This window comes from Oryctolagus cuniculus, chromosome 11 (assembly GCF_051225735.1).
Source record: "Oryctolagus cuniculus isolate XC-2025 breed Fujian yellow rabbit chromosome 11, ASM5122573v1, whole genome shotgun sequence".
Classification (NCBI taxonomy): domain Eukaryota; kingdom Metazoa; phylum Chordata; class Mammalia; order Lagomorpha; family Leporidae; genus Oryctolagus; species Oryctolagus cuniculus.
This window is the reverse complement of record NC_142877.1, coordinates 43,544,954-43,675,681: the sequence shown is the minus strand read 5'-3', so window position 1 is coordinate 43,675,681 and position 130,728 is coordinate 43,544,954. Positions and strand designations below refer to the sequence as shown.

At 47.7% G+C, this 130,728-nt stretch overlaps 1 long non-coding RNA gene across 4 annotated transcripts; it reads right to left on the bottom strand.

The window, feature by feature from the left end:
- Positions 1-20,204: 20,204 nt before the first annotated feature.
- LOC127490988 (uncharacterized) lies at positions 20,205-59,363 on the bottom strand. 4 transcript variants are annotated; one of them, XR_016216691.1, is made up of 5 exons: positions 59,234-59,363; positions 52,606-52,713; positions 35,458-35,578; positions 35,158-35,277; positions 27,532-30,956 (listed from the first exon to the last, which is right to left on the bottom strand). It is a non-coding gene; the product is annotated as an uncharacterized LOC127490988 (long non-coding RNA). The 4 variants fall into 4 exon arrangements; XR_016216689.1 differs by lacking the exon at positions 35,158-35,277 and having other exon boundaries at positions 27,536-30,163; positions 30,827-30,956; XR_016216690.1 differs by lacking the exons at positions 27,532-30,956; positions 35,158-35,277 and adding an exon at positions 20,205-21,912.
- Positions 59,364-130,728: the final 71,365 nt, after the last annotated feature.

The window sequence follows — 130,728 nt, the reverse complement described above, 5'->3', positions numbered from 1 at the left end:
CCACTGGGTGGGGGGGGAGGCCCACCAGGCTGGGGGTGGGGTAAACTCCATGTTTATGCTGCCAAGGACCTGGCCCAGCTCAGCTGAAGTTGAGCTGATTATCAAGGCCCACCAAGGCCCACCACGGAGCCTCCCACAGCATGAGCCTGACTTCCTTGCCCTGTGGCTCAGGACGCCCCTGGAGCTTGCCTGGCTGTGTGGAAGCTGATGCATCCTGGTCTTTGATAGACCTTTTGAGACACGAGGGTGGCTCAGATGGGGAAACAGTGGCGTGATTGCTGAAGATGTCCCCTTGCCCACCGGTGGGGTGGACCAGACAGACCCCTGCACTCCAGGCCATGCCTCTGAGGAGCCCCTGCCTCCCCCAGGGGGCTGCCTCCTCTCCTGAGCTGTTCCAGGGCCTCCTTTCCTCCCCCTCACTCTCAGTCTCTGTTGAAACAACACTATTCACCACACACAGGTTCATACATTGAACCTTTCCTTCCACGTCCTGTTCTAAGCACAGATAATTACGCATGTCAAGTGAACATGTGGAAGTAAACATTGTAATTTGACCACAGGGATAATACCCGTAATGTGCTTTTTGTTTCTTCTGCCTCGCCAGCTAAACAGAGAGCTGTGGATCTCCTCCTGCAGGGGCCTGGACTCTTCTGGAAGACACATAAATAACATTTTTAATTAAAAAAAATTACTTGTGAGCCCCGCTGCTAGGGTGCCTCCTCTTTCGAATAGCAGCATTCTCTGTGACATCCGATGGCAGCCGTGGGTCCTGCACTGGCCACAGACATGTGCTCCAACACCACGATGCCGTGACCACAGCCGCACGAGCCAACATGGAAGCACTCTCCAGAGGCTCCACCATCAGCCAGGAAACTGGTCATTACCGATGACCATTTCTGTTTGAGCATTTGCACCTATGTGAATTCTCACCTAGCTGCAGGAGGAGAGAAGGTGCCTGCTCTCTCCTGTGCCAAAGGACAATGCTCAGGCTGAGCGAGTTAATGGAGCAGGAGAGTGACTCTGAAAGATGGACTTGGACTCTGGGGTTGGCCCTTAGCTACGTAGTCACCTCTCAAACGGTTATTTGTATTAAAATTAATGAGAGTCAAACTCTGGTCCCCCAAAAATCATTTCCCAATTCTCTCTGGCTCTGGAAAACAGCACATGGTCCTCCTTTCGTATTACTCTGACAGTGGCTTTGAATAGAACCCTATAACAATAAGTAATGCAAAAGCTGGCTTCAGTCCCCTACCTACCTGCCAAGGAACTAAGGTGAGAGTAACTGGGCAGCCTGGGCCCATGGATGAATTCTATGATAAATAAATATTCAAGGCTGGTGTCATGGCTCACTTGGCTAATCCTCCGCCTGTGGCACCAGCACCCCGGGTTCTAGTACTAGGCGCTGGATTCTGTCACGGTTGTCCCTCTTCCAGTCCAGCTCTCTGCTGTGGCCCAGGAAGGCAGTGGAGGATGGCCCAAGTGCTTGGGCCCTGCACCCGCATGGGAGACCAGGAGGAAGCACCTGGCTCCTGGCTTCAGATTGGCGCAGCGCACTGGCCGTAGCAGCCATTTGGGGGGTAAACCATCGGAAGGAAGACCTTTCTCTCTGTCTCTCTGTCTCTCTCACTGTCTAACTCTGCCTGTCAAAAAAATAAATAAATAAAAATAAATATTCAATCACTAAGACATTTATTGAATCTTCAGAGCTGTGCATACACCAGGATGATCCAATGACTGGTAACTGGAAATAGGACCAAGAAGTACACCCTTTCCTGTCAACAGCGAAGATTAGCTAATGGGAGGGCTGCAGTGAGAATGTCTCAACAGGGACCTGGCTTCAAATCTGCCCTCACCACTGCCCCGCTGTGAGTCCTGGGCAAATGACTTCTTGCTCAATCCCCAAAACCTTGCCATTGGGAAGACAGCCAAGGGTGACTTTCTCTAGGAATCTACAGAGAGCAGAAGATGTACACATTGGAGTTTAGGCAATTCTATGATTTGAAAAGAAAAATTAGGGCACCGGGGAGGAGAAATAAATGCACTATCTTAAAGGTAACGTGTGCCATGTATCGAAGAGAATATAAAGTTTCAGAAATCCCTGATTTCAGGTGTTTGTGACTGCAGTGGGTAAAGAGGTGTAGAAGCAAGCAGATGCAAGGCAGCATGTTGGGAGTGGGACTGAGGAGCCCAAACACAGCCTCAGTCACCCAGCTACAGGACCTGGCCCCACTGTGGGACTGATGAGCCTTCAGGGAGAGGCAGTACCTGGGCAAGAGCATCTAGTGGGAAGAACCAAAGCTTCTCCAGCACCCGCCACGTGCCTGCTGGGAAGTGCATACTTCTGTTAACTCAAGGCATCTTCACAGCAGGTCCCTAAAGAGGGTGCTGTTATTGTGCCCAATCCACAGATGAATAAAGCGAGGCACAAACAGGAAAAGCAAAATAGGCTTACGTCCTACCTAGAGCTCAACTTGTTTAGGACAACTCCGTGGCTCTGTTTTCGTCTGTTCATTTCTCTTCCTGCTATGGTGCTTATGTCATCCTGGAGGCACAGTCTGCGATTCAACTCAAGTCTCTATCAGATTCCAAGTGCGTCCAACACACAACGTCATGGAGGTCAGAAAGGACCAAGACCTGGGCTCCACCATCAAGAAGTCCACATGTAGTCACGGAGATGGATCTCACCACAGTGGGATGCCCTGTGTGCTAGGAGGAGCAAAGGACAGCTAATTTTAAAGGTAGATTCAAAACCATTAACTAGGGGTGGTGCATCTTTATATAAAAAATTGTATTTTTTCTGATCATGAAAGAAACTTGCCTGAAAATACAAAGAAGATAAAGAAAATTAAAATGTTTAATAATCTTACCATCCACAGTAAAACTTGATTATATGTCTGTGTATTTAATTCCAATCTATTTCATCTGCAAATAAATGCCTTTTAGAAAATACTATTACAATGATAGCTTCTGTGATTTTGTATCAACATTCTATCACAAGCATCTGCCATTGTCACTAAAAACTGTAGGAGACATAATTTTTAAAGGCTGCATAACATGCTCGTGCCTGGCCAAGCTGTAATTTACCTTCCCATTTTACTGTCATTGGATATTTACATTTTGCCAGGTTTGGCTGTTATAAACAATGCTGCAATATTTATCTACTGTGGCCTATTTTTTCCTCAGATCTTGCACTGGATCTGCCTTCTATAAAAATGGTTAAGTATTTGTAAGAAGCGACAGAATGGCTAATTAAACTACACTCACTAGTGATTTTGACATTACTGCTTTAGGAGAAGTCACATTTTTTACACCATAGACTCACAGCCCAGCCTCCCAGGCCATCTGGGGCCAGGGTGGGAAGCTGCCTCTTTATCTCACTGACCACCATCTTGTCAGGTCCATTTGGAGGGCCCTGAGCCACTCGGTGTCATCTTGTCACTTCTGTCCTACCGTACAATAGCCATTGGTCATGAGTGGCTTTGTTTATATCCCAATCAACAACGACTCAACTGAAAAATAAGTTCTCTCCTTCCCAACTGTCCCACAGAAGCCCTAGAGATGAGTCTGACTGGTCCACTTTGGTCCGTGTGTCTGGTGTGTGTTGTGCAATCAATTGTGAAAGCCAGGAAAGTGAAACACGCTGGTTGGCCCGAGTCATGCTGTGACCTCTTCTTTCTCTTTCTGGTTTTGTCTCACATATAGCTTACAACCAGGCAGGCCCAACTTAGGATTTCTGTCTTCACTGTGTTCCTATTGTCGTGCAGTGGGTAGGGCTGGAACAGATCCACCCACCAGTCCTTTAGGATAATAGCTCAAGTTCAAAACGCCCAAAACCAAATCTACCCACTAAAGCATGTGTCCCCCTTTCCTTGGAAGCCATGACCATGTATGGCAGGCTCGGTGGCTTAGCTAATCCAGGTTCCATTTCTAGTGCCTCTCTCTTTGCTTGCCTCCATGATGAAAGCTAAAAACTCAATGGCTAGGGGCCTTCACTGCTAGGAGTGGTCCTATGAACACTTCTGGCCAGTGAGGCAGAAGCAGATGATGGCTGGAGGTGTTGCAGCCATCTTGTGATTGTAAGAACCAGAGCTACACGAAGAAGGATAGAGAGAGAGAGAGCATGGAGAGAGAATCTTGGGTTGGTGATGATGTCTCAATCTGCTGAGCCAGCCCTGGGCTGCCCACCACCTGTAGACGTCCTGTCACATGAAAAAAATGGCTCATATGTTTTAGGGCCACTATTATGTGCAGCCAAATGTAATTTATGACAGATGCACCACCTTCCCAGATAACTGAAGAACCTCAGCGCTTCTCCACCAATTCCTGGTGCTACCCAAATACCACCATTCTATCACCAAGCACTATCAATTTCACTTCTCTATGGATAAAACAACAGAAGTGACAGAAAGTTTTAGACAGAATACAAACAGTCAAAGCAGAGGGGTCGGTGCTGTGGTGCAGCAGGTTGAGCCACCGTTTGCAACACCGGCATCCCATATCGGAGCACTGGTTCAAGTCCTGGCTCTTCTCCTTCTCCTCCAGCTCCCTGATGGTGCACCTGGGAAGGCAGAAGATGATGGTCCAAGTACTTGGGCCCCTGCCACTCATGCAGGAGACATGGATGGAGTTCCAGGCTCCTGGCTTCAGCCTGGCCCAGCCCTGACTGATGTGGACATTTGGGGAGTGAACCAGTGGATGGAGAATCTCTTTCTCACTCTATCACTCTCTCTGCTTTTCAAATAGATTAAATCAATTAATTTATTTAAAATTGTCTAGCCATGTCAGCCATGCACAGTGGTGTTCCATGAGAGAGAAAAATATTGCACTTGATGGGAAGTTATAAATCTATAAACTCAAATATTAAAGGTGTGATTAGCTGCATTGGCATTGCTGGATGATTTTATGGTCTTTCTGTGTTTGAAATGCTAAAAACACTTCAACTTAAACCACCAGGCAAAGCTTCTCACCATAAAAAATAGAACAAAACATTGTTCTTAGAACTGCTTGACACAGAGAACGGGTTGTTTTACGGGGAGCTCTCCAATACGGTGGCTGTGGGAACATTTGGCTATGCTTGTGCAGGAACAGAAGCTGAGGGTGGCAGAGCAGCCAGGCGTCATGGAGGGGAAGACTCTGGAGCCCTTGCTCAAGGGCAGGGAGAAGGTGAGGCGAGGAGAGAAAAGTCAGCAAGGATGAAGCTAAGCACCCCAGAGGAGACCCAGGCTTTGCTTTGCTTCTTGAAAAAAACATTTTCATTGACATTAAAAATAATTGTACATATTTATGGGGCACAGTGTGATGTCTCAATACCCATAGTATGCAATGATCAGGTCATGAGAAGGAGCCTGAAGAAAAGGGGACCAACATTAAAGAGTTAACTTGCTTCCTATATGATCCATTAGGCAACCTGTCCTCAGATCTTCAGTAATACCTGAACTGTTTTGTGTGAAGATAAGTTTTAAATCGAAGCAAGGATTGAGCTTGTTGCCTGGACAAGCACATGGAGGAGAAATATTTCATGTACCAAAGCCAGGAAGGCATCAGAAGCGAGCATGCCTGGGAATCTCAGACAGCTCTTAAGACTTCAACACACCTCGGATTCGGGATTCAAGGTTATCAATCAAGCTTAAGTCTCAGGAGGCAGGAAACCCTGGCTGATACATGGTGGATGACTGTTCACTTGAATAATAGCCGCTCTCCCCCAGAAGACTCGCTGTGAGCAGATAACCGGGGTGATTCCTTGCTATGGAACAGATGGAAATTACAAGAGACTTGAGGATAAGTGTGGGAGGTATAATATTGCTGTGACCAGGGGTTCCAGAAGGAAGGATCGGAAAAAATAGAAAGGAAGAAATCATCAAAGAAATGCGAATTTCTCTTCACTAGAGAAAGAACTACATCTTGGGATTGAAAAGACGTTGTAAGCATGATGACTCCAAAAACCACATCATGACTTATTGGTCAACTTCTAAAGTCTAGTGAGGAAAATTCTAAAAGCTCCCAGGTTTAAAGAGACTGTAATAAATGAGGATATAAAGACCATAAATATATTCTTATGCAAGACACAAATCTTCAGCACCATGAAGGAAATAATTAATATATTTGATTACATTAAAACCAACCATTCTTACACTATGCCATTTAGAATAATATGAAACATTTATTTTCATTTATGTATTTATTGGTGACACATGTAATTAATTAAAAAATCTCAAACATGATATAAAACAAAATCAACAGAAAGTACCTCTGGGAAAAAGAAGGGGAGGACATGAAAATGAAGTTCATTGTTTTTATTATGTCTTCTGAATTATTTTGCATTTTAATCAGAATGCTTTATTACTTGGAGATTTTACAAACATAAAAAACACATCATAAAAACAGACTTTTATGTGCAAAGTAACTGATAATAAATTGCCTACCTCATACTTGTCATCATTCATTTATTTATTCCACACGTATCAGTACAATTCCACTTTTATTATGGACCCAAGAGAAAGAGCCAAGCCCAAGAAAAGACACACAGAAGAGTCTTCTTAGCAACACAGAAGGCGCCAGGCACAAAAGCACATGTGCAGTGTGATTCTGCTCATGTGACATTCAGACCAGGAAAGACCGACGGAGACTGAGGTCAGAGGAGTGGTTACTTAGGAGTAGGGGTGTGGAGCTGACTGGTTACAGTGGAACCCGTGGAACCTTCTGGGCTGTGGTTTGGGTTCTGAATCTTGAACTGAGTGCAATTATCCAGGAGCGTATGCACACAGAATGTTATTAAGCCCTACACGACTATGTGCATTTTATACATTTTACTGTTCTCCACTGTAATGAGGAAGAACACCACTGGAAGGGGTAGCAATTGCTGACAGTTCAACAGAAAGGGTCAGCTCAGGGACAGGCCAACCAGCACCACTGAAGGTGGACCTGTTGGCAAATCCTGGCATCTGTCTGAAGGCTTCTGCACTGGGAAAATATGCCAGGGAGCAGGACGCCTGGTGGGATACAGTTAACACACAGGACAAAGTCATCACCACACAAGTGCTGGTAGCTCAGAGTTGTGACTCCCTTTACCTGTTCTGCCCTCTTCCGAATCCTGGCATATTTTGTTTCTTGTCCCAGCCTGACCAACATAAAACCACTTTCTACTTGAAATGCTGTTCTACACCTTTTCTAGAGACCACAGCAACATTTTATTTAAAAAAAAGATTTATTTATTTGAAAGTCAGAGTTACAGAGAGGCAGAGACAGAGAGAGAGAGGTCTTCCATCCGCTGGTTCACTCTCCAACTGGCCGCAGAGGCCAGAGCTGCGCTGATCTGAAGCCAGGATCCAGGAGCTTCTTCCAGATCTCCCATATGGGTGCAGGGGCCCAAGCACTTGGGCCATCCTTTACTGCTTTCCCAAGCCACAGCAGAGAGCTGGATCAGAAGTGGAGCAGCTGGGACTCGAACCAGCATCCATATGGGATGCTGGCACTGCAGGTAGTGGCTTTACCTGCTATGCCACAGTGCTGGCCCCAGCAACATTTTCTTTCCACACTTCCTACTAGTCTCCCACTTCCTCTAAAAATGACATGATTTCCAACTGGGAAACACATCCTCCCTCCCACCCTGCAAAAATACATTTAAGTCTCACTCATACATTCCCATCATCGTGTAACCTATGGAGACTCACAATAATGTGTTCTGACTTTCAACTAACTCACATTTCACTCTTTCCAATGGCAAGCACTTCGTGATGGAACTAAGGATGATTAAAGATACCCCATTTCCAATTATTTACGTTGCTTTGGCATTTTTTTCCGAAATATTTAGAATATAATTCCAAAACAATTTAGTAAGTCATTCTTGCAGCTAAAGCCATAGGAAGTTTAAACAGTCATGTTAGTTGTGAGACTTCATATAAACAAAACTATGGGATTTGAAGCTTTTACTGTCTTTGGCCCTCACACGGCCAAGTCTCAGTGTTCTACCCCCTGGTGACCCAAACGCCAGCATCCTGCAGTCCCCTACACCGGGAGGTTGCCCCAGACATCTCTGTCAGTCAGTCCCTAGAGGCAAACATGGGCTCACTCCACTCCTAGGAATCACTTCAAGGAGCAGAAGAGGGAAGACAGAGATCCAAGGTTTTCCTGCTCATTGCAGAACAAATGTGCTGAGAGTCTAATAAGCGTAAAGGGATTAGAAAATTGAGGCAAAGGCACACAGCCACTTCCCATACCCAGAGCTATTTAATTAGATATTCAACCACAGCTGCCTAAGGACTGAGACGTGTACAGTCTGAATCTCTGGCTCCAATATCAAGTAGATTTCCCCTCATTGTCTCCATCATCTGGGAAAATCTATTCATTTCCTAATTATTCCAGACCAAGGTGGGGATTGTAGCAGAGGGGAGGAAGTACTCACTGGGAAATCGCCCATTCAATTTTCTTAGAAAGACTCTGGTGAGTTCTTATGCTGGTGAAAATGTTCATATTGGGGCCGGTGCTGTGGCACAGCAGGTTAACACCCTGGCCTGAAACGCCAGCATCCCATATGGGCGCTGGTTCTAGTCCTGGCTGCTCCTCTTCTGATCCAGCTCTCTGCTATGGCCTGGGAAAGCAGTGGAAGAGGGCCCAAGGACTGCAGCCACGTGGGAGACCTGGAAGAAGCTCCTGACTCCCGGCTTCAGATAGGTGCAGCTCTGGCTGTTGCGGCCATCTGGGGAGTGAACCAGTGGATGGAAGACCTCTCTCTGTGTCTCTACCTCTCTCTGTAACTCATATTTGTAAAAGGAAAAGAAGACATTTTACAGCATAAAAGGTGATTTCTCCAGAGCACAGGCACAGCAGTGGCTTGAGAGAGGTCTCACACTGTCACAATTAGCATGACTGAGCGATTTCCCAATTTGCAGAATGCCCTGGGAAGAAAAAAAAATCCCAAGCTCACCACTCAAAGTAACCACAAGCAGACACGGAGCATTATTTCCTAGTTGCATTTCTGCCTGCCTCTCAGGTCTCAGGCTAAGAGCCGGGTCTCAGGTCTCACACTCCCAGGCAGTGCCTCTGAAGCTGGTGCCATCTCTGCAAGGCTTCCTCGTCTGCTCCCTGGTCAGTGACATCCCTCAGTGTGCAAGCCTCTCTGGGTAGAATCCCGAGGGTTAGCAGCTAGCATGCATTGGCTCACACGAGCCTTCCTTCAGCAAATGTTCTCTGCCCTACCCCAGGGCTTGGCACCGTGCCTAGAGCAAAGTATGGGCTCAACACACATCTGTTGAGTCAGATTTTATAATCAAGTGTTAAGGACCAGCACTGTGATGTAGTAGGCTAAGCATCTGCCTGTGGTGCCAACATCCCAGACGGGCCCCGGTTCGAGTCCCGGCTGCCACACTTCCAACCCAGCTCCCTGCTGATAGTCTGGGAAAGCAGTAGAGGATGGCCCAAGTGCTTGGGCCCCTGCATCCGCATGGGAGACCCAGAAGCAGCTCCTGGCTCCTGGCATCGGATCATCCCAGCTCTGGCCATTGCGACCATTTGGGGAGTGAACAGCAGATGGAAGACTTCTCTCTCTGACTCTCCCTCTCTCTCTCTTACTCTGCCTCTCAAGTAAATAAATAAATGTCTTTTACAAAAATGAAGTATTAGATGCCCACACAAGGAAATCAGAGGAATGTCACAAGCAGTTCTTGCCTTCAAGGTGCCCACAGACTATCTGGGGAGATGAAGGTAAACAGGAGATTATGCACCATTTTCCCAAACTGCACCAGGGGTGTGGTGCAGGGCTGTGGACCTGGCTGATAAAACAGAGTTGCTGACTTCCTTCCCAATAAAATGGCTGCCATTACTCTATACTTCCCCCCCTTCTACCTTTCAAAATGGTCCTGTCCAGCCCCAGGGGTTAACAGTTGCCTCCCTCCTCACACCATTCATGATGTGACCCCAAGGTCACTGGGTACCAGGATGCTTCTCCCCTGCTTTCCCCTGTACCAAAACCCTGTCCTCTGCAACTGCCCTGGGCAGCTCCTGTGGTCATCTGGAACATTTCCCCTACCGGCGCCACACCCCACAGCCAGACCACCGTCTCAGGCTTCTTTGGACTTCAGAGTTTTACAAAACCCCTAATCAAGGACAATTCCTGGGTCCAGAGCTGTGAAGTAGTGGCTAAGCCTCCACTTGTGGTTCCAGCATCCCATATGAACGCTGGTTCTAGTCCCGGCTGCTCCTCTTCTGATCCACTCTGCCTACAGCCTGGGACAGTGGTGGAAGATGACCCAACCGCTTGGGCTTCTGTATCTACGTGGGAGACCTAGAAGAAGCTGCTGGCTCCAGATCGCCCCATCTCTGGCTGTCACAGCCATTTGGGAAGTGAACCAGCAGATGGAAGATCTTTCTCTCTCTCTCTCCCTCTGTCTCTCAAATAAATAAATAAAAATATTAAAAAAAAAAGGACAATTCCCTTACATGGTTTGGTATTTTGGTTCATTTTGATTCTGCTATTCTCTCTGACAACATGAAATGTGTCCTGTTTGTTTAGTCTGGAAAACTGATCTACAGAAAGGCAGAGTTACAGAGAGGCAGAGGCAGAGAGAAAGAGAGGTCTTCCGTTCTGTTGGTTCACTCCCCAAATGGCCGCAATGGCCAGAGCTGTGTCCATCCAAAACTAGAAGCCAGGTGCTTCTCCTGGGTCTCCTACATGGGTACAGGATGGCCCAAGGACTTGGGCCATCCTGTACTGCTTTCCCAGGCCATAGAAGAGAGCTGGATTGGAAGTAGAACAGCCGGGACTAGAACCGGCCCCCGTAAGGGATACCGGCACTGCAAGCGGCAGCTTTACCCGCTATGCCACAGCGCCAGCCCCTTTGATATCTCTTTAGCAGGGAAATAGCCAACCCTTGGCTACCAGCCAAACAGAACTGACTGGCCTGTATTGAAAGTCCTAAAGGCAGGTAGTGCAGGGGTCAGCTCAGCAGCTCAAGGGTGTCTCCTCCCAAGTTTCCTTCCCAATTTCTGTGATCCCAAGACACATCCCAGTGACAAAGGGGAAAAGTGGGGCAGAACCTTTCTGCTCTCATAGTTCTCATCTATTAGGGAAAAATAATTTTCCTGGAGCCCTCCAGGAGGCTTCCCTGCACACCCCAAGTCCAGAGTGGGGTCCATGGCCCCTCAGCCTGGAGGCTGGGCCCACCTCCCACAGGGGCAGAGGACCTTCTCCCAGATGATTAGAATTGTGGTTCTTTTAGCAAGGAGTCTGGAGGGATATTTTTGCATAGGTAGATAAGCATCTGCAGCAATCAACCAAAAACGCTTGCAACAAGGGGCATTGATTATTTCACAACAGGAAGTTCAGAGAAGGCAGCTTCAGGGCCGGTTAATGCACCGATTAAGCTACAGTCATGCATCACTTACTGTGGGGGTGCATTCTGAAAGTGCCTCATTTGGGGATCGGGTCATTGTGCATCCTAGGGTGTACACACACAAAAGCAGATGGTGCAGGCCTGTCGCTCAGTACGGCCTCCTGACACAGTCAGAAGACAGAGTTAACGTAAGACAAATGAGCCTACTGCTGGGGTGCATGGCACCTGGCACAGTTTTACAACAAACTTTCTTAGAACAAGATCTATTTCTTAATTGAACAGTATAATTACAGAGAAAGAAGGAGAGAGAAAGAATCTTCTACCCTCCGGTTCACTCCCCAAATGGCCACAATGGCCAGGAGTAGACCAGGACTGGGCCAGGCCAAAGCCAGGAGCAGCTTCGTCCAGGTCTCCCACGTGGGTACAGGGTCCCAAGCACTTGGGCTATCTTCTGCTGCTTTCCAGGCCATTAGTAGGGAGCTGGATCAGAAGTGGAGCCGTGGGAACTTGACCCGCCAGTGCCCTTGTGGATACTGGCTCTGCAGATGGTGGCTTAACCAGCCAGGCCACAGCACTGATCCTGACAAACTCTTTTTTTTTTTCAATAAACAGGAGTACACTCTAAAATAATGATTAGAAGTACGGCGGAGTAAGCACATTCACCAGTATTCATAATCATCACCAGGTGTTATGCACTGTGCATAATGGAATGCACTATCATTTTATATGACTGGCAGTACAGGTTTGTTTACACCAACATCACCATGAACACATGAGTAACGCATCATGCTACATCATTAAGAGGGCTGTGATGTTATGAGGTAATAAGAATTTCCCAGCATAATCTTAGGGGACCACCGTCTCCATGGGGTCTCCAATGGTGGCTGTTAGGAGCACAAGTGTAGGTCAAGAGCATGACGCAATTTCTCTGTGAATCTCTCAATTTTGCCCTCGTGGTCACTAGATCATTGCCATTGTATCCTTACAAATGCTGTCCAAATGCAGCCACCGAGTGTCCCTCCTGTGTGTTATTCTCAGTACAGAGAAGCACCCTTCCCATAGGCTCTTAGCTGATGTCCCCGTCTGGTTCCATTGATCAAGATGGGCCGCAGGCCTCTGTCGTGGCTGAAAGGCTGTCTGAGGTAGTATGGTCCTCTTGTGGGGGCAGGGGGCATTCCTCTGCTAGCAGGAGAAGTCGGGGGAAGGCATCGTAGTAATTACCAAGCTGCTATCAGGATTAGAAATCTTCAGATTAGGGGCTGGCATTGTGGCACAGTGGTTAAATGACTGCCTATGATGCCAGCATCTCAGAGTGGGGCCAGTTTCAGTCCCAGCTATTCCACTTCTGTTCCAGCTCCCTGCTAATGCACCTGGGGAGGCAGCAGAAGATGGCCCAAGTGCTTGGACCCCTGCATCCACGAGGGAGACCCAGATGGAGCTCCTGGCTCCTCATTTTGGCCTGGCCAGCCCTGGCCATTGTGGACATTTGGGGAATAAACTGGTAGATGGAAGCTCTATCTCTCTAACTCTGGCTTTCAAATAAATAAATAAATCTTTTAAAAAATATTCAGATTGGAGCTCTCTCCATGAGGCTGTCCCAGAGAGAAGTTCATGGAAGAGCTACTTTGCTGTCATGCAACCCCTTGGAGGGGACACAAAACTGTCCCCTTAGCACATTACTGAACTTGGTGGGTGATGCACAGAAATCACCCAGTTCCACTTATTTTTTTTATTTATTTATTTGACAGGTAGAGTTATAGACAGTGAGGGAGAGAGACAGAGAGAAAGGTCTTCCTTCCATTGTTTCACCCCCCAAAATGGCCACTATGGCCGGAGCTACGCGGATCTGAACCCAGGAGCCAGGTGCTTCCTCCTGGTCTCCCATGCAGGTGCAGGGGCCCAAGCACTTGGGCCATCCTCCACTGCACTCCCGGCCACAGTAGAGAGCTGGCCTGGAAGAGGGGCAACCGGGTAGAACCCAGTGCCCATATGGGATGCCAGCACCACAGGCAGAGGATTAACCAAATGAGCCACGGCACCGGCCCCCATTTATTTCAATCATTGGCCCATATTCTTTGAGGGACACCAGCTCTTTGCCTGTAATCTCCACCTTGGTTTGTTTTTCTGGCTGAGAGAAGGCAGCTCATCTCTCAGCTATAGCCTAGGATGTCCATGATAGAAAACCCCTCAAAAATTCCACTTAAGATGAATCACAACCATGTGCACAGACTGTACGTGCACAGATGAGCTCAGGTATGAGGTGAGTAGATGAGTAGACCTGAGCAGCGAGTGGTTTTGGTCCCGGCCCTGAAAGATTTATTAACAATCATTGACCAGAAGTCCCCAGTAGGTCATTGATTTCCCATTGCACTGTCCTGAGAATGATGACCTGCATTGTCACAGGTAGATAGAGTGGGTTGTACTGGGAGCAAAAAGCCACAGCTTTATCTAACATGTCTGCTTTTTCTATGTCTGTCTTCCTCTTTGAGGCTCAGACTTGAACCTCTGAATAAAGCCTGGAACTACTGATTCTGTAGGTTGGTGAAGGTGCAGGGATGATGTAGGGGTGGCGAGAGGGGTCTGGTGGGCCCCAGGTAGTGGGCGGGACCACAGTTAGCATCCCCTGGAGCCTCACTGTGATAAACCTGCTCTACAAGAGTCAACTTCCTAGCAACCCTGGAGGACACTTATAGGAGAGGAACTTCCCCTATGGGTCTGTAGCTTGCCCAAAGCCATACCCTCTGGGAACTAGCAGAGCCTAGCTTCTCACTCAGGATTTCCTGACCACGGAGCCATGCTCTTTCTCCTTTGCTCATTTGATGGGAATTTGCTAAGAATGGCTGCAAATGAGGCTTCTCTATGACTAGCTGCCCCAGGTGAGATTCCTAAGAGTCAAGAAGTCAAATCAAACAACGTGCTCTTTTCCCAAAGGCCCAGCTTTGTGGTCACAGAAGAATGAGCCAGACTTAATCCAATAGCATTTTAAAGAGTAAAGTTAACCAGCAAATGCTCCCAGAGGGTTTGGCACTGTGACAGCGGCTTAAGCTGACACCTGCGACACCAGCATCCCCTATAGGAGAACTGGTTTGAGAGTTCTGGGCTCCTGGCTTTGGAATGGCCCAGTTCCAGCCTTTGCAGCCATTTGGAGAGTGAACCAGCAGCTGGAAGGTTGATCAGGGTCTGTCTGTCAAATAAATAAATGCATCTTTAAAAATTACATAAAAACACTCTCAGAAAGGGTAAGGGTGCTTTCCGTTGCCACCACCGTAGAGAAAACCCTCAGGAGGGCTCTGTTTGGGCAGAGGGGAACAGGCAGTCACAAGGGCCTGGAAGAGCAAAAACATCCCAGACTCATGGAGTTTGCTGTTCTCAGGGAAGGAACCCTAGATTTAGGGGTTTCATGAACCAGTGCATGACGCTCCAGGCTTCTCCATCCAGGTGCCCAGGCAGGCTGCACTGTATGGGCAACATCAGTTGCAACATCAGTTGCAACTCTCTCTCTAGCTTCAGCCAGTGCCAACACAGCAGCAATCTGCTACCTGGTGGCAAATTAATTATGTTGGACTCTCATCATGGTGGGAACAGTGCTTTGTCCTCAAAGGAACACACACATGTCAGATGGGGGTGTGCATTCCTTGTTGGAAGAGTGTCTTCCAGAGCCACTGTTCTTGGACTTAGGAAAGATATTATCCATTGCCATGGTTTTCCGGAAAACGTTTGCTTCTGCCCAGAAGATGTGTAAAGGAAAGAGGAGTGCAGCCGACGTCGTGGCTCACTAGACTAATCCTCCGCCTGCGGCGCTGGCACACCGGATTCTAGTCCCAGTCAGGGCACCGGATTCTGTTCCCGTTGCCCCTCTTCCAGGCCAGCTCTCTGCTGTGGCCAGGGAGTACAGTGGAGGATGGCCCAAGTCCTTGGGCCCTGTACCCGCATGGAAGACCAGGAGAAGCACCTGGCTCCTGGCTTCGGATCAGCACGATGTGCCAGCCGCAGCGCGCTGGCTGCGGCGGCCATTGGAGGGTGAACCAACAGAAAAGGAAGACCTTTCTCTCTGTCTCTCTCTCTCTCACTGTCCACTCTGCCTGTCAAAAATAAAAAAAAAAGGAAAGAGGAGTGCTAACGGGCTCACATCTGTGGAATCCACTGATCTTTCCAGGTGCCCCAGCGCCTAGATGCTGGCTTGGTACCTGCTCAAATGGTTTTCTGAAAGTGCTGGGACAGCACCAATTGGGATCTAACACTGTGAGAGTAGGCCATTGTCCTACACAACATGCTTTAAACCAGCATCCACTTGTGGTGCTCTGTCTGCCACAGCCAGTGTGGAAAAGTCCAGGAGTATTCCTTCTCTCTTATTGTAACTTCCAATAATCTACTGCAGCAAGGTAGTCACGGTTCCATTGCACCGGAAACAAGAGACACAGATTTCAACTGGAATTTAACCACAAAGACATCATCCTGCTGCGGTGGCACTACCAACAGGACTTTGTGTTTTTCTTGGGCGCTCTCGCAAAGGGCACAGATGAGAATGTATGTTGAGAAGCAACATACACTGTGGGTTAGACCCACCCTGCTCCCTTCTTGTCTTAGCTTTGGCCACATCCACACAAAGGCCACACAGTAGGCGGCTTAAACACCAAACACCCATCACCAACACCACCAAGTTCTGAAGGCTAGAAGTGCAAGATCAGGTGCTGGCACACAGCGGGTCTGGTGAAGTTCTGTGTCCTGTCCAGGGTCACAGATGGCCGACTTCTCATTGCATCTGCACGTGAAAAACGGAGGATGGCAGGGCTCTCCGAGGTCCCTCTGACAAGGGCACCAATTCCGTTCCTTAAGGCTCCACTATCCTGACCTAATGATTGCCCAATACCTCATCTCATCCCACTGTGGGTTAGAACTTTAACACGTGGATTTGGGAGGTGCGGACTCAAAATGCCACTCTATGCCTTTCTCCACCATGGTCTCTGCCCCAGGAGGCTGACCTGCATAAGCCACAGCCAACCGCTCCCTTGGCCTCTTGCTTCTTGTCACGTTTGACCAATGGGGCCACTCCTGAATAGCTTGGAGGAAGGGAAAGGCATGAGGTGCACTCCCCTAGGGCTTTCTGTAGGTCACAGCTTATCTTAAGGTGGTCCCTTCCAGGATGCTGTCCTTCCAATTTCTAGAAACTTCCCCGTGACCTTTGCCACCCCAAGAGTTGGTATCAGTGCCCCTTTCTATTCCTAAGAACAGCATTCTACCCGTGGCTTTCTATGCCCTAGCACACCTTTGTAAATATTACACACTCCTCAAACATCCTAATTTGGGTGAGCTGATACTACCAGGATGTTAACAACAAATTGCAGGATTGGCTTACAGCTCTAAGCTTTCAGGGCTGCCTTGTGGCACAGTGGCTTAAGCCATCACTAGGGACACCCTGATTCCATAGTGGAGTGCCTGGGATCACACAGAGTATCTGTCCATTGTCAATATGAGATTCTTTCAATAAGGTTGTGTAATTTTCTGCATAGATCTCTATAAACATTTTATTAGCTTTTATATCTTACCTAGGAATATTTTGGGTATTAATATAAATTGTGACACTCTTGTTTTCACAAAAAGATTAAACAGATATTTTTTAAAAATTAAATTTGTTAAAATATTTTGTTTTATTATAAAATAAGGCTCTTTGAGGACTTGGGCTTGGTTAATCAAAAGCAGGAAATTTAGGAGGGAAGCAGTGATGTGGATGAGTGTTTGCTCAGCCTGACATTCTGGGGTGGGGGACAGAGGATTGTAGGTGGGCGGATGGTAGGGGGCCAAGTATGAGGAAGCCCTGGGAACACCTGAAGAAACAATAGTAAACTTTGCAAGGGAAAGCAACAACAATAAAAAGTTTCAAAACGTTCTTACTTCCAATAACCCATAATTTCTCAGCGTCAACTAGGAAGTCACTTTAATGAACCAGCCAGTTCAGAGAACTGTGTTTCTTTTCTTTTTCTTTTTTTTTTTCTTTTACTAGAACCGGCACCCATATGAATGCTGGCACTGCAGGCAGCAGCTTTACCCGCTATGCCACAGTGCCAGCCCCAAACTGTGTTTCTTAAAAATGATAATAATAAAGGGTATTTATTTAAAAGGCAGAGATATGGAGAAGTTGGAAGAGACAGACAGAAAGAGATCTGCCATCCCTGTCCACTTCCCATATCGCCACAACAGCCAGGGCTGGGCCAGGCTGAAGCTGGGAGCCTGGAATTCCAACTGGGTCTCCCACGTGAGTGGCAGGGGCCCAAGGACCCGGTCCATCTTCCTCTGTTTTCCCAGGCACACTAGCAGGGAGTTGGATCAGAAGTGGAGCAGCCAGTACTCAAGCCTATGGGATGCCAGTGTTTCAGGCTGCGATTTAAGCCACTGTGCCAAAATGTGGCCCCAGTCAACTGCATTTCTTACTGTATCTACTTCCTACTTCCAGAAACCCCAGCGACAGAGCACAGGATGACACAGAAGTGCTTTGAGAAACTCCTAGCTGTCATTCAAACCTGAATAAGATGAACACTGTCAGCTTCATCACACATTTGTCTACTCTCTTGGTCAGAGATGGCTGGCTCACAAGACACCCAGACCATTTGCAGTAAGTAAGCCAAAGAAGAGCTACTGGGTTCTGTTGCAAGCTTGGAGACACATAGTATCCTGCAGGTCTCTGAGGGTCTGGGATCAGATGGCAAAAGCACAGGAGGAAACCAAGCACACAAATACAGACATTCTTGTCATGCCAATCTGACATACAGTTGGGAGGCCCTGATGGAAAATGCTCAGGTCCAGGGCCTGCTCCACTAGGCCTGCTAGGCCAGTCCGACAAAAGTCCTGCTATGCTTTTGAAGGAAACTAACCTAACCCAGCTACTGATGAAACTGCCCACTATGAAATTAAGACTAGCTATACTCAGTAGCTGCCACCACACTGGGTCAGAGCTGCCGCCCAGTGCTGCAAATGCTAATTAGCTTTCTTTCAAAAGAGGGTGTGAAGATTTACCCTTCGGTGATAAAGCGCTCAGCTTTCCTTTCTTTGGCCATAGCAGGTGTCATCTTTGGTCTCCACCTGGATTACAACCCTAACTTCTGGTAGGTTGTTTCTTATCCTTACTGTGCTCTGACATGACAAAGAGCCCAGGTGTGGTGGGAGACACACGAAGGTCTCCTGCTGTGGCTGGATACCCCCTCATGGCCGTGTGCCATAGTCTTTCTTCCTGGGGACAGGGGATGGGTAGACGGTAACTATGAACAAGGCTCTACCCCAAGGCCCGCAGAGCTCTGTGTGTGTGTCCACAGCTGCACAGACATTCACCCTGCCGCTGGACAGCAAGGGCTCTCAACCTTGAGCAGGTGGCTACAGCTTGGGACAGCTCAGAGGAATGAGCCCCGCTCCCAGGGTTTCTGAATCCCTAGGTCTCTGGTGAGACCCAAGAATTTGCAAGTCAACAACTTCCTGGGTAATACAGCTGCTGGTGGTCTGCAGACCACACTGTGAGAACCACTGGGAAACCCACCACCTGCCTCATCCCTTCCAGTCTAGAAATCCTAACGGAAGTGACAGCCAATCACAGCTGCCTTCAGCTTCCTTCACCTTAACTGGGAACCAAAGGGACAAGCCCCTTGCAAACTGGCCAGAATTATTATTATCCTTATTTTGAACAATTTATTTATATTTATTTGAAAGGCAGAGTTAGAGAGAGAGAGAGAGAGAGAGAGAGAGAGAGATCCTCCATCTGCTGGTTCACACCACAAATGGCAGGAACAGCCAGGGCTGGGCTAAAGAGAAGCCAGGAGCTTCATCCCAGCCTTCCATGTGGGTGCAGGGGCCTGAACACTTGGGCCATCTTCTGCTGCCTTCCCAGGCTCATCAGCAGGGAGCTGGATGGGAAGTGGAGCAGCCAGGACTTGCACTGGCAGCTGTACGGGACGCTGGGGTCGTAGGTGATGGCTTTACCCTTTCCTGACAACAGCAGCCCTCGGAATTCTTCTTGAGGTGGCATGGCTTCTAGCCAACTTTCTGTCTGCCTACTGAGAACTGGTCTGGACTTCTCTTGCCACAAGGAGGAAAGAGTCCAGTCTTGTCCTCGTGGCCTCTCCATTGTCCAAGGGAGAGCAACCAAGGCCATGTTGCCTGCAAAGGGATTCTGACTGGCCAGCTTGGGTCATGTGACTCCTGCCCATGGGAACAGTCTCTCCATGAAGAGTCAGGGACAGGGCAGGCAAATGCACAAAATGTCTGCCTCACTCACAGACCCCAGTGTTCTCCTCCCTGAGGTCTCTCACCTGACACACCAACAGTGAGAGGCCTCATTTCTGTTGGTGAGCTGTGCATGGCTTTAAGGAAACAGGCATATGCCATCTCCCCCAGGTGCACCGGCACTCACTGAGCATCAGTGAAGTGTGTACCAAGTACCAGGAAGCAGAGAGCAACTACCAGAGCTGGAATCAGGCATCACACTGCTTTGCCACAAACCCTGGCCACGTTACCCCTGCTCCTACCTCAGGGAAGGTTGCAGGCATCCAAGGGCTTAACCATGATTGCATTCATCACACTTCCCAGGCAACCTTCTCATCATTCTGCATGAATACACCCACTGACTTCTCACAGTGTACCTACAAGTATAGCGTTGGGATCATCCATCTTTGAATGAAAAACAGTGAGACTTGGGTAAGGAAATCTGCTTACAGGATTAGAACCACAGGGCTGTCTGGTGCTAAAACCCTGGGTGCTAACCACCAGGCAAGACTCTCTCTCCAGATTACAAGTGCCAGAGATACTATGCTGTTCACTAGCAAATACACTATATATCACTCGATAATATGCTCACAATATATAAAGATGGGCATGAGCAAGTAAGTGTGTGTGTGTGATTAAAACCAGCCTTGCAGCTGACAGTTTGCAAGCAGTCCATAGTGCTGCCAGCGGAGTATAAACAACTTCCACGGGATATACAAAATATTCAGACAAAAACACTGGCGACCAGGGTGAAATAAGACAGACACATGACCACTTTATAATTCTGTCTAAACCTAATTAGCGACAGGAAGACTCTGTCACCACAAAATTGACTAATGACCATCTCCTGCTCCTTTGTTGGTGACAATGTTAGCCTGTTTCATTCTCCTGCTTCCTACATGTCAATCCCCAAGACATTCAATGACAGACTGACCCCAACTTCCTAGTGACATCCAACCTAGAACTCTATTCCACATCCCTCAGCCCTCCTCGGATAACCCAATAAGCCTTCTGAAACCCTCCCACGCTCTTCCCTGCTCACAGTTAAAGGAACAGAAGCTTGTCTGCCTCACATGTGTTCCTGGAGTTTGATTGGTGGGCTTCAAACACACATACACACACACACACACACACACACACACAAATGCACAAGCCAATTAAAAAATTCCATGTTCATTTTATTTACTGATACACCTTCTATTTATTTACTTATTATTACTCATCTTCCATCTGCCTGTTCGCTTCCCAAATGCTGCTCCCCAGATGGTGGTCTCAGTTACCCCTGTCCTTACTCATTCAGAGGGTGGGGCACTGCCCCCTCCCCAGATGGTGATCTCAGCTGCTCCTCTGTCCTTCACCTGTGCTGAACCATTCTGGATTTCCAGAACCTCAAGGTCAAGATTCAGTTTCTTTGGGGAAAACCATAGGACCAGGACTAATATTCCAGCACTCTGCTCGAGCACGAAGCTCCAGATCGAAGCAAGGATTAGAAATGTCTAAGGAGACGTTGGCCTTCAAGACCTCAGAATGCAGCTGCACACTGCAATCCCAACGTTCACCGTGTGTGGGGCAGTCTCATGAGGAGGCAGAGGAGGTACCGATGTTGAATGTGAAGCAGAGACAGAAAACGGAATTCTTCCTGTGGCAAAGGGGAAAGAGCCTGGTCTCGGGGGCAGCATCTCCGCGTGGCTCTGCCAGTGTGGCCAGGATGACCTTGAGCTGAGGCTGCAAAATGAAGAGATGGGACAAGACAGACTGTGTTCCCACCTGGGCTCCCAAAGCCCCCACCCTGAGCCATGTGGAGACCACTCAGGAGGACCTGAGAGGGTCCAGAATAGTCCCCTGTCCCCACTGCCCAACACCACTACACTCATCTCATAAGCATTGATTCTCCTAAGGTAGACTGAGTTTGAAGAAGGACTTTGACTGATTAAGAAACAAGAGCAGTTAGCAAAACCACTGGGCTAAATAAATCCTTGATGCCCACAGCTTTATGTCAAGAAACAAATTGTGACCGTCGCCGTGGCTCAATAGGCTGATCCTCCGCCTGCGGCGCCAGTACCCTGGGTTGTAGTCCTGGTCAGGGCGCCGGATTCTGTCCCGGTTGCTCCTCTTCCAGTCCAGCTCTCTGCTGTGGCACAGGAAGGCAGTGGAGGATGGCCCAGGTTCTTGGGCCCTGCACCTGTGTGGGACACCGGGAGAGGCGCCTGGCTCCTGGCTTCGGATCTGTGCAGTATGCCGGCCGCAGTGCACTGGCCGCAGCGGCCACTAGGGGGGTGAACCAACGGAAAAGGAGGACCTTTCTCTCTGTCTCTCTCTCTCTCACTGTCCACTCTGCCTGTCAAGAAAAAAAAAAAAAAAAAAAAAAAAAAAAAAAAACAAGTTATTACCCATAAAAGAAAAAACAACAGTTCAGTCCATTCTTCAAAACTTAGAGGTCAACACTCTGCTGACCACTCCCTGGGGGCTACTGGTTGAAGGTCCTCTCACTCACAAGGAACCTGCCTGGAAAGTCAGATGGATGGATGGATGGATGGACGGATTATAGAATACTACTACTATATCAGCCCGATTTTAACAACTAAGTAGGAATATTCATCAGGAAGAATAAATAGGGGGCGTCAGGTGCCATTGAAACATGGACAGGAGGTGTTTTTGCCTCAATGGCCACAGGTGCTTTAGAAGCATAGGGCCAGCCCTGCCAAGCACCGGGTCCTGAGTGTAGGGATGCTGGTGGACTGGGGAGGTCAGAGGAGGGTGTGGAGTACCCCAGAATGGTGGGAGTTGAGAGAAGAGAGAAGCATGAGATTAGGGTTCGTGGTTGAAGCTGGGCAGTGGAGTAGGACCCATTAACTAGAGGATCCAAGAACAGTGAGAAAGAGGGTGCTTGTCAAGAGCGCTTATGGTCAGCTGACAGCCAATTTGGAAAGGAAAACGGAGAAGTTGGCTCTGCCATCACAGGATTTCTATTTCTCATATTTTTAATACTACCAAAGTCTCACATTCGTACAGGAGAGGGCCCAAATGAGGACGAAGTTAATGCAAAACAAACACACAAGTGCAGTCAGGCCCCAGAATCAGGGGGAGGATGGTGTCAGGCCCCCAGCCCGGGCTTCCTCACCCCCAAATCCCACCCCCCATCCTGCTTCCGACGCCATGAATCAATGTTTCTTATTCTCACACTTCAGGTAAGGAATTCAAGCACAGAAACAGGCGCGCTGCACTTGGCTTCCAACATTCGGCACTCCGTGTGTGAGCTCCATTCCTGTCGTGGCATGCAACCGCACTTCTTTCATTCTCGCCACTGTGGTAACAGTACCAGACAAGTAGCACACAAACTATTGATCAATTCTGCCGAGGAGCCTCTGCAGGATTTTCAGTTTGGGAAAACTCTAAATAATGCTACTGAGATCCTTCTACTACATGTCTTCTTATCTTTTTTTTTTTTTTAAATAGTGCTACTTTTACTTATTTCTTCAATTATTTTCACTTTATTTGAAAGGCAGAGAGATAAAAAAAAATCTTTCATCTGCTGGTTCACTCCCCCCAAATTCTGCGAACAGCCAGAGCTGGGCTGGGTCAAAGCCAGAGCCAGGAACTCCATCCAGGTCTCCCATATGGGTGGCAGGAACCCAGGTATTTGGGCCGTCACTTACTGCCTCCGAGGGTGCGCATTAGCAGGAAGCTGGGTCAGAAGCAGAGGACCCAGCGCTAGAACAGGCACTCTGCTACGGATTTGTGGGTGCATGAAGTGGTGTCTTTAACGGCCGTGCCAAACACCCAACCCTAGGACACACATGGCCTTCCAATGCACAAAAGCCTCCATTTCTATTAGGTTTTTTCCTAGGCATGGACTTGCTGGGTCATAGGACACATACATGCTCTGCTTTCTTAGATGTAACAGTGCATAGCAAAGTGGTCATGTCAATCACACGTCCACCAGCAGTGCACAAGAGTACATGGACCTTTTAGGTTTTTTTTGGGGGGGGGTGTTTAAAAAGATTATTTGAAAGACAGAGTTATAGGAAGTGAGAGAGAGAGACAGAAAGAGATCGTCCATCTGCTGGTCCACTCCCCCAGTGGCCCCAACGGCCAGGGCTGGGCCAGGCTGAAGCCAGGGGCAGGAGCTTCATTGGGTTTTCCCACATAGGCTACGGGCACCTGAGTTCTTGGCCATCATCTGCTGTTCTCCTAGGCACATCAGCAGGGAGCTGGATCGGAAGTGGAGCAGCTGGGACTTGAACTCACCGTGCTACAACACCAGTCCCCAAGTTTTTAACCCATACGTCTTACAAAAAGGATGAGGATGAGGACCTCCATGGCTCAGCACAAATGATCTGTCTTCTGTAAGTCACTGGAGAATGCCAGCAGAGGTGACACAAGCTCTGGCATCTCTTGAAGGCTGTGAGAGACAAAGTCATGCACAGGCAGGCTCTGGCTGTGCCTGAGGCAGAAGACACTGAACTGTCCAACTCTGCTGGAGGCATCCCAGGCTAGTGTGTGACACCATCCTGGGGCCCAGGGCAGAAGGCAGACCTGCTCTCGAGGTTTCCAAGGCTTCCATCTGACACGGACTCTAGATGCACCTGTGATATGTTTTATAGAAACAACTTTGCCAAAAATGCAGACAAGGGAACTGCTGCCCGGCCACCCCTAGGACCAGCTATGTCACAATCAGAATGCCAAATAAGCCCAGCAGAGGTTAGGAGAGATCCACTTAAAATAAGGGTGGACTTTTGACTTCTTCCCCCTGTAAACTTGTCATGAAATAGTTACCACCTGGTGGAATCGGCAGACAGGGCTGACCCAGCAGCAGAGGCTAACAACGACCCAATGGCTTGTCTGGACCCACAGTCTATGAAGCAGGAAAATATTAGCAATTATTCCAGTCTACAGGACTCTCTCACAGCAATGGGGATTTGCAGTTGAGTCCTGGTGGTTGCTCCCCGACGTGGGGGCTGTCGGAGCTCAAGCTAATGCAAAACATTTCAGTTTGTCGGGTATGTGTGTTCCATCTCCCAGCGCCTCTGCTGACAGCCCTCTGGGTGTAAATGGTCCAAGATGTCTGCATTCTCTGTCCGTTTCAAGTTGAAAGGAGAGCAAAAAAAAAAAAAAAAAAAGCGATTATATTTTTAGAAGCTGGGAGAGACAGACTGGATAGGGTTGAGAGTGAAAGCAAATTCCAGCGACCAGGCAAAACAGATGCTTTTCTCAAATGCAAATATTCTTCCACATCACAGGGAAGTCAGGCCCTGTTTGAGAAGGGATTGTGACAAGAATATTGAGCCGCCATCTCTTTTTCTTCATACTCCTGAGCAAATCCAGGTGATGGAGTGAAAAAACTTCAAGTCACTAACTAATTAAAAGATGGTTTTTTATGTGGCTTGACAGGGCCCTGCTGCCTGGGGTCAGGGAGGCAATCAAGAGACAACCAGACACCTGCTTCTCAAGGAACCAGCCTTGGTGAGGGTGGCGAGAATTCCTGTTGCAAAATACGAACAAACTAAGTGGCACAGGAGAAGAATGGTGTTTACTGGTGAAAAAATTTGGTCAATATTCTCTCGGCTTCTTATTTCAAGATCAAAACAATTTGATTTCTAAAATTCCACTGAATTCTTTCTACATACATATGTTTCTACTACAGTCTACCAAAAATTCCAGTTGACTGAAGCAGCATACATGAATAGGAAGCGTCGCCCTCTCCAAGGAAACTGAACTTCTAGGGGCAGCTGTGAGGTGTGCAAGTGCATGGGCTTTGGAGCTCAAAGCAAACACAAGGGGTCGGTGCTGTGGCATAGTGGGCTAAGCCTCTGCCTGCAATGCCAACATCCCATAGAGATGCTGGTTTGTGTCTTAGCTGCTCCTCTTCCGATCCAGCTCTCTGCAATGGCCTGGGAAAGCAGTGGAAGATGGCCCAGGTGCTTGGGGCCCTGCACCCATGTGGGAGACCCAGAGGAAGCCCCTGGCTCCTGGCTTCGGATCAGCTCAGCTCTGGCTGTTGTAACCATTTAGGAGTGAACCAGTGGATGGAGGACCCCTCTCTCTCTCTATCTCCCCTCTCTCTGTAACTCTATATTTCAAAATAATAAATAAAAATTTTTTTAAAAAAGACAAACAGAAGAGCCAAAGACAAGAGCTGGGGAGTCCATACAGGCCCTCCACGAGGACGGCAGGACCCCGATTGCTTGAGGGGACACTGCTGCCTCCCAGTGTGTGTGTTAGCCGGCAGCTGGAACCAGGAGCCAGAGCCAAGATATGAACCCAAGTACTCTGACACAGGACTGAACTGTCACTAGACCAGATACATTTTTCTTTTCCTTTTCATATTCTGATGACTACAGAGAGGGTCTGTTCAAACAGATAAACAACCTTGCTCATGAATTCCAGAAACTGCCTTGAGGAGGCCCAGCTGAAGTAGCAGAGTGACCTGGTCCACCCTGGCCGGCAGGACAGGAGGTTTCCATTGACTGTAAGGGAATGTGAAGTCCCGGGAATGGGTACCTAAGGACATGGCAGGCCCGGGCTCTGGGATGGCGGGCTTCATCCTGATGCACAAAACGTCAGAATCTTTTAACACAAGACTTCGCCTCTTTCAGATTTTGGCCTGATGTCATGTTGTGGCTGCCTGGTTGTGCAGAACACCATAAAGTCAACCCATCAAGCAAGTTTCTCAAGGAACTGTGCTGACGTCCAAGATGGTCTCACTGAGTGGGATGGCAGTTCTTGGGACCCGAGGTCTGCTAGCTTCTTCTCCCACTGGTAGATCAAACTTCCTCTCTCCCTTATCTTCAACCTTTGTCCTTGTTATTCTGATCTGATGAGGAGCGGACTTTCAGTATCAAATTGGGCTTCACCACTAGGCCAAACACCCGCCCCTGGAGCCACATCTCTCCACACTCCCTTCCCCGAGAGGTTCCAGGTGTGGGTAAGGAATGTCTCAATGGCAACTGCATCAGCTCTGTCACACCTGGGAGTCTCACGGGCCTCACTGGACACGCCCACTCTGGGAACCAGCCCAGGTGACTTCTCAGACGTCAGACGGGCTCACAGGTCCCTCGCTTTCTAGCCCTGAGCTCAGTGTCAGCCTTCAGATCACTGCTCCCCAGCCCCTACCACGTGCACAGACGTCCTGGTGCTTACAGGAAACCCTGCATTGCGGCAGAATAAGTTCACGGCTCTGCTCTGATCAGCCCCAGACGGGTACATCTTTCATCTCAAAGTTGTGAATGATGAAAAATAATAGCACCTCTTAGGGACTAGCTTCTAGTCTGACACAGCTGCCAGACACCAACATATTTTGGGAACAAAGGCACATGTCCAGGTAATTCTGAGCAGAACCTCCAAGCACCTGTGTGTTAGTAACTCTTCATAGATGTTAGGGTAGGAGGGAGCAAGAGCCCTGAAGGTTACACTCAATGCTGAGCGTGCTCACGGACTCACTTGCAAATGTTCACTGTTTGTCATTAGTCTGCTGTGACACTACGTAGGTCTGCAGGCCACTCAGTGTCGCTCCCCCCACTCGCGGAGGAACGACACCGGACCCTGCGCTGTTTTCTCTCCCCGGTCCTTCCCGGGTTTGCTGCCGCTCCCCCGCCTCCGCGGAGGAGCAGCAGCGGCGAGCTCTCCAACCGACTCTCTTAGGGGGGCACGGCGCACATGTTGTCTCTCTCCCCCTTTTAAGGGGTTGGGCCAGGAATCAGCTAATTAACGAAGCAGCTGTGTAAGATTTGTTTACTCTCTCAGCGCCATATGATGGGAGATCAGATGCATAGAGTTAGTCTTAATAGTCTCAGTGGTCTAGTCTAGTCTCGGTAGTCTCAGTACTTATTTCGCCATGTTGCGGGAGACAGGCCCTGCTCCCCACAACTTGGGGCTCTGCTGGATTCAGCAGAGGTTGGCTCCATGCTCCAGAGGGGATCTGGCTCTGCTCTGCGTGCCTTTCTTTCTGTAACCCAGCAGAAAGCAGCCTCAGTTGCTGGAGCACCCTCGTTAAAACAGATCAAGTTCTGTACAAGAACGCTGCAGCACAGAGGCAGCAGTACTTGACTGACTCCATCAGTACCAAACAAACCGGACTTCACAATCACCGCTCCCCCAGAATTCCTTGGTTCTTTATACAAAGGTTCTATTGGCACAAAGACTCAAAACAGGTAAAGCACAGTGATTATCTTGTGTCCTTGAACCAATGACCTCCAGAGTGAAGAGACCACACCCAAGGGTTAGATGAGATACTTCTTTGCAGGATGAGAAGAGATGTTACTAATGAAATATTTAAATTGATTGTATATTTATCAAAGCCACAGAGAAGAACTGTATCCTTCCAATGGTTACAGTATCACACGGTAGGGCATCTCCAACAGACCCATCTCCAGGCACCTCCCACTCCGGATCCCAAAGGCAGGATGGGAATTCTCTAATGCACAGGGCTCATTGACTTTTTAAGCTTAAGTCCTTCGCAACTGGAATTCCAGGAAACTGAATCTTAAAGACCCAAAACATCTACAGAATCTAACAGAGTTAGCTCACCCCTGTGCATCTGAAATGGTCTTAGCTAGGGACACCCTTGTTCCTCCCTTAAAAGAACATTATCCAAATCACTTGCTTAGAGATTAATTCAGTGGAAAATGGCTGGGTGAAACCATTCCACTGAACAACACGTTTTTTGAAAATCACAACAAGATGCAAACATTGACTTTTCCTTAGTTATATTTGAAGTCTGCATCTGGGACTTCACAAAATTTCAAAAGCAGTGTTTTAGCTACTAGTGGACCCAAAAAAGCCAATTAGCTATGGAAGGACACTTGTCTTCCCTCAACAAGAAAAACTGACTAAAAGTGCACAGAAAACATCAGGGCAACACACTAAGTCGCATCCGTTGGTCAGCAAGCACCATCGGAGTAGTCCCAGGAACACCATTGTAGACAGGAGCACTGGAACAAGCATTCTGCATATGACATTATGAACACATCCAGTACAGATGTTTCTCACGCATTTTAACTCACAGGATCAGTTTCAATAATGAAATCCACAAGGAAGTACTTTCAGCAAGTTGTAGGAGTAAAGATGTGATGTGGGGAGAGATACAATCTTAACAACTGATTTCTTTATTAAATACAATGTCTTAGGAGATTAAAAAGGAATTCTGGGCTACGACTGCCAAGACAGCATTGCCCACGAAGCATGCTTGCACACTGAATCATTCAGAGGCAAACCCTCACCGCAACGGTGCAGCAGTGAAATTGGGACTACAGAACGTCAGCGACCTTGCAAACCGCATAAAATGAAGGCCTTTAACATCAAGTAGAATCCTTACAATAGTTCAGAATAGAAGGGGACCGACCTTGAAATTCTTTTTGTGACACATAAAGATTTGTCTGGAATCTCACGGCAAAGTACTTAAACGATTTGTCAAATTTAAAGATGAGTTATAGACTTTTCTTTTACAAACAGACGAGTGTTTCAAATATGCTGACCTTTCCTGCAATGACAAGTGGCTGTCACTGCTTTGCAATCTAACAAACATCTTCATTTTCAAAAAAAAATGCCCAACCTGTCCACTCAAGGCAAAGATGACATTTAAACATAGAATGAAAAGAAGCTTTAAAAAAAAGCAGAAATGTGTGTTATAGAGGGAACAGTTTTTAAAAAAGATATCTGTAAATTTTTCTGAAAAGTGCAGATTTGTTTCCAAATTGTGTATTTTCCCTCTAAAAACTCTGCTGGTTCCATATTTTTAAAACTTGGGAACATTTTCTTACCACTAGACAATCTTCCAAATGAAGAGTATCAGCAGTTTAGAAACAAACTGTTCAAAATATACAAGCACAAAAACCTGATTAGTTTTCAAAAGACCACTAAAGATCACCAAGGAGGAATAAAACTTTATAGGAAGATTGCAATAAAAATTTTTATAAAGATGATGGACAGATTGAATAATGTATACTCTGATTTGGCAGTATAGCCCTGAATTTATTCTATTCCATTCAGTTTAGAATAAATCTGTTGCAATTAAGCCAGCTCTTATTTATTTATTTGAAAGGCAGAGTTAGAGGAAGATAGGAAGGGAGAGAGAGAGAGATACAGAGGGAAAGAGGGAGAGAGAAGAGGTGGGGGAGAGGGAGAGAGAGGGAGAGACAGACAGAGAGAGAGAGAAAGAGATTCCATCTGCTGGTTCACACCCCCAAATGGCTGCAATGACTGAGACTGGGCCAGGTAGAAGTCAGGATCCTGGAACTCCAGGACTCGAACTGGAGCTCATATGGGATGCTGATGTCTCAGGCAACGGTGGCCCAACCCACTGCACCACAACACCAGCCCCTAAGCCAGTTCTGACCAACAAAACTGGCAGTGTTGTATCATTCAATGATATGTGAGTAGATGTTTGAGTAGCATATAGGGGCCTACACTCTCATGGCGGGGCCACTCAGCTCACTGAAGATTCCAGGGTAGCAACAGGAACTCCAGGGAGCCAAGGATTCTGTGCCTCACTTCCTGCAGAACACAGAACTGCACACTCTGGCTCCATGCCTCTGGATGCGATGGTAGAAGAGAAGCAACAAGGGGCATCCAAGCAGATGGGCCAAGACAACCTGCACAATGACAGGAGAACATAAAAGTTTCTGATTGACAGAGAGGGATCAACAGTTGGAGTGCAGAAAGATGTATTAGTGGGACTGGAAGTCTGGGAGGCAGTGATCTGTATGAATCAATGACCAAGAACCAGGCAGGATGAGATGTGTGGTGGTGCAATGGGAACCACTGACATTAAGCTTTGCCCCCTGCACTGCCCTATCCTTGGACACTCTGCACTTTCACAGCTTCCTTGAACTTAGATGCAACCTACATTCAAAGGAGGAGAAACTCAGAAATGGCAGAGAGAAAGTTTCCACTGCTCAGCCCAATGCAAAACACAAACTAATTGAGTTAAAAGCAGGGAGGAGGAATTGCTTTTCTTGCTTCCCTGGAAGTCTAGACTGAGATACCAACATCTGGCCTTCGGAGGAGGCTGGGGGCCCAGTCTTCCTGAAGGAGGTGGTCCATCCTTATCCTACATGAGAATTCCTTGAGAGCCGCCTCAATCGAGGGGGAAATGGGACATTTCCCAACCACAGGAAGAGCTTTTGCAGGACACCCTCACCTTAGAATAGGAAAGAAAAGAAAGAAGATTTGGAGGCAGAAGTGGGTAAAGGGCTCCGTGTTTGTTCAGGTGCCACAGCTTTAGAACAAGCGCTCCAATTTATCACTTCTCTTACCCCACACCCCTAACTTTAAATTCTTCAAAATAAACGCAGCATTTTATTAGAGGACAGACTTTTCAGAGCTGAAATAGCAGGAGACACAGGGCTTCCATATATCTTCCCATCTTCACTGGCAGAATTTCCACTGGGGAGAGACAAACACAAAATATGGCCATAATCAGAAGTATTGATTCCAGCACTGGAAACATTTTTCATCAGTCCCTGAAATTAAATAGTCAGGCAAGGATAGCAACCTAGAGCACGCATTCCTGTTGACTGCAGCTATAAAAACCCGATCCAGTTTTATGGACTGTGGATTTTCAGGAAACTCACTTGTGTTTGCTCAAAACTATCTCTCTCTAGGCACCCACTTTTCAGGTTCGTGAACTCAATGGCACGGCCTCTGCGTGGCAAGCTCCACAGCCAATCCCCCATGCTCTGGGGAAAGCCATTTGTAGGCAACTTCCAGGATGCTTCCTGATTTTAGGGGCTACCTGGAGGCTGCACAAGTTCCTGGTGGGCAGGTGAGTGAGCTGGTGGTATCCACCTTGTCTTGCCAAGCATAGGTGACTTGATACTCAGCACTGCATCTACAAGATGAAATCCTTGCTTTCATTGATCTTACCATCTAGCTGGGATTATAAACACATAGACGGGCACCTCAACACCCTGTAAGGAGGGCTGGGATGGCAAGACATTCCATGTGTGAGAGAAGTTCCAGGCTGCAGGGGAAGGCTTTCAGGGAAACGGAAGGCTTCCCAGAGGAGGTGGTGTCCAAGCCAAGTCACTGAGGTTCAACGGGAATCTCGGCAGAGCCAATAAAGCAGGCGAAGCTGGAGGCCTAAAAGTCTTCAGGGGATCTGCAAGGGTTAAGTATTTGGAGGAGGTACACAAGGGGGCTTGCCCCAAGAAAGTTTATTAAGGGCCAGTTTATGAGGGTACCTCAAAAGGTGTGTGGAAGGTCAGGTGTTATGGGACACGGGGTTAAGCTACAGCCTAGGACGTCTGCTTCCTGTTTCAGAGTGCTTGGGTTCAAGTCCCACCTGCACTTCCAATCCAACTTCCTACTAACATGTACCCTGAGAGGCAGAAGGTAATGGCTCAAGTACTTGGGTCCCCGTCACCCACATGGGAAACCCAGACAGAATTCCCAGCTCCTGGCTTGAATCTCAACCAGCTCCAACTGTTGTGGGTATTTGCAGAATAAACCAGTGGATGGAAGGCCTGTCTCTGTCTCTCTCTCTCTCTCTCTCATTGACAGTATGCCTTTCAAATAAATAAAATGAATTAAAAAATGGTAAAATATGTGGGAAAATGAATTTTTTTCAGAGTTTCATGATAGGGAAATGATAATATTTGAAGAGAGAAATATATTTATCCTGATTGGACATTCATGTACTGAAACATCACATAGTACTCCATAAACATATACAATTTCTATACATGTTAAAATTTTTTAAAAAATGTTAGTGGAATTAAAAAGTAAGTTTAAGGGGCAGGTGTCTGGTGCAACAGTTGAGAAACTACTTGAGATGCCCACATCCCAGATCAGGGTGCCTGGGTTCAAGTCCCAGCCCACCTGTGACTGTAGCTTCCTGCTAACGCATGCCCTTCGAAGCAGCAGGTGATGGCTCAAGTGGCTGCATCCTTGCCATCCACGTGAAAGAGACCTGAATTGAGTTCTGAATTGAGACCTGAATTGATCCTGGCTTTGGCTGGCCCAGCCCCAGCTGTTGCAGGCATTTGGGGAGTAAATCAGTAGATGAGAGATCTCTTGTTTCTTTCTCTACATCTTTCAAGTAAATAAATACATACATACATAACCTTGTAGTTCATTTTGCTGCACAAAAATTGAAATTCATGCATAGTTTTTTAAAAAAGATTTATTTATTTATTTGAAAGGCAGAGTTACAGAGAGGCATAGACAGAGAGAGAGAGAGAGAGAGAGAGAGAGAGAGAGAAAGAGAGGGCTTCCATCTGCTGGTTCACTCCCCAATTGGCTACAAAGGCCAGAGCTGCGCCAATCAGAAGCCAGGAGCAAGGAGCTTCCTCTGGGTCTCCCACGTGGGTGCAGGAGCCCAAGGCCTTGGGCCATCTTCTGCTGCTTTCTGAGGCCACAGCAGAGAGCTGGATTGGAAGTCGAGCAGTCAGGACTGGAACTGGCGCCCATATGGGATGCCAGCACTGCAGGCGGCAGCTTTACCTGCTACGCCACAGCACCAGCCCCCTGCATAGTTTTTTCATAATATACATTTGCCTTAAACTTTATGAAGGTCCCTCATATATACTAATAAAAATATTTTTGTACCAAAAGTAACATCTTTAACTCCATTTTTCAAAAGTTTCTTAAAAGATTATTTTATTTATTTGAAAGGCACAGTGATGGAGATAGAGGGAGGGAGAAGAGAGAGAAATCTTCCACCCACTGCTCCAATCCCAAATGGCCACAATTGGCAGAGTCTGGGTCAGACTGAATCCAGGAGCCACCAGGTCCCCTAGATGGGTGCAGGAGCCCATGCACTTGGGCCATCCTCCACTGCTCTCCTAGACACATTAGCAGGGAGCTAGATCAGAAGTGGAGCAGCCAGGACAGAAACTGGCGCCCATATGGGATGCCAGCACTGCAGGTGGCAGCTTTACCAGCTGCGCCACAGCGCTGTCCCCTGGCATGAGATATTTTTATGCACCCAAATCAGAGCTATTGAATTTTACATTGACACTGATGGTCTGGCCCTGAAAGTCTCCACTGTGATCATGTCTGAATTGTCCAGAGGACTCTCAGCTACGATTCTGGAATTGTGATGGCTTACATGCACAAATGGCTCATCTTCTCAGCTCCCCAGCCAGAATAACGTGCCAGCCAGTCCCAACCGTCAACTGCAGAGAGAAACTCTGCCCTGAAAAGCCATCACCTGTTCACTCCTCTGGCACGGCATCCTGGTGCACAGACTGCTAGCAACAGGGGGTAGGGCTGGGGCTGGCGCTGCAAACCAGTGTGCACTGATCCCAGTCCCTCTGCATGGGGCAGGGCTGTCACTGTCCGCTGAGAGCTCTCAGGGCAGACAGGCTCCTCCAGCACAGAAAGCCCAGGATTCCAGGACTTTGCTCACTACCTCCTAAGAGCAAAAGCTCCTGTCCCTTCTACCATCTGTCAGTTGAGGCACCAAGGTTACAACCTGCACAGATCCTAAGGCAATGGCTAAATACAACAAGACCCTTTTAAGAAAGTGATGCCTACTTTTGGCTGATTCCCTGGAGTCACCTGGGGAGCTTTAAAAGCGACTGATGCCTGCACTGCCATGTCAGAAATTCTTCATTAATTGGTTTCACTGTGTCATGGGCACTGGAGTTTTAAAACTTCCCTAGAGTGTGTTTTTCATGTGTGGCCAGGGCTCAGAAGCACCAAATTAAGGAGCTTCAGCAACCTGAGGGAGAAGGCAAAGTTTAACAAGGGGAGCAGATGACTATTACCAAAATAGAGCTAACGGAAGAGTCAGATGAACCTAAATGAAAAATAAATGAGAACTCCTAAAGGCATTCAGTTTAACAAAGAACAAAAGATTTTCTAGAAGGAGAATACTTATTTCTGAAATTACAAGTGCAATAGACGAAGTGAGAAGAGAATATTCTTTGCTAAAAAGCAAATTACTTGGGCTGGTGCCACGGCTCAATAGGCTAATCCTCCACCTTGCGGTGCCGGCACACCGGGTTCTAGTCCCGGTCAGGGCGCCAGATTCTGTCCCGGTTGCCCCTCTTCCAGGCCAGCTCTCTGCTGTGGCCCAGGAGTGCAGTGGAGGATGGCCCAAGTGCTTGGGCCCTGCACCCCATGGGAGACCAGGAGAAGCACCTGGCTCCTGCCTTCGGATCAGTGTGGTGCGCTGGCCGCAGTAGCCATTGGAGGGTGAACCAACAGCAAATGAAGACCTTTCTTTCTGACTCTCTCTCTCACTGTCCACTCTGCCTGTCAAAAAAAAAAAAAAAAAAAAGCAAATTACTATTCTGGAGGGTCAAGTGGAAGAGGTATATTATAAATAATGTAGACTTCACAAGAAATTAAGCAAAAGGACTTGGAAGAAAGATGCAGGATATCTGAATGCAAATAATAAAAGTTTCCTAACGGGAGAAAACAGATGGAGAAGTGAATAAGGAAATCAAAAACGTTTTGAATCTTCAGATTAAAAAGAGCATCAGGGGGGCCAACACTGTGGGTGAAGCCACTGCTGGATACCAGCATCCCACATGGGCACCGGTTCAAGTCCCAGCTGTTCCACTTCCAGTCCAGCTCCATGCTAGTGGCCTGGGAAAGCAGCTTAAGATGTGCCAAGTGCTTGGGCCCCTGTACCTACATGGGGGATCCAGATGAAGCTCCTGACTCCTGGCTTTGGCCTGGCCTAGTGTAGGTTGTTATGGCCATCTGGAGAGTAAACCAGTAGATGGAAGATTTTTCTCTGTCTCTGTAATTCTGACTTTCCAAAAAAAAAAAAAAAAAAAAAAAGTAAATAAAGGGCAACAGAGTCCCCAAGTAAAATTAATTATACTTTTTGAAAAATGTTATATCCCTAATAACATTTCCTGATGGTTCCTGAATTCCAATTATAGAAAAGAGAATCTTACATGCTTATAGTAATAAATGACAGCTTACTCACTATGGAAAAAGGATAAGTGAACATCAGACACCTTGTCTTCAGTACTGGAGGTGAGAGTGTGGAAGAATGTTTGAAGATACCGCATTCCAAGGATCTTATACCCAGCCATGAGATAAGGCATCTGTCAAGGCAAAAGGGAGATATTTTTGGACATGCAGAGAGTTAGAAAGTCTACAGAGAAATACAGATAATTCCAATATTAACCTTTCTCCGATCATAGAGAAAGAAACCTTTTCAAATCCATTTAATCGAGTTTGCTTGACTGTTCTAGAAAACATACATATATGTATAGATATAGATATAGATAGATATATAGATATGGACAGGCTATCATAAAGCAAAGAAATAAACAAACTAGGTTAACTATGAATATAGATAACATTGGCAAATTTAAATCTGGCACTATATTAAAAAATAATATGTTATGACTATGAAGATTTTATTCCAGGAATGTAGATGGTTCAATTCCCAAATGAATACATTTTTAATAAGTTGATTTTTTCAGAATTTAGGTAATTTAAGTCATAATCCCAAAAGAATTTTTTTGAAGGTTTGGTCAAACTGATTCTAACATTTACATAGAGAAAGGCAGACTTACTAGAATAGTCCAAATGATTTAGAAGAAGCATAAAGAAAACATACTACTGATTTTAAGACTTACTTTTAGTAAAACCACAGTAATTAAGACACAATGAGAGTCCAAAGACAGATGCACACAGACATGACCAACTGACTTTTTACAAAAGACACAAAAGAAAATTAAGTGAAGCATCATACTCTTGTCAAAAAAGTCATTGACGTCCATATGCAAAACAGTGAATCCCAATCTAACCTGCTGGTGTAAAAATAGATCATGTTTCCAAGTGTAAAGCTAGGAAGCTTCTAGAAGGAACAATAGAAGAAAATCTTCATGGCCAGTGCTGTGGTGTAGAAGGTAAAGCCGCTGCCTGCAGTGCTGGCATCCCTTATGGGCGCCAGTTCAAGTCCCAGCTGCTCCACTTCTGATCCAGCTCTGTTATGGCCTGGGAGAGCAGTAGAAGATGGCCCAAGTCCTTGGGTCCCTGCACCCATGTAGGAGACCCGGAATTCCTGGCTCCTGGATTTGGATCGGCGCAGCTCCAGCCATTGTGGCCAATTGAGGAGTAAACCAGCAGATGGAAGACCTCTCTCTCTCTCTCTCTGTATAACTCTTACTTTCAAATAAATAAATAAATAAATAAATCTTAAAAAAAAGAAGAAGAAGAAAACCTCCAAAGCCTCAGGTAAACAAAAACCCACAGACATGGAACAAGCAGATGAACTTTTAAACAAAATAAGTCATAAGAATCCTCAAAAATATGCAATTTAACACAATAATTTATTAACTAAATTTATTAAATTAAATTACACAAATATTGTTACTACATGCAATGACTTTAAATAGGTTTTTTTTGTAGTGATACACAAAATAAGGTTTTGTCAGTAGCTTGGGGAAAATACTTTTTCTGTTAAATTTTTTTACTCTCCTATTATAAGGATTAAACATGGAATTTCATAATATGCCTTCTCACGTTGCTAAATGTGATTTGCTATAATCGCATCATTCTCTCCTTTACAGTGCTCATATAATACACTATATAAATGATGCTGGAGTAGAGAATTGTTTATATCACTGCTGTTATTCAATTTTGTTTTCCTAATATTCTAAGACAAAATACTCAGCACTAATATTAACGGTGAGGAGGGAAAATTAATTTCACTTGGAGATCGTATGCTCACATACTTGGAAAAAAACCAAAAATCTCTGGTAAAAAAATCTATTAAATTTCATGAGAGAACTGAATAAAGCAGTAATACAAAAGATAAATTTATGTTGCTGGCAGAGTTTTTCTTAACATGCTGAGTGAAGTACAAACATTAAGCGTCTTTATTTTTATTTAATTAGGGGCTTTAATAGCATTTTGTTAAATCTTTATTTCCTATATCTTTCACTGGGTAGCATTCATGGATCTTTTTGTTTTGTTTGTTTCTTTTCAGGTAAAAATAAAAGCACTCGAGCTAAGTGCTAAAATTACATAGCAAAAGATAATGAATCTGTCATTACATTGTAAACATTTCTGTATGTTCCTATGCAAAGTTAAAATAGTCACTGGAAACTATTATGTTCCATAATGCAATATTTATGCACCATAATTTAATGAAATGTTCCCTAGCTTGGGGACTTGAGGGTTCTGGCCAATGCCTGGCTGCTAGACATCATCTTTTGGAGTATATGAGTCTATATTTTGGAGGTTTCTCCTTAGCATAAATTCCTAAGTATGTGTGACTGCTTTAACATTTTTTTCCCTAAAAAGTCCTTTCTAAGAAGGCTGTACAACGTGCATTGCTATTCATTTAGCAAATGTGGGTTGAATACTCCTCTCCCACCATTCTGAGTGTACACAGGACCACAGCTCGGTTTTGCTATCATCCTTATCTCATTCCTCGTGTCTGCATGAAAAGGTGGAAAGTGTGCAGGGGTCAGCAGGGCCTCTGCTTCTGAAATCGTGCTCATTATATAATTCCTGCTGAGTCAGAGTCTGGTTTAGGACCTCGTCTGACAAATAGCTGTAGAGGAAGGGACTGGGCCTTTTGTCCCATGCACACTAGGTGGCTTCTGTGGTTGACATCACTCTCAGTCGGGTTTAATCAGAGTTTTTACTGGAATTTGCTAGTTTTGGAAGACGCCTCAGGAGCAGATAAAGGAACAGTGCAGTGGGGCAGAGGCCTAGTTCTTCTCCGTGAGAAGAGAGGGATGAGTGTGACCGGCAGGCATACAGCGGGCCCAGGAGCAGTTGCAGCATGAGACAGGCTGGCATCAGCACTCCAGCCCTGCTGCTGCTGAACTGAGCTGTCACCTGCACAGAATGCATGCGGCCACCACTTAAGGGCTCTGGAAAGTAAACGGTGGCAGCAAGATCCGTAAGTAAAAATTCAAGTCCCAGTGAACCAGCCGTGCCATTTTACTTTCCCACAATATTCCCTGGTCTGAACTCAGTGCAGCCCAACAAATGGACGTGGGTACCTGCGTGGACAAAGACAGCCCCAGGAGGAGCCCTCCATCCACCTTAAGAGTGAGAAGGGGATCGTCTAACCGCTCCGAGAGAGAGAGAGAGAGAGAGAGAGAGAGAGAGAGAGGAAACCCTCCCTACCTCCCCTTGTCCGTCCTCTCACACTGCAGCTTTCAGAGATTCTGAAAACAGTGGCAAGTGATTGTTCGATCCTAAAACCCTCATGAAGAGCCCTGAGCCCACATGTGTAGGGGAACCCCTTTGGCTTTTTTTCTCCCTCGTTCTACTACTTGAACCCAGACGTGGGTGTGCCTGGGAGGAGGGTGTGGCAGAACAGAATAAATAAAATGCCAGGTTCTGTCTGAAGGGCTTAAAAAAGGGAGCAACTAGGAACTCAGTACTAGGAAGTCCCAAAGGGCAGAGCTCAAGAAAATCTCCCACATAAGTTGGTTACGACGCTTGAGCCCAGGCACAATCTGTGCACGCACGGATTTGACCCTAAACAGCACCCCATAGACTTGGAGAACTGAATCATGGGACACACCACCCCTCAGAGACCAGATAAACCGGAAGAGACACATGTGAGACAGATACAGGCAGCACTGCAAGAATGTGAAAATGTCACGGACATTGAAGCCATAGCCTACAGAGACTGTTCAGAACTTGTAAAAGGCTGATTGTGGAGCATCACAAAAACATCACCACTCTGCATATGATTAAAGTGCAGAATTTCCCAATGTAAATGTTCAAAATGTCCAGCATGTAATCGCAAAGTGTGTGACATATGATAAGCCAAGGAAATCGTGATTCTTCGTGGAACAGGCAATCAGCATGTGAAAACACCAAGATGACACAGAAGCTGGGATTATCTGATGAAGACTTAACAGGTTTTATAAAAATGGTGCAACAAGTTGGAACACTCTTGAAATGAGTGCAAAGATAGCAAACCTCAGCAAGAGACAGAAAAAAAAATCCACAGTTAACACCACACGCAATGGGGAAAGACTAAAAGCTTTCCCCTTAAGACCAAGAAGAGCCAAAATTCCTGGCTTCAAAACTTCTACAAAGCTAATAAAAACAATAAGGTGCTGGCATAAGGACAGATATATTGAACAATGGAATAGCATTCTATATCCAGGAATCCCCATAGAGCCATGGGAAATTGATTTAGGGCAAGGATGTCATGAGCATTCAGTGGAGAAAATAACCAGTCTTCAGCTATGATCTTCAGACAACTGAATGCTGAGATGCAGCAGAATGCGGCTGGGAATTTACTTCATGGAATACATAAAAATTAACTCAAAATGAACCACAGGCCTAAATTTAATAGATAGAAGTATAAAACTCTTAGAAGAAAACTTGGGGGCACACATCCGCATGGCTTGGATGTAACAATAGTTTCTTAAATTTGACACCAAAAATCCAGACAACAAAATAAAAAGTAGATAGGATTTCATCAGTTAAAAACATGGATGCGGCCAGCGCCGCGGCTCACTAGGCTAATCCTCCGCCTTGCGGCGCCGGCACACCGGGTTCTAGTCCCGGTCGGGGCGCCGGATTCTGTCCCGGTTGCCCCTCTTCCAGGCCAGCCCTCTGCTGTGGCCAGGGAGTGCAGTGGAGGATGGCCCAGGTGCTTGGGCCCTGCACCCCATGGGAGACCAGGAAAAGCACCTGGCTCCTGGCTCCTGCCATCGCATCAGCGCGGTGCGCCGGCCGCAGCGCGCCGGCCGCGGCGGCCATTGGAGGGTGAACCAACGGCAAGGGAAGACCTTTCTCTCTGTCTCTCTCACTGTCCACTCTGCCTGTCAAAAAAATAAAAAATAAAAAAATAAACAAACAAACAAACTAACAAAAAAAACATGGATGCATCAAAAGACATTCCAAGAAAGTGCAAAGGCCACAGAATGGAAGAAACTATTCACAAATCAAATATCAGATGACAAACTTGCATCTAGAATATATAAGGATATTTCACACCTTGACCACAAAATGATAAACTACCTAATTTAAAAATAGGCAGAGGATGTAGACATTTCTCCAAATAGACACAAATGGACAGCAAAGCACATGAAAATATGCTCAATGTCATTAGTTTTCAGGGAAATGCAAATCAAAAACCCAAGAAGGCACCAATTCTTACAACAGCTATAATCAAAAAGTCAGATGATAACAAGTATTGATGAGGCTATAGAGAATTGGAACCATGTAAAAGTCCTAACATTTTGTAAATTGGTTGGTAACTCATTAAATGCTTAAAAATATAGTTAACTTATGATCAAGCAATTCTATCCGTCAGTATACAGCGATGAGGAATGAAAACATGCATGTTCTCAACAGCAACACTCCTAGTTGCCAGAAAGTAGATACAGCCCAAATATCTATCAACCAGTGAATAAATAAATAAGCTGTGGTATATCCAATCATATGATGGAATATTACTGGAACATAAACAAGAATTAAATAATGATATATGCTAAACATGGATGGACTTAGAAAACATTATGCTCAGTGAAAGCAAAGCCCATATGGTATATAATTACTTTTAAATGAAACGTCCATAATAGGCGAGCATATAGACACAAGGGTACATTGGAGTTGATTAGGGCTGGAGAAGTTAGGGAAGTTTTAGTTAACTGGCACAGGATTTATTTTCAATGTGATAACATGTTCTAAAATTGACAGTGGCAATGATCACAAATATCTGTGAACATGCAAAAAATAACTGAATGTGTACACTTTAAATGTGTGAATTTGATGGCACATAAATGATATCTCAATAAAGCTGTTGCTTTTCTAAAACTTGCTGATAATGCCAAGTGCTTTCAAGGATGTGGAAATCCTTACAGGGAGAAATCCAGAATTGTTCAGCCACTCTGGAAAACAGTGTGGCAGTTACTTAGGAAGCTGAGCGTACCACATGAACCAGTAATTCCTTCTAGAAGGATTTATCCCAGAGAAATGAAAACTTTATATTCACACAAAAACCTGTACTCCACTGTTTACAGAAGTTCTATTCATAATCTTCCAAAACGAACGCAAGCCAATTCAATGTGCGAACGGGTAAACAAATTGGTACATCTATATGATGGATGTTACCTATCAAGAGGGGAAAAATGAGCTTTTGATATTCACGTCAACTCGGATGAACTTCAAAGCTGTTCTGCTGAGTCGAAGAGGCCGGTCTCAAAAGCTTTGATGGGTCTGAGTCCATTTATTTGACATTCGCAGAAGTACAAAATTAGTGATGAAAAACAGATCAGTTGCTGCCAAGGGCTAGGGCTAGTGGGAGGGTGAAACTATAAAAGGTTAGCATGAGGGAGTTTTTTGAGAGCAATGGAATCTGTTTCCACCCTGACTGTGGTGGTAGGTACGTTAATCCATACATGTGTTGACAATCATAGGATTGTGTGCCAAAAACTCAATCTGTGCCCCAAAAGTCAAGATTATTGTATGTTAATTTCAAAGTTAATGCCAAAAGTTTTTAAATCAATACACTGGAATGAAAAATAAAATTACAAAAGAAGAGGAGGAAGAGAGGAGGCCAGGACCCGAGAGAGAAAAGGATTGGAAGAGAAGTTCTGTAACAATCCCAGAGCCAGCAACTCTGGAGACAGAATTCACACAGAGCTTATGACTTACATATAGGTCTCCTGTAAGGTGCTGTCAAGAACCACACAGCAGCTTTGGTGAGTAACAGAATGGAGGAGTAAAGGACTGGTGTCCCTCAGTAAGACCGCGTGACTGCTCCACCCAACTGGGAGGTGGAGGGAGAGGTGGTGGCCATGGCTGTGTCTGCATTCCCAGTGGCATTCCACTGTGGCTTGCAGTGTGGAAGAGGCGCCTGGATCCTGTTTTCACAGTCCTCACTCTGGCACCCTACAGTGTGTCAGGGAGGACGAAGGAAAGAAGTCTCCCCTTGGTGGCTTTGTGTGTGTGACATACAGAGTGAGACAGAAACAGAAAGGGAACCATTATGGGGCCAGCATTGTGGTGCAGCAAGTTAAGCAGCTGCCTGCAAAGCCAGTGTCCCCTGTGAGTGTTGGTTTGAGTCCTGGGTGTTCTACTTCCAACCCAGCTCCATGCTAATGCACCTGAGAGAGTAGCAGAAGATGGCCCAGAGTGCTTGGGCCCCTGCCACCCATGTGAAAGATCCAGATGGCCCAGCCACTGTGGAGTGAACCAGCAGATGGAAGTATGTTCTCTCTCTCTCTCTGTGTGTGTGTGTGTGTGTGTGTGTCCCTTCTTCTCTCTAACTCTGTCTTGCAAATAAATTACTCTTAAAAAATAAAAAGCAAGTGAACCAGTATAGAGTACTCAAGTCATTATGAGTCCAAACATTCCCTTCTCTTGCTATTTTCTAAGTAACAGGAAAGTACAGAGAGGTCCCACATTCCCACAGCCCCCCTCACTGTCTACATCCCTGCCAGAGTGGTACATCTTTTAGAAATGATGAGCCTACATCACTCCATCGCCATCACCCAAAGCCCACTGTTCAGGTTAGAATCCACACTCAGTGTTGCGGGGTCTAAGGACTGTGGTGAATGGACAATGGCACAGTCCCCACCACTGTGACACTCAGAGTATTTCCACCGCCCCAAAAAGTCCTCGGCACTCCACTTGTTTTCTTTGTGATTTTATTCCTTCTTCTGCCAAAGGACAGAGTCTGTTTCCTCACATCTTGGGTTCAAGTCTTGTGATTTGCTTTGGCCAGCAGAATATGGCAGAAATAATGGAATCTAGGCCGGTGCCATGGCTCACTAGGCTAATCCTCTGCCTGCTGCGCTGGCACTCTGGGTTCTAGTCCTGGTTGGGGCACTGGATTCTGTCCCGGTTGCCCCTCTTCCAGTCCAGCTCTCTGCTGTGACCCAGGAAGGCAGTGGAGGATGGCCCAGGTCCTTGGGCTCTGCACCCACATGGGAGACCAGGGGGAGGCACCTGGCTTCAGATCGGCGCAGTGCCGGCCATAGCCATTTTGGGGGGTGAACCAATGGAAGGAAGACCTTTCTCTCTGTCTCTCTCTCTTGCTGTCTAACTCTGCCTGTCAAAAAAAAAAAAAAAAAAAAGAAAAGAAAAGAAAAGAAAGAAAAAAGAAAAAGAAAGAAAGAATGGAATCTGAGTTCTAAAATTAGGCCTCCAGAGGCTTTGCAGCTGCCATTCATTCTTTTTCTTTTCTTTTCTTTTCTTTTTTTTTTTTTTTAGTTTATTTATTTGAAAGACAGAGTTACAGAGAGGCAGAGGCAGGGAGGTTCACTCTATCTCATCTGCTGGTTCACTTCTCAAATGGCTGACATAGCTATGGAATGGGCCTATCCGAAGCCAGGAGCTAGGAGCTTCTTCTGGGTCTCCCATGTGGGTGTAAAGGGGCCCAAGGACTTGGGCCATCTTCCACTCCTTTCCCAGGCCACAGCAGAGAGCTGAATTGGAAGTAGAGCAGCTGGGGCTCGAACCAGTGCCCATATGGGATGCTGGCACTGAGATGGCAGCTTTACTCACTACGCCACAGCACTGGACTGCCACTCTTTCCTGAACACCTGCCTCTGCCATGATAATAAGCCTGGAATAGACTTCCCTGGAATGAGAGATGGTTCAGAAAATGCCCACAGCTAGACTGGACTGGCCAGCAGTTGGGGCACAGCAAGGGAGAGCTGACATCGGCCACACTGCTTACTCAGTCTACAGAAGACAGGCAAATGCCTAAGGGAATCTAGAAAACCTCAGAAGACACTTCCTGCTGAGCTGAGGACCCCTGACCTGAAGACCCTGGGTTAGGGATGGTTCGTTACTTAGCTGTAGGTAACTGCTACTCATGCAGAAATGTCAGAGAGGAACAGTTCCTGAGCTAAACCAGGGGCCACCCAGAGAAGAGAGCACACTGACTCCAGCCCTGTAGCCCCATGTGTTCATCTGACAGTATCTAGTTTCAGATGGATGGATTATGGGACCAGTATTCACCAGCCTCCATTCTTGGGCAGACATTGTCACAGGTGTAGACTTAAAGAGGAAACAGTCACTGAGACAGAATCTGGGGAGTTAGGGGCTGGCACCGTGACTCACTTGGTTAATCCTCTGCCTGTGGCGCCAGCTTCCCATATGGGTGCCGGGTTCTAGTCCCGGTTGCTCCTCTTCCAGTCCAGCTCTCTGCTTGGGCCCGGGAGGGCAGTGGAGGATGCCCCAAGTTCTTCGGCCCCTGCACCCGCATAGGAGACCAGGGGGAGGCACCTGGCTCCTGGCTTCGGATCGGTGCAGCGCCGACCATGGCGGCCATTTGGGGGGTGAACCAACGGAAGGAAGACCTTTCTCTCTCTCTCTCTCTCTTTCTCTCTCTCTCACTGTCTATAACTCTACCTGTCAAAAAAAAAAGAATTTGGGGAGTTAAATGCCTATTAGGGACCAAGGTTGTGAAAGGAAAAGGAAACAAGTGGGAACAGGCAGAAGGAGAAGCCAAACTGTGAAGCAGGCCCAACAGTGCCTCAGCCAGCATGGCAGGGAGTTCTGGAACAAATGAATACCGCCTTCCAAGTTGCCCCTTCCCTGGCTGAAAAGGCCAAGTGGCTCTGTCACTTGACACAGGCTGTCCCTGGAAAGGCTGACTGCAGGTCAGCTGGCTCGCTGCAGCCAAGACAGACACTAACGGAGCTGATGGATGGCAGCCACCTGCTGGTCGTACTCCCAAGGGTTGGAGACAAGTCCCTCTCCCAGAGGGACCCTGGGCACGCATCTCGTGTCTACCACAGAGATGAATAAGGTGGGTCCTTGATCGCATTTTAAGTCAAGGGTCTGAAGACAAATGTTCTATTTGATCAACCCCTGACCCTGTGAGAGTTATAAAGACTACTGCCCTTTTCTCAAACAACCCATAACCTAGAGGGGGAAGATGTATCCAAACACCTTTGATAAAGATAAAATCAAACTGCTGCAAATGGAAGCTCTGGTGCTGTATTCTGAGAACAGAGAAGGTGTTCACAAAGGAGAAATTAAAAATGCACAGCGCTGTGGGGGTGTGGCCGCTAAGAGATTTGAGTTCAGAGAAGGACTTGAGTCATCAGGGAAGCACAGCTATGGAAGGTGAACAGATTGTGGACATGGGGAAGAGACAGTGGGGCGAGTAGTGCATGAAGCCAGGAGTCGCAGACGCTCCAGTCCAGCTCTCTTGTCCCCAGCTGAGATCCCTACATCTTCTGGGGCACAGTTCCCTGGAGGGCAGGGCCAGAGCAGGAATCAAGTCTTCCAAACCATGGCTAGCAGGGTGCATCTTCACCCAAGACAGCCACATGGAACATGGCATATTCAGCTGGGGACCCCAAACCATCTCAGTCTGAGAACTGAGTAAGCAAGAGAGGGCAGTGTTCCCTCCCCTGGACCTGGAATCTCTTGCTAGAGGCATGTAAGCTGGCTGAAGGTTTCTTCTCATTTCTGCTGGAAGGGAGGGTGGCAGCTCCCCTTTCTGAAATGCCTGGCTGCCTTACCCGGGCTCCAGCTCTGAGGCTCAACTCTGTGCTCAAGGACTTCCCTTCCCTGCACCCCGGCCCTCCCTGGAAGGCACCAAGGGTTTAGATGATTCAGTCCGGTCCTCCCACCAGCTGGGAGCACTGATGAGAAGGCTACGGACCGTCAGAAGCTGCCCAGTGGACAGCAAGGAGCTCAGAGCTGATGGCTGCCGCACTGTGAGCTATTCACGCTTGCTCTGACTTTTTGTCAGTGCAAGACACTTTTGAAAGCCATGCAAATGTGAGATCTTCAAAAAGTTCATGAAAATGCATATTATGGAAAAAACTTCATGGATTTAAACATAAATTCAATTCAATTTTACATGAACTTCTGGAAGTGACTTCATTTACGGCAGGGACTCAACCCGGACTCCTTCATCTCGCTTCAAAACCTGAGCTTGAAACGTTCTAGACCTCTGCCCATGTTCAGAGGGACCTCAGAGTGCAGTGAGGGGTGAAGTAGCTCCCCAGGGAGGGGGGAAACACACACTTAACATGACCAAACCCAGAACAGAAGAGCAGCCAGCCGCCTCCTCTGCGAAGGGAAAGTGGCTTAGAATCATGCTGCTCTCAACATGGGAAAGCCAGGACTGTAACAAGACTGGGGACTGACCATGAGCCACCACCTCCAGGGCCTTAACATTAGGAAAGCAAGCCAGCCAGCCAGCCAGCCCAGAGGAATAAGCCAATATGACTTGCTCAAGATCTGTGTAATTTCTCTTTTGTTTTGTAATTATTCAAGAGGCAAAAAGACAGACACACAGAGCTCCTATCTGCTGGTTCACTCCCCAAACGCCTGCCGTGCCCAGGACTGGGCCTGGCTGAAACTGGAAGCTGGGAGTGCAGTTCCAGTCTTCCCCTCAGCTGGGAGGCATCCAACTACTTGAACAATTACCTGCCGCCTCCCTGGATCTGCATTGGCAGGAAGCTGGAATCCGGAGCCAGAGCCGGGGATTGAACCCAGGCCTCATTCGTGTGGGTTGACGGCATCTTGGCTGCCAAATGCCTGCCCCTGATCATCTATGTTATGTACTACGTAAGCACAAGAGACGTTTTCAGGATTTTGGGTGACAAACAAGCTGAGCACAATTAGAAATGGCACTGGGGACCTCCTTTCAGACATTCCCCTTGGTGCTTGGTCTTTTAGAACTAGTTCTGCTCATTATCTTTTTTTTTTTTTTTTTTTTTTTAAGATTTGTGTGTTTGAAAGGCAGAGTGGGGAGGGGAGGGAGATCTTCCATCTGCTTGTTCATTCTCAAATGCCTGCAACAGCCAGAGCTGGGTCAGGCTGAAGCCAGGAGCCAGGAACTCTCATGCAGGTCTCCCCTGTGTGTGGCAGAAAACTCAAGTACTTGAGCCATGATCTACTGCCTCCCAGGCGCATTAGCAGGAGGCCGGATTGGAAGCAAAGTAGCTGGGACTTGAATCCCAGGCATCTGCTTAACTCGCTGCACCACTACTCCAGTCCTTGCCTCCTGTTATTGACCCCACCTCTCACTGCATTAATATCCATCAGACATTGTCCCTCACACGGCCTCTTGCCTTGGAGTTGTTCTCTGTCCCTGGGTGGGTTTTTGCAGGAGCCTTTGGCAGCAATGACACCAGTTGCTGAATTTCAAGAAACCTGGACAGGCTCAGCCACCCCAGATGCAGAGGTGCCCAAGTAACCCTTTCCTTTAGCAACGCAACAATCCATTTGGTGCCTGTCCTCCTCCTGATGGAGCTGGGGGAGCTGAGTCAATCTCAACAACAGGATAACCCCAGTCATTTGGGCTTTATTCTGCATTTTTCCCCTCTTCCCTTCTCCCTGGGGAGCTTGTCCAACAGCAGCTGTAGGAGCAGGGAGGTGGGCACACCCGTAGCCAGGTGTCAAGGCAGAAACTGTGTAGACCACGTCCAGCATCTGACCTCTCTGGAGTCTGCCGAGCTGTGTGTCCCCTGCCTGGGGCTCCGCATTGTCATACTCCTAGCAAGCTTGGGTAGGCATCCCACATGCAGCCAGTGAGGACACTCAAATGCGCATGCATCTCAGGGTCCAGAAAGGAGCCAGGAGACTGGGAGAGACACCTGAGGACCCCCCACCCCCCCGCCGAGGCCGGCTTCACTGCTCCTGAGCCTTGCAGGTACACCACAGTGGGTTCCAGGACGCACATGTGCAGTCCCAAGAGGATTCCCAAACTCTAATCTGAATACCGACTCTTACTTTTCTCTGCATTTCTGGGTGAGTAGATCTGGGGATGGGGCTCTCCCTGTTCATCTTCTCAACAGGCACAGCCCCCACCCCCACCCCCACCCAAGTCCAGCACCTGTCCTCAGACTCGCTCCTTCCCACATTCAGGTAAGTTCCTCAGCACACCATTTCTAGGAACAAAATGCTGTTTATTAAGCACTTGGCTGATCATGACCCACCCGAAGTCTCTGATAGTTCATTCGGTCCTCACAACTAAATGTGTGCTGTTAGCATTTCTGATCTGCAGTAGGGGAAACTGAGTCACAGAGGGGTCACACGGCTTTCCAAGTTTCTGCAGCTACTAAGTACTGAGTGGATTCAAGTTCAAATGCTTTCCTGACCTGTTCTTTAAGCGCCACTCTGGCTTTGCTCTCTCACCATGATGGCCACCACCAGATCCCATTCCTAGCCAGCCTGGATTGGGCATGGTGAACCAGCATTGACAGTGCTGGGTGCCTTGTGTCTGCTCAGATACCCTGTCAGGCAAGGTGCGCATCTCCAGGGGCTGGAGATCTGGATTCTCCCAGGGGAAGCCCCTGTAGGGTTGAGGTGGGTACACGAAGGTGCAGCTCCCTTGCTTCAAGACAGCCCAGAGGTCCCAAAGGACTGGCCAAGGCCTGCCTTGAACAACATGAAGCTCCATCGCCCTCTGCCCAGCCCCACGCCCCACAGGTGCTATATTGAGAGCACTGCAGTGTCCCAGGGACTGCCCACAATCGTGCAGTGATTGTGAAAGTGGATGGTCCCTTTATGAAGGGGCTAGGGAACAGGCCATCTGCCCCCGGCCGCTTCCCTCCCAGGGGCTGCTGCTGGGGGCCATGGCCTGGGAGTTTTGAGATGGGCTTTGCAGTCTTATACTCCTTGTCCTTAGGGGGCAGGCAGGCCCCTGGTCACTGAGTAGCGTGTCCCTTCTAACCTTGACCCAGGCCCACAACCAGGGTGGGAGGAGCTGGGGACAGGGCAGTGATCCAGAGGCCTCCCTTCACACACGGGGTGGCTGGCACAGTGAGTCTGCTGTGACCAGGCATTTGCATTTGAGGCCTGGGGCTGTCACGAACAGGCCCTGTGAATCTGGACAACTGGTCCACCCTCCTCGGTAACCACCCTTTCACACGCAATGAGAGGCTATGCAGGTCACAGGCGTCCCTGGAGGCCCCGCCTCAAAGGCACAGGACACTCAAGGCCACTCCGCATCCCTCTTCCTCTCGCCCCCAATTAGGCCTCAATTGGGGTGGGGGGGGGGGAGAAAGATAAGAGATCTGTCCCAGGGACTTGCATTCCGGACGGTCAAAAGCTGAGAAACTTGACCCTTGGCAGCTCCGAAGGGCTCCGGAGGAAGGTCTGTGCCACATGATGGAAACTATTACTCAGCCGAGACTTTAAATAGCTGGTGCGTCCGGGGCTGGACGGTGGCCGAGGGAAGCAGCCAGAGCGGCAGCCTCCAAGTGTGGGGGCTTGAGAAGGACTCGAGTCATGGTGAGGTCAGCTTCACAGGGTCCCGGGGCCTCCTCAGGAGCTCCAGGTTTCCACTCGGGGCTTGGGAAGAAACCACGGCGGTTCCCAGCTCTCCTGCAGCTGCAGCCATGCTCAGGAGGTGGCCGAGTCCACATTCTAATAAAAGGTGCTTTGATCAGACTCTACGGGGTGGAGGCCCAGGCACTGGATTCGTCAAAGCTCCTTGGGTCATTCAGACGGGAGGCCAAGCTTGCAGCCCATCACTCAGGAGGTCAAAATGTCCCCTGGAGACAGCCTCACGCTGACTGCTGATTGCACAGCAGTTGAGAGTAGAATGGTGTTGGCCAGAGGCTGGGGAGGTGAGGGATGGGGAGAAGTCGGGGAATGGGCACTAAGTGATAGCTAGGGGCAAGGGGGCCTGGGGTTCTGTGGCACAGCAGGGTGGCTACAGATGATGGTAACATTCTTCTTTAAAAAAAAAAAAAAAAACTAGAAGAGAGGGGCTGGTGCTGTGGCGTAGCAGGTAAAGCCGCTGCCTGCAGTGCCGACATCCCATATGGGCACTGATTCGAGTCCTGACCACTCCACTTCTGATCCAGCTCTCTGCTATGGCCTGGGAAAGCAGTAGAAGATGGCCCAGGTGCTTGGGCCCCTGCACCCATGTGAGAGACCCAGAGGAAGCTCCTGGCTCCTGGCTTCAGTTCAGCATAGCTCTGGCTGTTTGTGGCCATCTGGGGAGTGAACCAGAGGATGGAAGCGCATGCTCTCTCTCTCTCTGTGCCTCTCTGTAACTCTGCCTTACAAATAAATGAAAACCTTTATTAAAAAAAAAAAAAACTAGAAGAGAGAACTTTGCTTTCACCATGAAGCAATGATAAAGGTTTGAGGAAACAGGTATGTTTATCCTGACTTGGACACTCTACAGTGCAGTGTATCCATGGCATAAAGCATCACATGGGGGAGGGATGGAGGCGGGCATGATGGCTCAGCTGGTTAAGCTGCTGCTGGAGACGCCCACGTCCCATGTCAGAGTGCTGCTTTGAGTCCCAGCTGCTCCACTTCTGATCCAGTGTCCTGCTAATGTGCCTGGACAGGCAGCAGATGATGGCCCCAGGCGCCTGGGTCTCTGCCGCTCATTTGGGAGACCAGATGGAGTTCCTGGCTCCGGCCATCTGGAGAGTGAAGCAACAGATGGATCCCCTCTCTCTCTCTCCCCTTGTCTTTCTCTCTCTGTCATTCTGCCTTTCAAATAAATAAGTCTTTTTTAAAAGCATCACATGGTTCTCCATAAATATGTATAATTTTTAGGTGTCAATTAAAAATGACATGAAATAAAAGCTTAAAAATAAAAATAAGGACCAACAGGGGAGGACACTGGGTCTACGGTCTCCTGACTTCCGAGAAGGATCAGCATTCTACACTCAAAGAAAAAGTCGTTATCTTTGCTGAGCTTGCAAAACTGCAGGACAGCCACAGCCGCAGTTAATCTTGGCCGTGCAGTTTCTCGGTGAAGCACCCATACGTCCAAGCAGCTGCTGTTCCAAATGCAGCTGTGACACAACAGAGGCTGCCCGGCCAGCAGCACCTGGGGCCCCGTGGCCAGGGCAAATGGCTCTTGGGCCATCCCTCACTTCATGGGTGGTGCCCATGTGAGCAGCCTGCCTCTCAGGGCAGGAACTCATTCTAATGTCGCTCTTGCAGTCTTTTAGAAAGTGCTACAAGCACAGATGGTAGGGAACTGGTTCAATTTCAATGTAGTATCCTGCGGAAAATCTCCTTGGATCTTGCCAATAATTTTTGCATCGAGGTAGGCAGCTATTAGGATTCCCATGTGAAGTGAGCTGAATGGTGGCCCCAAAGATAAGTCCAACTCCTAATTCCTGAAACTTGTGTCTATTACCTAGTATGAAAAACAATGTGATTAAGTTAAATCCCTTGAGAGAAACTGTTTACTCTGGATTACACTGGTGGATGCAGAGAGAAAGCAGATGGAGAGATGGGGGCAGAGGCCAAGCTGCTGTAGCTCCAAGCCAAGGGACACCCAGCACCACCAGAAGCTGGGAGATGCAAGGACAAGATTCTCCCTCAGAATCCTGGAACAGGCATCCCATATGGGCACCAGTTCAGGTCCCAGCTGCTCCACTTCCGATCCAGTTCTCTGCTGTGGCCTGGGAAAGCAGTAGAAAATGGCCCAAGTTCTTGGGCTCCTGCACCCACGTGGGAGACCTGGAAGAAGCTCCTGGCTCCTGGCTTCAGATCAGAGCAGCTCCAGCCATTGCAGCCAACTGGGAAGTGAACAAGAGGATGGAAGAACTAACTAACTAACTAACTAACTCTCTACCTCCACCTCCACCTCCACCTCTCCTTCTCTCTCTGTGTAACTCTGACTTGCAAATAAAAATAAAGAAACTATTTTTAAAAAAAGAATCCTGGACAGATGTGGTTCTGCCCAACCTGGCTCTGAGGCACTGTCTCTGGATTTCTGGGTGGCAGAGCTGTAAGAGAACACCTTTGTGTAAAGTCATCCAGGGGTAACCTGTTACCCTGGAGAAAACTAATGCACCTGCAGATCAGAAAAAAATAAAGCACAGACATCCTTCAACTTACGAGCCCATCCCAACAAGCCCATCATAAGCTCACAGTTGCATCGCAGGCCCTAACCAACCACACGTCCCAGCTCAGCAACATAGAACACTGCAGAGCAGGATTGGTTCCCACCTTGTGACAGTGGGGCTGCCGGAGAGCTGCACTTGCAGCTGCTGCCTTACACCCCCGGAGAGGGTCATGCTACATAGTGCAAGCCCCGGAAAAGATCCAGATTCAAAATGTGTGAGTATGGTTTCTACTGAATTCCTATCACTTTTGCACCATCATAAGGACAAAAACAAAAAAACACTGTAAGTCAAATCGCCCTAAGTTGGGGGTCATTGGTACAGACATTCAGCACCTGAAACCACAAGGCTCCCAGCAACACTGGGGTTTGTCTTCTCCTCCGATTCAGAAGTCACTGGTTTTCTAAGGGACTCAGTAGGACCGGTGATGGCACGGAAGCAACCTGCGGGGAGAGGCAGAAAGTAAGTCTGCTTGTGCTCTCAGACGCCAGCGCTCACCTGGCCCGAGAGCACACACAGCTGGCACAGGAAGGGCGCTGCACCTGCCCAGTCACTGGTCTCCCGATTCGTCATTCCCCTCAGCAGCGCTCACAGGGTGCCAGTGACCGGGGAGGCCATGGCATCCAGGAGGGAGCCAGCCAGCCTCGGTCCCTCATCTCGGGGGCGTTCACCCCAGGGAGGAGGAAGGGGAATCCACGTGCTCATCAGTGTGGGAGTGACCAGTGCCGGGAAAGGCGCAGAGCAGAGGATGCGGGAGGGAGGCCTGGGGAGGGGCAGACAGTGACTTCCTACAAGGGGGTCTTCAAACGTTCCTGGAGAACAGCATTAAATAATAAGTCTACTTTGTGTGATTTTTTTTCAAGATTTATTTATTTGAAAGTCAATATGGCAGAGAGGAAGAGAGAAAGATCTTCCATCTACTGGCTCACTCCCCAAATGGCTACAACCCTAAGCGGTGAGCAAGGCTGAAGCCCAGAACCAGGAGCTTCATCAAGGTCTCTCATGTGGGTGCAGGGGCCCAAGCACTTGGGTCATCCTCTGCTGCCTTCCCAGGCGCATTAGCAGGGAGCTGGATGGGAAGTGGAGCAGCTGGGACTCAAGTCGGCACTCCGATATGGGATGCTGGCATCACAGGTGGTGGATTAATCTGCTGTGCCACAACACCAGCCCCACTATGTTCATTTTGCTAAGGAAGACTTTTGAAATCCACATATATAAAAAAAATCACAGAAAAATGTACATAATGAGCAAACTCTGCATGGCCTTCAAAATTTGCACCAAAGTAAACCTTATCTTCATTTCCCTTTGCCCATGCATCTTTTAAACTAGCCGCTTAGGGCTGCAAAAACCCTCCTGAGAAGTTGACATTTGAGCTCAGCCCCAAGAGGAGCAAAGAACCCAGAGACAGAAAGATGGGTACAAGCACAAGGCAGGCAGGGAGAGAGCCCTGTGGGGAGGGGGAGGAGTTGGTGTGTTTGAGGGACAGGATGGCAGGTGTTTGATGCCCAGAGGTGTGGGCGGGGTCAAGCGAGGAGAGGGAGCTGGAGTCACCTTCTGCTCCAGGGAAGTGTTGCGCAAGCGCATGACCAGGTCTTCTGAGTCACAGCGCCCTGCCGTGCCCTGTATCCCTGGTTTATTCCCCACAAGGCACCGAGCAGGGCAGGGAAGGACAAAGGCCTATGGGAGAGAGTGGTTTGGAGCTACAGAGCATCCGACTGTGACAGAAGGCGGGCGAGGGGGTGGAGGGGGTGGAGGAAATGAAGGCTGCCCTGCAGGAGGCCCAGATCCCCCACACAGCTGCCCTGAGTGCCACTAGTTCTCCCCGGCTGGACCAGCAGTTTCAGGCATGACGAGTGCAGTGCGTGTGTTCAGCCTGAGGCCACAGAGGAAGCGGGGGTGATGAGGCAGGGTCAGCCCCAGCACAAGGCTGGGGACCTCAGCACAGGGGCCTGGGAATGCGTATTTCTCATGTGCTCCCATGCCTGGCTAAATGATGCGGGTCCAAAGCAAACACTTTGCAAACGGCTGGAATAGAACCAGTTCCAAGGAGGAAGGGCTGCCTGGGCACAGGAACGAGCTGGAATATTGGGGAACTTTACCCGCTTCCTCCATGTTCCAGCAAGCGAAAAATCCAAGGTGTGTGGCTACAGGGGGTTCCCTCCAGGGGACGGTTCTCTTGCTGCTTGCACGCCCAATGCATGGGTCCTAGCATAGGGCTGCCTAACTGTGCCAAGGGATTAGATTCATCTCCAATCCATCGTGGACAAAGACCTTTGCACAATACAAAAATCACAGCCGTGCATACTGCAGTCATGTTAAGACACCATGACACATTGTAAATGCTCATCTTGCCACCAACAGATAAGGAAGAACTCATGGATAGGCCCCTGCCCAGGGGCCACCTTGAGGGGCACCACCAAATAATCTCTGCATCCCCAAGAGGTCCCCACAGGCGTACCCTGAAAGTGCCAGCACCCTGTATGAGCTGGCAACAGGGGTGCAGACGGTTGCTCTGGGTCTGCTCCCAGAAGGAAGGCGTGAGCTCCCTGGGAGGGAACAGAGCAGTCTCAGCACCTGCGTCCACTCGCATGGATGCCTACCTGCCACTCCCTCCCCTTAGCCAGCGCTGGGGCATCACTTCACCCTGGCTAAGGAGAGGGGCTCCGCACGCAGCAGCAGGTGCCCAGGCTCTAGAGAGAGGAGCCCTGATGAGACGTTCTGAACAGAACCACACAGCTGTGTCCACAGTGCTACCTCTGAGCTCCCACATCCCACAGCTATGCCCACACCCAAAGGGACAGTCAGGGAGGACTGGCTAGGAACCGCGACTCGCGAGACCTCTGTGATTCTGCAGTCTTCCTGGGGAAGCCAGGTCACCATCTTCTCTGACCTCTCCCACCAGCTTCCTTCCTGGGGGTATTCAGAGAAGTCTGAATACCCGTCCTGGCATCTCTGGCAATAGGTGAGCGATAGCACCATGGAAACTAGAATCACCATGGAGACGGTCAGAGGAAATTAGGCTGTGACCCTCAGCACCTTGTGGGGAGTCCCCTGAAGCCAGTTCCCCCTCACTGACCACTGCTGCGAGCCACGGAGCTGTCATCTTGAAGCTGGAACCGTGGGGGAGAGCAGCAGGAGGGAGGACAAGCTGGCAGGGTCAGCCGAGGTTCACGAAAGGCTAATGCCCACGTGGACAAGGCGGGAGGGCTGTCTGTTTTGCTTCAGTTTCTTCTGAACAAACTCCCAAACAATGAATCTACACTTCCTGCCTGTAATTGGCCTGGGCAACACTGCACTCTCATCACTTTGGCTTTTCCCTGGCATTCAGCATTTCTGCGAATTCCCACTTCACACACAGGTCAGAGGCACTCGGAGTCCCGTGGATGTAGCAGTGAGCTTTTGCTGCATAAGAAAAGTGCCCCGAGATTCATGGTCTGCAACCATTGACCTAAGCATAACAATGTGTGACACTGGGTACGGGGATTCACAGGGCTCAGTGGGGACAGCTCAGCTCTGCCCCTACAGGGTGCCACCTATAGTCTCACGCGTGTGCCCCAGTCCTCAGCTGGGGTGGCTCTTACCCCATGTCGACTTCTTAAGGCGGTGGCTGAATTTCGGGAGAGTGAAAGCAGAGCTCTAAGCATGGCTCACGCCCAGCTCCCAAGTCCCAAGTCACAGTGCAGCTACCGCTGGTCTGGGTGCAGCTCAGGCTCCAGGGATTGTCTCGCCAGTCGCTTCTCTCGTGAGCCACAGAGACCAAGATCCCCCCTTGCTCCCATCCCACCAAAGGTACCCCCGGGTTGGTTGGACATGCAAAGACCTGGCCCCCTAGCTGGCAGGAAACTACCGTGGTGCAGGTGGCACCACAGCTGCCAGAAATGACAGCACTTTCAGCCAGAGGGGCTGGCGCCCCGAGAGCTGCCTTCTCTCTTCACCACGCTGTTCCGTACGACAGGCCTCCAGGTGATGGCTCACCCTGAGCAGGTGTTCCTGGTACAACAAAGAGCCTTCAGGAGGGAGAAAAACGGGAAGAAATAGTGCCCTTCATCAGAAACACGAGAAGATCAGAGGGCAGAGGGGGCAGAGCCTTTTGTGAGGCTCCTGGGCAGGGTAGGGAGAGGGTAGTTTGGAGGTGGCACAGGTGAGGAGATGACTTGGCGGTGACTCCGGCAGCCTCTAAACCTTGAATTTAGTGTTTTGTTTACAAAATGGAGGTGGCAGGGCTGGCGCCAAGGTTCACTTGGTTAATCCTCCGCCTGCGGCACCGGCATCCCATATGGGTGCCAGGTTCTAGTCCCAGTTGCTCCTCTTCCAGTCCAGCTCTCTGCTGTGGCCTGGGAAGGCAGTGGAGGATGGCCCAAGTGCTTGGGCCCTGCACCCCATGGGAGACCAGGAGAAGCACCTGGCTCCTGCCTTCGGATCAGCGCGGTGTGCCAGCTGTAGCGGCCATTTGGGGGGTGAACCAATAGAAGGAAGACCTTTCTCTCTTGTCTCTCTCACTCACTATGACTCTATCTGCCAAATTAAAAAAAAAAAATAGAGGTGGTGTGCTCCCAATTCCTGACCATCCACTTCTGCCCTAGGGTGAAGGTTTCTGTAGATGGGCACAGCGGATGGTTCCCCGCCCTCACTCCTGAACTCCACAAATCCCAGTACATTCCCAGATCCTAATCCCTCACCGTATCTGCCCTTCCCCCACTCGCTTCCCCCACTCGCTGCCTCTGCCCAACCTCAGCCCCTAAATATTTCTCTCAAGCTCACCTGCCTGCCACTGAACCTCTAATCCAACTTCCATGAGGCTTCTTGTCTCACCCTCCTCCTCATCTGGCCCCCTACCATCCTGAGCCCCAAGGTAGATGCCTGCAGTCCAACGGCAACAGTGCTGGGGAATCCCATATTTCCACTGCTGGCCCACCTCCCTCCCTCTCGGCCTGGCCAGCCCTGGGGCCACCAGGAGAAACATCCAGGGGCACTGAGTGCAGAAGGGTGCCCCCTGGTGTTTGTACCTGGTGATGCAGCTTTCTTATTCCTAGGTCCATGCCATTGAAGCTGAAGTTGACCCGGGGGGGTTGGCTGTGTGTCTCCCAACCCCACTTCCATAAAAGCCCATGTGTGCCTCTAGCAGTGTATTGTCCAATGTGGACACCCTGGGCTCTATGTGCCTGTTGCACACATGAAATGCAACTAGCGCCAGGGGAGATGTGCTAAGATGCACCATATTTCAATGAGTCCAGATCAAAAAGAAATACAAAATAGCTCATTCAGCACCTCTATATTGCTCACATGCTGACATGATATTGTGTCTTCAGTTAGGTAAACTACATCAGTGAGATCCATTTCACTTGTTTCTTTTTACCACTGTTGATGTGGCTACCAGAAAACTTAGTGCGGTTCACTATTTCTGGGGGCCTTCACAGGTCACACAGACTACTCTCCCAGAACCCCTCTTGACTAGCTGGAACCTAAAGCAAATCACTGAACGTGTCCAAACCTCAGTTTCCTTCTCTATAAACGAGAATTGTAACTCCCATCTTGGAAGGTTACAGCGAGGAAGAAAGAACAAGTACCCGCGCATGGTAAGATCTTATCCATCGTCGCATCCTACAGAATGACCTCATTCACTTCAAGTGTCCTGGTCACAGTACTCATGCATTTTCCACCCCCCTCCCACCTTCCTGGCACAGTGCAGCCGCTCCAGGCTCAGAGTCTAGGGAACAGCAGAGGAGGATGGGAGCAGCCAACCAAACACTGGCTCTATGGCGAAAGAGAGCCTTAGCTCTGGTAGGGGCTCTGTCAGGCTGGGGCCTCGTCCTCCTCGTCAGTTTTCTCTGATATCCATCACCTGCCTGGTGTTCGCTGTCTGGCCATAGCACCTGCAGCCTCCCACACCCCCAAGCCCCGCCTCCCAACCCTCCTGTCCAAAGCTTCCTCCGTCCAGTCCCTGACACTTGCAGCTACCTGACCCTGGCAAATGCTCCGGAGACGTGCTGCCCCGGTGGGATCCTGCCTCCCAGGGAGCCGTGAATCACTCCAGCTGTCTCCATTGTCTCAGGCGAGTCATCAAACAGATTATTTTCTCCAGCTGTTTCTGGGCCTTTGTCAAAAACATGCTGGTCTCCAGATATGAACTCTTAAACCCACAGCAAATAATTCTGGGTAAATGCTAGTTGTTGGATTACCCAGGGGAGAAAAAGCGTGGGGCTTCTTTGCAGAAAATGAAGGGCCACCTTGTTCTGACACGCCTGAGGGTGTAGCAGAGGTGGGTGTCTGCCCCAGGAGTCCAACGCCAAGGCCATCTGCATTGCCGGAGCCCTGCGCCTTCAGGGCAATCCTGAATTTGTACCAGGAATGCTGTTGGGAGTTGACTGAATATGGCTCCAGCCTATAACATGGTACTGATATTCTAGCCACACTTTCTCCCACCCTAGCCAAGGTCAGTGGAATTCCAGGTCAGGCTGATGCCCAGGCAAGGCTCGGGCTACATGCCAATCTCTACAGTACACCTTCTAGAAAAGGAAGACCCTGAAACTCTTGTTCGAGGAGCCTGGAAGTCAGACCCCTTGGTAGAGAACAAGGGCAAGGGTGAGAAGGGTTTGCAGACAGCCAGTGAGACGCAGTTTGCCGAGGCCAGCAGCTGCTTGGACCAGGCACAGAGTGAGGACTCGGGACTGCGGGGGCCACAGCAGCCATTAGCCTGACCTCCTGCTCTGCACTTGAGGACACTGAGACCCCCCCAAGTCTCCTGACACCTTGACCAGAGCCCCATCAGGGTCTTGACTCACACGGCCAGTTCCCATACCTCAGCAGGCAGGTGAGGATAAAATTGCACCCCCAGTACGACTCATACTGCCCACTGCCATTGTTAAGGACTCACGGGTCGAAGCGAATAGGGTTTGGTTTGGGCTGCAGGTACCCTGGACAGAGTCAGAGTCAGAGTCAGAGTCAGATCTCGGCGATTCCTACCTCCTGCATCGCCTCTCCGAGCCCCTGAGCTGGGACAGTGGTGCTCAAGGGCAGCAGGGGTGGAGGGGGCGGGGCAGGAGGCCCTGGAGGAGCATGGGACGCTGAGTGGGGAAGTTGCAGTGCAGCGGGGGGGGTATGTGGGGGGGAGTGCAAGTTCTCACGATGAGAAGGATGAAGGTGGCTCAGAGAGGGACCCTACTCTTCCTTATTGAGGAAGATGCCATTATCTGCTCCAATTCTTTCCCCTCCTGTGCCCATGGTGTTGGCCCTCTAACTTTGCAACATCTCCTGCTAAAGGTATAGTGGACTTACTGCTTCTCCCCTCCCCACTTGGGTTCAGCCACACACCTTGCTTTGGCAATGGGATATGGGTAGAACGACTTGCACCTGTTCCCAGCCTCTTCCACTTCTGCCCACACCAGAAAACAACAAGCCACCCCTAGCGGCGTGCAGACGGAAGCCAGGTGGAGCAGAACTGGGCCCAGCTGGAAGTGGGAGCCAAGTGCGGAGGCTGCAGCCAGCTGGATTGCATGTGCAGCTGGGCGAGACGAGGTGAGGGCCAGTACTGGCACTTCTACTCCTGGAGCGGAAGGCAAGATTTGGGGAGTGGAAGCAGCCAGTGGATGGGCTGCTCAGGGTTGAGGCAGACAACGAACAAGGGTGTGGGAGTCAGAAAGTGAGGAAATCTTTAAAGAACGAGCCCTGCTCAGAGAAGCAGGAGCAGGGCTGTCTCGCAGATCTCAGAATTTTCTCACATCTGCATTGTCCGGTGCTGGAGCCACCAGCCACGTGAGGCTGCTGAGCCCTTGAAATGTGATGAGTGCTACGAAGGGGCTGAACTTCTTCCTTTACTATTGTAATTATGTTTAAAGAGTCGCATGGAAGAAGTGGTTACCAGCCAGACAGCACAGATCTGGAGACTTGAGTACAGGGAGGGCTGGGGGGAGGCGAGACTGGGGCTACAGCCCAGTCATTAGAACCACACTTGCTGTGTCCCAGGCCCTATGCACAGTATTTGCTGTGTGTTATCTGTCTTCCCAGCATCCTTTGCCAGTAGACTGTGTCATCATCCCCACCACACAGAGGAGCAGACTGAGGCCAAGCACTGGGGAAGGTGTACAGGTTAGTGATGGCCAAGGGCTGGGGCAGACAGGCAGAGAGGAGCCAGAGCTAATAGGTACAGGGTTCTTTTATGGGGGCTAGGAAAAATTTCTGGGGTTCCATGGTGGTGACCGGTGATGGTGAGTTTTGTTGTGTGAGTTCTACCTCAATTCAAATGTAAAGAATACACTGATAGGAGTCACAATAACAGTAAAGAAATACACCCCGGGGCCCAGGCTCTCTGTCTGTCAGTGCAGGGAAGGCCTGGCCCTTCACCAAGAGCAATGACCAGAGAGTTGCTGTACAGGGCATGCCAGGAAGCCTGCCCTGGCAGTCCCCGGCCTCTCCTGAATCCTCGTCCCAGTGCTGTCTCACTCTGATTGCCTCAGACACAATAAGGTCACCCTCTGGCCCCAGGGCAAGGTGCAAGCAGCTTGCAGGGACCGAGTGCAGAACTCCTACCCACTCCCTCCCCAGGCAGGAGGCACAGGCCTCCAGAGCCCTGCTGGCTGCCAGAGTGGCCAGGCTTCCATTGCTCTGTGGTCACAGTGAATGACTGATGTGTGAGCATTGCTGTCCATCTGGGCAACTCCATCGCTCTAGGAGGCTCCATGTTTCCTGCTGCCTCCAGACTCTCAGGCCTCTTCTCTCACTGGAAGGCAGATGGAGCCCTGAAGGGCCTCTTGTTGGCTCTGCCTGCCATGTCCTTGTGGGGATGCCTGCTGGTTGGATGGACGGTGGCCAGCTTGTCCTTCCAGGAAGCGGCCAAGGGGTTGGCTGCCATGTCCAACCAGCACTCCACTGCACACAAATGAGACCCTGAAGAACTCACCTACTCCAATTAACCTTCCTGGGATCCTGGTACAGTAAAAACCTTGCTGCCCCACTGAGAGGCGGGGTCTCCATCTGGGTGGGTTTCTGACTCACTCATAGCCACGAGTACAGTATAGGTTAAAAGTGACAGCCACTGACTTCCAAGACAGGATTAGAGCAGCCCATGCAGCTTCAATGATTCCATGCCACAGGGGCTCCTGACTTTGAGGCCCTGAGCCATCATGGAAGGCTACCACAGCCGCCATTTTGTAAGGAAGCCCAAGTCACATAGAGCAGCCATGAGTACATGTTCTGGTTGGCAGTCCCACAGCGGTCCCAGCTGGCATCAACAGCCCACCCACGAAAGTGAAGATCCCCAGACAATCCCAGACCCAGCCACTGAGTCATCTACACTTCCGTTCTTCTTCCCAGATGAGGACTCAAATACAGCAAAGCACACCCAAGCCATTCTCACAACACCCTTGTGAATCCTTGAGCCCTGGAATCTGTGAGCATGAGAAGACGGTTGTCTCGTCTGTTCAGTTTTATAATACAGCAATGGTACACAGGGCATCCTCCATTTAGAACACTGACTGTACATGGGTGATGTGCCTGGCCCTGCTCCAGGCACTGGGATGCAAAGATGAAGAAAATTAAGGAGAGAGTCCCATGAGGGAACAGACAAGTCATGCACCAGGAGGCCACGTGCTGGTACTATGTGTGCAGCATGCCCTGCAGAATGCTGCACGTCCAGTGCCTTGGACAGTGCAGAGAGACTTCCTGTCTTCCCTGCTGTCTCGGTGTCAAACACATAAGTGGGCACAGGATAGGCACCCAATAAACAGCTGCTGAGAGAATCGCTCCATGAATGAACCGACAGTCCCACCCGTCCTCAAGTCTGTCTTCAACCCTGATTTTCTCGTTAACTTCTTCAGATTCCTCACCTTTTGCCTCCAATCTTTTTTTTTTTTAAATTTTATTTGACAGAGTTATAGACAGTGAGAGAGAGAGAGAGAGAGGAGAGAGAAAGAGAAAGGTCTTCCTTCAATTGGTTCACTCCCCAAATGGCCACTATGGCCAGTGCTGCACCAATCTGAAGCCAGGAGCCAGGTGCTTCCTCCTGGTTTCCCAGGCAGGTGCAGGGTCCAAGCACTTGGGCCATCCTCCACTGCCCTCCCAGGCCACAGCAGAGAGCTGGACTGGAAGAGGAGCAACCAGGACTAGAACCCAGCACCCATATGGGATGCTGGCACTGCAGGTGGAGGATTAACCAAGTGAGCCATGGTGCCAGCCCCTCCAATCTTTGATTTTCTGGGTCCCTCCCCACCTCCGCCTTAGAATACCTTTCTACCACCCTGCACAAGCTGTGTTTGATGACCAAGCTACCACCCAACCCTGGTTCCCACCATCCATCCCAGCCAAGTCTCCTCCCTAAGAGTTCCAGGATCACCACCTAGCAGAGCTGGAGCAAAGGAGAACTTCCCCATCTGATGGAATCCTGACCCTCCATCCCCCAGGAAATCACATGCACCCGAATACTTCCTATTTAGAGAGAAGATCTCACTGGATTTGACAAGGCCATGTGATGTCATTTCACGGAGTCCAGGGAGGTTGGCTTCTCCCTGGAGACACAGAGTTGTCTGACATTTGCCATGGGGGGAGAGAGGGACAAGATGAAAAGGTGTGATTGCAACATCAGGCTCTGCCTGCATGGAGTGACTTCTGAGACCTTGTCCCCTGGGTTGCGTCATCTCCTTAGCAAACACAGATGGGAGATGGTGTCTGACTATAGCCAGGAGGAAAGTACACAGGGTGATTCAGCAGGAATGCCAGGGGCTGTCTTGCTACCCACCCCTGGGTGGCCTGGGTCCATTGCACAGGCAGAGGAGAGCCTGTTTGTTTCCCAGGAGTCCTACATTAACCATCATCACTGGGGGTGCTGACAGAGCAGCAACCAGCTCACCCCCACACATGCAATTTCCCAAGGCAGGCCCACATCTGCTTTTTTCCCCATAGATCTTTCTGGTAGAGACAGCAAAGCCAGTGTGTGAGACAAGTATCTCAAGGAAGAACCAGGGGCCCGGGGCCAGGCCCTGACTTGGGTGGAGCTGCAAGGCGAGGCCAGCACTACAGTTCTCTCTCATGTGCTGAATTGCTTCCCTTGCCTGGAACTGGTTTCTGACCTATAAAGGTACATCCAAAAGTCCTAAGTTCAAATCCCAGCTCTGCCACTAGTCAATAGCTCTGTAATTTTTCACAAGTGACTTAATCTCTCTGTACCCCAGGTTCTCATCTATGAAATGAAGAAAACAGGAGATGTCGCTCCCCGTCTTCGTGGAGGAACAACACAGGACCCTGCACTGTTCTTTTGTCTGCTCGGCCCTTCCCGGGTTTGCTGCTGGTTCTTCCCGGGTTGGCTACCGTCCCTTCCACCTCCGTGGAAGGGCGGTTCCCCCTGCCACTTTCCCCACTTCCGCTGGGGAGCGGCACACTGCCGGCCGGCTCTCTCGGGGGCTGCACAGGTGTTCCTTCAGATAGATGTTCCTGGTGCATGTTGTCTCTCTCCTCCTTTATAGTCCTCTTCCACCAATCCCAACTCTGCTACCCACACGCCGAGTATGCTGCTCTACTCCAATCAGGAGCAGGTCCTGCTGTTTATTGGTTGAACTGGAGGCAGCTGTGTAGAAGCTGTTTCCTCCTCTCCCAGCGCCATATTGTGGGAGAGCAGATGCATAGAGTAAGTCTTAATTCGAGTAACAGTCTAGTCCGAGTTGCTCCCCACAAGGAGATGCTTGCTCAAAGGGTAACAGGAGAATGAAATGAAATAATTCATTCAACAATGACTGAGCCCCTACCGTTCCACACACTATTTCTAGATGGTTAGGATATGAAAGAAAACAGGTTGATGATTCTTGTCCTTGTGGAATTTATATGCAATTATGGAGGAATTTACAACAAGTGGTAAACCAAATTTAAATAATTAAATTATCTAATAAGTTAGAAGAGGAAAAATGATGCAGAAAAGAGAAGGCAAAGCAGGTGAGGTCAAAGAAAGGTGGTCACATGCACTCTCCTACTCCTCCTTGGTGAGGCGGTTCCAACCCGACTTTCTTACATCAGGGCCTCCCTTACTGACTTAGCAGACCAAGAGAATATGACAGAGCAATGTTCTAGGGATGCTAAGACCAAGCCACAGGGCACTGGGGGCACTGGTTCGAGTCCTTGCTAATGCACCTGGGAAAGCAGCAGAAGATGACCTTGGGTCCCTGCACCCACATGGGAGATCCAGATGAAGCTCCTGGCTTCAGCCAAGCCCCGGCCATTGTGACCATCTGGGGAATGAACCAGTGGATAGAAGATATCTCTAGATAGATAGATAGATAGATAGATAGATAGATAGATAGATAGATAGATAATTTCCCTCTCTCTCTCTCTGTAACTCTGCCTTTCAAATACATAAAATAAACCTTAAAAAGACAAGGCCACAAGACTTGTAGCTTCCTTCTAGGATCTCTTGGAACATTCTTTGCTGGAGCCCTGAACTGCCATGTGGTAAGTTCAACTTTGCTGAGGCCACCATGTTGGAGTGGCCTCCTGTAGGTTTGCTGTGAACTATCAGATGAGAACTCTGTGTGTGTGTGTCTGTCTCTCAAATTATGTATGTATATATGTCTATATATAATTTTAATTGAACATTCAATAAAAAATTAGCAATTTTTTAATCTGCAAAGCAACAACATTGTTCTTTCATGATACCTAAAAACTGTGGTCAGAGTCAGGAGACATCAAATAATGTATTTTGGTAATAGAGAGGGGGTTATGCAACCAGTACCTTTTCTATTTAATATTTTCAGCTTCATTGACATATAACTGACAAATTAAATTATATATATATATACATATACATATATATGTATATGTATATATATATATATTTTCCATGTGTGAAAAATAAAAAGAGGCCAGCATTATGGCACAGTGGGTAAAGCCATTGCCTGCAACACCAGCATCCCATATGGGTGTGGGTTTGACACCCAGATGCACCACTTCTGATCCAGCTCCCTGCTAATGGCCTGGGAAAGCAGTAGATGATGGCCTGAGTGCTTGGGCCCCTGCTACCCATATAGGAGACATGCAGAAAACTCCTGGCTCCTACCTTTGGCCTGGCATAGCCATAGGTGTTGTGCAGCCATTTGGGGAGTGAACCAGCAGATGGAAGATCAATATCTATCTCCCTCTCCCTCTCTCTCTCCCTGTGACTCTGACTTTCAAGCAACTAAATCAATCTTAAAAACAATGATAAATATTATGTGTCACTGGGGATTACAGAAACAAAGTATCTGGCAAGCAACAGGCTCCCTGCCTCACCACAATGGGGAAGAGAAGAAGGAACACCTAAGCCAAGTTCTTCATTTTCAGTCTCCTCTCTTGGGAAGGGAGGCACCTGCTGTTCAGTACCCACTGCAAGCTCATCTGAGTGTGGTAGCCATTGTTTCATTTACTCTTAACACCTACATACAAGGAAGCATTATGGCCAAAGAATGGAGGATCCCTAGAGGTAAAAATATTCACCCAAGGGGCCGGCGCTGTGGCGCACTAGGTTAATCCTCTGCCTGCGGTGCCAGCATCCCATATGGGCGCCAGTTCTAGTCCCGGTTGCTCCTCTTCCAGTCCAGCTCTCTGCTATGGCCTTGGAGGGCAGTGGAGGATGGCCCAAGTGCTTGGGCCCTGTACCTGCATGGGAGACCAGGAGGAAGCACCTGGCTCCTGGCTTCAGATCTGCGCAGCTCCAGCCATTGCGGCTACTTGGGGAGTGAACCAATAGAAGGAAAACCTTTCAGTCAGTCTCTCTCTCTCTCTCTCTCTCTCTCTCTCACACACACACACACACACACACTGTCTGTAATTCTGCCTGTCAAATGAATAAATAAAAATCTTTTAAAAAAATATATTCACCCAAGCTTTCCTATCTTGCTCTGAAAGAGTGGACGATCCATGCCTTTTGTATTCCATGGAGTCACACTGCTTTAAAAGGCGCTCTCTCCCAGTACCAAAATGACTGATTTTGGAGAGCTTCAGGTAAGCTGGTGCTTTACCAACATGGGTCAGTTTCTCCTCATGGAGCCGTCCCATATGGGGAGAGAATATTCTCCTGCTGAAACAGATCATGAGTTAGAGGGGGGACTGAACGCAGTCCACACGAAGCACATCTGAGTCTCTGAATGCTTCCTGCTACTGGCAGCCTTCTGTGGCAGTGTGGCTACAGGTAGCAAGATACACATTGATCTCTAGAGCAATGTCTTTAGACTAACAGTTTCTGAGCCCGGCCAAAGGCAAGTTGGAGGTGGCAGCCAGAAGTCAATTTGATACCCCTAAGGGTAAAAACTTGCCATGGAACTCCAAATCCCATTAAGTTGACAGGTACCAATGCCATCTTACTAGTTTAAGTGATCAGTTTAAGTTCATAACTGATCACAAAGATAGGAGTAAGTGTCAAAGGGATCACATAAATAAGACCAGTGTCTGTTAATAATAACTGATAGAACTAAAAAGGCGAGAATGATCCAAATGGGAAGTGGGATACATGGTAGACGCATATAATGGCAAATGCCTTAAACAGCACTCTGGCCTCAGAATCAGCCCTTAAGACATTCAGATCTGGCTAAAAATCCCATGAGAGCATTTCAGGCATGGGAAGCCAAGCCAATATGGCAAAAAATAAATGACGTAAATGAAAGATCTCTGTGAGTGAGATCCCAGTGGAAAGAATGGGCCATCAAAGAAGGAGGTACCTTTCTCTGAAGGGAAGAGAAAACTTCCACTTTGATTATGGCCTTGTCTAAATAAGGTCGGAGTGTGTGAACTCAAGAGGCTTCCATAGCCTTGGCAGCTCATGACAAGAGCCTCAGGTGATCACTGACATCATATATAAGAGTGTCAACTGTTAAATCAACAACAGGAGTCACTGTGCACTTGCTCCCCATGGAGGACCTCTGTTCTTAATGTGTTACACTATGAGAATTAATGGTAAAACTAGTCTCCAAACAGTACTTTATACTTTGTGTGTCTGTGTGGTGCAAACTGTTGAAATCTTTACTTACTATAGAGTTGATCTTCTGTATATAAGATAATTAAAAATGAATCTTAATGAGGAATGGGATGGGAGAGCGAGTAGGAGATGGGATGGTTTGCAGGTGGGAGGGTGGTTATGGGGGGAAGAACCTCTAAAATCCAAAAGTTGTACTTTTGAAATTTATATTTATTAAAAGCTTTGTATAAAAATCAATTTGAGGAGATTTGAATGCAGGTATGTGCTATTCAGGTGTTGCAGGTGTAAGCCATGAGCATCCTTTTCAGTCACAGCCTCCCTGGACACCATATGCACCATCACAAATAGTGGGGAGGGGCCACATCATAGATGGCTTTCTTCCCATTTGACATCACAACAGTCAGAAATGACCGGAGGCACTGCAGACAGAGGGACTCTGTTACAGAGGACTGGCTAAACAGGTGGCATAACAGCTGAGGAGTCACACAAAGACAGATGACAGCTGGAGACCACTCCACCTGCAGGGCGGGAAGACAAGGGGAGGAACTGGTGTTCCTAGAGTGGCAGAGGTTAAACCATGGCTGGTGTGAGCAGTGGGTCCAGGTCCCTGCGAGGAGGAGCTGTCCAGCAACAGCAGCAGGAAGCCAGGCCGGAAAGGCTACTCCCAGTCAAGATGAGAACTCGGATGTGTTTCATGCCCTACTGAGGGGCCAGGGTGGAGTTCCAAGGACCCAAACAACACTGTGCTCAGACATAGCCTTTCTCAGCAGCTCTCTAGCCTATCTGAGCTTTCAGATCAGCTGTATTCCTAGATCAGAGATTCTAATGCAGCAAGTCAGAGCTAAGGCCTGGGCAGGTGTGTGTGCATGTGGCTATAATGTGCTGATGGCATTGAGAATTGATATGCACTAGTCCACACGCTCCCAAAGGGCAGGGAATTCTCTATCTATCTATCTATTCAAAACATTCACAGAAAGTGGAATGAAAAGATGTTTATTTTGGTACAGAAATTTTAAAATCTTGCATTAATACCCATTTTCCATGGACTTTTTGAAAACAATGTGTGTGTGTGTGTGTGTGTGTGGTGTATGTTGGATGAATGAATGAATGAACAATAAGCCAGCACCTTCAATGAGCCCAGTAGACCAGATGGACAGCACTGCAGGGCAAGAGGAACATGCTAGAAGTCAGAAATAAGGCAGTACTAAAGAGATGAATTGTGGGTAACAAAGCTAATCCTAAGAAAAACATCTTTTAACCTGAAATGAGTCAAATGCCAAGAAAGGAACCTATTCCCGGAACAAGACGGGACTAACTGAATCCTGAAGATGAGAGGTTGGCCATGCTGGCCCTGGATTCACTTTGTCTATGCTAAGTTTCCACCCCCTGGCTTCATAAAATCACCAGCACCAGCTGACTCTGACTGCCCCTGGCTTTATTTCGGCCCTTTCCCAGAAGGCAGCATTCCTCCCTCGGTCCCAGCTCTTTTTCCACTTTGCCTCCCAGTGTGTGGGTATTTTAGGTGGCAGGCAAGTTCCATGGGCCTGCCATTATGGGCTGGCTAATTGGTGGTCCTACTGAAGTGGCATCTACTCCTGGGGTTTGAAGGTAATGGCACATATATACCCATATCCCACCTAGTCACCGGAGAACCACACCTGCTCTGCCAGGAGCTGCCTGTGGCGTCTGAAGGAAGCCACGGGTACCAGCTGCCTCCCACTTTTCCATCCCTGTGCCTGCTTTCCTCCATATCTGACCTCATTTTCCTCTTCTGCACGTCCTTCCTCATCCCTCTCCCCATCAGAGCCTCTCCTCCCCTCCACCTCCCCTCCCATTCTTCATGCCTGAGCCCTCACCTCCACCCTGAGCACAGCCTTCGGCTGTCTGCGCTCTATTTTCTCCCACATGAAATAGGACTCAGTGCCAATGCGTCCTTGAACATCTCATCAGGGAGGAGGGAGGGGACTTTATAGAAGAAAGGAGAGGAGGTCGCCTTGATTACTCCCCAGAGGAACTCCAGCACTCGGGACATTTTGAATTGATAGGAGAGAGCTGCAGGCAAGGTCACTGCAGCTGTTTCAGTCCAATCTGGACTTTAACCAGCTCTTCGGCCCCCATCACAGAAACTCCCATTACAGAACTCGGGTCCTTTTTCTGTGTTATAAGCATGAGGGCTGCCCAGGCCCAGGGGGACATGGGATGCTCCGGAGATGTGGCTGCACTGCCTTTAAGATGCCAGAATTGGTCACAGTGGCTCCTGCTGTGAATGAACTACAAATGAGACCAACACACCCTAAGCAGAGATGATTCCCAAGCCTGGTTCCATGTCAAAATAGCCTTAGGAGCATGCAAAACACAGATGCCAAGCACGCAGAATAAGAGTCCAGGGGCGGGGCCTGGCAGCTAGCCCATCACCTCCCCACCAGTCTCTGTGAGCCACTACCCAGAAAGAACTCTGCATCCAGACAGGGCAGGGTAGGTAAACCCAGGTCACTGGGCACTCTCTGCTTGTCAACCCCACTCACATCGTCTACCTAACAGCCACAGGGCATATTGCAAGGTCTAATATAACAATCCCCCAACATGAAGTAAGACTCATCCCTGCCTATGGGCTCAGATGTTCCCTCCTAACCACAAAATAGCCACGGTGCATTTGGGAGGCTTCTGTCACTCTTCCTGTTACCTTTGATGGTTGCTGTAACCTGATTTTAGGTGAATAAGAATGCTAAGGAGAGAGCATGACATGATTCTCCCTTGGTTTTACCAACAGGGATGGCATCGCTGGGACTGAAGCATTCTCGCTAGCCCCGTCAGAGAGCACGGGATAATATCCTGCAGCTAAGGGCCTCAATGTCCCATCTGCACCCACAAGGCTGTGCAGTCCTCTTGCTCTGGCCAAGAGAGGAACAACCCGGGACAGAGATGGGGAGATGGAGAGGAGGAACACAATTGCTCACAGTCCCTTTGAGGAAGGATGTTGGGCCCTGACTCGGAACATTTTTAGCAACAGAACAGTGTTTTGAAGTCTTTCCCTTGGGAACCCACACCTCAAGTAGATGAGGAAGAACTGCACTGGTTGATGGCAGAGGACTTCTGGAGCCTTCTGTTCCCCCCTAAAACACTCAGGAGCGCCTGAGTGATTTCCTGGAACTGCAGGCTTCCGGAGACGCCTGGGGTCTGAGGGTGAGAGCCCTGTAGAACGGAAGTTCACGGCTGCTTGCCATCCTGTGGTCACCCTGAAGAGTCCAGAAAAACAGTGTCCCTCTCTAAAGGCTTGGGACAGGTGCTTTCTTTAGGAGGATTTCTTTATGGAGGAAGGCAGCATGGCAGTGAGTGAGAGGAGAGGAGAGGCCACTGAAAGGTGCAGGACTGAGGGCAGTGATGAGCAGTGGGCACTCAGGGCTACTCGCAGGGCTGTATGCCTGATAGAAGGGCAGCTCAGCGCCGATGCACTGGCTCTGGAGCCCCTTGGTGGGGGAGTATACACATGCACACAAACACACACACACGTACATGTGCATACACACATGCATGCACACACATACACACACATGCACACAAGTGTACATATGTGGCATATACATATATGCAGATACACGTGTGTACTGTGCGTGCATACAAACATGTGATACATATATGTGTGCATACACATACAGAAACACACACACACGTGCACACAGATACCCTTGAAGCTTGGACAGGCTGTCCCCAACAACAGCAGCAGCTGAAATCAGACATAAGCCTTTATGGACCAATCAATGTCCTTGGCATGCCATGGAGCTCTCTTTCAAGGGTAAGATGTCCCTTTAAAATCACATACCCTGGGGCCGGCGCTGTGGCATAGTAAGTAAAGCTGTCACCTGCAATGCTGGCCCTATATGGCCCTATATGGGTGCCAGTTCGAGTCCCGGCTGCTCCACTTCCAATCTAGCTCTCTGCTGTGGCCTAGGAAAGCAGTGGAAGATGTCCCAAGTCCTTGGGCCCTTGCATCTGCATGAGGGACCCAGAAGAAGCTCCTGGGTCCTAATCGGTGCAGCTCCAGCCATGCAGCCAACTGGGGAGTGAACCAGCAGATGGAAGACCTCTCTCTCTCTCTGCCTCTTTCTCTGTGTAACTCTCTGACTTTCAAGTAAATAAGTAAATCTTTTTTTTTTTTTTTGACAGGCAGAGTGGACAGTGAGAGAGAGACACACACAGAGAAAGGTCTTCCTTTTTCCGTTGGTTCACCCCCCAATGGCCACTGCGGTCAGCGTGCTGCTGCCAGCACACCGCACTGATCCGAAGCCAGGAGCCAGGTGCTTCTCCTGGTCTCCCATGGGGTGCAGGGCCCAAGCACTTGGGCCATCCTCCACTGCACTCCCAGGCCAGAGCAGAGAGCTGGCCTGGAAGAGGGGCAACCGGGAAAGAATCCAGCGCCCCGACTGAGACTAGAACACGGTGTGCAGGCGCCACAGGCGGAGGATTAGCCTATTGAGCCGTGGCGCCAGCCAAGTAAATACATAAATCTTTTTTTTTTTTTTTATCTTTTATTTAATGAATATAAATTTCCAAAGTACGTCTCATGGGTTACAATGGCTTTCCCCCCCATACCGTCCCTCCCACCCACCACCCTCCCCTTTCCCACTCCCTCTCCCCTTCCATTCACATCAAGATTCATTTTCGATTATCTTAGTATACAGAAGATCAGCTTAGTATACCTTAAGTAAGGATTTCAACAGTTTGTTCCCACACAGAAACATAAAGTGAAAAATAATAGATGATTTTTTTTTAAATGATGATGAAATCAGATCAGACCTATTGTCATGTTTAATCCCAGTGAGAGTCAAGTTGGGAATTGATAGTTTCTTTTTTTTTTTTTTTTTTTTTTTAACAGAAGATCAGTTTAGTGTACATTAAGTAAAGATTTCAACAGTTTGCACCCCCATAGAAACACAAAGTGAAATATACTGTTTGAGTACTCGTTATAGCATTAAGCCTCAGTGTACAGCACATTAAGGACAGAGATCCTACATGAGGAGTAAGTGCACAGTGACTCCTGTTGTTGACTTTACAAATTGACACTCCTGTTTATGGCATCAGTAATCTCCCTATGCACCAGTCATGAGTTTCCAAGGCTATGGAAGCCCCTTGAGTTCTCCGACTCTTATCTTGTTTAGACAAGGTCATAGTCAAAGTGGAGGTTCTCTCCTCCCTTCAGAGAAAGGCACCTCCCTCTTTGAAGACCTGTTCTTTCCACTGGGATCTCACTCACAGAGATCTTTTTGCCAGAGTGTCTTGGCTTTCCATGCCTGAAATACTCTCATGGGCTTTTCAGCCAGATCCGAGTGCCTTTAGGGCTGATTCTGAGGCCAGAGTGCTATTTAGGACATCCGCCATTCTATGAGTCTGCTGAGTATCTCACTTCCCATGTTGGATCACTCTCCCCTTTATTTATTCTATCGGTTAGTGTTAGCAGATACTAGACTTGTTTATGTGCTCCCTTTGACTCTTAGTCCTTTCATTATGATCAATTGTGAACTGAAATTGATCACTTGGAATAGTGAGATGGCATTGGCACATGCCACCTTGATGGGATTGAATTGGAATCCCCTAGTATGTTTCCAACTCTACCAATTGGGGCAAGTCAGCCCGAGCATGCCCCAAATTATACATCTCTTCCCTCTCTTATTCCCACTTTTATGTTTAACAGGGATCACATTTCAGTTAATTTTCAACACTTAAGAATAACTGTGTGATAATTACAGAATTAAACCAGTCATATTAAGTAGAACAGACAAAAAAAAAATACTATGAGGGATAATGTATTAAGTTGTCCATCAGCAGTCAGGGCTATGCTGATCAAGTCACCATTTCTCATAGTGTCCATTTCACTTCAGGAGGTTTCCTTTTTGGTGTTCAGTCAGTTGTCACCGATCAGGGAGAACATATGGTATTTGTCCCTTTGGGACTGGCTTACTTCACTCAGCATGATGTGTTCCAGATTCCTCCATTTTGTTGCAAATGACTGGATTTCGTTGTTTCTTACTGCGGTATAGTATTCTAAAGAATACATATCCCATAATTTCTTTATCCAGTCTACCATTGATGGGCATTTAGGTTGGTTCCAGGTCTTGGCTATTGTGAATTGTGCTGCAATAAACATTAGGGTGCAGACCGCTTTTTTCTTTATCAATTTAAACTCCTTTGGGTAAATTCCAAGGAGTGGGATGCCTGGGTCGAACGGTAGGGTTATATTCAGGTTTCTGAGGAATCTCCAGACTGATTTCCATAGTGGCTTGACCAGTTTGCATTCCCACCAACAGTGGGTTAGTGTCCCTTTTTCCCCACATCCTCGCCAGCATCTGTTGTTGGTAGATTTCTGTATGTGAGCCATTCTAACCGGGGTGAGGTGAAACCTCATTGTGCTTTTGATTTGCATTTCCCTGATTGCTAGTGACCTTGAACATTTTTTCATGTGCCTGTTGGCCATTTGGATTTCCTCTTTTGAAAAATGTCTATTGAAGTCCTTGGCCCATCTCTTAAGTGGGTTGTTGGTTTTGTTTTTGTGGAGTTTCTTGATCTCTTTGTAGATTCTGGTTATTAACCCTTTATCTGTTGCATAGTTTGCAAATATTTTTTCCCATTCTGTTGGTTGTCTCTTCACTCTCCTGACTGTTTCTTTTGCAGTACAGAAACTTCTCAATTTGATGCAATCCCAATAGTTGATTTTGGCTTTGACTGCCTGTGCCTCCCGGGTCTTTTCCAGAAATTCTTTGCCTGTGCCAATATCTTGAAGGGTTTCTCCAATGTTCTCTAATAACTTAATGGTGTCAGGACGTAGATTTAGGTCTTTAATCCACGTTGAGTGGATTTTTGTGTAAGGTGTAAGATAGGGGTCTTGCTTCATGCTTCTGCACGTGGAAATCCAGTTTTCCCAGCACCATTTATTGAATAGACTGTCCTTGCTCCAGGAATTAGTTTTAGATCCTTGATCAAATATAAGTTGGCTGTAGATGTTTGGGTTGATTTCTGGTGTTTCAATTCTGTTCCATTGGTCTATCCATCTGTTTCTGTACCAGTACCATGCTGTTTTGATTACAACTGCCCTGTAGTATGTCCTGAAATCTGGTATTGTGATGCCTCCGGCTTTGTTTTTGTTGTACAAGATTGCTTTAGCTATTCGAGGTCTCTTGTGCCTCCATATGAATTTCAGCATCATTTTTTCTAGATCTGCGAAGAATGTCTTTGGTATCTTGATTGGGATTGCATTGAATCTATAAATTGCTTTTGGGAGAATGGACATTTTGATGATGTTGATTCTTCCAATCCATGAGCATGGAAGATTTTTCCATTTTTTGGTATCCTCTTCTATTTCTTTCTTTAAGGTTTTGTAATTTTCATCGTAGAGATCTTTAACGTCCTTGGTTAAGTTTATTCCAAGGTATTTGATTGTTTTTGTAGCTATTGTGAATGGGATTGATCTTAGCAGTTCTTTCTCAGTCATGGCATTACTTGTGTATACAAAGGCTGTTGATTTTTGTGCATTGATTTTATATCCTGCCACTTTGCCAAACTCCTCTATGAGTTCCAATAGTCTCTTAGTAGAGTTCTTTGGATCCTCTAAGTACAGAATCATATCGTCTGCAAAGAGGGATAGTTTGACTTCTTCCTTCTTGATTTGTATTCCTTTGATTTCTTTTTCTTGTCTGATGGCTCTGGCTAAAACTTCCAGAACTATGTTAAATAGCAGTGGTGAGAGTGGGCATCCCTGCCTGGTGCCAGATTTCAGTGGAAATGCTTCCAACTTTTCCCCATTCAATAGGATGCTGGCTGTGGGTTTTTTATAAATTGCTTTGATTATATTGAGGAATGTTCCTTCTATACCCAATTTGCTTAGAGTTTTCATCATGAAAGGGTGTTGTATTTTATCAAATGCTTTCTCTGCATCAATTGAGATAATCATATGGTTTTTCTTCTGCAGTCTGTTAATGTGGTGAATCACATTGATTGATTTGCGAATGTTGAACCATCCCTGCATACCAGGGATGAATCCCACTTGGTCTGGGTGGATGATTTTCCTGATGTGTTGTTGTATTCTGTTGGCCAGAATTTTATTGAGGATTTTTGCATCTATGTTCATCAGGGATATTGGTCTGTAATTTTCTTTCAGTGCTGCATCTTTCTCTGGCTTAGGGATTAAGGTGATGCTGGCTTCATAGAAAGAATTTGGGAGGATTCCCTCTTCTTCGATTGTTCTGAATAGTTTGAGAAGAAATGGGATTAGTTCTTCTTTAAATGTCTGGTAGAATTCAGCAGTGAATCCATCTGGTCCTGGGCTTTTCTTTGTTGGGAGGGCCTTTATTACTGTTTCAATTTCTGTTTCAGTTATGGGTCTATTTAGGTTTTCGATGTCTTCATGGTTCAATTTTGGTAGATTGCATGTGTCCAGGAATCTATCCATTTCTGATAGGTTTTCCTGTTTGCTGGCATACAGGTCCTTGTAGTAATTTCTGATGATTCTTTTTATTTCTGTGGTGTCTGTTGTTACGTTTCCTTTTTCATCTCTGATTTTATTGATTTGGGTCTTTTCTCTTCTTTTTTTAGTTAGTTGGGCCAATGGGGTGTCAATTTTGTTTATTTTTTCAAAAAACCAGCTTCTCGCTTGGCTGATTTTTTGTAATGTTTTTTTGGATTCAATCCTGTTAATTTCTTCTCTGGTTTTAATTATTTCTCTTCTCCTACTAGATTTGGGTTTGGTTTGCTGCAGTTTTTCTAGGTCCTGGAGGTGCGCTGAAAGCTCATTTATTTGGTACCTTTCCAATTTCTTGGTATAGGCACCTATTGCTATAAATTTGCCTCTCAATACTGCTTTTGCTGTATCCCATAAGTTTTGATATGTTGTGTTGTTGTCTTCATTTACTTCCAGAAAGTTTTTGATTTCTCTTTTGATTTCTTGAATGACCCAGTGTTCATTCAGGAGCATGTTGTTCAGTCTCCATGTGTTTGCATACTTTCTGGGGTTTCCTGAGTTGCTAATTTCCAGCTTCATCCCGCTGTGGTCTGAGAAGCTGCATGGTATGATTCTAATTCTTTTAAATTTGCTGAGACTTGCTTTATGGCCTAGTATGTGATCAATCCTAGAGAAGGTTCCATGCGCTGCTGAGAAGAATGTGAAGTCTGTAGATGTAGGGTTGAAAGTTCTGTAGATATCTGTTAGATCCATTTGGGCAATAGTGTCGATTAAATCTGCTGTTTCCTTGTTGATCTTCTGTCCGGATGATCTGTCTATTTCTGAGAGTGGAGTATTGAAGTCCCCCAGTACTATTGTATTGGAATCTAAATCTCCCTTTAAGTCCCTTAACATATCTTTTAAATAGACCGGTGCTCTGTAATTAGGTGCATATACATTTATAATAGTTACATCTTCCTGTTGAATTGAACCCTTAATCATTATATAGTGTCCCTCTTTGTCTCTCTTAACAGTTTTTGTATTAAAGTTTATTTTGTCTGATATTAATATGGCTACACCTGCTTTTTTTTGGTTTCTGTTGGCATGGAATATCTTTTTCCAACCTTTCACTTTCAGTCTGCATGCCTCTTTGTTAGAGAGATGTGTTTCTTGTAGGCAACAAATAGTTGGGTTGTGTTCTGTGAGCCAGTCAGCTAAACGGTGTCTTTTAACTGAAGAATTCAGACCATTAATGTTCAATGTGACAATTGATACGTAGTGACTTTGCCCTGCCATTTTCCCGGAAATATTTTCTAGTATATGCTTTGAGCTTCCCATGCTCTTTTACTGGTAGGTGTTCTTCCTTTCCCTTCTTTCATATTGATGGCCGTGTTTCTGTGTTTCTGAGTGTAGCACATCTTTAAGTATCTTTTGCAGGGCCGGACGAGTGGCCACAAAGTCTTTCAATTTCTGTTTGCTATGAAAGGTCTTTATTTCACCTTCATTCACAAATGAGAGCTTGGCAGGATATAATATTCTGGGCTGGCAATTTTTCTCTCTTAGCACCTGTGCTATGTCTCGCCATTCCCTCCTAGCTTGTAGGGTTTCTGATGAGAAGTCAGCTGTGAGTCTGATTGGAGATCCTCTGAGAGTAATCTGACGTTTCTCTCTTGCACATTTTAGGATCTTTTCTTTATGTTTCACTGTGGTAAGTTTAATTACCACGTGTCGTGGTGAGGATCTCTTTTGGTCATGTTTATTGGGGGTTCTATGAGCTTCCTGTACTAGGATATCTCTGTCCTTCTCCAAACCTGGAAAGTTCTCTGCTAGTATCTCACTAAAAAGGCCTTCCAATCCTTTCTCTCTCTCCATGCCTTCAGGAACTCCTAGAACTCGAATGTTGGTTTTTTTAATAGTATCCTGTAGATTCCCAACAATATTTTTCAGGTTTCTAATTTCCTCTTCTTTTCTTTGGTTTGACTGTATGTTTTCCTGTGCTCTATCTTCTAAGTCCGATATTCTCTCTTCTGCTTCACCCATTCTGTTTTTAAGGCTTTCTAATGTGTTTGTCATTTGATCTATTGAGCTCTTCATTTCATTTTGATTTCTCTTGACTATTACACTTTCCTGTTCTACTAGTTTCTGAGTTTCATTTTGACTCTTCCTTAAAATTTCATTTTCACGAGAAAGATTTTCAATCTTGTCCATTAAGGATTTCTGTAGTTCAAGGATTTGCTTTTGAAAACTTCTAAATGTTCTTATCATAAATTTTTTGAAATCCGTATCTTGCATTTCTTCTATCTCATCATCTTCATACTCTTGGCTTGGGGTGTTTTGCTTATTTGGAGGCATCATAGTGTCATCGTTGATCTTGCTCCCTCTATTTCTGTGTTTGTTACTCGGCATAGTTAATTCTTCTTGCGTCACTGTGCGCTTTTTTTTTTCTTTTTTTTTTTTTTTTTATACTGTGTCCGTGTTAAGTGGACTGCCTGCTGTTGGAGGAGCCTTGGAGGCTTGAGATGGGTGGGGCCTGAGAGCTCTGCCTGGTTCTTCCAGGTTAAGGGTGTGCAAAGGTGACACCCTCAGGTTATGCGTGGTAAATCTCTCTCTTTTTATTTATTTATTTATTTTATTTATTCAGGGGGTAAGTAACACTGCAGGGCAGGGCTGTGCAGAATTGATGGTATTTAGCTTCCAGTCTTTGGCTCCTCTGGACTCCCACTGGGTTGCCTAGGCTACTGAATTGTAGTGACTCAGTTCCTTAACTCTCCCCCACTGATATGTAAATCCAAAGAGGAGGCCTGCTCTTTGTCTCTTGGGAATTCTTCAAGTCTTGCAGGCTTGTAACCTTTGCAAGGTTAGGGGGAAGAGAAACCCCAAAGCTTTTTTTTTTCCTTCTTTCCGGTAGTGAGTTTGCTGCACTTTCCGGCCCCCCTCTAGATTCTGACCCCCATTTCCCCACCAATGTCTCGGGTTATTGAGCTCACCTCCCCTTCCAGCACTGATGTGTGGACTCGGAGCCCTGAGCGTCTCAAGTCTCCCCGCTGTTTTCTTTGTGGCGTGCACTCTCCTTGGAGCACTGTCGCGCAGACCCTGGGGCTTCTGCGGCTGGGTCCCGCGACTTTGCTTCCCTGCGGTGGGCGACCTTGTTCTCCCAGTAGGTCGTCTGATTCACGCCTGCTCCATTCAGAAGGGTTTCCCCTGCAATTTTTGTTTGGTTCTATTTTCTGCGGCTACCGTAACTCCCCTTTTATTAAACTAAATTTTCCCGGACTATCGGTGTGCGCCCTCACTATTCCGCCATCTTGGCTCCGCCCCTCCATAAATCTTTTAAAAAAATGACATACCCTGTTGTCAAAAGCCACATGGAAGATGGAGGTGGGACTCTTCCTGCACTTCCTTCATGCAGCCACACCCAGCCCCCACAGATGTCCTTTTGAGATCCACAGAGGCAGTGCCCTATCCACAGTGGCCTCTCTGTGCTCCTCACCTGCACTTCATCATGAGACCTAGCCGGGGTGGGGGTGGGGAACAGGCCCTGCTGATTGTGCCCACCTGGACTGCAGGTGTCCTCAGGGATGCTGCTCAGCTCATCAGCTGTGAGGGGTCTAGCCTGAGCACTGTCCAGCAAGCAGAAGCTGGGCTGGCCCTAGCTTGACGTTTTCTGAGCTTAGGTCAGTGGAACCAAGGCAAGCAGGGCTTTTTCAGCTAGAACTCTCAGACTCACTTCCCATAGACTCCTCCACTTTGTTAAAAGAAAATAAAGCCCTTTTCCCCATGAACACTGCCCTCAAGTGGGACTTAACTTTACAGAGATGATCTGGCTCAGGGGACTGGGAGAAATGTTCCCATGGGAGACGGCAGGTTAAACCCACAGAACACAAAACTGTGTGTGCAGCATGACACCAGTTCTGGTTAAAAAAAAAAAAAAAGGCCGGTGCCACAGCTCACTTGGCTAATCCTCCACCTGTGGCACCGGCACCCCAGGTTCTAGTCCCAGTTGGGGTGCTGGATTCTGTCCCAGTTGCTCTTCTTCCAGTCCAGCTCTCTGCTGTGGCCTGGGAAGGCAGTGGAGGATGTGTAAGTGCTTGGGCCCTGCACCCGCCTGGGAGACCAGGAGAAGCGCCTGGCTCCTGGCTTCAGATCAGCCCAGCACACCAGCCACAGTGCACCGGCCATGGCGGCCATTTGGGGGGTGAACCAACAGAAAAAGGAAGACCTTTCTCTGTGTGTGTGTGTGTGTGTCTCTCTCTCACTGTCTAACTCTGCCTGTCAATCAATCAATCAATCAATAAAACAGAAGGGGAAGAAAGTCGGGGTGGAGGGAGAAAGAGAGGCTCAAGGAATAAAGCACAAGATGTCATTTGACCAAGGGTCTGTGTTTGACTTAAGCCAATGATTCTCAAAGAGTGGACCCTGAGCTGGCACCACATGGGAAAAGCTCTGGTCTCTATCTGACCCTAGATTTTTCCAAATCAAAGATTCTGGAAGCAGAGCCCAGCCATCCAGAAGATCCTGATGCACGCCAGTATTTGCAGCCTGCTGACTTAACCCAGCAGGCACCCTCGCTCACTGGGCTAGGAGCTGGGAGAAGACACAGCTACTATTCTACGGGAGCTTGTGAAGCTGTAAGGAGGGCAAGGCTAGGGACTCAAGCAACAATGCACCAGGGAGGCCGGACGCATGGGTAACTCCGGCCAAAGGAAGAAGGTCTGGAAGCATCCATGCCAAGGAAAAGTCAAAGGAAGAGAGAGACCACTGAGACAAAGAAAGGAGACCAAAGGAGAGAAACGTTAAAACCAGAAATAAATAACAATGAAGAACCAAGTCCTAGTTGGGCCAGCAGCTCAGCCCCTTCGAGTTCTTAGTGGTTCACCAGCTACTTCTGTGAGGGTCTGGCCTGCTCTCCAGCAAGCCCCAGGTATGTAGGCAGGTGCTAATTTGCATGGCTGATTGAGCAGGTAAGCGCTAGTGGGGAAAGCTGAAACCTCCCAGTAGCCTTTGAGGTTTCCAGGCAAACAGGAAATTGGTAACCAGCACATTTCTGTTCAACATCTCTGCAAGAAACAGGTAGCAAGCAGCCTCTCCATACCTCTGTGCCACCAGTACAGAGGGTGTGATGGCTGGAAATGCTAATAAAGTCTTGTTCACTTCAAATAGCAAGACCTACATCACCTAAGCAGGTATCAATTTAAAATGTTCCAGACCCTTCCCCACCCCTCCAATGGCATGTTTCACTGATGCTCATATGTGGTGGTGAGCTTTTACCCTCTTCACTCCCACTTTGCAGTGCATTAGTTACCATGGAAATGAGGAGGCCCCACAGGGATGGGCGCAGTTTAATTGACTACTATAGAAAGTTATTTTCTGGGGCCAGTGTTCTGGCACAGCAGGTCAAGCTGCCACTGGCAACACCAGCATCCCATATTACTGTGCCGGTTTTGATTCCTGGCTACTCCACTTCTGACTCAGCTCCCTGCTAACGCACCTGGAAAGGTGGGAAAAATGGTCTGGGACTCTGCCACCCATGTGGGAGACCTGGATGGAACTCTTGGTTTCAGCCTGGCCCAGACCTGGCTGTTGAGACCATCTGGGGACTGAACCAGCTAAGAGAACTCTTTCTTTCTCCCTCTCTGCTTCTCCCTCTTCCTCTCCTTCCCTCTCTCTCTCCTTCCCTCTGTCACTCTTTCAACCAAATAAATAAATCTTTTTTTAAATTTTTTTTAATTTTTGACAGGCAGAGTAGACAGTGAGAGAGAGAGAGACAGAGAGAAAGGTCTTCCTTTACCGTTGGTTCACCCTCCAATGGCCGCTGCGGCCGGCGCACCGCGCTGATCCAAAGCCAGGAGCCAGGTGCTTCTCCTGGTCTCCCACGCGGGTGCAGGGCCCAAGGACTTGGACCATCCTCCATTCACTCCTGGGCCACAGCAGAGAGCTGGCCTGGAAGAGGAGCAACCGGTGCAGCAAGGCGGAGGATTAGCCTATTGAGGCGCGGCGCCAGCCCTAAATAAATCTTTTAAAAAAGAAACTTCTTTTGTGCAGTGCTTGGGTTATATATATATGTAACACATACATATATGCACATACACACATATATACTTCATATATACTTCAAAAAGTTCATCGGAATGGAACAAAAACGATTTTTGTGCAAAAAAGATTTTTGTACTATGTACGTGTGTGTATGATTGTGAAATCCAGGATTTTAAGGAAATTCTAATAGTTTAAGGAACTTTCCAAAGTAAACAGTATACATATAGACGTTTAAATTCTAGGAATGTAAGACCAGCTGTGAGTACTACCTGGGCCACACAACGTAACTTGGCACACAAGAAGGGAATATTGGGTCAGAATGGAAAGAATGCTGGCAGGGCGGATGGGGCAGCTGGATTCTTGCCCTGGGCACAGCTCTGAGCCTGCACATTACAGCCTGGGTGGCCCAGAGCAAGCTATTTTATCTCCCCAAGACTATGTCCTCATCAATGAGGGAATTGAACACAGGGGTTTCTAAAGCACATTTCTGAGCACATGTCCTAAGATAATAACAATCAATCATTTACCCGATTATAAGAAGACCACCATTTCATGACAAGGGCGAAATCGTTCACCAATATCCAAAAGTCATTTGACAAATATCCGCATTCTGCTAGACTCTAACAGTAGGTGTATTCTGCAGGAAAGTTAAGATGTTGAGATAGGTTTGGAGAATAAAGAGGTCTCATAGCAAGAGAATATAGTGGGTCATGGTAGAGACATGGCCTTGTCGCTCATTGGTCAACTCTCTCACCTCTTAGAAAATCAAACACAGACCTGACCCCTAACGACAGTCTACAGTTCCATCAACCAAGCATCGAGCCCCAAATGATTGATTCCTTGTATCCATTTCAACAGATCCATGGAGGCACTGGGATTTATCTTCCTAAACCATACCTTTTTCCTCTCCCAATTCAAATATCCCTGCTTGATAGGCAATCATCCAGCTTTTGCATAATTACCCAAGAGGTCAGGATTGAGGAGACTACTTCAGTCTAGAGGCTTCTCTAGGTTGCTTTAGTCCCTGACAGCCTCACTTAAACATCTGGCTTATGATGACCTCGGCTGGGATGAGGGGAGATAGCATTTTGTTTCTTGTATCTATCCAGTCAGCTGGTTCAGACACATTCTTATGGCTGGTGCAAGAGCAGCAGCAGGGCAAGCTCCAGTGTGTGTTCTTCCAGCTTCTGTGTCAGCTGTCACCTGGGGAAACAACCCATTGGCCAAGTCAAGTGACATGACTGAGTCAAGGGCCAAGGAGTGAGCAGAATGCCCTGCCCACAATGGGAAGAGGAAAGAACCAAGGCCATCACACAAGTGGGCTGCCACATTATGGCAATTAAACATTTAACATTATAACTATTTGTGGATTGCATTGAAAGTAAACTGATTTTCTCAGAAAGATGAAAATTAGAAATATTTTGGTTAACATGTAGATAAAAGAGCTAAAGAGGATCTAGATTATTTTTGAAATACTACATAATTTTGAAACCAGGTCATTTATTCTCTTTTTTCTCTAAGGGAAGTCCAGAATTTCCTATGGACCAAGTGTGGTTAAATAAGAAGCCAGGAGTCAAATTTGAATCCTTATGAAGTTATATATATATATATATATATATATATATATATATATATATATATATTTAACAGGCAGAGTGGACATTGAGAGAGAGAGACAGAGAGAAAGGTCTTCCTTTGCCTGGTTCACCCTCCAATGGCCACCGCAGCCGGCGCGCTGCAGCCGGTGCACCGCGCTGATCCGAAGCCAGGAGCCAGGTGCTTCTCCTGGTCTCCCATGGGGTGCAGGGCCCAAGCACTTGGGCCATCCTCCACTGCACTCCCGGGCCATAGCAGAGAGCTGGCCTGGAAGAGGGGCAACCGGGACAGAATCCGGTGCCCCGACCGGGACTAGAACCTGGTGTGCCGGCGCCGCAAGGCGGAGGATTAGCCTATTGAGCCGCGGCGCCGGCCGAAGTTATATATTTAAACAATTTCTAAGCATCCCATGTAGCTCCTGAAAATCAACTAATTTCAAAGCAGGCTTCTTTTTTAAAGCTTTCTGGAGTAGGGATAAAATTCAAATTTTTAAGGCAGAGAAGAAATAAATTAAGCCAATAAGCCCGGGTGACTTCTCCTAGGCTCCCAGACTAAAAAGCAAAGATGCCAATGGCAGGCCCAGTTGACTTGATGACACTCACATGCTTAGATGGCACCTTGCTCTCCCAACACCAGACATCTGACTGTTTCTGAGTGCTTTATAGACCAAACATTTGGATACTTGACCACATTTTTCCATTTTCCATCTGGAATAGAATGAACACAGTCTGAGGTTTGTCTCTCAGACTTCCTAAGAAGATGACCTTGGATGCCTTTGAAAAGGCAACAATTCAAACCAGCACAAGCTGCATCTACTGTCCTCACCATTAGCTGCCTCACAGGCCTCTCCATTAGACAGTCTAGGGCACGGGGGAGGGAATTAACATGGAAGAAATCAAGACGGAATGGACAATTTGATTGTGTATGCCTGCTAAATGCTTGGCACTCTTTTTTTTTATATCAACAGAGCCTGAGATGCCATCGGCCCCCACTCTATTCTGAAGGCAACTGAAATCCCAGAGCGGTTAGATGAGTCACTCAAAGTCACTTGGCTGGTCAAGTACCAGGCATCTTGTTGTGCCCCTGGCGCCACTACAAGCGTGGAGTCTGCCACACAGATGCTATCTTTCAAGCATGCATTTAGACACACGTGAGTCAAGTCTGAAGAGCTGTGAGAAGGAAATCACCCTCTGCTACATGTGTGTGATGCAGGCACCTGCACACATGTGCATCCCATCCCTCTTCCCAGCTCTTCTGCCCTGTCCACCCAACGGTCCCCTGGCTAAGTAAGGGACACCAGACAGCGCAACAAAGAGCTCAGTGGTGACAGAAGAAAACCAAGTATCACCCCAGATCCCTCCTGCCAGGCTACATCCAGCTGCTGCTAAGACTTGGAGGTCTGCTTCACAATAAAGATCCCAAAAGCAAAAACTCTCACATCCAACGGAAAAACCAATCAACTAGAGCTAATTCCCTTTTCCGTTGCTGCCGGCCCTGCTGGGAAGCCTGGAAAGAGGATCAAAGGGAAGGGGTTTGAAAGGACAGAACAAACGCTTGTGCCAGAGGAGCTCTCCGCATCCCCCCAGCCCAGGAGCCGACTAAACTGCAGGCAGCTTTCCGTATGCACGGATCTGCATCCAGACGCAGCCAAGCTCGCATCAAAAATACCTGGGGAAAAAAGTTGTGTGTGTACCAAACATGTAGAGATTTGCTTTTTTCTCGCCATTATTCCCTAGATGGCACATTACAACAACTATTTACATAGCTTTTACCTCATGTTAGGTAGTATAAGTCATTTAAAGATGATTCAAAGTACATAGGAAAGGTGGGCATTTGGCCAAACCATTAAAACGCTGCTTAAGACATCAGATGCCTGGGTTCAATTTTGGGTCTGGCTCTGGCTCCTGACTGCAGCTTCCAGACAACACAGACCCTGAAGTGCAGCAGGTGATGGCTCAAGTAATCGAGTCCCTGCCGTGCACATGGTTAAACCTGAATTGAGCTCCTGGCTCTTGGGTTCAGCCTCAGCCCAGCTCCATTGCAAATATTGGAAAGTGAACCAGTAGATGTGAGTGCTCTCTCGCTCCCCCTCACTTTCAAATTAAAAAAAATTATAGGAGAATGTATGTAGGTTATAAGCAAATACTATCCCACTTTATATAAAGGATGTGAGTATCCATGGATTTTTCTATCAGGAGTATCCTGGAACCAGTTCCCTGCAAACACTGAGGAATGACTGTACATAAATCATGGCCAAATGAAGTTCCAGATCCATTCCTAGGATACACCAAAGTAAAGAAAAAAATCTGTCCTCTCCCAACTGGCCTCCTTTTCCATTTGAGCATTTCACTTTCAATCTCAGGCAACAAACCTTGACTACTGTCCTTGCTTCATAAGCCACATGCTTACTGGTCAGAGAATTTCTAGGAGTTGGCTTCCTTTTCATAGCCAGTGTCTTGTGCTGAGCTATTGCACCTTGTCTGGCTGACCTCTGTGGAATTTCTTAGCTGTCCTTGGCTTCCGCCTGCCTAGGTGTCAGCACAGTTGGGCTGCAGCTGTGACAAGCACTCAGCAATCAGCTGCACCCGTGAGACACGGCAGCTCTGTGCTTCACGGCTACGGACTGGACAAAAGGGCAGCTGTGCTCGGGGAGGAATTTGCCTAAAACTGATGCTGCACACGTTCCTGGAGTCAGATGGCCCGCTGATGGTTGCACAATGGCGGGAAATGTCACCTTCCCTCTCTAAGCTCCAGTTTCCTGAATTGGAAGATGGAAAAAAATACACCTAATTTATAGCAACATGGAGAGGATTAAACTTAAAAACCAATTCTGCTGCTATTTGCCACTGTCTGGGCTAGATGAGACCAGGACGACGCTGAGGGATAATGGTCCTTAATCACAGGAACACCTGCCCTTTTTGAGGGTAAATGCTCTGAGCTTGTCCAGATTTTGTTTTCTGAGCCCAGTGCTAGATGCCTCCATCCCCTTCTCCCTTCCATCTTCAGAGTACAGAGTTTTAAAGGAAGGTTGAACAGGTTGCTTGATATAGCAGACACTTATCAGAAGTTAGTAGGATGGACAGTGTGGTGAGGACTGGGAGACCACCCTCCAGACAGTGTAGCCATTCGCGGGATGACAGACTACTTCTGCAATCAGGTATTCTCAAGCAGTCAATCCACTTCCTTAGATGGAAAGGAACTACTGATCCCCAAGTGGCAATATGGTTGGGTCAAGATCAAGTTCCTGAGGATATTTCGCATTAGGTACCCACCCTGTTCTTGACATCACCCCAGATATTAGGGGTCTTTAGATGAGTAGCAACCCTGCCCATGAGGGTCCAAATCCACCCATTCACTCTTCCATCCAACCAATCATTCATTTATTTGAACATATTCATTGAGATTCTGCTATGTGTCAACACCTATGCTAAGCAGAGTGATAGAAGACTGCTGCTGCCTTACTCGAGCTTACATTTTCAGGATATAGTTACAGCATAAGAGAAGATAGTTTAGTGGGATTACATCAAATTGAGAAGTTTCTGTACTGCAAAAGAAACAGGAAAGTGAAGAGGCAACCGACAGAATGGGAAAAAATATTTGCAAACTATGCAACTGAAAAAGGATTAATAACCAGAATCTACAAAAAGATTAAGAGACTCCATCACAACAAAACAAACAACCCACTTAAGAGATGGGCCAAGGACCTAAACAGACATTTCAAAAGAGGAAATCCAAATGGCCAACAGACACATGAAAAACTGTTCAGGATCACTAGCCATCAGGGAAATGCAAATCAAAACCACAATGAGGTTTCACCTCACCCTGTTTAGAATGGCTCACATACAGAAATCAACTAACAACAGATGCTGGCGAGGATGTAGGGAAAAAGGCACACTAATCCACTGTTGGTGGGAATGCAAACTGGTAAAGCCACTATGGAAGACAGTTTGGAGATTCCTCAGAAACCTGAATATAGCCTTACCATACGACCCAGCCATCTCACTCCCCCGAATTTATCCAAGGGATATTAAATTGGCAAATAAAAGAGCCATCTGCACTTCAATGTTTATTGCAGCTCAACTCACAATAGCTAAGGCATGGAATCAACCTAAGTGCCCATCAACAGAAGACTAGATAAACAAGTTATGTGATATGTACTCTATGGAATACTTCACAGCAGTATAAAAAAATGAAATCCAGTCATTTGCAACAAAATGGAGGAATCTGGAAAACATCATGCTGAGTGAAATAAGCCAGTCCCAAAGGGACAAATATATGTTCTCCCTGACCTGTGACAACTAACTGAGCACCTAAAAGAAAATTGTAGAAGTGAAACTGAACTATGAGAAGGAATGACTTGATCAGCCCTTGTCCCGTCAAGAAACAGCTTACTATTTTATTCTTTTTAGTATTTTCTTTTTCTACTTAATACCATTGGTTGAAGTCTTTACTTAACACGGAATTAATCTTAGGTGTTTAAATCCAATTGAAAATTGATCCTTGTTAAAAATAAGAAAGGGAGGAGATGTACGGTTTGGCACATGTTCCCTCGGACTTATCCCTAAGGGTAAAGCTAAAAACTTGCCACAGGACTCAAAATCCCATTAAGTTGGCAGGTACCAATGCCATCTTACTAGTTAAAGTGATTAGTTTAAGTTCATAACTGATCATAAAGATAGGAGTGAGTGTCAAAGGGATCACATAATTAAGACCAAGTGTCTGCTAATGATAATTGATAGGATTAAAAAGGAGAGAAAGATCCAACATGGGAAGCAGGACACACAGCAGACTCATAGAATGACAAATGCCCTAAACAACACTCTGGCCTCAGAATCAGCCCTTAAGGCATTCAGATCTGGCTAAAAATCCCATGAGAGCATTTCAGGCATGGGAAGCCAAGACACTATAGCAAAAAATAAATGACATAAATGAAAGATCTCTGTGAGTGAGATCTCAGTGGAAAGAATGGGCCATCAAAGAAGGAGGTACCTTTCTCTGAAGGGAAGAGAGAACTTCCACTTTGATTATGGCCTTGTGTAAATAAGGTCGGAGTGTGTGAACTCAAGAGGCTTCCATAGCCTTGGCAGCTCATGACAAGAGCCACAGGTGATCACTGACATCATAAATAAGAGTGTCAATTGTTAAATCAACAACAGGAGTCACTGTGCACTTGCTTCCCATGGAGGACCTCTGTTCTTAATGTGTTACACTATGAGAATTAATGGTAAAACTAGTCTCCAAACAGTACTTTATACTTTGTGTGTCTGTGTGGTGCAAACTGTTGAAATCTTTACTTACTATAGAGTTGATCTTCTGTATATAAGATAATTAAAAATGAATCTTAATGAGGAATGGGATGGGAAAGGGAGTAGGAGATGGGATGGTTTGCAGGTAGGAGGGTGGTTATGTGGGGAAGAACTGCTATAATCCAAAAGTCATACTTATGAAATTTCAATTTATTAAATAAAAACTTTCTATTAAAAAAAGAAAATAGTTTAGAATCAACAGGTTAGAATCTAAACTCACAGGTGGAGAATAATTAGCCTTTCAATACAGCAGTCCAACAATGAGTATTAAAATCTATAATATTTTATATTTCTCTTGACCCAGTGCATCTACCTCAATAAATGTATCTGAATGAAATCATTCTATATATTAATCATCATATTTGTCCATGAAGACTTATTTATAAGGTTATTCATTGCTGTATTGCCTAGAATAGTTTTTTTTAAAAAAAGGAAATAATCCAAATAGCCAGTGGAGGATGAATTAAATAAATCATGATACATTCACTCTAATATTATGTGGTCATCAAAGGTTATGTTCTATACATATTGCTCATAAAAAAGTCATAAAACAATATATAGAATAATATGCTACTTTGATTTTTTAATAACATTGGGTTATATAGATGAATATAAATATCCCAAATAAAACTGGGTCATCTTCCAGCCTCTAAACTGCTCTTATCATCAAGACAGAATTGAAGAATAATGTTTTCACTGAATTTTTCTGATGTGTATGTCAACATTTTTTAATGATTATATTTTTCCATTCTTTCCTTTATCTAGATTTCTACTGCATACTATAGCTACTTGGATATCTTGTTTTTTTCTTTTTGACCTCTCTTCTCCCCAAAATGCCCAGATTTGAATATTTTTTCATTCACCACTCTCTCTTCCTCTTATTCCCCACACTTTCTCCCTCTCCTCCCATCTCTTCCATATTTTTCCCCAACCCTTATCTCCACATTTCTTGTACAGATCAGTGGATTTCTCTCTGCCTGTCCAGATTTCTCTTCTACCAAGCTCCCCACCCCAAAAAACAAAGCAGAAAAAGAGAATAGAAATTCAAGCACTTATGACTCAATATTTTAACATCCTTCATGCATGTACTATTAATATTAAATATATCTGAGTATTAAGATTTAGAATGATTTTATTTACTTATTCAAATTTTCTTTCATTTTCAAAAGTAAACAGTATTTTACTAAATGAGGGGGGAATCTCTAAATGATACAAATATATTGAACACTATAGCACTCATAAGTCAGATCATTTTTCCCTGAAAAAGTACAAAGTCTTCTAAAAATGTTGTTTAAAAAATTCCCACCATAATGGCGCAGGCATTTGGTGCAGCGGTTGAGAGTCTGCTGGGATGCCCACAAGCCATGCCGATGGAGTGCCTGGGTTCCACCTTGGCTCTGCTTCCAATCCAGCTTTCTACCAAGTGCACGTGGAAGGAAGCAGTGATGGCTCTGCCACCCGTATGAGAGCCCTGGATTGACCGCCTGCTTCCTAGCTTCAGCCTGGCCTAGCCCCAGCGTTGGCAGACATCTGGGGAGGGAACCAGCAGACAGAAAAATCTCTGTATCTCTGCCTTTCGAGTAAACTAAAACAAATAAATGAAATTCATGCCAGCAAATGGGGCGCTCCTTCCAGAGAGGTCCAGGATGGCTACGATATCCCCTGGACGTCTCTGGGAACACCACACCTCCCCTCAGGAAGCATCAAAGCCATGTGGCCACTGTCAGCTCAAAGTCCTCATGTCCCCTTCTGCTGAGATTCACCCACCAGCCACAGGAACTACAGGACTCTCCATGTGACAAAAACAACGTGGAAGGGGGGCACTTAGACCACGGTGTGCGGGGAAGTGCAGGATTAACCTGCTTCAGAACGACAGGCTCCTGGTGAAAATACCCATCTTACCTGCTCAACATTTACCTCCACTTCTTACACACACACACACACACACACACACACACACAGACTGTATCCCACTTTACCACACATGGCTCAGCCACGGCTGCATCTTTAACACCAGTGACCGTGAGCACCCTGAGAACACTCACATCACACACCTTTCCCAGCCTCAAGCCCAGTTCAGGTGACACAGGGCCACAGGTCCCTCTTAATCTCCTCCTGTGACTTTTGGATTTTTCCCAGGAGGTGTTTCAGACCTAAAGGAACAAACCTCCTTGTGTCCTGCTGCAGCCCCTCATCCCAATCTCTGCTCAACACCATCAGTGCCTTCCACGGACACAGCCACATGTAGCCACCTCCCAGAGCTGCCCAAGGCCTACTTCCCGTGATGCCCGAGTTGAATAGGACTCCACGCTACCCATTTCTGTGTAGCACCTCATGGTCTGGACCTTGCAGTCCTGATGCTTGTTCTCAGAATCTCATATGAACACTTTGTGGAAAAGTATTTTCCCCCTTTTCAAAAAATATTTATTTGGTTCATATGAAAGGCAGAGTTACAGAAAGAGGGATAAAGAGGGAGGGAGGGAGGGACGGAGGGAGGGAGGGAGGGAAGGAGGGAGACAGAGAGAGAGAGAGAGATCCTCCATCTACTAATTCAAACCCCAAATAGCCACAACAGCCAGGGCTTAGCCAGGGCAAAGCCAGGACCCTGGAACTCCATCCAGGTCTCCCACATGGGTGGCAGGGGCCCAGTCACTTGGGCCATCTTCTGCTGCTTTCCCAAACACATTAGCAGGGAGCTGGATCAGAAGTGGAACAGCCAGGATTTAACAGGCACTCTGATATGGGATGCTGGCATTGTAGGTGGTGGCTTAACCTGCTGTGCCACAGTGCCAGCCCCTCCTCTGCCTCTGCCTCTGGCTCTCCCCCTAGGGATCCCCAAACCCCCATACACTGGGGAGAACCAGCTCCCGACTACTCCTCCATCTCATTTCTCTTTGCTTACACAAACCAGAAATCTTCCTGTTCCTTCAGCGACAGCCACAGCAAGGCCTGTGCATGAGCTCATGCAAACACAGGCTCCAGAAAGTAGCCCGCCCTCCAGGCAGAAGAAAGTGAGACCCAGCCCTGATCCAGCCAAGCCCCTTGCCACCTCATCTCTGGCCAGGGCCTCTTGGGTCTCCACAGAGACTAGAAGCTTTGCGAGGAACATCACACCAGCAGACCTGAAAGCAAAGATCTGCATGATAGACTATATTTCTAAAGATGGCCAACCTTGGATGGTGGACATTTGTAACTTCCTCTAACAGGATGCACCAGAAGTGATACGAAGCAGCTTCCCAGGCCAAATCATAAAAGGTCATATAGCTTCCACCAGGCTCGCTCGCTCGCTCACACTCTCTCTCCCTCTTTCTCCCCTTGCCCCTCCTTGACATGCACCTCTGGAGCTCTGAGCGGCCATGTGAGAAGTCTGACTGCTCTGCTGTCATCACACTGAAGAGACCAGGAGAGAGACCATGGAGAGGAGAGAGGGACCCCAGGAGCCCCTACTGGGCCCACCCAGCTGTTTATATCTTCCAGACACTGGACAGAGTCAGGAGCCCAATCCTTGGCCTTGGAGGTGCTCTGGGTGATGCCACAGGCGAACATGTGCTGTCTCTGGCAAGCTCTGCCCAAACTGCAGATTCATGAGCAAAGCAAGGGTTGTCATTGTTTTAAGCCATTCAGTTCAAGGTGGCTTGTTTCACAGCCTGAAAACCTGGTCCCTGAAATTCCAGTTCCCCTTAGAACTGAAGTTAACTCTCTCTTACCCTCATGAGTAGTAATCTGGTGAGGATGGCTCCCTGGCCTGTGAGAGGACAGCAGAGAGAGGAGAGAGGAGAGAGGAGAGAGAAGAGAGAGACAGAGAGAGAGAGAGAGAGAGAGGAGAGAGAGACCACAGTGCTACAGTGTAACATCACAGGCCTTCTTCTCAAACCTCCGAGAGGCACTACAGTCATTTCTACGTGTGGAAGGCATAAGCAGTCATCACTCTGGGAAACTGGGACTTTGCACACTGACCTTCCAGTCACAAAGCGCCAGGGTCCCACCACTGGACTGTCTCTCCCACCAGTGGAGGCTCAAAGTCATTGCCTTCCTGTGGACCCTCTGGAGTTGACCTGGAGATGAAGAACTGAGAGTAACTTATTTAGAAAGAGACCTCATAAGCACAGAAGAAGTAACATCTGTGTTTGTCAATTAGTTGACATTCCGGGCCTGTGGGGCTCAGCACTGCTGAGGAATGCCTTGAGACTGTGTCAGACATGCTTCTGTCCCACCCGAAGCCAAGGAAGCTGGAGGAATTTCCAACTCCCGCCTGGCCTGTCCCATGCCAGCCTTGAGCGTGCCAAGCAGAGCATGGCAGGTGTTTCCAGTAGGGAGCCACCCACAAGCATGTGAAGGTGAAGGTGAATGGGTTATAGATAGGCACCTGCAGTGTCTGCAAGAACCACTGTGAGGCTGAACAAAGCGTGAGGGCACTGCAGAGCTGGTGGGAACCAGCATCTGACTGCTTCAAGGAGGCTATTCCAACAAGTGTACAACAAGCACATGGGTCCTGAGGCAGGAACTTGGGAGATGAGGCCAGAGTGTGCACAGCCTCCAGGCCACAGCCAGGACTTGGGATTTCACTCAGAGAAGAAGGAGAAGCTGTTGCCTAGTTTGGAGAAGAATGACATAATCCAGCCTGCACTTTTAAGAGAGCTGCTCTTGCCCCTAAGCGGAGGAAGATAGTGAGGGGTGGATCACCAGACAGGAGATGGCCACAGGTCTGCAGCAGGTCAGGAGTGCTGGTGGCTCCAGCAGGACAGGAAGGATGGAGGCTCTGAGCAATGTGCAGAACCTGGTACACACTGAAGGGCAAGAACAAACACAGGAACCAAAGGGACGAGTCAAGAGTGACTGGAAAACATTTTGTTTGAACTCCTGGAAGGGTAGATGTGCTGTTACCTGAGACAGGAAAGACAGGGAGGAGAAGACATGGCTGGGAAAGAGGCAGGAGCTTGCCTCTGGATATGTGAGATATGAATGCCTGTTGCACATCTGAACAAAGATGGCAGATACACAATTGGATGGACAGATTGAAGTTGAAGGATGAGGTCTGGGATGGATGCACACACTAGTGGACAAAAGTTCATAACAACCCCATTAAAGTGGTGGGCACCTCTACCTCCTTGGTGATCATCGATGAGCTTAGAGAGTTGCTCCCTGAAGTTGACGATGAATCCTACTATCAGCCCTGTGGGATTCCTTTCTTGGTCCCTGGATGACCTAGTAGACTTCCTGTAGAAGGGGACAATTCTCCAGCTTGTGCCCAGCTTCCAATCGTCAGGGCCTGGGGCTGAGCCTCCATGCCTACCACTCTCTCCTTTGCTTACCCTCATGGGTCTCTTGGTAGACACTCCTAAAAGGCCCTTTTGTTTCCAGTCAGCCCCTCTGGACAAGCTGCATCCCTTTGGCCTCAGGCACCAGCCTTTCAACATCAAAGCCAAGGACACTGGGGAAGGCAAGCTGAGCAGATGCTGTCCTTGTGCAATAGGGGGCCCCATCCAAATATCGGGTTGCATTCCGGGACTATCTGTCAGGGGCGGATCAGTTTCACCTCGCTCCAGCCCTCTGGGAGGATGGCTGGAGGGACACTCACAAGGCCCAGGGCATCTCCTCTGGAGCAGCCTCATTTGGAGCTGAGCCCGAGCGGTGACACCACCAGCCTCCCCTGGACTGGACCTCTGCCGACTGACCTCCTGGGATTAGAAAACAACACGTCTTACTCCATGCAGCCTGGACGTGCTTTCGGGGATATCAGCACAGAACCTGGATCTGCAACTTATCTGATACTTGGATGAGCTTAATTTTCATGTTTTATGTGCAACGTTCTCATCCAAGAAGGGCTGCCTTTCTAAACAGGAACACAGTGCATCTGCCTCAAACACTTGGCCCTTGAAAGTGCTCCAGGACTTGAAACCGTGATCTAACCCAGCCTGGGCTGCTCACACCTGCTTCCAGCGATACGGGAGGGTTCTGCCACATTGCTTGCACAGTGCCCTGTATTTTAAGCTGACTTCTCCGAAGTTTTTTTTTTTTTTTTTCCAAAGATTTATTTATTTGAAATGTGGAGTTACAGAGAGAAGAGAGACACAGACAGAGATCTTCCATCCCAGTGGCTGCAATTGGCCAGGGCTAGGAAAGCCCAAAGCCAGGAGCCAAGGAGCTTCATTTGGCTCTTCCTTGTGGGTCCAGGGGCCCAAGCACTTCAAAACCCTCTGCTGTTTTCCCAGGTGCACTGGCATGGAGCTGGATTGGAAATGGAGCAGACTCGAACCAGAGCCCATATGAGATGCCAGAATTGCAGGCAGTGGCTTAACCCGCTGCACCACAGCACTGGCCCCTCTCCAAAGTATTTGAGAGCTCTGCTTCTTTCTTGAATGGTTTGAACCCCAGCCTCCTGGCAGTTTCTGTATGTCTTACAAAAAACCATAAATCTTTTCCTCTTTTTGAAAGGTGTTTTTAGAATGGCTATTATCGAAAAGCCAAAAGATAGCAGATGCTGGCAAGTATGTGGAGAAAAAGGGAACCTCTGTACACCTGTCAGTGGGAATACAAGTTCATATGGCCTTGGGGCCAGCCTTGTGGCATAGCAGGTAACCACGACCTGCAACACCACCATCCCAAACGGGCACTAGTTCACGTCCTGGTTGCTCCACTTCCAATCTAACTCCCTGCTAATGGTCTGGGAAAAACAGCAGGGGGTGGTCCAAGTGCTTGGGTCCCTGCCACATATGTGGGAAACCCTGACGAAGCTGCTGGCTCCTGACTTCAGCCTGGCCCAGCCATGGCTAGTGTGTCTATTTGAGAAGTGAACAAGCAGATGGAAGATCTCTCTCTCTTCCCTCTCTCTGTCTCTCCCTCTCTCCTTGTAACTGTCTTTCAAATAAATAAATAAATCTAAAAAAATAAATAAATAAATCTTTTAAAGAATTAATATGGTCAAGGCCGGTGCTGTGGTACACTAGGTTAATCCTCCACCTATGGCGCCGGCATCCCATATGGGTGTGGGTTCGAGTCCTAGCTGCTCCACTTCCAATCCAGCTCTCTGCTATGGCCTGGGAAAGCAGTAGAAGATGGCCCAAGTGCTTGGGCCTCTGCACCCACATAAAAGACCCGGAAGAAGTTCCTGGCTTCAGATCAGCTCAGCTTTGGCTGCCGCAGCCATTTGGGGAGTGAACCAGTGGATTGGAGACCTTTGTCTCTGTCTCTCCCTCTCACTGTCTGTAACTCTACCTCTCAAGTAAATAAAATCTTTTCAAAAATTAATATGGTCTTGATGGAAAACAGTATGGATGACCCTCCAAAAGCTAAAAATAGATCTAGCCCATGACTGGGCTATCTCACTTCTCTATGTACCCAAAGGAAATTAAATCAGCATACAAAATAGATTCCTGTATCCCCATGTGTCGCTCCCCCTCTTCATGGAGGAACGACACTAAACCCTGCCTAGGCTTCATATCCGAGTCACAGCACCATTATGTCGCTCCCCCTCTTCATGGAGGAACGACACAGGACCCTGCGCTGTTCTTTTGTCTGCTCGGCCCTCCCCGGGTTTGCTGCTGGTTCTTCCCGGGTTGGCTACCGTCCCTTCCACCTCCGTGGGAGGGCGGTTCCCCCTGCCACTTTCCCCACTTCCGCTGGGGAGCGGCACACTGCCGGCCGGCTCTCTCGGGGGCTGCACAGGTGTTCCTTCAGATAGATGTTCCTGGTGCATGTTGTCTCTCTCCTCCTTTATAGTCCTCTTCCACCAATCCCAACTCTGCTACCCACACGCCGAGTATGCTGCTCTCCTCCAATCAGGAGCAGGATCAGCTCCTGCAGGTCATCACTCAAGTTGGCGAGAGGCAGCTGCGTAGAAGCTGTTTACTCCTCTCCCAGCGCCATATTGTGGGAGAGCAGATGTATAGAATAAGTCTTAATTCCAGTAACAGTCTAGTCCGAGTTGCTCCCCACACCCATGTTCGTTGCAGTGCTACTCACAACAACCAAGACATAGAATCAACCCAGGTGTCTGTTAATGGATGAGTATGCATAGACAATGTGGTATACAATATGGAGTATTGTTCAGCCATAAAAAAAATGAAAGCCTGCTATTTGCAACAAAATAGTTGGACCTGGACAGCATTAGGTTATGTGAAATAAGCCAGTCTCAGAAATCCAAATACTGCATGTTTCTCCTTCCTCTATCCAAACACAGTCAGAACACAGCAAGTTGTGGGGTTCCACAGCACAGCAGGGGCGTGCAGGGCACTCTCAGGTATCATATGCTATTTATGGACCTGTGAGAGCAGAGCTGCTAAGCACCAAGCACAAAGCCAAGAAAATGGAACAGCTGGTTGCCTCTGCTGGCTGGTTTGTGCTGTGTACATGTGTTGAAATACTGCACTGAAACCCACAGTCATGTACACATATTTACACAGTAATCAAAAATTTTATAATACAGTGATAGGAAAAACTTTTAAGCAAATTAAAGTGCTTTGGGGCTATGTACATTATTATCTCAGGAGTATGTGAGTTAAAATTTGGCTTCGTAAAGGAACTCTACTTTGCTCACCCCATTGGGATGGCAGGACAGGATGGCATGGTAGGAACCCAGTGGGCTGAGGGGCAGGGCCTTAAAGGGCTCTGGTGCCTTGGGAAGATTCCCAGGCTCTGTTTCACCACCTTTAAGATCTGGGGGAGCAAACTCAGATGCCCCCAGCTACCTTTTCCTGCCACAGCTGTGTGACAATTACCCAGGGTTAAAAACTAGAGATTTGTGGGCCATCCTCAGAGTGATTCTGTGAGTTCAGGATAGAAATCTATAGGGGATAAGTGATCAGGGCCACCAATTTGTTCACATTTCTCTATATCGATGCCCTTGGGGTCCCAACCCACAAGCCTCTGGACTTGTCCCTGTGACTGGTTTTGACAAATGGGACATTAGCAGATGTTACATGCACAAGCACACACATGCAGACACACATGTAAATGCATGCATACAAACATGCATGCACACACACACACACACGGAAAGTATGAGTGTCTGTGCTCTGCGGATTGCCCTCTTGCTGTTCTTCTCAAGTTGTATGGCTCTGGGTGAATGAGCCCGAGATGGCCAGCTGAAAGCAGAGAGCACAAGGCCTTGTCACTTTGGTTGCCCCAACTGACAGCCCACTGAGTACCAAGCATGTGAGGAGCACAGTCCTCAGCCAAGCCACCAGCTGATCACAGTGTCTGAACCAACCACACACAGGTCAGAGGAGCAGGCCCAGAGCAGAACCCCACAGCTGATGCACAACATTGTGAGCTAAATGCTTTAAACCACTAATTTGTGAGGCTTCTACTGCATATATGTAATGCATACAGCAAGATCATCTAACATAAATGTTAATATAAGTAACTGAATACCAGCAACCGGGTACCTTATAAAGAAGGGAGGCTTATTTCACTCAAAGTACTGGAGGCTGGGAAGTTCAAGAGCATGACACTGGCACCTGCTCAGCCCTTCTGCAGGGCTTTTGTTTTGCACCACAATACAGCACTGTCATCACATGGTGAGATAGAGCACTTGCTTTTCCAACATGGCCATTCCCATGATACCCCATCAATCCACTAATCTATGGCTTCATATCCATTTGCCATGACTCAGTCGCCTTCCAAAGGCCCCATCTCCTGAGTTTCAGTAACAAGCACCTCTGGGGTTAGGTTTCCAACACTTGGAACTCAGGGGACACATTCTGTCTACAGCTCACGTACAAGTGTACTTCAAAAGGTCTGTGGAGACTCATAGAATAACAATCACTTTAAGTAACACTCTGACCTCAGAATCAGCCCTTAAGGCTTCCTGGTCTGACTGAAAAGCCCATGAGAGCATTTCAGGCATGGAAAGCCAAGACACTGTGGCAAAAAAAAAAAATGTCCTACATAAAGGATCTCTGTGAGTGAGATCCTAACAGAAAGAAGTGACCATCAGAGGCTGGCGCCGTGGCTCACTTGGTTAATCCTCTGCCTGCGATGCTGGCATCCCATATGGGCACTGGGTTCTATTCCTGTTTGCCCCTCTTCCAGTCCAGCTCTCTGCTGTGGCCCAGGAGGGTAGTGGAGGATGGCCCAGGTGCTTGGGCCCCTGCACCTGTGTGGGAGACCAGGCGGAAACGCCTGGCTCCTGGCTTCGGATCGATGCAGTGCTGGCTGTGGCAGCCATTTGGGGAGTGAACCAACAGAAGGAAGACCTTTCTCTCTGTCTCTCTCTCTCTTTCACTGTCTGTAACCCTACCTGTAAAATAAAAATAAATAAAATAAAAATGGCCATCAAAGAAGGATGTACTTTTCTCTAAAGGGAAGAGAGAACTTTCACTTTGCTTATGGATTCGTCTGAATACTGACGGAGGTTGTAGATTCAAAAGGCTTCCATAGCCTTGGCAGCTCATGTCAAGAGCCTCAGGTGATCACTGACGTCATACATAAGAGTGTTAATTGTTAAATTAACAACAGGAGTCACTGTGCACTAACTCCCCATGCAGGACATCTGTTCTCAATCAGTTGTACTATGAGAGTTAAATGTGATACTTGTTCCCAAACAGTGTTTGTGTGTGTGTGTGTGTGTGTGCAAATTGTTGAAATCTTTACTTAATATAGAGTTGGTCTTCTGTGTACAAAGTTCATTGAAAATGAATCTTAATGGAGAATGGTACTGGGAAGAGGAGAGGCAGGAGGAAGAGGAGTGGGAGTGTGGGTGGAAGGGTGGATATGGTGGGAAGAATCATTACATATGTATACATGTTGTATATATGAAATTCGTATTCCTTAAAAAAATTAATTAATTTGAAAAAAAATGAAAAAAGTTCTGTGGAAAGTGGAATGAAAAGATAAGTTTACTTTTGTTGCAAAATATGACACAGCACTGGGCTGTGGTTTTTCCCAGCTGGGTCTGTGGATGAAGGAGCAGGGTCACCATCAGTCTCTGACTGCCTGTCCTTCCCCCTCCCTCTCTTACTCATCTCTGCTGGTGACCTGGAAGAACCCAGGACTCTCTTACAGCTCCCAGCCTCCTTCCTCAAGACCCCTAAAATAATCCACACACACAAAGGGTCCTCAAAAAGCTCACAGAAAATGGAACTATGCAGATTTCAAAATATTTTCCAGCAAAATAAACATCCTTTTTTTAAGAATTACTTATTTATTTGTTTGAAAGAGTAACAGATAGAGAGGGAGAGACAGAAAGAGATCTTCCATTTGCTGATTCAGTCTCCAAATGCCCACAGTGACTAGGATTAAACCAAGCTGAAATCAGGAGAAAGGGATTCCATCTGGGTCTCCCACGTGGATGGCGGGGACCTAAGTACTTAGCCATCATCAACAGTCTCACAGGAGCAAAAGCAGGAAGCTGGATTGGAAGCACGCATAGCCAAGACGCAAACCAAGCATTGTAATACGGGCATGTGGGCATCCCCAGTGGCAGCCTAACCCACTGCACCACAAGCCTCCCCTGAATTTATCTTCTAATTCGATTTTTCATGAACTTTTTGAAGGTAAATGATAGCCACAGTCAGGCAAATTAGTATGTCCAGCTTCTGACATAATTACTGGGGGGGGGGGGGGGGGGGAGGGATGTGCTCATGCACGTCTCCTAAAATCTATTTCCATAGCAAATTAAGCCTGATGCAATATTTTGTATTTCCATATGTTCTCCAGGCGTACCTGATGGTGCAGTTGGGTCTGGGACCCCATGACATGCTTAGTTCCCTCCTCCTTCCAGGAGACCACCTTGTGAGCACAGCTGTGACCTTGCTGAGGGGGTTGGGCGTGGTGAGGGACACACACTCTCAGTCCCTACAGAGAAAGGGGCCTGCCTGAAAGTGCTAGGGTGTGCTCTGGAATCACAGAAAGCTGGGCATTTTCAGGTTAAATCCAGAGACAGACTGATATGGTAGCGAGCAGACAGGAGAAACAACCATAGACTCATTCCATGTTAGGTGTGGACAGGAAGAAGGTCCACTTGGGTGTTCTGTCTTGTAGAGACGTGAGTCTAGGGTTTACAGCCTACTCCCTACAGTGCTGGGATCCCACATCTCAGGGGCCTTAAAGAAGGAGGTTGGGAGCCCCAGGCAAACTGCAGAGATGAGATGAGCATGTGGAAGGAGGAGGGAAGAACAGGTGCCCAGAGAGCGACTGTGACCCTACTCCTTCACCCCACAGACCCAGTTGGGGAAAAAAACATTGCTCTCACTTCAAAATTAGAAAATGAAACTCATCCAAAAATCTCAAGAAAGCTTTCTTCTCATCAGGGATCATCATTTTCCTGGACCAGCCCTAAATATTCAAATAGGGGCTGGCGCCGTGGCTCGCTAGGCTAATCCTCCACCTTGCGGCGCCAGCACACCGGGTTCTAGTCCCAGTCAGGGCACCGGATTCTGTCCCAGGTGCCCCTCTTCCAGGCCAGCTCTCTGCTGTGGCCAGGGAGTGCAGTGGAGGATGGCCCAGGTGCTTGGGCCCTGCACCCCATGGGAGACCAGGAGAAACACCTGGCTCCTGGCTTTGGATCAGTGTGGTGCGCCGGCCGCAGTGCGCTGGCCGCGGCGGCCATTGGAGGGTGAACCAATGGCAAAGGAAGACCTTTCTCTCTGTCTCTCTCTCTCACTGTCCACTCTGCCTGTCAAAAAAAATATTCAAATAGGTATGTGGGATTTTTAAAACATTTAATTGACACCTGATAATTGGACATATTCATGGGGTACGCTGTAATAAATCAATACAGGCACACAATGCGCAGTGAAGCAGGGAGGGGGGCTGCACATCAGATACAAAAATACAGTTACATGTAGGGAATGCACTCAAGTGTTCTATCACACAGTAGGGCGACTGGAGCTTAGAACAATTTACTCTATACTTCAGAATAACTGAGGGAGAGAAACCAATCATTCTCAAAGGTCTCCTACACCCAGAAGGCCTGCAGGATGAGAGGGGATCAAATAAGGTCTCTCCTTCGGGTGGGAATCCGAGGCAGTCACTTCCTGCAGAGTCAGCCCCACCCAGTTCAGCAGGGGCTAGAGGTATGCCAGCAGCCTACGTGTACTCATAAGCACGCTATATGCACGCATGTGCAGCTGCTCAGAACCAGCCCTGGACACGGATGCTCCCAGGATGCATCTGCACTGATGCCTGCAGTGGTTGCAGGTGGCCCCTCAACCTCAGCCTTTGTACCTACTCAATTCTGCACACGTCGGCCCATGTCCCATTCCCAGCTGCCTCCTCTCTCTTAGAGGGCTCTCCCTGGTGCTAAAACCACTTCACTCTACCCATGAAGAGGAAATCAATACCCTTGGGGAGCCACTCTCAACCCATGGCTGATGAGAAGTGGACTCAAGTGGTGTCCAGCTTCTCAACTCCCTGAGCTGACTGAGCCTCCACGTGGGAACCACTCCTGAGTGTGCTACACCCTCTGCACCAGTGCCCTGGAGGCCAGGCACCTCTCAGGATAGCTTCTGGAACCAGCTTAGGGCTCTACAAGCCCGGTGTTGAGCCCCTGTTCCCCCCAGCATGATGGAACTCCTCCCTGGCCCTCCTCATGCTCAGCCAGCAGCCAGGGAGTGAGTCCAGGGTACCCAGGCAGGGTTCCCAGCCGGGATCCACCAGGAATTCCATTCCCAGGCCTCGTCCACACCTCCTCAGTTCCTGAGCACCTGCCTCCCCTCACTCCATCCTTGCCATGTCCAGTTGGATGGCTCCTCTTGCTTTTGCTTTTCTGGACTTGGTGCCCTGAGAGGCTGCTCTTGGAGTCTTTGTGCCTTTGGTCATTTGGGGAACAATTCCAGCTCCTTTCATCCTGCTCCAGGCATGGTGCCAGGTTGTGAGGACAGCCACAAAACAGCTATTTCTGATCTACTAGTGGATTTAAATAAGAGCCTGCACAATCACAACTCACTGTGACAGTTCCTGTGATGGGGAAGCAGAGTGTCACGGGAGCCCAGGAGGGGTCCTAAGAGTTAGCCATGGAGTTACTGTGGTGGCACAGTGGTTAAGCCGCTGCATGAGACCACCTGTATCCCATATTGGAGTGTTGGTTTAAGTCCTGGCTACTTCACTTCCCATCCAGCTTCCTGCCAATGCACTTTGGGAGGTAACAGGTGATGACTCAAGCGCTTGAGCCCCTGCCACCCACTTGGGTGTCCCAGATGGAGTTCCTGGCTCCAGGCTTCAGCATGGCCCAGCCACAGGCATTGCAGGCATTTGGGGAGTAAAACAGTAAATGGAAGATTCTCTCTCTCTCTCTCTGTCTCTCTCTCTCCCTTTCAAGGAGATGAAAATAAATAAGTAAACATTAAGAAAGAATTATTCAGGGAAGAGTAGGAGGGGGAGAACTGTGTTTCTGGCTCAGGGAGCAACATATACAAAAGCCAGAGGGGGCAAAACACGCTCCAGTGAACCCCACACTATAGAGGTGGCAATAAATACAGGAGCCTGGCGATATTTAATGTCAGTCTCCTCTCAGCTGAAGCTAGAATTTAAATATTTAAGCTTGCGGATGCTTTGTTCCCAAGTGAGCTCAGTTTGCTTATGGACTCCTGCCTCTGAGTGCCTCCCTCTGCGGCCCTTTATCTCTGCAGGCGATAAACACTGCCGTGTGCAGAGCCATTTAGAAGGCATGGGCCAAGGTGCAAACAGTTTAATTGAAGCCTCGATGAGTGGGCTGCAGCAGATTTGAGCCCTGGGGGGATCATGAGATTCCACTGAGTCATTTTCTCTAGGTAGAAGGCAGCATGCTTGAGTCAAGCGATTACAAAACCAGCAGTTGGAAACCTCACCTGATTACCAGCTCCTCCAGCTAACCACCCCACAGGTTGGCCCTGTGCAGTCACTGCCCCAAAGACAGATGGGGTGTGCAAAAAGTTTCAGAAAATAAGGCAAGGGTGTCTCACTTCATCCACCTTTCCTAACAATTCCAGCGTATCTCTTCTTTAGGTTACCTCTCCCAGCCATGGCATAAGCCCCATCCCTCAGGTGTAGGGCCTGAAAGAGATTCAAGTGGGTACTGGGTCTTGAAGAGCTTGAGCAAATGGCATCTTTTCTTTTTTTTAAGATTTATTTTATTTATTTGAAAGATAGAGTTACAGAGAGAGGTAGAGACAGAGAGAGAGGTCTTCCATCCACTGGTTCACTCCCCAGATGGCTGCAACAGCCAGAGCTGCAATGATCTGAAGCCCAGAACCAGGAGCTTCCTCCAGGTCTCCTATGTGGGTGCAGGGGCCCAGGGACTTGGACCCTCCTCCTCTGCTTTCCCAGGTGAATTAACAGGGTGCTGGATCAGAAGTGGAGCAGCCAGGACTCGAACCAGTGTCCATATGGGATGCTGGCACTGCAGGCCGGGGCTTTAACCCAGTGTACCACAGCACCAGCCCCATCATCTCTTTATTGCCGTGTCTTCTCTGAGCTTGTCAAGCGAATGGGGCTGGGGAAGGAGTAAGGGGTTTGTTTGCTTGAGGGAAATGCAAAGCATGTTCTCTTAACCTGCAGAAATGAACACCAAGAGGCTGTGAGGGTGACGGAGAAAGATGGCAGCCTTGGGCTCCTCCACATTGGCTTGGATTGAGAGTTTGAGTAGGCACTGAGATTTCAATGAGAACTTGACATTTTCAAAAAGGTAGAGCTTCTCTATTCTCCCCACATGGAATTCTCCAGAAACAAGGAAGGTTCATAGTCATTAACAAGTTCTTTGCCATGGGCATTACCAGGAACTCATGAGGAAGATGGGTGCAATACAGGAGCCTGGAACAAGTCCTTTGGGGAGGTGCAAGTGTGCAGGTGGTGATCTGCTGCCACTGGGGTACAAACACAGCACCCTACCTGTTTTCCAGACCTTTCCTCATATGAGCTGCTGGATTTGGGGGGAAGAAAATGCTCTTGCATCCAGAATCTTGTACAAATAAAAAAGGCACAACTGCTGCTGCTGCTGACGCGGGTGCTGTTACATGAGGGACAAGAACTTTCTCCCAACCAAGACCCCACACAGGTACCAAACAGAATGTAGCTTCCATGGAAGAGATACGCTGATGAGACGCCAGTCCTGAAGCTCAGCTGCACAGCCCCCTTCCTGGTTCAAGACTACACCAAGAAAAGTACGATGCTCTCCAGCCCCCTTCTTGAACAACAAGTGAAAAAGCAGCAGAGAATATGAAGGGAAGAGGGGCAAGATCTTAGAGAAATCGCCCACACAAGTACCACTGAAAGCCTGAATGTTAATAAAGAGATTGAGACAATCTTTCAAGTACTCCAGCCCCCACAGTGAGCAGAAGGTAACAAAAACCCACCGAGAGAAGGATCTGAAGCCTGTGTACAGGAAACGATGCAACAAAATCAAACCCTAACTCAGTTTCTGAATAGAAAGATTCAGCCACTCATGCTAACAGCCTAATGGAAGAGGTAACTCCATTTCTTGGGTAAATATTATTTATTTCAATCTTTACTGTTTTTCTACAACCAATGTCTAGCAGGCAAGCAAAAATTTGAGGCACACAAATCAAAATCCATGAAGAGGGATGAAATAGTCAATAGAACAAGACTTGGAGATGATTTAGACGCTGGAAGTAGTAGGTATGGACTTCAAATAACTATTATTAATATGTTTTAAAAGCTAATGGGAGAAGTGAGTAATGTGCATGAGCAGGTAGGGAATTTTGGCTGAGAGTCTTTAAAAAGTTGAATGTAAATACCAAAAAGACAAAACACAATATAAGAGAGAAATTCTTTCCAGGATCTCAGCAGCAGCCCGAACCTCACTGTGCAAAATCTAAAGGACTTTATCAAGTAGTCTACTACATACATAGTTAAAGTCCCAAGGGGAGGGAAAAGCAAGAATAAAGCAGAAGACAAATCTTGAAGAATTAATGACACCATGAGTATTCTAAAATTATTGAAAGACAAAGGCTCCGTGTACCCCAACAAGATAACGATCTCACACACACACACAATCTCAGCATAATGAAACTGCTGAAATACAAAGCCAAAAACTTAAAGAGAGGGGAAAACGCTATATAAAGATGAATGAAGATAAAATTCAGTAGACTTTTCAGCCAAAATTATATAAGCAAGAAGACAGTGGGATGATGTCTTTAAAAACCAAAAGAGGGGCCGGCGCTGTGGCTCACTTGATTAATCTCCTGCCTGCGGTGCCAGCATCCCATATGGGTTGCTCCTCTTTCAGTCCGGCTCTCTGCTGTGGCCCGAGGGGAGGGTGCAGTGGAGGATGGCCCGGGTGCTTGGGCGCCTGCACCCGTGTGGGAGACCAGGAGAGGCACCTGGCTCCTGGCTTCGGATTGGCACAGCACCAGCCATAGTGGCCATTTGGGGGGTGAATCAGTGGAGGGAGCACATTTCTCTCTGTCTCTTGCTCTCACTGTCTATCTGTTAAATAAATAAAAAATATAAATAATAAAAAAAGAAAACCAGATAGAAGGCCATTTGTAGACTTTTTTAGACATATAAAACTTGAGAAAATACATCAGCAGTAGGTCTTCACTACTGTTTAAGGGAGTTCTTTAAATGGAAGGATTCTATTATGAAATGAAAATTTATATCTACTTAAAGAAATGAAGAGTAAAATGGTAAAAGAACGGGTAAATATAATGGACTCTTATTTTAAATGAATTTAAAGTGGTTGGCTATGTAAAGCAAAAATAATAACAAGAAATTCTGAGGTGCTGAAAATGTGTATTCATAAGATACATGGCAATAATAACAGAAAATGAGGGAAAGAAAAGAACATAGACTTATACTGTTTTAACTTTCTCACACTGTTCTTGAGGTGGTATAAAAATATTTGGAGAAAGACTGTGACAAAATAAAGACACATGTTGTAAAATATATAGCTACATAGTGTATTATGTTGATCAACAGCTACATAAATATAGATAAAAACACCAAGCTAATTGTAGATATAATCACATCATTAAAAATACTCAATATATCCAAAAGTAGACTGGGGGGGGGGGGGACAAAGAACAAATGAGAATGAGACAAATAGAAAATAACTAGCAAAGTGATAAACTTAAATGAACTATGTAAACAATTACATTAATTTTTTTATAATTTGAAACAGTGAGGGGACAAAGAGGGATCCAATTTGCTGGCTTAATCCCCAACTATCTGCAATGCCCCGAGTTAAGCCAGAAACCAAGAATTCAGTCCAGGACTCCAGCAAAGGAGGCAGGCACCGACTACTTGAGCTATCCCATGCTGTCTCCCAAAGTGTACATTAGCAAGAAGCTAGACTCAGAAGCACAACTGAGACTCAAACTCAGACATCACAATGTGGGATGTGGGCATCCCAATCAGTGGCTTAACATCTAGGCCAAATGCCTTCCCTTAATTATACTAAATTTAGTTGTCTGAACCATCTCTATTGAAATAGAGAAATTTTAAAATTTGCATGATTTACATAAGAAATACACTTTAAATATAAAGACATAGATAGGTTAAAACTAATAGGATAGAGAAAAAATTACCATACAAACACCTAAAGAAATCTAGAATGCTGGATTAACAGGCAAGAAACAGACTTTCCAGAGTGTAGAATAAGGACTCTTACTAGGGGTAAAAGATCATTACATAATGATAACAGGGACAATGCAGCAAGGAGATATAACAATCCCACAGGTGTATGTGCCTATCAGCATAGCTTCAAGATACACCAAACACTCATAAAATGGAAAGGAGAATAGACAGATTTGTAACCCTATTTGGATACAATATCACTTATCTCTCAGTAACCAACAGAACAGTAGACAGAAAAGCAGTCAAGGAAAGAGAAGACTTGTGTAACATTATCAGACTAATTGAACTAATTAACCTAACTGAACTTTATAAAACTTCCATGCAATAACAGCAGGATATACATTATTTTTAAGTCCACATGAAGCAATCATCAAAAATGATCTCTTGGGGCCAGTGTTGCAGTGCACAGGGTTAGGCTGCCACCTGGGATGCCAGCATCCACGTTAGAATGCCAGCATCCCACGTTAGAATGCCAGCATCCCATGTTAGAATGCCATCGTCCCATATTAGAATGCCAGCATCCCATGTTAGAATGCCAGCATCCCATGTTAGAATGCCAGCATCCCATGTTAAGATGCCAGCATCCCATGTTAGAATGCCAGCATCGCATGTCAGAATGCCAGCGTCCCATGTCAGAATGCCAGCACCCCTTGTTAGAATACCAGTTCAAGTCCTGGCTGCTATTCTTTCACTCCGGCTTCCTGCTAATGTGCCTGAGAAGGCAGCAGAAGATGTTCTAAGTACCTGGACCCTACCATCCATGTGGGAGACCAAATGGAGGTCCTAGCTCCTGGTTTCAGCCTGGTCCATCACCAGCTGTTGGGGGCATGTGAGGAGTGAACCAGTGTATAGAAGCGCCCTCTCCCTTCCTCTCCCTTCCTCTCTCTCTGTGATTCTGTCTTTCAAATATTTAAAAAATAACAATGTTCTGGGCCATAAACAAATTACAGCAAATTAAAAGAACTGAGTCCATGCAAACCATGTAGTCTATCTACAAAATCTACACTCTCACCAATAGAATTAAACTAGAAATGAATGACAAAAAGAGATTCTGAAAAATTTTAAGTATTTGAAAATTAAGCAAAGAATTGAAAATGAAGAGGGAAAAGGAGAGGGAGGGAGGAAGAGAAGGGGGAAGAGAGAGGGAGGGTAAATTGAAGAGGAAGAGAGAGAAGAGAGCAAATAAAAATGCGTGTGGGAGAAGGATGAAAACAGGCAGGGAGGGAGGAGGGAGAGCGTAGCATGAGGGTACTTCAGACACTTCATGGGAAACAGAATTGAAAAATCAGTTTATTTTCATGCAAAAAGTTTTTAAATCCACGCATGGAAAAGGTCTTGAAAAAGTCCGGGGAAAACACCTATGGGCGTGACGATAAGGGTCCCAGCCTCTCCTTCCAGGAACATCTGCTGTGCTTCCCAGAGCTCTGGCCAAAATCAAGCCTGCTGCTCACAGCACCACGCTCTCAGTCTGATTCCTTCTCCTGCCCTGTCTCGTCCTGCCTGCTCCTCCTTCCTCCCTCCTGGGGTTAAACTACTTGTGTCCAAGTGCCTGTCTCAGACTCAAGACAGCATCTGTTACTGAAGGCGCAGAACCTCAGAACTGTTTGGCTTTGTCAATCCAGAAAGAGCCACCAGGGAACAGCCACACTCTCCAGAAAGAACCATTCAATTTGGTTACTCTTAAGAGAAAAGACGAGACGCTATTTCCGGGAGAGGGAAGAGGCAGAGTGAAGACTGCCCTCACAGGGCGCAGTTACTGCTTTTGCATTTTTTCCACTGACATTCATGCCAGAGGAGCCAAGAACATGTGGCCGGAGTTATCTAATTCCCAGGCCTCCATCACACACACACACACACACACACACACGGTAAAGTGCCTAAAAAGGGAAATCAAATCGCAACAAATTTATGACACATTTTGAACCTGGATTGTCCCCAACCAATCTTTCTGTGCTTCCAAGAGGAGACAGCTGGGGCCACAAGCCATGGAACCTAATGGCCCCACTGACTCAAAGCAGGCAAGGACGGTTAACTAGCCCTGCCCCGAGCAGTTTCCCCGCGCAGCACGGGCCGCCAAGTCTTCCTCCCCTCCTTGCCTGTCCTGACCTCTGCGGTGAGTCACCTCTGCGGCCTCTAGCTCGGCCACCATCCATCAGAGGGGAAAAGACAGCTTCTCCCTTTTAGGAGCAAAGTATCTTCAAAGCACTGGTTTGTGAGCCATTCACAGACTCCTGGAGGGATTCCCAAGGGCTCTGTCCGGGATGGTGTGGCGCTCTTCCACGCCTTCTACCCAAGGTCCTACCCCTACAGGGAGTCTCTGTGTGCAGATTTGGCAACAGCAAGGGCAGAGAGAGGAGGAAAACCCAGCTTCCTTCCTCAACAAGATGTCAGTCCCACAGGTTGAATGACAGCCAACGGAACGTGAAGATGACCCTTGGGCTTTTCCAAAAACAGCTTTCTGCTAGCACCTCCTTTTACAGTCCATGGAAGTGTGTGGAGTGCTGTGGGTCGCGGAAACCAAGTGCATGAGAAACCAAGGGATACGTCCAAGGGTTCTGTAAAAAGTCCATCAGAAATATGTGCTATGGGAAAGCTAAGCGTGGATTTTTTTTCTGCATCAAAATCAACTTGTCTTTTAATTTCATGTTTTCCATGAACTCTCTGAAGTACCTTTACAGGCCAGTGGGGAACGTAATGAAGATGAGAGCGTGCTCTTCTGGAGAAAGGAATCCTGGGAGCACTCTGCGCGTTCCTGGACAATTCCCACTGACAGCAGGACCTCCTGCATGTGAGGTGGAGCCCGCACCTGCACCGCGGCTGTCAGCAGCCAGGGGTGTCCGGGCAGCTACTCGCCCAGCACTCATGTGTCTGCAGAGGCTGCGGTGTCCACACTTAACCCCAGTCGCGACGCTACATGAAATGCATGGAACTCTTTCTTACTGAACAACAGAAGCTGAACCTCAGATAGACGCTCTGATTAAAGTCAGGATGTGATCTAGACTCTCCTTCTCCTGGGGTTAAGATAACCCCCCAAGGGCCAGGGTTGTGGCATAGAGGATTAAGCCACCACCTGCAGCGTCAGCATCCCATATGGGCATGGGTTTGTTTCCCGTTTGCTCCACTCCCAATTCAGCTCCCTGCAAATGGCCTGGGAACAGTAGCAGAGGCTGGCCCAAGTGCTTGGGCCCCTGCACCCACGGTGGGAGATCCAGATGAACCTCCTGGCTCCTGGTTTTGGCCTGGCCCAGCCCTGGCCATTGAGGCCATTTTGGGGATGAACCATCAAACAAAAGATCTATCCCCTCCTGCCTTTGTCTCTGCAACTCTGCCTTTCAAATAAATTTGTTAATTTTTAGGAAGATAACCCCCAAGGTATCCTAAATATCTATATACATTCACCTGGGCATCTCCATTCTTAAGAGTTTGCTCCATCGCAAGATTCTTGTCCCAGCACGTTGCCATGGGGTGGTGGGTTAAAGATGCTTGCAAAGCCTTCAACATTTCCCTCACCAAGGGTGGGCTCCCTCTTCTTAAATGTGGGCTCTCCTTAGTGACTCACTTGTCCAAAAGAATGTGGCAAAAATGCTGTCCTGGGAATTCTGAGGCTGGGTTGCTAAGAAGTCTAACAGCCTTGGCTTGGGTCATGGGTAATTCCTGCCCTTAGGCTGCCCCAACCACAGCCCAGCTACCATGTAGTGAGAGGCCTAGGTCAATCACCAGCGCTCTAGCCACAGCCCCAGGGAACAGCCCTCATCAGCTGCCAGCCATGGAAATTATGCATCTTGGACACACAGCCCTGTCAAATTTGCAGACAACTGCAACCCCAGCTACCTTCTGACTGCACCTGCACAAGAGACCCTGGGCATAACCTGCCCAGCCAACCCACAAAAGCATGACAAATAGTGATAAATGAGTTTCAGGTCCCTGAATTTTGGTGTCCAGCAAATTTTTATCCAGCAAATTGATAACTAGAAGCAACTGGTGGGGACCTCATTCCCCGCCCACAGGGAGGGGGTGGTTTCCCCTTGCTGCCTCCTCTTTACTTCTCGAGGAGGCCTGGAGAATTCTGGAGAGAGCCCTCCCTTTCAAACTCCTGCAGAACACGACACCTGCCGTGAGAGTCAGGAGAAGTGAGCAGACTCTCAAATGCAAGAGCTTCACGGCCCAAAGAACCTGAAGCTCAAAGAGACAGGGGCTAAGTTGGTGACAGGGCCAGGGCTGCCTCTCCTGGCTCCCAGCCCCATGCTCCAGCTCCAGCACCATGCTGCCTGCCATCTGTTCTGGAACAGAGCAGGCAGAGCCTTCAACACAGGTTCTGCCAAACTTAACTCTTTTCCTAGCCAAGCTGCTCTGAGGACCACAGCACCACTGCTTGCAATGTGACCTCTGAGTTAATCTGCCTCCACAAGTTCATTGCCTTGCTAAATGACACCTTTTCTCCAATCATACACGACATCTGTTTGAGCATCTGCTGTGTGCCAAGAAATGAGTTAGCCCTACCTAGAAAGGACACAGCATGAATAAAATAGTCACTTCCCTGAAGCTATCAACCTAGGCCAGCTCCCAGACACAGTCTGCTACAGTTGTCAGGAAGTGAGCACTGAACAGCGTTCTCTATGAAGTGCCATGGGCACGTAAATGGGCCACTTCTGGAAGAGCAAAGCAAGGCTTCACAGTGTAGTGGCATTTGAGCTGTCTTTAATGAATAAGCCAGAATTGGGGACAGAAGGTAGATATGGGATAAGAGTGCTGGAAGAAGGAAGTGGAAGACAAAAATTTAGTGTGCTCCAAGTCCAAAACATGTCTCAGACCTCCAAGAATCCAGATGCCATATGAGTCACAGTCAGGGTAGAGGGAGATGGAAATGAAAGACCAAGGGCTTACACATCACAATAAACATCCGGGAGTTGATCCTCTGGGATACATCACCCACTGAATACCAGTAACAGGATAGACCTACTTTGTACAACAGCAACTTTGTTTTTTTAAAGATTTATTTATTTATTTGAAAGTCAGAGTTACATAGAGAGAGGAGAGGCAAAGAGAGAGAGAGAGGTCTCTCATCCGATGGTTCACTCCCCACTTGGCCGCAATGGCTGGAGCTGTGCCAATCTGAAGCCTGGAGCCAGGAGCCTCCTCTGGGTCTCCCACATGGGTGCAGGGGCCCAATGACTTAGGTCATTTTCTACTTCTTTCCCAGGCCATAGCAGACAGCTGGATCAGAAGAGGAGCAGCTGGGACTAGAACCAATGTCCATATGGGATGCTGGCACTTCAGGCCAGGGCTTTAACCCACTGCACCACATTGCCGACCCCATACAACAGTAACTTTGGCAGTGGAGAGAATATGTTACAATCATATTTTACTGAATGACAAACACTGCGAAACCACAGTGGCATTTATTTCTCATTCTTGCATCTGCTATTTGGAAAAGTATGGCTGGCCTGGGCTGGGATCCACTGGGTTAACCTCCAGACTGAGTGGAGTCCAATTCTGGTCCATGTGTCACTCGTCCTCCTTAGATCCAAAGTGAGAAACTAAAGGGAGAACCTGACTATGTGAATGCATTGCAAGCCTCTGCCTACGTCATGCAGGTGAGCATTCCAACCTGCAATGGCAAGTCACATGACCAAGCCCCCCACCCTCACCCCATCAAAGAGCCACTCACCATGAGGTCATGGCGAACAGATGGATGGCCGATTCTATTACAGAGGAGAGGAGTATTGGGATCAATTCAATCTACTGCAAGCTAGGAATAGCAGAAAGAAAGGAGACCCATGGAGAAGCTCCGTGCAAAAGTCCAGGTAAGAGGAGATGAGCCTGAGAACATAGCCAGTGGTGGGAACAACAGCAACAGGAAGGAGACCCCACAGGAGTAGGAAAGAAAGCAAGTAGAGAAGTCCCTATGACTCCAGCTCAACAGCCAATAGTAGGTGATCAGGTGCATGAGATCAGGGACCCAAAAGCAAGGTTCAAGCTTGGGATGCAGTTATTAAGGAGTTCTAGATGGAATGTGGTCATTGAGGTCAGGCAAGGCACTTTAGTGGTCAGCTCAAAATCCATGCAAGGGCTTCTTAAGGAAGAGAACTGGGATAGAGGCAGCAGTGTGAGAGGTGAGTCTAGATCCACCCTGTATAATATGGCAATCTCTAGACACGTGTGACTATTAAAATCAATTAGAGCACCGTAAATTTAAAAGGCAGGTCTACAATTGTACCAGCCACATTCTCCAGGCTCAACAGCCTCATGCAACTAATGGTTGCCATGCCAAACAGCCATCACCACAGAAAGTCCCTCTGGGGGCCGGCGCCGTGGCTCATTTGGTTAATCCTCCACCTGCAGTGCTGGCATCACATATGGGTGCTGGGTTCTAGTCCAGGTTGCTCCTCTTCCAGTCCAGCTCTCTGTTGTGGCCCAGGAGGGCAGTGGAGGATGGCCCAAGTGCTTGGGCACCCGCACCTGTATTGCAGACCAGGAAGAGGCACCTGGCTCCTGGCTTCAGATCAGCACAGTGCCAGCCATAGCGGCCATTTGGAGAGTGAACCAACAGAAGGAAGACCTTTCTCTCTGTCTCTCTCACTGTCTATAACTCTACTTGTCAAATAAAAAATAAAAAAAAAGAAAGTCCCTCTGGACAAGGCAGAATAATGACTTGAGCCATGAGTATTTAACTGAAAGAATAGCAACTGGGTGACCTACAGGACAGGTGGGGTGTTAAGATTTGATTCAGAAGATAGTGTATCAGGTTTGGGCCATAGTACTGCTACAGCAGCTTGTCAGGACTCTGTTTGTGGATCCTACCTACTCTCCTTTGCCAGGGACAGTATAGCCAGCATTCACTTCTGCTTCCTTCCCAAGGAGCTCGGAAAAACAGAGTTCAGACCAATGATGGCCAAGCTAAATTACATCCAGCATAAAACTTAGCTGACAACTGCACTAAGTGTGCTATTGCACACTCACTCAGTTCATGTGCGATAAACACCTGATTGCTACTAGGATCTCATGCTACACAGAAAAAAAAAAAAAAAAAGAGGGCAGGGTTTCTGCCTTCAAAACATTTGCCATTTAAGCAAAAGGACAAGAGATAAACAAGATACTATGAGTACTACCAGAGTTAGGGAACTATGAGATCTTGGCTGAGGTCCAGTCTCTGGCTGCCCTAGCCCCTTAGATAAATCCTCCAAGTTCACTAAGCCATAGTTTTCTTACCAGAGTAAAATGAGAGTGTTAGTTCCCATCTCCTAGAGGAAATGTAGCACAGTAGTTCAACAAACACACTTTGGAAACACACAGCTAAGGTTCAAATCCTGGCCTCACCACTGACCAGGAGTCTTCAATGAGCTTCTTAACCGCCCTGTATCAGTTTCCTCATCTGTTTTTTTTTTCTTGTTGTTGTTTTGGACAGGCAAAGTGAACAGTGAGAGAGAGAGAGAGAGACAGAAAGAAAGGTCTTCCTTTTCCATTGGTTCACCCCCCAGTGGCCGCTGCGGCCGGTGCACTGCGCTGATTCGAAGCCAGGAGCCAGGTGCTTCCTCCTGGTCTCCCATGCGGGTGCAGGGTCCAAGCACTTGGGCCATCCTCCACTGCACTCCTGGGCCACAGCAGAGAGCTGGACTGAAAAAGGAGCAACCAGGACAGAATCCGGTGCCCCAACCGAAACTAGAACTCGGGGTACCGGCACCGCAGACAAAGGATTAGCCTAGTGAGCCACGGCGCTGGCCCAGTTTCCTCATCTGTAAGGTGAGAGTTGTGTAGGGCACAGAAGAATCACTTGGTCCATGAAAAATACTCAACAAATATCACTGCCACCCGGCTTTCTATGTGAGGGAGTGTGGCTGGGTACTGGGGAAAGGCTTTCTTGAAGTCAAGAGGAGACAGGAGCCTCTGAGCATTGACCAGGAATAGCCATCTAAGGCCTGCCCCCAAAACGTCCATGCAGCAAAGGCAGTTGGCTGGGGAGTGCATCGTCCACGGGAACCTCTGCTCCTTCTGACCCTCCCTTCCTGCACAACCTGCTTCTCTCACACCCAGCCCGTCCACTCTCCTTTCTCTCTCATTCCTCTCCAGACCCATACACGAGTTCCTAACAGGTTCACAAATCACACCTGAGTGGTAGCTGGGTGTTGCCCAGCCTCCCAAGGGTTGCTTCCTGTGGAGCCACCCCCTTAACTAAATCCACCTCACCTGAGAGGTTCATGGTCTCCTGACGCTAAGCCTATGAGTGAGGACTATAAGAAACGCTCACACCCACACTCAGGGGTACGTTCCTCGGCTGTGTAGTCAACCTTTATCAACCTGGCGTAGAAAAAGGACCTTAGATCAAAATGCAGGGAGTGTGAATCAGGTTTGGGATTTACTCAATAACAACCTACAGATGTTGTGTCATTATTGTAACAGACGTTCCACACTAATTAATAGCCACTGGGGAAACTGGGGATGGATCTTACCTCTGTACTTTACCTGCACATTTTAAGTCACTATAGAATAACAAGCTTATTTCAAAAGGCTTTCTGGTGTGTAGATGGTAATCCTGGGGCTGGGGAAGGCAGTGCTGCTAGACTAGAAAAAAGGAAACAGCTAAAGTCCAAGCAAACATACAAAGGCCGCTGTGGTCAATGGGCCAGGGTCCACAAAAACAGGCAGGAGGGTAGGACTCCCTGGGATTTGCCCAGCCAGAATCCACTCACCTGCCCCTTTAGTAAAACCAAACTCTGTCAAGCATTATGAATTCTGTGGGACTGCATCCTACTTTGGACACCGGGATCTTCAGGTAGATGGATCAAATGAGTGTGAGATTCAGCTTCAAGCAATCATCAGGGTGAGCACACGGTCAAAAGATAAGCTCTCATTCAAAGGTCTGTAGTTCTATGAACTTAGAAACTATATCTCAACAGCTTGACTTCAAGGATCCCAAGGTGAACAGCTAAAATCTTAGGACAAATAACCTACGATTCCATCCAACTCTAAAACCCTCTCTCTACTGGGACTCCAGCTGCTGCCATTCTTAAATGATAGTCCCCATCCCTGTTATAAAACATGACTGAAGCTGCTTCCAAAAGAGACAAAAACCCAGCAAAGCAAGTTTTGGTCAAATCCATCCGGCTTTAGCATTCAGCAACTCAGCAGAAATCCAGGTCGGTCAATCAGAATGCAGTCTGAAAGCCTGCTTTTTGGACATGAGCATCAGCCAACACAGGGAGAGAGAAAAGAAATATGAGGCATGATGGCGGAGCCTGGCACTTAAAGAATGGAGCAGTCGGACGCTTGGCGGAGATGGGGTATTTTGAAGTAAACATATGAAATGGAGCAGTTTCCTGGTTTCTATCAACCAAAGATTAGGAGGCAGAAGTTAAACGCAGCCATTTTTCCTCTCCACAAGTGAAATGCTGTGTTCGGGAAGCTTTTTATAAAGCATTCTCTGAATAGCTGTGATTCACAGACAATGCTCCTGCACCTTGAGATCTTCTGGGTGTATTAGGAGGGCAACAGCACTAATAATTTCCAATTCAAAACCCCCACAAAACAGAAGGGCAATCTGAAATGAGAAATGAAATGAAACGCTGGTATTGCAAGAGGGTGGGAGGGTGGTTGGCTCAGGCGTTTTTTGTTTTGTTTTTGATTGGTTAGTTGATTAGTTAGGTTGTTTCCTTTTGGTTAATAGTTTAGTTGGAAATTTTTAAGGTATTTCTCTTGATTCTCTGACCAAATTGTAACCTCCTTGAAGGACAATCCCACGGATTCTAAGTGTCATGAGCCCAGCCTAAGCACAGGGTCCTACTTACCTAGAGGCACCCCTTAAATAATGTCAGCAATGACATTATGCATACTGCGTTGCCAACAGCGCCCTCTGTAGGACAGGTGGAGTGCCTGTCCCTTGGATCCAGGTGAAACAAAAGGAATAAGTCTTCAGAGCATGGACTTCTCTCCAAGTCAGAGCCAACAGCCCCTGACAGCCCTATTCCTCTCCCTGTGTGGTGAAAGCACACTTGGATCCAGACCAGATGGTCTCATCCCATTCAATCCACATCTGCTGTGTTTGTGACTCATGGAGCCAATTACCATAGAAATACAGAGGAGGAGGCTGGTGCTGCTTCAGTTTCATGTGACACAAACAATGACAATCTTTGACCTTTCTCTTAAAAAAATTACCTGCATCTGTGTATAAAATAAATACAAAATAATGAAATATTTCCCCAAAGGAAGGGAGCCAACAGCAGGCAGGCAGAGTGTGGACACGGTCTTGGTTCTTCTCTCCTCTCTTTTGGTTCACAAGGCAGCCCTGAACTTTCCCACCTACACTTCTGGGGTCTTGCCTCTTTGAAGCAATGCATCAGGTGCTGCCTGCAGCTTTCCTGTTGCAGGCTTCATGGCTGCCAAAGGCAGGGACATCCATCACCGTGCACTAGAAATAGCCCAGTGACTGCTGGAGTTCAGGGGCTAGAAGACAGACACCATATATTCTTTAATGTAAATGATTGCTTCCTGTCAGAAATTCTGGAGCAAGGTTGCTATTAGACGTCACAGCAGGGAGGACCTCTAGAAGATTCCAAGAGGTAACCTTCATCTCGGTGCCAGGTTCTTAGCACACAACCCAGTTCTGGGAGAATTTGTACTGTCATGCAGCTGTGACTGTTTGCCCTAGAGCTCCCCAGTCATCGTCACTCAACGCTGGGAGAGTGACAAAGCCCCAGCGGTGGGGGACTTGTGAGTCAGGTGTCAATGACGTTATTATATACGCTGCGGGTGGGGGTGGTCCTGGTTTGCTCCACTCAAATTTCCTCCTCTAGCATCTGCTAGCATGACCCAGGAGGAATCTTACTTCCACCAGGATAATGACTCCTCTTTGTTCTCCTGGCCTCCCAGATGCTAAGAACAGCTCCCACAGACCAGAATCAAAAACAACAGGTTGTATTGATGAGTAATACAGAAATGTGAGTCACATGTACTGCTCACTACTCACATGGATAGAAAACAGACAAGGCTTCTGAAACTCCTTTTTTATCTTGAACTTTTTTCTTAAAAAGATTTATGTATTTTATTTGAAAGGCAAGAGTTACAGATAGGGAGAGAGAGAGAGAGAGAGAGAGAGAGGAAGGGAGAGAGAGGGTGAGAGAAAGAGAAAGAGAGAGAGAGAGAGAATCTTTCATCCACTAGTTGATTCCCCCAGATGGCTGCAATGGCCAGAGCTGGGCCAATTTGAAGCCAGGAGCCAGGAGCTTCTTCCAGGTCTCCCATGCAGGTGCAGGGGCCTGGGGACTTGGGCCATCTTCTACTGCTTTCCCAGGCCATAGCAAAGAGCTGGATTGGAAGTGGAGCAGGTGGGACTCAAAACTGGCACCCATATGGGATGCCGGCACTGCAGGTGGTGGCTTTACCCGCTATGCTATAGCGCCAACCCCGCCTGAGACTTCTGCTTCCAGGAACAGCAGTCCAGATAACTATATAACCATGCAACTTCCCAAGATCTGAGAACCATCTCCTTTAAAAGCACCAATGTTCTCACAAGAGGGCTGTGAAGGGTGACCCCCACTTGCTTGTGCTTTGCCCCTGGGTGCCATTAGTAGGTGCTAACGATGTCAAACAGTCTATAGTTTGTTCTCCAAGGAGAAAATGAGGGACTGGAGGAGCGTGCACAGTAGTTCAGTTCATGGAGCCTGGAGTCCATGTATCACCACATTACAGCAGGAGACACTAACTGATGGTCATAAGAATGAACATGAGCCATCACGGAAGGTTTGCACTCTGTAGAGCCTCCGCTCCAGACCCTCGCTGGCTTCAAAATGCCTTCTCTCCTAAATGCTCACAGTGCTTCACCACACAAAAGTTGCACTGACATTTGAGGGCACACAAGAAAAACGTGTGAAATGCTGTGTTCTCAGAGAACATTAAGATGCTGCTGTGTTCACTATTGATTTTAATCAGTGAATAAAAATCACATGTTGAGGGGCCAGTGCTGTAGCTTAATGGGTGAAACCACTGCCTGCAGTGCTGGCATCCCATATGGGCACTGGTTCGAGTTCCAGCTGCTCTACTTCCGATCCAGCTCTCTGCTGTGGCCTGGGAAAGCAGTGGAAGATGGCCCAAGTGCTTGGGCCCCTGCACCCACATGGGAGACCTGGAGGAAGCTCCTGGCTCCTGGCTTCAGATTGGTGCAGCTCCAGCCATTGCAGCCAATTGGGGAGTGAACCAGTGGATGGAAGACCTCTTTCTACCTCTCCTCTCCCCGTGTGTAATTCTTTCAAATAAATAAATAAATCTTTTTAAAAATCACATGTTGAGCAATTTTTTTTAAAATAAGAATCAGATTAACAAGCTTAGCCTCAGACTGAAAATCCCTGGGAGTCTCCTTGTGATGATTGCTATTCTGTATACCTGAGGACATAGATCATTTAACCACAGGCTAAGCAATCTGCAAGCCAGAGTCTTTGGGAAGGTGTCCTCTAGATCTAGTGCTGGCAAGCGCATGCCCCACACCTGGGGAGGCTGCATGGGAAAGTTGCAGGCCCTTAGGACCCTGCAGGGGATCCAGCTGTCCAATCCAAGCAGGTGGGGATGCTTCCAGGGCACACCAGTATTAGTCGCAGTCACCTGCACACAGGTAGGAGGGGAGAATGGGTTTTTCTTTTTTGTGGGGGGCTAGAGGGGATTATCTACTAATAGCTTACTAAAACATGAAAGAAAGAAATCAAAGATCCCAAGTGTTCCCCTTTAAATCCTCTCTTTCCAGACCCAGAGCTTGCAGCACTAGCTTACTCGAGGCTGTACTCACATGCATTTCTGGTCCTCGGCAGTGGTTTTCAAAATGCAGGATCAACAGATGGAGATGGTACAGTGGTTGAGTCACTGCTTGGAGTGCGTCCCATGCCAGAGCCTGGGTTCAGTCCCATCTCTGCTCTTGATTCCAGCTTCCTTCTCTGTTTTGTTGTTGTTGTTGTTTTTTTTTTTTTTTTGACAGGCAGAGTGGACAGTGAGAGAGAGAGACAGAGAGAAAGGTCTTCCTTTTGCCGTTGGTTCACCCTCCAATGGCCGCCACGGCCGGTGCGCTGCGGCCGGCGCACCACGCTGATCCGATGGCAGGAGCCAGGTACTTCTCCTGGTCTCCCATGGGGTGCAGGGCCCAAGCACTTGGGCCATCCTCCACTGCACTCCCTGGCCACAGCAGAGAGCTGGCCTGGAAGAGGGGCAACCGGGACAGAATCCGGCGCCCCGACCGGGACTAGAACCCGGTGTGCCAGCACCGCAAGGTGGAGGATTAGCCTAGTGAGCCACGGCGCCAACCCCAACTTCCTTCTAATGTTCACCCAGGGAGGCAGCAGGCAACAGCTCAAGTCATGGGTCCCTGTCACACAGGGGACACCTGGATTCAGTTCTCAGCTCCTGGCTTTGACCCTCCCCAGCCCTGATTCATTCAGGAAATGAATCAGCAGATAGGCTCTCCCACCCCACCTCAACCTCTCAAGTAAACAAATCATTTTAGTTTTAATGTAGCATCGGTGCAGGCAGAGTGGTTAAGCTGCAGCTTGGGACACCCACATCCCATATAGATTACCTGGTTCAAGTCCCAGCTCTGCTCCTGATCCTGCTTCCTGCTAGTATGTATCCTGGAAGGCAACAGAAGACGGCTTAACTACTTGGGTCCCTGACCCACATGGGAAACCCAGACTGAATATCAGGTTCCTGGCCTCAACCTAGCCCAGCCCTGGCTATTGCAGGCATTGGGGGAGTGAATTAGCATATGAAAGATCTCTTTCCATCCCTCTCTATGTCTTTCAAATAAAATAAATAGTTTTTTAAATGCAGCATCATCAAAATCGCACAGAAGGCTTGCTAAAACACAGACTGTTGGGCTAGGTGGTCTAAGAAAGTAAGTCATGGCCGGCGCCGTGGCTCACTAGGCTAATCCTCCGCTTTGCGGCGCCGGCACGCCGGGTTCTAGTCCCGGTCGGGGCGCCGGATTCTGTCCCGGTTGCCCCTCTTCCAGGCCAGCTCTCTGCTGTGGCCAGGGAGTGCAGTGGAGGATGGCCCAGGTGCTTGGGCCCTGCACCCCATGGGAGACCAGGAGAAGCACCTGGCTCCTGGCTTTGGATCAGCGTGGTGCGCCGGCCGCAGCGCACCGGCCGCGGCGGCCATTGGAGGGTGAACCAACGGCAAAAGGAAGACCTTTCTCTCTGTCTCTCTCTCTCACTGTCCACTCTGCCTGTAAAAAAGAAAAAAAGAAAGTGTGTCAGCCTGTGGCTTTTATGTTGTGAAAGGGGAGGGGTAAAGAAAAAAATCTTCCAATATTTGAAAACTATTATCTTACTCAGCAAAGAAACTGCTCATCATCGATAAATGAATGACATTCTGACATACGACTTCACTTTGTTTGACTTTCTTCTTATTCTTTAACACAAATGGAAACGTCAATCAACATTCATGTCCAAACTACATTCATTCATCAATTGCAACTGCAGTTTGTGTCTGATACAAGAATCTGGCCAAAAATAATAAAAAACATCTGTAAAAATCAATTAGCTATATAAAATTTATAGCAACAAATACTGAATATTTTATTATTATTTATAAATTGTGTGCTGCACACCTTGTAACTCAGCAATAAACTTGTGTGTATAAATATATATACTTTTTTTCTCAGATACCCAGCTATTAAACTTTGCCCGCACATCCCTGCCTGCCACTACACCAGAGCTCAGGATTCAGTGGAATTGAGACAAGGCCCAGAATTTGCATTTCTGGAAAGTTCCCTAAGGGATTTTTTTTTTTTTTTGACAGGCAGAGTGGACAGTGAGAGAGAGAGACAGAGAGAAAGGTCTTCCTTTGCCGTTGGTTCACCCTCCAATGGCCACCGCGCCGGTGCGCTGCGGCCGGCGCACCACGCTGATCCGATGGCAGGAGCCAGGTACTTCTCCTGGTCTCCCATGGGGTGCAGGGCCCAAGCACTTGGGCCATCCTCCACTGCACTCCCTGGCCACAGCAGAGAGCTGGCCTGGAAGAGGGGCAACTGGGACAGAATCCAGTGCCCTGACCGGGACTAGAACCCGGTGTGCCGGCGCCGCAAGGTGGAGGATTAGCCTAATGAGCGCCGCGGCGCCGGCCAGTTCCCTAAGGGATTCTAGCATTGCAGGTCTAGAGACCACTCTCTGAAAATCTCTGAGTGGAAAGAAACAGAAGCCACCACCACGAGTCTTCCTGTGCATGGATGGACCATCCGCCTCCTGGACTAAGTCACCTGATCTGTTATTAAACAAATACTGACTTCTGTTGCAGGAGACATTACAATTTAATTCAAGTAGTCAATATGTGCTCAACATATGACAAATCCTGAAGCAAAACAAAGAAGCACTAACTCCATCTAACCAGTGGCCACCTCACCACTGAGACATGAAGGGAGCTCAAAGAGCGACTCGGTCAACAGATCGACCCCCATCATGCTGCCAAATCCCCACTGTTGTATCCCAGGAAGACTGTGCTGAAGTGCAGATATTTCACCTGGGAAGCGGGAGAGAGGACCCAAAGGACATATTACCCTGAACAAAACCACCTGCTTTGTCTCCCATCCCAGGTCAAGCAGCCCTCCTTCCCTGTACACTTGACTCTGCTTCTTGTAGAAAACAGTCCTGGGGTCAGCGCTGTGGTGCAGTGGGTTAAAGCCCTGGCCTGAAGCACCAGCATCCCATATGGGCGCCAGTTCAAGACCCGGCTGCTCCACTTCTGATCCAGCTCTCTGCTATGGCCTGGGAAAGCAGTGGAAGATGACCCAAGCCCTTGGGCCCCTGCACCCACATGGGAGACCTGGAAGATGCTCCTGACTCCTGGCTTTGGATCGGCACAGCTCCAGCCATTGAGGCCAGTTGGGGAGTGAACCATCAGATGGAAGACACCTCTCTTTCTGCCTCACCTCTCTCTGTGTAACTCTTTCAAATAAATAAATAAACCTTTAAAAAAGAAAGAAACCAGTCCCCCAGTACACACAGACATCCACTGTAACTCTGGGGGTGCACAGCCTGTGTTAGAAGCCCAGCACTGCTGTGTGATGTTGCAATAGTTACTAGACCTCTCTGCCCTTCCATTTCCTTATGGAAATTGAAATAATATTAATCCTACTCTACAGAATTCTTTAGAAAATTCAGTGAGTTTATAGAATTTACAAAGTACCTAGAACAACAGTTGATCTGTGGAAAAGTGCTGAGTACATCAACATCTCATCTTTGTCATTGGCTTGTACATTTGAATTTATAATTCCTATTTTAATGAACACAATAAACACCTTTGAATACACCATGAACACAAGACCCAAAATATTGATGATAATATACATCTACCCATGTGCTTCCTCCCAATACTCTGCCCTACCTCTCCACAATCAATACCACCGAAGGTTCAACATTTACTTTCTTATGTTGTCTACAGCCCTAATTCACATGCATTTCCAAAATAAATGTTGATTTCCTTTAGTTGTGCTTAATTTTATTAAAGGGGTACATGATTTCCAAGGACTTCTTAAAACCTGCCATTGCATTTTGTTGGGCAACGGAGCTGTCACTTACATGAACTACAGCTAATGTTTAATACTTTCATGAGACTCACATGAGCTTGGATCCCAGGCAGTGAGCCCTTCCCTCCAGACCAGATCTAAAAATTCCAGATTCATAAAGTGTCCACACTGGAAATTGCTGCCAAGGTTCAGTGCCCCCATATCCCCTCCTTAGAGGAAAGAGCTGCAGCCAGAGAGGACTGTCGCTCACAATGCCCTCACTCCACTGTCCGATGTGTCAATGGAAACGATGTGGACTTCAGGGGCTGTCACCCTCAGAGTAGTCCCTGGCCAAAACTAGCCTAGACCCAAACCCTGGCAGGTCCTTGTTCTCCCCGTCTTCATGCCAGGTCTTGCCCCTGCTCCATATCCTCTCACTGAGACTGAGGGACCAGGATGGAACCTGTCCGGGCAGGAGAGTGGGGAGGCGAGTGGCTCCAGTGGGAATCTCGGGTCACACCTGTGCAGCATGAAAGTCCCAGGTGCCCAGCGTGGGGAAGAGTGCTAAGACGGTGTCTACACCCTCAGCAGCCATCTCAGCCTTGGCTCCCGACGACCCCTAGCGGGGTGGCAGGCAGTGGTTAGATTCATGCTGACAACATCCTCAGGAGTGTCTGGAATCATGTCTCTCACAGCACTCTCAAGTCAGAAATGGCCTAAGATTACCATTGTTTCTTCAAGGCAAGATGAGGGGGAAAACTCACAGAGAACTAGTTTTGGTCCTCCATAAGGGCCTTCCACAGAGAAGTCACATGGTCCCACGTGCCTCCTCCTAAGCAAATCCATCTGTCCCCACGAGATAATCACTCAGGAAAGGGCCCACTCGGAAGCAGAGTCAGTCACCTGTTTTCACGTTCGAGGACAAGACTTTCGTCTGACACTGATGCGTGTGTCTGCTAATATCTCTGAACGTTCTCTGGTCCCTCCGCATCCACACCCCAGAAGCACAAGTCAGCATGACTGCAGCTCAGAGGACAGAATATCCAAGGGTCAAAGAGGAACGGAGAGGAGGGGAGAAAGGTGGGAGGGCAGGGGGAAAGGATGAGCCTCCCCCAGGACCACGCCCTCACCTCTTGGCTGACCATCTTCTCGGGACTGTGCCCCAATCCGGCGTGTGCCAGAATGGAGGCGGCAGGGGATCTGCCAATGACCTTGTGCTCTTCAGCTGCTTGGTGAAGCCCTGATGTCACTCTCCTCATTCACAAAATGAGCAGGTGGGGCCAGGAGATTTACAGTGCCCTTAGTACCTCTTCCTACGAGTTTGTGCTCAGAGCCACATTCATCAGCTGCCGATGTACACATGTGTGGGCATGCGTGGACACACACACACACACTCACAACCTGATTTCTCTGTGTCTACCTAGTGACCTAAGCTCTTAAATTCTATGTTGTTCTCACTATATCTCTACTAACCTCAGCATCTGCAGCATCAAATGGGTTCCAATAACCATGATACTGATGATAATAATAGCTCTTACAGTGATCATACACAACTGTATAGCATTTTATATGTAATAGTGCATAATAAGTATATTATGCACAATATATGCTATATACCACATATTATTGTATTTTAAAAAAGATTTTATTTGTTTGAGAGGTAGAATTACAGAGAGAGGGAGAGAGAGAAAGAAATGTCTTCTATCCACTGGTTCACTCCCCAAATGGCTGCAATGGCCAGAGCTGGGCTGATCCGAAGTCAGGAGCCAAGAGCTTCTTCCAGGTCTTCCACTTGGGTGCAGGGGCCCAAGGACTTGGGCCATCTTCCACTGCTTTCCCAGGCCATAGCAGAGAACTGGATTGGAAGAGGAGCAGTTGGGAAATTAACCAGCGCCCATATGGGATGCCGGCACCACAGGCGAAGGCTTAGCTCACTACGCCACAACACCAGCCTCTCCATGTGCTATTTTAAATAATGTTACATTAATGTCATCATTATAAAACCATATATATATAGCATAAAAGTAATATGTAGTATATGTTATATATTATTATAGACTGAATGCTTATGTTCCCCCACCAAGATGGGGGCTGGCACTCTGGCGTAACAGGTTAAGCTGCTACCTGCAGTGCCAGCATCCTATTTGGTCGCCAGTTCAAGTCCTGGCTGCTTCACTTCCAATCCAGCTCTCTGCTATGGCCTGGGAAAGCAGTAGAAGATGGCCCAAGTCCTTGGGCCCCTGCACCCACGTGAAAGACCTGGAAGAAGCTCCTGGCTCCTGGCTTCGGATAGGTGCAGCTCCGGTCATTGCCTTCAATTGGGGAGTGAACCATCAGATAGAAGACCTCTCTCTCTCTCTCTCTACCTCTACCTCTACCTCTACCTCCACCTCTCCTCCTCTCTGTGTAACTCTGACTTTCAAATAAATAAATAAATCTTAAAAAAAAGAATTAAAGGTGGTGGGACACAGTTCCAGAGAGACAAGAAGAAAGAAAAAGAGGAAGATGCAAATGCACACTTGGGGGCAGCAGCTGATGGCTCAAGTGTTTGGATCCCTGCCACCCATGTGGGAGACCTGGATTGAGTTCTGCTTCCTGGTTCAGCCTGGATCAGCCCAGCCATTGTGGGCACTTGGGAACTGAACCAGCAGGTGGAATCTCCATTATCTATCTCTCTATCACCATTATCATCTGTCTTTCCAAAATAAATAAAGTTTTTAAAAAGGAGAAGAGCAGGAAACAAGCAGAGCAGAGGCCTTAGATGAAGAGGGATCAGGGACTTGGGGAGCAGTTGCTGGCAGGAAGCAATGAGGAAGAGCGGCAGGAAATTAGAGCCCCTTTAATGTTCTTTGAGTGACACTGGCAAAGGTTGGAAAAGCATGTATTTTTAAGTTTTTTTTTTCCGTTGGACTGTGTTTCTTCAAACGTGACACAGTATGAGACTGGGCCACTGGAAGCCTTGAACTTTATGTGGGTTGTATAAAATAAAACCACCCCATTTTTCAGGCCCAGCACATGTCTCTGAACACATGTGTGTCTGTGAGTGTGCATGTGTGTGCATGAGCTGGGCCACAGGATCCCTGTCTACCCCTCGGGGCCTTCTGTGGGATGTGGAGGTAGGTGCAGAGGTCAGTAGAACGAGCCCTGCGTCCTGGGCCCACAGTGTCCATGCTGCCCGTCAGTTTCTCTTTACTACAACTGAATGCCTATAACAAGCAACTGATGAAGGAAGGTTTGTTTTGGCTCACAGTTTTGGAGATTCCCAGGCTGAGACTGGGCAGCCCCATTGGTTTAGCATCTGGCGAGAGTGGAGACTGGCGGAGGTGGAGGAAGAATCACAGGGTGAGGCAGGAAGCAGAACGGCTGGGCCTGACTAGCTGTTAGAACAACGCTCGCACAAGAACCTGCTGAGGACTCACTCCCAGTGACCCAAGCACCTCCCTTTCGACCCCCCCCAACCCCCCAAACATCATAACTGAATCAGGTCTCCACCCTCCTGGGACCATTAACCTATGCCTCTGGGTATTAAACATCGGCAGGAGCCGAGAATCCAAACCATCGCACCTGGGGTTGGTACATCTCCACCTGGTCACCCACAGAGGGTGGTCACTGCTTGTCAGATGACCAGGCTTTTAGGCCGCCTGCTCCCTGGCGTCCCTTCTGTTTCCAAGCAAACACGCACTGAATTTTGATGAAAATCTATAGCATGTTTTCTTTCCATGGCACTCAGGGAAGTGTCCCAAAGCAACCAGGTGGGCAGGTGAGGAGACAAACCTTTATCTGGCCACCTTGCGTGCTATGTTACACAGGGCTCTCTAGCAGGAGTCCAAGAGGGTTCACCTGCACTTTCTGTCTGTCCCCCTCTTCCCTGTGCTATTCTCGTGGACTTTTTTAAGCCCTTCTCCATCTTGGTGAGGCCCTCAGATTTGTCAGGGACCCCAAAGATAACAAAGTCCCATTCCCATTCTTTTGTACCTCATAGACTCTGTCACTTCAAGCTTTGGCTTGATGTCCAAGGAATCTTCCGCTCTTTTCATGGGAAAGGAGGTAACTCTGATCCTGTGGATGGGTCCATTGGGCAGGAGGGAAGGGTAGGAGGAAACCACTGTTCTTGAAATTTGGTTTGGTTTCTCTCCACCTGCTGTGGTATCCTCTCAATTATCAAAGACCAACATTCTCTTCCCATTTGAAAGCTGGACTGCACAGCTCATGCACTTGCATTTATATGAGAATAATTATTCCTCCTACTGACAGAACTTGAACCCTCTTAGAAATTAATAACCATGGGGGCTGGCGCTGTGGCATAGCAGGTTAAGCTACCACCTGTAGTGCCAGCATCCCCTATGGGCACTGGTTTAAGTCCTGGCTGCTCCACTTCTGATCCAGCTCTCTGCTATGGCCCGGGAAAGCAGAGATGGCACAAGGCCTTGGGCCCCTGCACCTGCGTGGGAGACCCGGAAGAAGCTCCTGGCTCCTGGCTTCGGAGGTGCAGCTCCGGCCGTTGCGGCCAACTGGGAAGTGAACCAGTGGATGGAAGACCTCTCTTTCTTTCTCTCTCTCTCTCTCTCTTTGCCTCTGCCTTTCTGTAACTCTGCCTTTCAAATAAATAAATCTTAAAAAAAAGAAAGAAATTAATAACTGTGGATTTTTTTGTACATAAGCTGCAGTCCTTCCTCCCAGGCCTGCTTTTCATTGGGAAAAAAAAAAAAAAACAACTTCACATTAACTGAAAATCCCTCTGCTTGGGCAATACATGTTGAATGGCATCATTCTCAGATAGGCTCTTCCTGTTTCCCCAGTAGGCAGCAAGACACTCAAATTGCACATGTTCAATCCAGCATTTACCTGTGAGTGCCTCAAATTTCTGCCCTCATACCATCATGGCTCCCTCCCTGTCCTACCCTCTTTCTTCTCTTCCCATAGCCTCCAAGACAGCCCCTAATGTCCTCCCAGTATACATTATACCAGAGTTAGTCTGTGTGTCTAATAGCACACAGCCAAAGTAGTCACATGCCACTACTGAGATTAGGTTGTAAAAGACCAGCTCCCCTACTGAATTCCTCTCCCCTGAAACTTCGTTGTGATGGGGGGTCACTCTACCAGCCTGATGAAGACACCACATGGTGGGGAACTGAAGTCTCCACCCCCAGCCTCACAAAGAGCTGGGAAGAAGACCCTCCCATGCCAGTCAAGCCTGGGGCACAGCAGAGACCCTGCACCAGCACCATCCAGCCTGGGCACTCCCTGATCTCAACACTCAAGATTCCGTGGGAGACCACCCTGCACACACTGCTCAGTAGGCTGGCTTTTCTTTACCACATACAGCACATCTTTCCAAACCAACAAACATCCCTTTGGAACATCTTTGCAATAATTGTGTGTGGTACAACAGAATTTATATACCTAACCCATTCAGTGTGGCTTTTCAGCTACTTCCAGCTGGTCTAAAACACACATCAGTGAATAACCTTGGAGCTAGGTCTTCAAATAGATCTTTAGTAATGTCCTTAGGATAAATTTCTGGACAAATAAAGGTTAGGAAACAAAGAGTTTTTGCGCTTCAAAGCTTTTGCTATTCACTGTGTTCCAAAATGATTACATCATCTTTGTGATGATGCATGGTGGTGTCTGAGCAGGTCTGCACCCCCACTAACATTATGGATTATTCAAATATATTTTGGAAGTGTTTTCTCTTTGTTAAATGCTGTTATTTTAAGATATATGAGTCCTATTTATTATTTGTTTCAATTATGAATGAACTCATGTTACATCATATTTTATAACTGGCTATTACTGATACATAAGATAATTATAGATTTTTTTCTACATTTGATTTCCAGCCAAATTTTTACCTTTTGTATTATAGTTTAATTTTCAGCTGATTAGTTTTCCAAATAGAAAATCATGATTTGTAAATAAAATTGTCATGTCTGAGTCTTCCGTTCCAAAAACAGTCCCTGTTATCTGTCACGCCGCATTGGGATAGAACGTGTAGAACAATACTGGGTTACAGAAAGGGCCCTGGCCGTCTTTTCTTGTTTCTGTCTTTAAGGAGAATGTCTCCAAGCCTTCTCGGGTGAAAGTGACATTTTGTCTTCCTTTAAGGTTGGGTTAATCAGTCAGCAACCTCTCAGCTGTTCCCAGCAGCATAAAGTCAAACTGGCGTGTAGAGTAAGGTTGGCTGCAGCCGGTCCCCTCCCTCCTCAGCCTTACTCCGAGGCCGCCTCCCTTCCTGGTCCCAAGGCGGCTGCCAGGGGCCTCTCAGGGCTACAACTTTTCCTGTTCACACAGAGAAGATGGAGAATCTCCCTCCGGATGGATATTTTCCCAGGAGCCAGAAGAAATATCCTTGTGTCACACTGACCCAAATGAGCAGTCACTTGTCAATTCCTGTACAGGTCACTTGTGGTGAGGTCTAACTTAAGGCACTTTGAAAATGGGCAGAGTCAGGGCAGGTGTTCGGCCTAGCCATGAAGATCCCACCTGGTGCAGCAGGTTGAGCCTCTGCTGGGGACACCCACATCCCATACCAAAGTGCCTGGTTTGAGTCCCAGTTAGTCAGTGCTTATAATCCAGCTTCCTGCCAACGAACCTGGGAGGCAATCCACGGATTATGGCCCAAGTACTTGGGTTCCTGCCACTCACGTGCAAGATCCAGATGGAGTTCCTGGTTCCTGGCTTTAGCCTAACCTAGCCCTAGCTGTTGTGGGTGTTTGCAAAGTGAACCAGCAGACGGAAGCTTTGTCTTTCCCCCTCCCCCCAACCATGTTCCCCTCTCCCTCCTCCCCTCCCTCCCTCTCTCTCTCTCTCTCTCTCTCAAATAAATTAAATTAAATAAATCTTCAAAAAGATGCCCATCTCTGATATTGGAGTGCTGGGGCTCCATATCCACCTCTGGCTACTGATTCCAGTATTCCCACTAACGTGCACCCTAGGAGCCAGAAGTGATGGCTCAAGTAATCGGACTCTTGCCACCCATGTGGGAGACCTAGATGGAGTTCCTGGCTCCTGGTTGCTGTGATCAATTGCAGAATAATGAAATAGTAGATGGGAGTGTATTCTCATTCTCTCTCTCTTTCTTTCTCTCTTTTTCTCTCTTTTCCCCTTCACTGTGGTTCTCTGCCTCTTAAATTAATTAATTTTTAAAAATGTTTTTACTTAAAACAGACACTGAGTGACCCT